General features: G+C 39.0%; 2 protein-coding genes across 2 annotated transcripts; both read right to left on the minus strand.

Annotated features, from left to right (window-relative positions):
* Window positions 1-19,459: 19,459 nt before the first annotated feature.
* ADAMDEC1 (ADAM like decysin 1) lies at window positions 19,460-33,678 on the minus strand. Its single transcript, XM_010948308.3, has 14 exons — window positions 33,481-33,678; window positions 33,144-33,259; window positions 32,163-32,239; window positions 31,318-31,396; window positions 29,739-29,815; window positions 28,286-28,472; window positions 28,008-28,070; window positions 27,231-27,302; window positions 26,776-26,945; window positions 26,360-26,441; window positions 25,515-25,645; window positions 24,524-24,701; window positions 21,465-21,548; window positions 19,460-19,897 (listed from the first exon to the last, which is right to left on the minus strand). The coding sequence occupies exons 1-13, from the start codon at window positions 33,527-33,529 to the stop codon at window positions 21,468-21,470; spliced, it is 1,362 nt and encodes a 453-aa protein (XP_010946610.1). The 5' UTR covers window positions 33,530-33,678; the 3' UTR covers window positions 19,460-19,897; window positions 21,465-21,467.
* Window positions 33,679-42,401: 8,723 nt separating this feature from the next.
* ADAM28 (ADAM metallopeptidase domain 28) lies at window positions 42,402-86,636 on the minus strand. The gene is made up of 23 exons (XM_074355539.1): window positions 86,585-86,636; window positions 80,069-80,172; window positions 76,241-76,317; window positions 74,312-74,390; window positions 73,133-73,209; window positions 71,302-71,497; window positions 69,344-69,415; window positions 68,372-68,443; window positions 63,531-63,700; window positions 60,928-61,012; window positions 59,399-59,529; window positions 57,925-58,102; window positions 56,388-56,477; window positions 52,991-53,186; window positions 50,961-51,063; window positions 49,315-49,474; window positions 48,543-48,623; window positions 48,120-48,204; window positions 47,640-47,748; window positions 46,655-46,733; window positions 45,823-45,888; window positions 45,284-45,346; window positions 42,402-44,107 (listed from the first exon to the last, which is right to left on the minus strand). The coding sequence occupies exons 1-23, from the start codon at window positions 86,634-86,636 to the stop codon at window positions 44,087-44,089; spliced, it is 2,346 nt and encodes a 781-aa protein (XP_074211640.1). The 3' UTR covers window positions 42,402-44,086.
* Between the last annotated feature and the right edge of the window lie 30,114 nt (window positions 86,637-116,750).

Here is a 116,750-nt window from a genome sequence, read left to right on the forward strand (position 1 = left end):
CTGGGCAGAGATCCCTACTTCATGCCTAATATAAATATGACTCCAGCGGTATTAAAAATCCAAAAGTGAGAAAAGATCAGGTATGTCTTGGAAAAAAACATTATTGAAGGATGTTTGTATAAACTTTGGTTGAAGAAGGTCTTTCTATGCTGAATGCCACATGTAGGAACTGTCAAGGAAAATTTGATTAAAAAAGAAACAGATAGAAATATTGAGAATTTTTTTTCTAGCTAAATAAAGGTCTGGGCCATGTGGGCCATGGGGATATCCATGAGAACCCAGAGAGTCACTGGGACAAGAGGGAGAACTGAAGGAAAATAACTACCTTTTTTTTCCTTCCCAGTTTTATTGAGATGTAATTGACTATAGCATTGCATAAGTTTAAGGTTATTAATGATTTGAGTATAGTAATGAAATGATCATCACAAAACATAAACAATAAGTTTAATTCACATCTGTCGTCTCATATAGATACCCCCCCAAAATGTTTTATCCTGCGATAAGAACTCTCAGGACCTACTGTTTTAACAACTTTCAAATTGTTCAACTGTCCTGTTCACCACACTCCTTGTGTTGTAAATTACAGCCCTGGTACTTACTTACTTATCTCACAAGTAGAAGTTTGTACCTTTTTGATGCCATAAATCGCAAATTAATTTAAATTGAAAGGCAAACAAACACTCCAGGAATGTATGCCACATATATGATAAAAGGTGAGGGTATATATCCTTATAATATAGGACTCTTTCAAACGAATACTAGAAGGAAAACATTAATGGGCAAGTAAGTAAAAGATCTGCACAAAGCTCTCCCTATGCCTGCGTTCTCTTGTTATATGAGAACAGACACCTATTTGCAGTAGAATCCTTTTCTGTGTGTGGGATTCTGTCCCCTCCCCAATCTCACAGGATTGATTATCCGTCTAATATTCCCATAAACGGAACCATCTGTGGTCACTGGAAGCTTCCTTTGTTATTTAAATAACCTCAAGTCTCTCCCTTTCCGCAGGCCCCCAGCATCACCCTCTTTTTCATTCCCTTTGTAGTTCAACGTCTCACACAGTTTATCTGTATTTTTTGTGGCAACCTTCTCATCTCCCAAAACAAAGAAAACAGTATCAAACTCAGCCGTTGCAGCGAGGATTAAACGAGATAATTTAACTGAATCACTTAAAAGCAGTGCCTGCTGTGTATCAAAAGCTAGATAAGCGTTGATTTTTGAAGACCTATATAAATGTTGATCTTTGTTTTTATTACTTTTCTGAACCCATTGTATCCATTTTTCACCTTCCTTTCCTTCTCCAAGCTTCAGATTTTCTCTGATTCCCTCCCTTTACCCCAACGTGCCACACTGCTTTCTCCCGTCTAAGAGCCTCTGCAGACACTGGTCTCTCTGCCGGTCTCTCTGCCTCTCTCTCCTCTTTGTGGCCAGAATAATTCCTCCTCCTTCAGTTCTCGGTTCAAAGGTCACTTGCTCAAGAAAGCCTCCGCTAATGCCAGAGTTTAGAGCCAGTTTCTTCTTGGAACAAGATTCTCTTCTTTTCTGAAAACTTATTTCAGTCGATCACAAACTTACTTGCCCACTTATCTGATTATCTGTCTCCTGCAGCAAACATTAATCTCCGGAAAGCAAAGGCTTTTTCTGACTCTGGTACCACTAATCCCGCAGCGCCTTGCACGCAGACGCCATATTCAATACAAATTTGCTGAATGCAATAAAAGCTACTTTCCAACATGATTATTATCTGGTTACATCCTCATGTGTTTCTAAAAATTCTGAACAGAATTGAAACAACTTTGATCCAAATGATCACCAGGACTGGTAGAATTTCTGATAATCTTTCAGGTCAATACAAGAGACAGCTGAAGACGGATGGGCGTTACTCAGTTTGACACGTCACCAAACAAACACTCATCCGCATAGCAAGTGGGATTTTCCAGCTTCACTCACCGTGACACTTAAGGAGAGTATTTTGAATTGGGTGACAGGTAGGAGCTATACTGAGCTCGCCTTTATTACTGTCAAAATTGTGGAAAATAGAATAAACAAATTTAAAAATGCCAGTTGTGGAATCTCGATTATTTACAGTGTCAGGTTAAATGATGAGCCTTAAAGGTGTTTGTCTGATGCCTTTAGTTATGGCTGAGCTAACTTCCAGGCATGTCTAAAATATTAGCGACACAGCATTACCCACGGTTAGTCAACCCGCGTGAAACAGCCAAGAGCTTTCAAGGAAGAAAAGGTTTTGTAATTTACTCAAGCTTCATAATCAGTAAGTGGGAAGTAGACATTAAAATAAAATTTCTGCCTGGCTTTGTGTTCTTTTTATGATACACTAGTGCTTTTTTGGAGGAGAAAACAAGCCTTATTTTTTTCTCATAGTTGCTCTGTAATCAGTCATTCAAACTTGGAGAATATTATACCTCAATTCTGAAATCTACCAAGTGACGAGTGTGGAAGAGTGCGATCTTATAATATCACTAGTTTATAATTTATTCTCACTCTCAGGTCACAGCTCCCTGTGTTTAAATTTACTTCATCACTAAATTATATAAAGCTTAAAAAAAAAAAAATACCCAGTGACCCGGAAAGCAGATTTCAATGGCAAAGCAGCTCTGTGAAGTGCAAATATCAGACAAAAGCAGATTTTTAAAGATTAGACAAATACGAGAACGTTCTGTTCCCTCTTTACTTCTCTGCTGCAAATCAGTGAAGCGACCTCTCCTGGAAGGTTCTCGAATCTACTCACATCTTGGTTTCCAGGAGGGGTTTTGAGGTTGGGTCCCATCCTTATCGTCACGAGGGTCAAACTCTCAACAACAGTCAATCAGGAGTGTGTGTCTGGGAGGCCTTCCCGCTGTGTCTGGAGCATGTCTGCCGTCTCCTGTCGCCTCCCTGACAATCCAGACACCCCTCAGGCTTGCCCTCCTGGGCTTCCTTCTCTCTGTGTCCTCCTCAATCCTGCTCCCTCTCTCCTAGCTGGCAACTTGGAGAGCCATCCCTCACCCCTTCTTAAGGACCTAGCAGTGTGAGTTCACAACAGTAGAGGCCCGGGAAGGATAAAAGATGGTCAAGAATATATTCTAAGTCAGAAACAAGAGGCAGCCCACTCCGCAGGCTCAAAATGCTTATTCATGTAACTTCTTTGCACAGAGAAACATGAAAAAAAAAAAAAAAAAAAGCCAGTAAATTCAAGTGAGTGAAGAGAATGAAGTGAATAAAAAATATATCTTATTCAAACTATAATAGTAACGGCAAAAGATTCACCCAGAAATCCTGGAATAAAGATTAACATTTTCTGTCTGACCTTAAAAGATGTATCATTATAAAGTACTCCAACAGCACATTAATTAAAGGAACCTGCAATTCTTTTTGTAGAAGCTAATGTCAGCCCATTAACTGTGTTTTAAGTGCATTGAATAGAACACTAGATTCAAAATCAGGAACTCTGTGTTTGCTTGTGACTAACTCTGCTAACTTTGGCAAATCACTTATCTTCTGGGCTCCAGTGCCTTATTTATAAATTGGGAATGTTAGGTTATTTGATCTCTAAGATCTTTTTTTAACATCAGGATGCTATGTGCCCATATTTTACTGAATATTTTTCTGCTTTTCTAAGACCTTCTTCATTATAAGTAGAAATTTTGACTTGCCAGAATAGTGACAAATTTGGGGTTTTGATCACTATTATATTTTCCACAAATTTATTAATTAAGATGTATAGTAAATGCCATATAAATAGAACAAGAGCCATAAAAATTGACTCACTTCACCACTCAAAGGGACAGGATTATTCCTGGAGAATGGCAAATCCAGAGTGAAAAGAATGTGTAGTCATTTCATCTCTTAATTCTGATAATCACGTTACTTAGCTCGTGACATAGAACAAATTACTTAATATTCCTTGAGCTTTGGGTTTCCCTCGTGGTGAACTAAAGATAATCATGCTTTCTACACAAGATCACGGCGTAGGTTAGGATAATTAACAATAATGCGTAACTCATATACGACCCTCAGTTTGAAGGGTTGACATATTTCTCACCTTCAATGTAACTGTTTCTTAAGAACTTTTGGAAATACGCTAACTTCAGTAAGGTCAAAATGGTTTAAACAACATGCACTTAAAGTCAGATGGTGACAGGGCATGAAGTGATATGCAATTCGATTTTCTCCGGCTGGATAAGGAAGCCCCAGGTCCTTCGTGACCCTCTTCCCAAGTCCCACTCCTACAGAATTATGTCACACCGCCTCCTCACTCCTCAACAGGCTGTAATTTTCATTTTTAAACAAATTATAGTAACCCTCCTGATCTCTGATGCCCTTCCAGCAACCTCAGTGTTTTTCTGATCCCTTTATAACAAAATCCTTTCAAGGAGTTATCCACAATCACTGTTTCCAGTCCTTCATTCTCTCTTTAAGCCACTCCAATCAGGGACAAGAGACAATCTCTTTTTGTTCCCACTGCTCTACTGAAATCACTCATCAGGGTCACCAACGGTCTCCAGATTTTAAATTCAATGGTTAGTTCTCAGTCCTGATTTTATTTCTTGGTCCTTATTCGATTTGTCATTTGACCTTCTCTTTTTTTGATACACGTTCCTTACTGGAAAGGAAACAGCCCTACTTTTTCTCCATTGTTAGATGCTCCTTTTTTTTTACTTTTATTCACTCATTTCTCCGGGTACCCCAGACCTTTAAATACTGGAGGGTCTCAGGGCTCACTCTTTGAACTTCTTCTCTTTCCTGTCTGTACTTAGGCCCTCGGAGATCCCAACAAAGCACATCTTAAAAACAATTGTTATGCTGTTGATGGCCAAATTCCTATGTCCCAGGAATACCTCCGTGACTTCCACCATCTATTTGGCACCTCCGTTTTGACATCGCTAGCGGCGGTTGCATGTTTAATATATACAGAAACACATCTCTTGATCTTCATCCCCAGGACTGCTCCTCTGTCTTCCTCATCTCAGGAAATGACGATGATGTCAATGATTACAGCTGCTCAAGCCAAGGACCATGATGTTGTCCTGGGAACCTCTTTCCCTCACACTCCATACACAATCTGTCAGGAAACCCTGCTGGCGCACCTTTCAGGATATGCTCTGAACCTAACCTCTTCTCACCTTTTCTGCTGCTACCACTACGGGGAAAATCCACAACTGTCTCTTAACCTGGATTTTACAATAACCTCCTGATCAGTGGTCTCACTGTTTCTGTCCTTGCCTCTCCCTCACAGTCTATTTCCCAAAAGTAGCTAGTGATTCTTTTAAAATGGATCAATGCCGTGTCAGTTCCTCTGTTCACAGCCCTCCGACGGCTCGCCATCTAACAGGGAGTGGAAGCTGAATTCCATATGATGACTTCCAAGTCCCTACAAGCTCTGGTGCTCCGTTCCTCCTGGACCCCATCACTTGCTCTTCCTCTCTTCAGCTGCTCTGTCCTTCTCCCTGGACCCAGAACAAATATGCCGGACCATCGCCACTTCGGGGCCACATCCCAAAAGCTCCCTGCCTCACCTCTTCTTGTTCTTTCCTCAGACAGCACCTTGTCACCGAGACCTTCTCTGCCCGCTCTATTTTAATTGCATCTCTCTTCCTACGAACATCTAGGCGCTCCGTATGCCCCTTCCCCACCTGGTCCATGAAGGCATCTTAGCACCTGGTCAATGAAGACTTTCATTTATGGACTGGTTTCTCATCCTCTACCCGTACCAGTATGTAATGTACAGATCTTGTCTGTTGTTCGGTGCTGTGCCCCCAACGCCTAGAAGTGTGCCTGGCATGTCAGAGACTCAATAATTTTTTGTGTGTAAATTAGCCGTTTATTTCAGGATATTGTCCTCATAAGTATCATACCCAACCACTGTTTGCATCATATTTTAAGACCATCACCTAAAAAAGTGTAGGGACCTTACTGCTAACCAACTGGCCATTCGGCTGGATGGCCTGTCCGGGCCATAGCGCCCCTGCCCCTTTTACTGGCACGCCTGGCTGAGTTCTCCCACGCGCTGACCCTCCTTTCATCTTCCTACAGTTTCAGCTGAGCCATCTTTTTCAAGGTTAATTAAACAGAACTCAGAGCACACTTGTCAGTCCTTTGTGGCTTAATCAAATTCGTCACTCCCTACCACCCTTCGCCTCCAACTTGACAAATATAATAAACCCTTCTCGGGGGTGAGGGGCCACTCCCGTCCACCTTTCCTGAACCTAACACACCAAGTACCACATTTTTCGTGACATCCCGGACTCCTAAAACCCCACCTACCTCTGCTCTCCAGCCTGCATGTTGGTACGTGAGCACCTTCGAGTGAGTCCTTTTTCTCTGCTTGTTACGGTAGACTAGACATAGGGAAATCTCCAGCATTTGAATAAGTTTATTAAAATACTTATTGGTTGGTTTGCATCTTAATAAAGTGATATGTCTGAGCTTACTCTCTGCCTGTCACTGCTCTCAAAGAGTTGCAATGCCGGAAATGATCAGTTTTCACTTAATCTTCTGAAATACGTACAAGTCCTTTGGAGACAGAGACCACGGTGAGCATTTATGTCCCCTGCAGAGTCAAAAGCACCAGACCTTGCACGTTGTTGGCACTCAGTAAATAGTAATTTAAGAAGCTGATTATAATTTATCATGATGTTATTGTTACGCTCCATTTACCGAATACATGATACATTTTATGGATTTACCGTGACCGAACAAAACCTCCCCAATAATTCTCATTTTCCTGAAAACTTGAGCTACTCTGGGTCTCTGTATAGCTGACCCCGGGCTGTTTAAAAGCCCAGAGTCTCCTGTGACTGACAGCTATTCACGGGCCATCAACGACTAAGAGCTGAGCTCATATGACTATTTCTAATCACTTGGGTATCCATCCTGCCTTCCTTCTGCAAAAGGGAAAGGCTGATACCATCTCTACAGGCTGCCCCTCCAGCTCTGTGGGTGGCTTTCGCCCACATCGCACCTTCCGGCACCACTTGACCTTGAAGTGCTTGTCCAGAAGCGCTCCATTAATGATGGAGCAGAGGCCGGGAATGGCCCCCAGACCTGTGCCAGAAACTCCCCACGGCCAAGGTCGTCCCCTCACAGAGAGAGAGCGAAGAGACAGAGGGCATGCTGGCACCCAGACCTCCCATAGCTCAGAATGCCCGGTCCCGATTCAGCCACGAGATTAACCCCACTGCTTGATGCTGAAGAACGGAGTCCTCAAAAGACGCACTTAAAGAAAATGTCCAGGCCCTGAGCTCCCCTCCCGTGAGGCAGACAGAGCTACGGGAAGTCAGCAGCGCTCAGGCGGTCCGTCTGAGGTTGCACAAAGACAAAAACCATTTCTGTGGTTGAGATTTGCTACAGTGGACTTCCATGTGCTGAGTTCTCACTGTGTCTCACCCTCCCTGCTAGAACGTCTCCGTCTCTAATAAACCTCCAAGAGACGGCCACGGGGAAGCGTGATTCATCCAGTGCCTCTGCGTCCTGGGTCTCAGCCATAAGATGCGGGTAGTTTCACAGATGAGCGAGCCAGTCTCCCTTTCCGATTTCATACAGGCGGTAAGTGGCAGAGTAAGAATGTCAGCCACGTCTATCCCCTGCAAAGCCAGTGCTTTTCAGGATGCCACACTGAACGAACAATCCCAAGCATCTATCTCTTGTCAAGATTTATGATTCAAAGCAGTTAGCAATCCCATGCGGGAGGGAGGGCACAGCTCAAGCTATAAAGCGTGTGACCAGCACACGTGAGGTCCTGGGTTCAATCCCCAGTTCTTCCTCTAAAAATGAATAAGCCTAATTATCTGCAGCCTCCCCAACCCTGGTCAAAATAAAATAATTAAAAAAAAAAAAAGCAACCCTATTTGGGTGACAGGAACATAGAGAGGAAACTGGAAATAGATAATTCTTAAGAAACAAAAGTTTCATTAGCATTAAAAATCAGTATGTGTCCTAGACATACCTTTTTCCTAAAATTAGCTCTGATTCCATTAGGGTTGTTAAATATTAAAGGTCCCTTCTAGCTCTGAAATGCTCTCTTCCTAATAAAGAAACCTGACTTCAACAATGTACCCCAGGCAAAGAACACTTTATCTGAAAAGAGTAAAATAAAATAAAAAAAAATTTAAGTCAAGCTAATGAGTTCTCTCCTATTTTGCAACAAAATATGTTGGTTCTCTCATTTCTGTGAAGCTTAGTTTAATTTCCCAAGTGGAAATTAAAAAAAAAACAAAAAACGAAGTCACTTTTTTTTGGAGTAAAAATAATGGCTTTATTCAGCTAATTTGTCTTCTGGGTGTGTACACGGACAGGACAGTATGAGTAGGTATTTTATTCGAAAGAGAGAGTCAGTTAACTAGGAGATTAGATGATCTCTGGGGTTTACTAAAAAAAAAAAAAAGGCAATTTCAAGGACTTTTCCTCGAGCTGTTTTCTCCTACTTTTGCAATTCATATAAGTTTATGATCTAGCCATTACGTATCTGAAGAATGCAGAGAAAATTGTTTTATGCTTCTGCACAAGGGTTTTCCGAATAAATTCTGCAGAAATTTCATACTCTGGCCTAAAAGCAAGCCTTGAGAATTTAATCTACACCAGTTAATCTACACTCCAGAGACATGTACCTAATTCCATGGGTATCATCTACTTTTCGAAGGAAAATGAGACCTGGGACTTGGAGACGCAGCTGTAGGTCATCAGAGCCTGACAGCCTGTGGCACATCTGCCTTTGGCGTGATGTTTATACTCCGAAAGACTGGAGTGAGAACTCGGAATCTTTTCCATCCTGTCTTTAAGGAAGAGAGAGAAAGCCAATGGTGAGACAGCTGAGAACACCCATTTCCCCCCCATCCCTTGCTTAGTAAGTATCTGGCCACTCAATTAACTTTCCCACCTCCCTTTCATTGTGTTGTCTCAGGGTAAGACGGGAACAAAGGAGACAATACAGCTGCTATTAACAATACTAGGAACACATTTCTCTCTGATCCAGAATAGCTGTTATTCACATGGAGGTTAAAATTCATCAGGATGAATATTTAAAAACCCAAAGGTCTACTTTTTGTTCTCTATCTACTTCAAACTGACATTTTCATCTTTGAATATTATGTATGATTATGCGTTCCATTAACATTGTTTTTGTAACTCTGCAGTGTAGAAGTAAGTAGGTTGACACAGGAGGATCCAGGCAATACGCTTTGATATTCATATTTACTAGCTTATGAGTGAGAAGTATCAATTAAGGGAGATATATGATTTTAAAAAGCTAATTTAAATCTGAGGGTAACGGATAAATATTTGACTGTACTAATTGGAGACCTCATTACTTTTCTTAAGGCAATGTATGCAAATGTGCCAATTCTCCATAGAGTTAAAAGCAAATGCTTTTCAGGAAGAGAGACTCCAGGCATACATTATCAAAGTAATTTAGTAAAACAAAACATTCTCACATACATTACAATGGCTTATGTCAAAGACATTAGAAAGTCACAGAATACGGCTGACATGTATGTAGCTCTATACTTCTAAAAATATGCACCTCGTAGATTATCTCTTGTGATCCTGGTGACACTGATGCAGGAAAACGGATGTGGGGCGTGAGGAGGGCCGAGTCCCAGGTCTCGGCTGAGCCCCTGGGACGTGCCCTGCCAGGTGTGGGTCCTTGGCTTCGCGCAGGGAAGAATTCAAGTGCGAGCCACCGTTGAGTAAAGGTAGATTTATTTAGAGAGATACACACTGCATAGAGTGTAAGGCAAGAGAAAGGCCAGGAGAGAGGTGTGGGAACTGGGTGTCAGGTTAATACAAAAGTAGGTGCGCACTCCATACACGGAGTGCGGGCCCATCTCCAAGGGGACAGAGCGCAAAGGGCCACTAGGCGTGGTGTTGTCACTTTTTATGGTCTCAATAGCTTCACATGCCTCCAGGTGGGATCGATACAACTGCCCTGGAGAAGGGGCTGGGATTCCCAGGAGCTGGGCCACCGCCCATTCTTCGGGGCTGTCACGGCGCCTGCAGGCATGTTACTTGATCACCTGTTACAATGAGCATATAATGGAGCTCAGGGTCTACTGGAAGTCAACCCTCTTAATCCTCAAGGCCCACTAGGAGGCGAATCTTCCACCATTTTGGTGTTAAATTGCTGTCACGCCTTGAGTGGCTGTGCCCTGCCCCCTTCCATCCTGTCTCAACGCTTTGTGCATTAGTAAGATAGAAATTATCCTTACGACGTAAGCTATGAATAAGGAAGTTTAGAAAAAGTGACCAAGCCAAGGCATGCAAACCAAAGCACCTAGAATTCCCATAAAACAAACAGAACATGTTTACAGGCATTGCTTCTTTACAGGCACATCATTTTACTGTGTTTCCTTTTATTGTGCGTCACAGATACTGTACTTTTTACAAATTGAAGGTTAGTCTGCCAGTGACATTTTTTTCAACAGCATTTGCTCACTTCTTGTCTCTGTGTCACATTTTGGTAATTCTTGCAATATTTCAGACCTTTTCCAGCATCATTCTGTTTGTTACCGTGATCTGTAATCAGCGATCTTTGATATTACTGCCACGAGAAGTCTCAGATGATGGTTAGCGTTTTTCAGCAATAAAATATTTTTTCATTAAGATATATATGTTTTTTTAGATTTAATGCTATTGCACATTTAATAGACCACATTATAGTATAAATGTAACTTTTATATGCACTGGGAAATCAAAAAATTCAGATTCAGCAGGCAGAACACCAACCAAGACATAGTTGAACTCAACAATCAACAGAATAGAGTTGACACATGTAGAATCCTTCAACCAACAACAGCAGAACACACATTTTCCTCAAGCTCACGCCTGACATTCACCGAGAGAGACCATGTTCTAGGCCGTAAAACACACCTTAACAAAGTCAACAGAACAGAAATCATACAATGTCTGCTCACAGGACACGGACTAGAAATCACTAGCAGCAGTAAGAGAGGGCAGCTCAGTGATTGTTTAGGACCTGGGTGGGCTTGGAGATGGATCGAGAGGAACGGGTAATGGAAATGTTCTGTATCTTGATTGTGGTTGTGCTGACATTTGTCAAAATTCGTTGAAATATATCCTTAAGTAAGTACGTTTTATTGTATGTAAATTACACCTCTGTAAACTTGTATTTAAGACATAAGGACAAACGTAGAAAGGGAACTAGAAACTGGAGAAGGATGCCTTCTATATGCTCAAAGGATGGGTGGATGTCTGCAAACATCTGTCCATCTAGTGGTCACTGTCCCTCATCACCAAATCCTCAGGGGAAAAAAAAATTCGAGAGACACAGAGACAGACCTTGGGCTGCTTACAATGTTTCAACACAAAATGCCACCTGCTTAATACTGGGATTTCAGTGGTCAGGATAAATGAGCCATTATTTGCTCACTGTCTCCTAGAGGGTTTCATAGTCTAGCTACAGTCATTTCCCTTCTACAGGAAAGGCCAGCTAGGGACGGAAGAATAAGTTATTTGTTTCCAACAGCAGGTGTCACAATTGCCTAACAAAAGGGAAGCAAACTGGAAGGTTTCTTACTGCCGAGGAGAAAGGCACTCATCACCTTGACATGTGGCTTTAAAGTACACGCAGCCAATGTCATTAACACGCTGTGACAATTGACATGGTCATGATAAATGACATGGTCCATTCTCGCCATTGACAAGCAATGTACAAACTACAGCACTGACTTAGTAATAGTCATGGAGGGGGAAAAGGAACACTGCCTCATCAAATGTGTGTGTGTGTGGAGGGGTAAGATATATACAATATAAATACATATATATATATAAATATCCATCTATCTAGACTACAGTATCCCAACTTCACAAGTGTTAGAATGTGAAAGAATGTTACCCTTAGCACCAAGGAAATGCGGTAACTAACCACTATTTGCAAGTGGCTGGTGAGTCCCATCCCCACCACCGCTTCCCAGTTTTTCTCTCAGACATCTGCCCGGTTCAGTTTCCCTCGCAGAGTCTACTACTGGAGGGTGCCTACCAAGTCCCAGCACACCTGCTGGCTGATGCTTTAAGAAAACAACAGAGAATTTTGAGGCCACGGGGCTTGGGGATGGTGAAGGATGGTCGTGCGCACGGGTATTTGCTGATGGACACAGGAGGCAGTGCCCTCCTTTCCGTTTGCATTTTTGGGGTGGTTAAGAGGGAAATATAGAATTCTCTCTGCTTCTGTTCTGTAAATAAGTTCTCAATAGCTCATAATAACCTATATAAAAAAAATATATGTATAACTGAAACACTATGCTGTACACCAGAAACTAACACAACATTGCAAATCAACTATACTTCAGTAAAAAAAAAAATTCTCTCTGCTGTCTGTAATAGGACCCCGCAGCAAGTGACTGCTGTTTTTGGTTGTTTGTTTGTTTGTGTGTTTACTTGGCCCACAGTAGGAGCTTGAAAAATACGGGAAAATAAGCCAGCTAACAGTCTCTGCCCAGTGACCACATGACCATCTCCACCCTGACGACAGACCGCGAGACACTGTATCTCCCAGCGCCCAGTGGAAGCGTTTCTCTTTCTTTGCCCACATTCTTAGGGAAGCCTTTGCTGGGCCCACTGACATCCTTCAAAGTCCAGGGACCCCCATTTCTGGGCTCTTCGTCTGCCTGTGATCCCTCAACAGATAAAGCACATTCTTTACTGGGCGTGTTTCCCCTAACAGACGAATAGCCCCAGGCAATGCTATTATCAGAGCCATAAACCCCACCGCCCTTCACGGACCCCAAACCTCCCACCTCACCTGCCACCAATCAGAGCCTTGTGCACCAGCCGATCAGACACCTTGCCACCAGACCTTATAAAACACCCCAACAGCCGGCCCTCGGCGCTCACGCAGGCACCACTAGTCTCTGGCCCACTGTTGTCCATGACAGTGTGCCCCTAACAAACTCCTTTCTATCCCCATACTTTATCTCGTAAATTCTTTTACCAACCCCGCGAGTCACCATGTCACCAACCAGCCCCCACGGCGTTGTGTCCACAGCAGCCTTTATCTCTGAATATTGTGCGTTTGTATTTCTCTGTTTTTTGTTTTTTTTTTTAAGTAAATTAGCCCCTAGTTTTTCGTATAATACTTCTCTGTGGAACTGGGTTTCTTCTCTCTGCCACAGTCACACGTTCACATATGCTTGACCAGCACATCCCGAGACTGCAGCAAAGGCCTTCTCTGAGGGTCCTAAGGATTTACTAGGTCAACGGAGGATTTTGACAAGGGCTCCGCTGCTGTTCACATTGTGGCCACACGAGGGCGCACAAAGCCCTAGCTATGGTCCACGGCGGGGAAGGTCGGCTCTGAGCCCACAAAAAGTGGCCCTGCCTGAGCCTCTCTCTGAGCTTCCAGACTGCAGACTAAAGCCTCCTCGCCAGATCCTGGGGCCCTCTGCTCTGTTCAGCAAAGCTCATTGGTCCCAGACCTTCTGATGCAGGAGAAAAGTAGAAGAGACCGAGGTTCAAAGATGGGGGAAGGCAAGAATCCTTGCTCCAGGAGACCCCGCAGACCGCCTCCTTGGAGAGCCCCCCCTCCCTGGCCGTGTCACCAGGGCCTCGGGGCTGAGCAAATCCGCTGTGTGGTCCCTGTCACCCGGAGGAACTCGGCTCCTAGTCAGAGCGTTCCTGGAAAAGCGTCTCCTGCGGGGACTTAAGTGGCTTTCCTGGAAACTTACAAGGAGGGGCCTTGCAGATGGTTCTTAAATGGGAGTTTTAGGGAAGAACAAGGACCCGAAATTGAGGAAGAATATTTAATAGGTGATACAATGGCATCCTCCGCGTGGAAATAAAGCGGAGGGCAAGGGAACTGGGCTGGGTACGGGAAGATGTATCTAGTCCTCTGGGCGGGCATTTGCCCAAAGAGCGGAGCGCCACACTGTGGCAAGACGGCGGTACTGACGTTTGCTTTTTATACCCCTGTTCACTTCTTCCCAGTATTAAGTCCACAGTCAAGTTAGCTTTTTCAAAAAGCACTGTGGTTAGCCCAGCTAAGGGAAACTCAAGAAAGAAGCTATTATTTTTCATGACGGAAGATTTGTGTGTAACAGGGAAGGAGTACCTCTATCAGGAATGGTCGTGGGGGCTCACCAGACGGAAGTTGAGCCCAGCCCGGGGGCACAGCTAGGGGCTGTGTGCAGAATATTTGGAGAGTCATGCCTGTTTCCTGGAGGGCGGATGCAGTTCCTTATACGCGTCCCCTCTAAAGCTGACCTAACTGCGTGGTTCTAATTTGACGAACAGCACTGACCTTTCCAACTTGATTCTCCCTCTCAGTTTCTTCCTGTCTGTCCACAGAGATATTATCACCTACCCTCCACCCTAATTCTCTCTGCCTTCTCATGGCCCGTGGACTTTGCCAAACCTGAGAAGACGGCACCATTTTTACCCCCAAGATGGGTGGGTGGGGGGGACTCTCTTCCTCTTACAGGCTATCTTTTCTTGATGATTGTCGTTTGTCAACGAAGATGCCAAAATCCTGATTAATTTGACTTCAGAAATTGAAAGTTCTGTCAATTTGAGGCTGTCACCAGGTGGCAGTAGACTTGGAGAAAGCGGAATAACGGTAGCTGTAGCTCTAATATTGTGATATTTTGGTATTTGATGGTCAAAATGAAGCATGATTTTATAGTGACCTGGAGCGGACTGGTAGCCACCTAGAAAGGGTGTTTTTGGATCCATCCATTGAAAAGTAGATTTCTTCTCATTCTCCACCCTCACTCCCCCCCCCCCCCCGTCTCTTGCCTTTTCTCTTCTGGTGAGCTTTTTCTGACCGTCTGTTTTTAAGCCTCCATTTCTCTCTTAGAATTTGTTGACTAAGTGTGCGATCACAAGGAAGACAGAGAAAGGCGATGTAAAAACTGATTCCAACATTTCAAGACTTTCTGAAACATGTGTTTGAAAAAGAGGCTTTTTGGAAGAAATAGTGGCACATCCAGTCTCCAGTGTTGCATTTGCGATGCAAGCTGGGCTGCCGGCTCTGAGTCCCGGTGGCCTGTGGCTCAGAAGGCGAGTCCACGCACACTTGTGCCAAGGGTTCAGCAGAGTCGAGCTGAGAGTTGACACCTTCTAACTTAACAGAAAGGGAAAAAAAAAAAAGGCTGACAGTGTACTTTTCGGAGTAGAAGTAGGTAAGGGAGAAGGGATGTGATTATAGCATCATGGGTTATAAGCGAGAAGTGTTTCAAAGAGAGGAGATTTGTAGTGTCCTCAGGTGCAAACAGTAAGACACAGATCAGAGAAAGCGGGTGTCATCTGGCGGTGATGAGGCTGTCAGTGGCTTTGGGAAGAGGAGACTTAGTTGTGCACTAGGGTCAGAAACATGGTATCCAGGAGCTGCGGAAGGACAAGATGGTGGGGAAATGAGGCAGTGATTTAGACTCCTCTTTCTAGGTGTTACCTGAAATGGAGAAAATGTTCAGGGGACGTTCAGGATGGAGAGCAATTTCTTTCAAATCAAGGAAACCACGACGCGCTACAAGTCAATGGTCATTGCAAGAGGGAAGCAAAAACACAATACTACTGATTTGTATTGTTTATACAATGTGTCAATGTTAACATTAGTATCTTATTTTTAAATGATTAAGAATTCATAAAAATAGAGCAGTGAAACTAAATATTTAATGTCTGTCAAATGCACCCACAAATGTTGCAAAATGTTCTTTGGCCACTGCTGGTTCCCTGCTTCCTTCAAATTCAGGGAACCCTCCGAGCGGCCACCTCTGATGTAGCTGCTCAGGGAAGGTGTCATGCCCTTCAGGCCACGTTTAGCAGCTCTGGATGTCATACCCTGGGCCACCATCTCGGGCCGCTCCTTCTCTCTGGGCAGGGGCTCAGAGTTACCCGCAGTTTAATTTCTTTCCTTACTCTCAGTCAGACCTGGAAGAAAGACTCTTCTCTCTGCCTTCACCATGAAAAGTAGTTGCTTGCTAAGGGTGTTCCTCCCACTGGATCTCTGTTAAGCACCCCCGTTTTTAGAGGAGGGGAGAGTGGAGGAAAAGGTAAGAGGCAACTGGAAACAAAAGAGCAGCTTGGAGAGCTTGGGATGAGGTGTTAGAAATGGGGGAAGGTGCAGGAATGGGGCAGGGATGGAGCAGTGAGTGAAGAGAAGGCCAAGAATGATGACGGGAGATGCTGTTTGCTAAAGCCACTTAAGGAGAAGGGGTAAACGAGGAGGGGGGTTCTCTGATGAAGCCAACTTGTGAGCAGTCCAGAAGGGGGTGCACAGAAGAACAGAACTCAGGTGGAAGAGTTTACATCAGAAACAAGGAAAAGTCATCCTCCGAGGGCAACATTGGAGAAGGAGCAGATGGCCCAGGTGCCAGGGAGACCTGTCCTGGGAGACAGTGAAGCCAAGTTCCCCAAAACTGAGTTCCCCTGCTGAGTTTGTCATTAACTTCTCTGTCCAGAACTTGATCCCCACACCCCCCCCATTTTTATTTTTTGCCCCAGGATTTCCCTCAGGATTGAGGAGTATCAAAGAAAAGGTGAGGGGTGGAGAACTGAAACCAAGCAGGACCCTCTGGGGACGAAAGCCCCTCCGTGTCCACCGTTCCTTGTTGGTAGAGAAAGGCTTTAGTCTCCAAGGCCTGTCCCAGATTCCAAAGAGCAGACTCAAGTCATTGCTAATCAGGGAAGGGAAGGAATGCAGAAACAAAGGAAAAGTGGTCAGGCAAGAAAAGCGCTGATAACTCCACCACAGTTCAGTGATGTGACCCAGTCCTAGCTCCTTCTCAGGGGAGCACATAATAATCGGATGCAATCTTTGAGTTGTCCTGCAGAAAATAAGACCCCTGCCCAGGGAGACGATGGTGACCCCAAGCTGACCACAAGCACGTAGACCTCAGACTGGTTAGAACCAACAGTCTAATGATGATTCCTGAAACATCACCCTATTGCCTTCCCACCAACCAATCAGAAGAAAGTCCACAAGTTGCAACCCTCACCCTAAAAGCTGCCTTCCTAAAATCTCACCCCTGAAAGCCATGAAATGGTGACTGATGGAACTCCTGCGGGGTAATAACATCAAGAAAGGGAGGAAAAGGTATAAAAAGTTAGAAGAAGGTGCCGGCAGGGGAGCCAGTCACATCACAGGAATGGGCAAAAAAGGGGGTGTGTGAGAAAAGAAGGCAGAGACACTCATAGCAGGCAAGTGCCAGTTTCAGAATCTTAGCGGGAAGTCACTTCTAATAGATGGCATCCAAAGCATTTGAGACGCACCGAAGGATTGCTCAAAGAGGTGGGATGAAGATGGACTTCAGTGGTCCTTAAAGAAGTCTGAAATGCACAAAGTTAAAGATGTCTGAGCGATTGTTTCTGTTGCTTTTAAGAAGCAGAATGTAACACATTAAGGAAGTGGACACGGGGGACAGTTTAATTCTCTGACATAGATGGAAGGGTGTTGGGACTGTCTAGAGCCCTGAGAGGTATATTGAGTGATGCTGTGAACATCATAAAAAAGGAAGTGGATTGAGATGGGACAGATGTAGAAATGGAACAGGGAAGAACAAATCTGAGTCCACGTTAGGTCTCTTCCAGGTCTAACCCTGTGCCCCATTTCCTGGGCTTGGTCACGCTGGTTCTGCACCTTTTGTAAAAGAATGCTGCCTGTAGCCTGATGTATACAGGGCAGCCCATTCTCAAGGCTCTGACCTTGAAGGGTAGGACACTTCCATTCACATAGAGATAAAAAGTCGCGGAACACGGAAGTGGCTGTGGCCGGTTGCTGCAGACTTCTTCTTCTTCTTCTTCTTCTTTTTTTTTTTTTTTTTTAACATTTTTTATTGATTTATAATCATTTTACAATGTTGTGTCAAATTCCAGTGTAGAGCACAATATTTCAGTTATACATGAACATATATATAATTCATTGTCACATGCAGACTTCTTGATATTGGAATTCTTTGTTCTTGCAACATTCCCCTTTCTAGTATAAAAGGGGCCTGAATTCTGACTTGAGGAAGGTGCTTCTCCAGGACATTAGTCTGCCATTTCCTCGGTCTGCTGGCTTTCCAAATACAGTCGTTATTCCTTGCCCCCAGCTCCTCGTGTCCTGATTTACTGGCCTGTCGTGCAGTGAGCAGAACTGAGACAGGAGGGCAGGGGGCAGGGCACAGCCATTAAAAGAATGGCACAACAACTAGCACCAAGGTGGTGGAAGATTCAACTCCCAGTAGACCTTGAACTTCAGTACACACTCACTGAAATACAGCAGCATGCAGGTGCCAGGGCGGTTTCAAGGCTGACCATAAGAGGTCAAAGGGTGTGTGATGGCCCAATTCCTGGGAATCCCAGCCCCTTCCCCACAGTAGTTGGAATATTCCCCCCACTTGTTAGCATCTGAAGTTACTGAGCCCACAAAAACTAACAGCGACGTGACTTGTGGCCTCCTGCTCCCTCGCCTTCCGAGATGCCCTGTCTGTGGAGTGTGTGTCGACTTCTGCTTTACACTGAGCACCCAATTCCCACACCTCGTGGCCTTTCCCTCGCCTGCTAAAACAGCCGGCCCTCTGTCTATGGAGTATGTATCTCTCTAAATAAATCTACCTTCACTCAGCTGTGGCTCACTCTTGAATTCTTTCCTGTGTGAAGTCAAGAGCCCACACTGGGCGGGGCGCATCTCAGGGACTCGACCAAGACCTGGGACACGGCCATCTGTGTATATTCACGTTAGGGAATAAATGTAAATTATATTATGTATGTTCTGTTTCTCTGGAGAGCTCTGATATAAGTTTTAATGTCATTTATTTAATTGTAAATGTATACAGGTCAGCTTTTAGTAATGGCTGCTCGTACTATTCCGGACAATTCAACAAGCGATACTCACGAACCGGCGCTGGCCACTGGCTATAATCCTTGCAGCAGCAAGCAGTTTTACTACAAGAACCTTCTATCTGAGCATAAAGTAGGGAGAAATGTGCCTAAAGAAACCTTTCTTCCTTGGACAATGTGCGTGGAAGTTTGTATCACACCAGTGGACAGTGGGGATGCTGACAGGTCAGGCCATGGCTATCGGAGATACCAGCCATTTAGCTTCATGGTAACACTGGTAATGCCAAACCCACTGTCAGTATGAGGGCAGTGCAGGAGGAGACAGCCAGCACCGGCAAGCAGGGCGTTCTGGAAGGCTCTTTGTGTCAAAGCCCCATCTTTAGAAGAATGTCTCCCGGCATAAGGATTCAATGGAAATGTGAGCAACTGCTTTGAGTTATTGTTTAAAAGCATTTAGAGAAACTTGAAAAAAAATGCCTGGTCTTGTGAGACAGGCTTCAGGTCACTTCATTTTCGGCATTCAAAGATGACACGAGTTTTCTCATCTCCATCGCCAGGCCTGGCTCTCTGTGGCAATACTGTCCGTGACCAGAGGGAAAATTGCCTAATTATGTGAGACTGTAACACTTAGCACAGACCTACAACCAGGCTCAAAAATAGTCATTTTTTGAAAATGACCACACAGAAAATCTTCAAAAAGTTGTGTTTTTATTCATTCACATTGTGGTTCATTAAATCAATAGATGAATAAAGCATTTCTTGGTGCTAAAATGTACACAGTACAGACTTCTCAAAATTGACATTAAACGGGATGGTGAAAGGATTATACATGATAAAATAAAAAGCATTTAATTGATCCTGAAGTGATAAAGAACAACACTACATGTCTGAGAGTCAGGTGTGCGGAACACTGAGGAGCCATAAATGACACACGAACTCGGATCTCCTTTCTTCCACCGAAGACTTTGCTCATCCAAGGGTCTTATTTTGAACTGTTTCGGTCAAAGTCTAATTTCTTTTGTTCTCCAAGGAGCAGAGCTGAACACCAGCTTTATGATCCTTAAAGATACACGAACGATCAGGCTTAGAAGACAGGCAGCTTCTCCAAGCACACCTATTTACCTATTGGCTGGAGTGGTAAAAAAAACATAGGATAAGAAATGACAAGTAAAAAGTAAAATGTATGTAAGCACAAAGGTGAGCATTTGCAAGATTCCTGGTGTGTTTAGATTTCTTGAATCTTGTCCTGGCAAGTAGCATCTCAATGATGTAGATGTTTTTGGTTGACCCGCTGTCTGATCAAAATTTTAAAAAAAGGTTTGGAAGCCACGGTTATTATAAAAGTATAAAATACTATGTAATAGTAACGAATATTTTATAGGCTTTAAATGATCCTGACAACCCTGCTTAGAGACAACAGCTCCATTTTACAGGTGAGAAAACTAATGAAGTAACTTGGCTTACAGTGCCGCGCTAGTTTTGAGCAGAACTAAGGAGTTTCCTGAGTCCAAGTCCAAGTTTCTTCCCATGACACTAAACCGCCAATCTTGCCCTGTACTGGGGCGCGTCCTTCTTTATTCCAAGACTCTCAAGAGTTGATTTTTGTCTCATGCTGTGCTTCCTGGTCTCTGAGATAATTTAGAAGACGGGCCTAATTGCCAGCATCATCTACAGACTGGACCACAACAGGGCTTCGGCTGCGTGAACCGGTGCCTGGTGGAGAATGAGGATGCTTCTCATCTTATGACCTCACTGGTCCTTTCCTTGACGAAGTGACAGTCTGTGGTCTTGGAGTCCGTTAGGCCCTTTATAACCTCTCTGCAGGTTCCATGCCAGAAAAGATGCAGGAAATTCGGGAAAGGTGAGGGGTGGGGAGAATGGCCCCTTTCATGCAGTTTATCCTGAGCCTTTTCCCTGTTTATAATTTCTTGTTGTTGTTGCTGTTTTTAGATTTGGAAATTATTTTTCCACTGAAAGGAATGTATTTGGAAAAGTTGGGTTTTCTAGCTCAACTCACGTAGGAGTGTGCAAAACACAAACATAATGTGTGGATTATGGCTTACTGAGGCATTTTAAAAAGAATAAAATTGTCAAATCTTGTCATGTGTTCTTTTTTTTTGAATTGAAATATAGCTAGTTACAATGAGCCAGTTTCTGCTGTGTAGCATAATGTCCAATTCATGCACATACATACATATATTTGTTTTTGTATGCTTTTCCATTAAAAGTTACTACAAGATATTGAATATAGTTCCCTGTGTTATACAGAAGAAATTTGTTTTATTTTCTGTTTTTATATATAGTGGTTATCATTTGCAAATCTCAAACTGCCAGATTTTATTTTCTGACTGCGAATTTCAACAATCAGCATTTAAACAAGAATAAAATTTGCTCATCAGTTGAAGCCTTCCTTAATAAACATTTCTGTCTGCCCCCATTACTTTGTGTTAAACTCATCATTGCCTAATCTCAGAGATGACAGAGACGCCACTTTTCTCATTGGGAAATTAATACACACACAACTCCGAGTTATTCACGTTCATAATGGTGGCTTTTTGCATTTCTGAAATTCAGTCACTTACAAAACATAAAATAAATTGTGTTGTAGTGTATTGTAGAACTCAGTGGCACATCTTTCTTAAGTCAAAAGTGAGTAAATAGTTGAGGACAAATAAAGAAAAAAAGGTCTTTCTCACGTGTTATGGTTCGGTGTGATTTCCACAATCGGCTTCAGGTTTTGACGTACAGGTTGTGGCCTCACAGCAAGGACTGGTACATTCCTTTAAAGCACACACAATGGAAAAGTGGGTTCAAGTATTTTTTCCCCTTATAGACTAGGTGCACAGAATTCTGGTACAAGATGGCAACGAAATTTCACTTTTTAAACTAAATTACTCTGCAATACAAATGCCAGTGCAAGTGACCAAGAAGATTTAATAGTAGAAAAAAAATGCTGAGTCACGAAAACTGCCTCTAAAAAGAACACAAATAGAATTACCCCAAACAAATTTGGCCTAGATTTTATTACGTGTAAGTTAATGTAAAAGTTCAAGTGAGAACATTTCTATACTATTCAAACTGCTTGTCGATGGAGGAAAAAAGTTTAAATCCTCAATTCATTTTACCAAGCTGGCATAATTCTCTTGAGAACTGGAAATGACTACATACACACATATACTGTTTTCATTTATGAATATATATGCAAAAATTTGAATAAAATAGTGGTAAAACACTAGCTTATTAATACAAAAACTCTCCATTATAACTAAGCAGGGTTTTTTTTTTTTCCCACCAAAAATGCAATGGTGTCTCAATTGTACAGAGTAAAGTATATAATTCATCATATTAAGAAATGGAGAGGAACTGTACTTCAATTAAAAAAAGAGAGAGATGGAGAGGAGAAAGCGACTTATATTACTGTGATAGGTGGCAAAAATTAGTACATATTAGGTAGCCATTATTTAATTATTTAAGCATATATAAGTGAACTATGAACAGAATTATGCATCATCATGATAAAGAAAATCTGATGAATATCAGAAATATACCCAATGAAATAAAATTTAAGACAAGAATTATGTATAGACTATATTTTTATGTAAATTCTGACAAATGTTATGAGACAAAAAATATGTGAAAGTATAATAATAATTGGAAAGTATAATCACATTTTCATTACTTATACGTGATACAATTTTTGACCTGGAAAAAGGAGAGGATTAACTCTAAAACAGTAGAGGGGTCGCTAAGATAGCTGTTTAAGTTAATAATAAAATAACATCAAAAAAGTGATAAATTAAAAACGAAATAAAAAAGAAAACGCTACACATATTGACAGCAAAAAGAAACACTGAGGATACTTCAAAGTGAACGTTCAAGCTTCACGTACAAGAGCTACGTGAAAGATTTTATATATAATAACCTCCCTGGAAAACCTTAACGGCGACTCATCTTTTAAGACAATACTTAATATTGTGAAAATGCCAGTGGTTTTCAGAGTGAAATATGAATGGAATGCATTTCAATCAGAATCTCAATTGTATTTGTGAGCAAATTAATGGGAAAAAAAATACCAAGAGTTGTGTGGAAGAATGAACACTGAAGAACTGCTATACAAACAGTGCAAAAAATAAATAAATAAATAAACAAAAGAGAAACTTTCCCTTAAAGATATTAAAGTGCATTAAATAGTTACAAGCACTGAAATAGCAGGATGGTTATATGATAATATCTAGTCAGAAAGTTATTATTTTTATAATCTAGAAAAAAACCTAAATATGCACATAAAAATGATAAATAATACATAAGATCATAGAAAACTGGGTTTTTCACTGAAGGATACTATATAAGGTATAAATACTAATTTTTGGATAAGAGAGCAGTAAAACTTCAGTTGTTTGTAAACTTGAAGTCTCTAACTCTCTAATTGTACTCAACTACAGAAGAAGAAAATTAACAAGATATGGAAACAATATAGGAGCTTGGTGATACACTTAAAGAATATTAGATATTATACATCATATAGACAGTAGTTTATCACTCTCCTTCCCTTCCTCTTGTGTGTGTGTCAAATATGTACCGAATACATGCCATTTACTGCTGAAATCAGAAGTACACAGGATTGTGAATAGCTTTAATTATCTTCCACCCGAGAAAACATACGGGAATGTAAGGAAGCAAGAACGAGATGAATATAGGTCTAAAGTATCAAATTATTTGTAAAAGTCCGTATCTCATTATAATTAATAGAACATTTGCAATATTCTTTGCAAATGATTAAGTTGCATCATATAACCTTCTAATATAATTAGGTAGCTTAAAATTTCTGAATTAATAAACTCAGGCAGAGGGAGATTACACGCCTTCCTTATTGTTACAGAGCCTCTTAATGGATAAATCTTGGGTTGCAGCAGGTTTCACCAATTACTAGCTTTGTATCCTTGGATCTAGTTACTTAACTTTCCTGAGTCTCACTTCTTTTCTAAATCGGGAAAATAACAAACCTGTTTTGTAGGTTTGTTGTAATAAAGGAGATTGTGATTATAAATGCATTTTGAGACTGACATGTAAAAAGTCCCTTCAAATAATAACTCATTTTCTTAGCCTTAAAAGTAAAAGAAGATTGCTAAGAAAATAGAATGCTTGCTTTTAGAAACCTAATATAGGATTGCCAGGAAACATCCTATCAGAGACATTCTTTAGAGTACAATGATGCCTTGAACGGGTCAGATTTGTATAAAGATTTGCAGAAGTCTAGTAATTATCTTAGATGTTCTATGTTAACCCACTTTCTATAGGTTTTTGTAAGTTTTCTTTTTTCTCCTTGTGTTTTATCTACTGCCTCATTTACACACTGACTTGGTAAGAGAGAGCCAGCTCTCTCTCTATGGAGAGAACTTAATTCTAGATCTTTGTTGTTGCTCAATAAGTGATCAACTGTGACTCTGTGACTTAGGAACTTCTAATATATCTCGGACGATCAAGGGTGACATGTTATAGTTAATGATTTAGTTCTTCACATTGAACTTCATACAATCTTGTCATAAGCGTATCCTAGCTTTTAAAATGTCTTTCAAAGGATGACTAAAATCAGTACCAAAAACAAGTGCAAGTCTACTTTTTCTATGATGCTAAGTTTGTCTTTAAAAAGAATTTCCAGAAGAACATTTTAAAAGGTGAAAAAAAAGAAAACAGCATAATTCTCTGCCACAATAACCCTCTAGTGAACTGTTTCAAGCCGTGGATCTTTTCGTACCTTAGGAGAGCCACAGTCACAGCCTTCTCCTGCTTCCAGGACTCGGTTCCCACACTCTGGTTTTATTATCATATTTTTAGGAACCTGTGCTTGCAGCAGGCACCTTGGTTTTTTAGAGAACATGTATTTTTTAAAATGTGAGCGGCTGGTTGTACTGAAATCCTTTGGGAATTTTGAACTGCAACCAGAAGAAAAATCAGAAATAACCATGATACAGAGTGATAAATGAACATGAGACTCTGACTTGTCCAACTATGTTACCTAGTTCAATGAAAATTCCAAATTTAGCATCTCTTTAAATATGGAGAGCGATAGAGAATGCATACTATGCTCTTTGGAAAATTCTTCATCTAGACACCCAGTTGTAGGGCTGGAGGAACTTAAATTCCTGTGTGGATTCAGTGCTGTCTTAAATGGCAGCAGTGATGAGCCTGGTCATTTGCTGTCATTCAGTCATCTCGCCATGGAGGGCTGAGAGGTAAGCGATAATAACAATGAACTAGTGAAAGGAAATAATAGCAGACTTAGAGGTTCTATGGATGTGTTTATCTTCCTGTTCATGAGCACTTCAAACGCAAGGTGCGTTTTATTCGTTTTTTTATCCCAAGTCCTTGCAAAGTGCCTGGAATTAAAAGGCAATTAATAATAACTTAGAAATGAATTGATTGATTGGTGATGGAGATAGATAAGGGTGCTGCCATCACCTTAATTAGATAAACATTTTTAGAAAATATAGTATTTAAAACTAAAATTATTTTAAGTTGCAATAACATGATCACCATACTTATAAACTCTATATTGGCATATTTGGAAATCATAAATAAGAAGATAGCTGGTAAATCCTGTGCATCACGAAGCTGGATGGTGAATTAGTGGGAAACACAGCCCTAGGTAAAAAACAAACAAACAAAAGCCATCCAATGATATAGAGTGCATCTGAATTCTTTAAGATTTAAGAGGTATTTTTTTCTTGAGGGTGACAAGGCCTCACCTCAGATACTGATTCATCACACAACTCCCAGAGGAACACTTGGTGTCATACGGAACATCAGGCATACCAAGGACATGACCCAACTCGTGTGACATCACTGCAACAAGAGCCACATTGTTCTTTCCCTTCGCCTGGAACAAAATGGAAATATCTATTACTTCTTATTTTATTGTTACTTATTAATTATTGCCAATATTCAGAATTACCAAAAGAAAAAAAAAACCAGTTTGACAGATGAAAAATAATGAATCATTGAGCTTCTTTCCCTGTCATTGGTTACTGTAAGATGTTGAATAAATATTTGAAATGATTGGCTCCTGGGAATCTCACAAGTGAGCCAGTGCTCAATCATTATTTGCTGAGATAATGATGAATTTTTGCTAACCGTGGTTAAATCAACGTAACTACATTCTTCATAGGAAGTACTGAAAGGCACTATATTATGTAGGCAAAGACCTTCAAAAACTATTGTCATGATGTCTGTGACATTGGCTTGGCTGCACAACGTGCACTTTGTCTGACCTCCTCAGCTATGGATACTAGATATGGTTGATCTGAAGTTGCCTCAGGCCATTGAGGGCACCTGGAGTTTCCTTCTGTTCCAATCTTCCTGTTCTTATTCTCCAACAGGGACTAAAGATTGAAACCTCTGGGAGGGTCAGTGTAAAGAGATATTCTATGGCATAATTCAAGGAATCTTCAACGTAGTGATCTACCAGCAGGTTCACTTCTACTTGTATTGACTGACTTAGCAAATGTACATTTTGCTAACTCTGAATAAGACACTGTACGTGCCTTCATCAAAGTTATAGAACTTTGGGGGGCCTTACTATATGTTTACAAACCTCAATAACAGCAACCGATGATGGGGAACACAAGGAGTTCGAGGCTGCCATTCCCGAAATTCGATGGTTGAAGCCAATTCCACTGTGTGAAAGTTACAGGTACATTGTCACAATCTTGAGTTTTTGGAACCATCCACTTTTGCCAACTATGTTTTAGATTTCCCTTGTTCCCCTACCCTTTTTATATTCACTTAGCCCCAGAAAAGCTTCTGCTATTCTATAGCTTTATGATGACCACAGATGGCTGTCTCACATCCAAGAGTCCATTTGAGTGATCTGACACGGGTCTCCAACAATCTGACAGGCTGTTAGTAGAATCAGGGAGAGAGAACTGAGCAGAAATCTCTGCCAAGAAACCTTTGGGATCACTATCTCCTCTGCCAAAACAGGCCTGGCCCTGGCCAGCGTGTGCTCACCTGAGTAGCTGAGCATGGTCGTGGGTCTCCATTTTCCCCAGGTTAGAACGATGCCAATTCAGGAAGTTGTTAAAGGTGGTACCCATGACGGGTACCACCTTTATCTTATCACTGTCAGACCAGATCTCCATCCTTACCAGGGTCACTTGAATGTCTATGGTTTTATAAATCTGTGGGAAGAATATTTTTCTTCATGAAAATGTTTGGGATTTCTTTAGTACTTCTATGTATCTTGCTAGTGATGGATAAATGTATCCCACTTTGAAAATGGAATTCCTAGAAGTTGCCTTTGCTGCGGTATGCGTGATTTTTACCTGGACATTGGTCCTTGTCTGCTAAATTTCCCAGACCCACTGACCTTAGCGATTGTGACTCTCCCAACTCCTCACCTGGTAAAAACATAGGGAAGCCCTAGGTTCCTATGTGAAAATATGTTTATAGGACAAATATCTTACCACATTGAGTAGGTTCATCACATCAAACAGAAAGCTTCTTATCAAAGTTATATTCCTATTGTACATGTTATACTGTCAAATACAAAATACAAAGTATAATTAAAATCACAAATTAAAGTGAGAAAGCTGATGGAGCAGGATTTTACATTTTAAGAGAAATTACACATTTCCCTTCATGTGAATAAATGTCTATTCATTCCATGTCTACTTTATATAAGAATTTGCGTTTCAACAAATTCTATTTCAAGAATTTTTCGGTAAGAGAAAAATTAGGCATTCATGTAAAATTCCAATTCAAATTAAGTTGAATACATCAAATTAATAATTTCAATGTTTTTAAACCAAATTAATAGTCTTCAAATTTGACTATAAAGCAGTATTGGTTAGTTAGAAACATAGGTTCTAGTATTTTTATATATAAATGTAATTTGTAAAGTCTATATGTTTTATGTTGACTTTATATTTACATATAATAGTGAGAATTTTTTAAAAAAATGAATAATCCATTCTTTCTTGTTTTTTAGTTATTGTGGTTATTTTACTGTAACTATCTGGCATTCAGTTTATTTCCAACACCTGAATATTCTGGCAGCAGACGGATATTAAAGGGGGTGGATGAGTGAAAACTATTGCTGGCAAGGCAGTGACAACGGACAACAGAATCAGGTGGGCAGGCTTTGTATCTTCAGCTAAAATAGTTTACTGCTTGTGTTCTCTTGATCAGGAAACATAGAAGTTGACTTAACTGGCCAAGAAGCATGCATATTTCATACTCACAAAGGCATTATCCAACACCAAAAAGAGATCAAGGTATTTCTCAGCCTGCAGAAATTCTTCTTTCTTTAGAAAGAGTGAAAGAACATTGTTAATAATAGCTTCATCCTAAAAAAGTAAAAATCTAACAGAGATTTTTTTTTCTTCAGAGGATAATTAAATTGAGAAGAGGTAAATAAAGGATGGTTTCTACTCATACGAGACATGGCTGAGCACACGAGTGTGTTACACACCATTGCTGACACAGGTGACCCGAGTGACGTTAGGAAAGCCTTGCTCACCTCCGGACTTCGGGGTGACCTAGAGGTTCGAATCAGGCCCGGTTTCCTGCCAACATTTCTTACACCACAGGTGTGATCAGCTGGGTCTAGCTCCTCCTGCTCATTCACGAGGACGGCATGTTCTGCTTGGTCAGTGCCTTTCAGAGGTTTTATCGTGTATTTTTTATTGTGATGTGTGAAGTATCCCCTGTGAGATACAGAGATTTACATTTCAGGACTCTCCGCCACAAACAGTCACATATACTGAGCTGAGTGGACAGACACCCCTCCCTCAATCCCACGCTCGCAAAGCCACTGTCCGACACCAAAAAGAAATCTATGTATTTCTCAGCCTGAAGGAAGTTCTCTTTTTCAGAAAGAGTGAAAGGTAGAACGTTCGGCAAAGGTAGATGTTTCCATTCACAGACTTTGCAGCTAATTTTTTCTAATTTAAGTTATAATCAACATTTGTCCATCTTAAAATGGAGGCTCTTTTAATCACCCAGAGAATTCTGAACAAGAAGCTAAAGTAAAGCTACTCCAGAGAAGTTGGAATTTACACCGTGAGCTTATTAGCGAATATTTATCCAGAGTTTATTTATGAATTTAGCAAATATTTCTTGGCAGGTCCCAAGGATCTAATGGAGAACATAGTAAAGGACTGTTTAGATACCAAGAAACTTGGAAGAGAGAAAGAATGTTAAACAGATCAGTCAGAAGAACAGGCCGGAACCAGCAGTAACTTAAAGATTTTCTCTTCTTAGAAGGAAAAGTGGTTCAGAAATATAAACCGAGTCCATATGGTGAAATATTAGGAAGCCAACACAGCTGTTAAAAAATTACGTCTATGAAGATATTTTATGATATGGGAAGAGGCTTATGATGTCATGTGGTAGGAACCATGCTGGGAGAAAAATTATATGTATTTTATTTCATATTTCAATCATGTAAGAGATACATTTGTCTAGATGCATAAAAGGTTACAACCTTGACAAACCATTAATCATAGTGGTACTCAGAGGGATAATTTTGCAGTGGATAATTTCTTATCTGTGCTTTTTCATGCTTTCCAACTTTTCCCTAATTGGCAAGAATCACCTTAGTAAACAGAAATACCACACACACACAAAAACATCTAAAAGTCATGTTCAGGGCAGAATCTTTAAGAAAACAAAACAGAATGGGTTCAGGGGTGGCGTGGGTGGTGGGAAGATAAACACGGAAATGGCTCTAGACAGCAAGCTCCAGGGTGTGGTGCTTGTTTAAAAATCGCTAAGGCTAACTTTTACTAGAACAGCAGATGATGAAATGATTACAAGGATGATACGTTCTTCTTCACTTAACCATATATATTCAGTATTTATCAATGCAGAAAATTTTACCAAGATTGTCAGAAGACATGGTGTCCAGGAAGACTCAATTCTGTGCGACAAAATGGTGCTGGATGTGTAATGTTTTTGCAAGTGGTTCTCACCTCAACCCATCACAAGTATTAATGCTGGCAATGGAGTCCTTTTCATTTAGGATGTGTCCTTTATAGTAGCAGTGTTCCTAAGGTTGGGGGGAAAAAAGGTTTTTTTTTAAACTACAAAAATCAATGTATCACAGTTGTGGTGAAAGCTGTCATCTTGAATATGTAGGAAGGTTCTTTAAGCAGTGGGTGTGGCCAGACCAGCTCCCAGAAACAAAAAACAGTGAGAACGTCAGCGGGTTTATGAACGGATCCACCCCTGACCTTGGCAACTCTCCATATTTGATGGCTGAGCTGTTTTTCTGACACTAATTCACACTAAAGAAAAGTCCAGGGCGTTTGAACCTACGTGGACCATGGCAAAGGTAGACGCTGCGTTTGGGAAGCAGCCAGTTTCCCGTGGGATCTGCAGCATTCCCCAAGAGCTCTCAGGTGTCAGGGCCAACTTCTGAGAAGGTGGCTCCCTTGTGCAAGCTCCACTGTGCATCAAATATCAATAAAACGAAGTATTCCTTTTTCTAGATTCTAGAGTCCCCAAGAGGCCACACTACCACTCCTGAGCCCCTCAGATTAACTGGTCCAAGTCATCATTTTAATTGGTGTATGAGTGGAATCTCTTAATCAGCATCAAAACACAGAGAAATGTCTACAACTAGAGCTTCAGATATGGTTGATGCTCCCATATACACGAAGTAGGGGGTCACTCATGTAGAATGATCCAAGAACGTGAATGGATAAACTCTTGTTCAGAATAAACTGCCTTGTCTCAAGGTCTGAAATCCCATCTGTGTCTTTCTTCCCTTCTCAAGAAACTTTGCCATCATAAGCATTTACTTATAGACAACTTGGAAAAGATACCACATTAAGATATCATTGGCCATTCACACTTAAGTATGAATTAACTTATCAGATACTTTCCCCAGATGTCAATGTTAGCAAAAACCCAGATGCCCATGAAATTTTTGTCATGAGTTTTGATGTCAGAAGGGAACAAAGCCATTCTGTGGCAGAAGTCTTGTCTATTCTTTAGAGACACAGATGTTTGGGGTACCACGGAGGGTGGGTCTGAGAAACTCACTTAGCTTGGTAATCCTCCTTGACTGAACTTTTTATATTTTCTTCTTGTTCTTCCCTTGGCCTTGCTTCTCCTATGTCTGATATCCAGGCCTTGGCATTATATGATTATATGATGATGGTTTAACCAGATTGAAAAACACATGCTAATTAAATAATTGATATTCCATTGCCGATCTCAGGATACATGCATGTATCATTGGAAAACAGTAAATAGCAACATGACATTTCAAGTACCAAGGGAAGAACTCTTCTAGCCTATTGACAAGATGGTCTAGGGGAAAGCAGACTTTTGGTTGTTTCTAAAAATGTAACACTTGGAAGCCTCCTATTATTGCTCCTATCTTTTTAAAAAGCTATGATTTTTTTCATCTGTTGTCTCATTGGTCACAGATGAACACCTTGCTCTCAAGTCCTTTGATTTTTTTTTTAAGTTTCCCTTGGACCTATGAACCTCAGAATACAAGCAGTAGATCCCAGTAAGACTCAGATAGCAGTCAGAACCCACCATGTTCTGAGGGCTGGTGGTGATCTCCTCTCCTCCAGGTGAGTAAAATGTTTCAGTGTAGTCTGGCCCCAGGAGATGCCTGGAGGAAGCAGAAAATTGCAGGATACTCTCACGATGGTAATAAAGGCTAACATTTCTGACCTGATCTTTAGCACTAAAGGAGTGATCATGTCTATAGTGAGAATGAGCTGATATTCTGACCCACTGGTCCTTTTCCAACATTGGAAATCTGCTCCTGCAGGAAATCAAAGCCTCAGTTCTACCTGTTGGATCTGAGGAAGGAACTGCCTTCAAATATCATTCTGATAGAGGAATCAGACAGGGATTTTTCTAATGTCAGTGGATTCCTTTGGGGTTCTTTGCACCAAGGACACAGCCTCCGTGGGATCTCTGAAGGGTGCTGGGTCACAAATATGCATCAAGGACCAGTGCATTCAGGGAGAAGTTGCTATGAAGCTTGGTGGAGCCCCATCCCCTGGGATCTATCTCAAGGCTGAGTGCACTGAATAAGCCTTAGAAATATATCCCTTATAAAAGTAATGGGAAGTCACATCAAAGGTTTGAGTTTATCAAATTAAATATTAGAAATTATTTTCAGTAAATTCCAAGGAGCAGCAAGGAAGGAAGTCATTTGTGCAGTATTCTTTCGTATACACTTGGCATAAAATTTTCTAGGGATACATTAAGCTTCTTAGATAATATTAGCACAAACTATAAGCATCTAACAATCCCTATGCTTCATGTCTTCTATCTCAATTTACACTATATAAACTCTAAAAAAGATTTCTTTTTCCACATTCTCTTAGTATAATGCAGTGATTAGACTTGCAGGAAATACAACTTACTTGGCTTTTTGTAGGTAAAGAATGACTTCTTCTCCATTTAATGTAATCTGATACCGAAGTTCAGGCTCATATCTTTCCTAAAAATATTTAATATAGTGATGATATATATTTCTGAGTCTATCTACAATAATTATAATATAATGCTACATGCAGTACATATAGAATAATAATTACAAATGCATGTAGGATAAAAGTAGTTCTTTTATGCTTTTAAATTATGAAAAAGAAAACATAAACTGCACATGAAGATGGGTTTCTAAAAAGGGCAATAACATAGTGGTAATACTAACAGATTAAAATTAACTCTAATTTGGGGGATAGAGACATATCGTTTGCTCCAATGTAAGATATTCTGTTCTGTGTATCCTAATGGATTACTGATAAGGTAATAATAAGACATATGTTTTTATTACTTTAAAACCAAACCAAATACACTAAAGAAAAGCAACCAGAAGCCAACTACAAATTAAAATTGAAAATTATAAAATGAGTAAAATTTTTGCAAAAAATGGAAGTATATCAGAAACTATAAAGATAATAAATATATTTAATCCATTGAAATATCTTGTTAATTAATGATAATTTGATTTCTCCATCATAGACAAAATCACAGAGGAAAAGGCAATTCAGTGGGGGGAAGGGGCAAGGGTAGGGAGAAGACAGGGGTTTGGTGAGCTTGTCAAGGAACTTCTCCTAGAAATGACTGTCCTTCTTGCCCTCCTTTTATTTTTTTATTCTTGGTACAAACTTGGAGAGATGTCCAAGCTGCTTTATCCAAACGAGGCAGTTAACTTCGTTCCTGCTGCTTCATTGTAAAGTCATTTTGAGAAATCCTATGTTCTCTCCTGGGCAAAGGAGAGCTGTTGTATATATGAGCTTCAAGATTATTAGATGTTGACTGTGACATTACTTCTATTAGTAAAAGGGTCCTTCTCTGTCTCTAGATGTTTGTAAAATCTCATGGCCATTCACATTGCTTACCTCTCTGCCATGCTTCTCCGCCTCATTGTTCTGTGTCTCCTTTGTGTGTATATGTAGTTTTGTAGGACGAACTACTTCATAGGGCTCCAATTCAGGTGGTTGTGTTACGGCTATTGCTAGAGAAAGAGAGAGAATATTGATATAAAATATCTAAAGGTTTTGTTGGTTGGTTTGTTGAAATTGCGTAGAAGACTGAATTTCCATTGAGAAGGTAAACTTTGAGAAGAACGAATTTCCAGTTCTCCACTTCAGCTTTGAAAACAAAGAACTTTTCTTTTGCTTTCTCACCCTATTCTGGAAAGATGTGACCTCGATGAAGTAATTCTTTGGAGCTTACCTTGAGTCTGAATGACGAGCCAGAGGACAGAGAGCAGGACCAAAGACATGCTGGCTACTCCAGGGAGCTGGGAAGTCCCACACAAGGCGAAGATGTGGTCTGTCCAGTTGTCCAGTTTTATCTTCCTCTACTTCTCTTTAGAAATTGAAAAAAAACCAAACAAACCCTCAAACCTTCTTGGTAAGATTAGGGAATGTTTCTTAATGGCGTTGGGAAACCGCCAAGAGATTGCACTGTCAAGATCATGAGAATGTTCCTCATTTACAAGAGGTGTTTATGCCTGTGGTTACAGCTTGCTAAGGATTCACATCTGGACAGCTGCTTTGCCCTGGTGCTCCTATGGTGCTGGGAAAGTACCCACTGAGACTGGGAAGGCTGTGTGCTATTTGCATAGTCATGAAATTCAGCCACCACTCATGCTGTTCAGGAACCTTATAGACATTGATCCATAAATGTAGAAAACGGATCAGTAGTCTGTACATATTTTGAAAAATTGGCACAGAGAACACAATCTATAAAATAAGCCCCAGGCAAAGTCTTGTAACCTCTCTGACCCTCAGTTCCTAAGGGAACTGAGCTGTGAAAAGGGGATGTTGATAACAGTACCTTCCCTAAGCGTCTTTCAAAATTCATGTAAGGTAACACACACACATGCACGCACACACGCACACACATAAAACTAAGAAAATGTGCAAATGTAAATTCTCTTAACAGTGTTAGCTTCAACCAAATCATACTACATACAAAGTATTTTTGAAGTGCACTATGAGCTCTCCTTCAGGAGAATAAGAATATTTTTCTGATTATAAAAATAATACATTTTCATAGTCATAAATATCAAACAAGTATATTGAGGAAAAAAATGTTGGTCACCCACCCAGTGGCCCAATATCAAGAAATGACTTCTGTTCACATTTTTGACAATTTTATTTTCATCTCTTTTGGATGCACTAGTAAAAGGAAAGAAAAGAACAAAAACTAAATTTTATAAACATCAGTTCTTACTGTGTAAAAGGTTTTGGGAACCTGTTATTTTTGACCTAGCATTATAGCATAAGCATTTTCATGCTATTAAATTGTAATATTAAATAAAATATTAGATATAATATTCTATATTTAATATATAATTAAAATATTAACAATATTTTAATGACTTTAGAACATTCCCTTGTGTGTATACGTCATGTATATCTCTGTGTGCATTTATTTCTTTGAATTTCTGATTTCTTCTCTTGGGTAATTTACTAGAAATGGTATTATTTAGTTAAAAAGGTAAATCAATTTGACATTGACCTGGGACTTCTCAGAGAATTAGCTCCAAATTACACGTCAATTTGTAGTTTTCCCAGTCTAAAAACTTAAGCTCTTTAACTGCTGAGTTTACTTTTTACTGATATATTTGGGAGTTTGCTAGCATCAGACTGTCAGTTTTACAGTTACCTCTCTGTATCTATGCTTCTTTTTGTTCTTCTACCTTCTTTTGAGACATTTAAGTTTCCTCTACAATTTTATATTTCTTGTGTTGGTCCAGAAGATCAGCATTCCATATGCATCCCATAGTAGTTACCAATAAAATATAACAGAATGCAATCTTAATTAACATCTCTGCCATTAAATAATACAAGACCCTGGAATATTGTAACTCTTGTCATCATCCCCCTCCTTCCCTACACGTTGCTGTCAGGTATTTTAGTTCTACTGTCATGTTCATCCCCACTGTAGTCATTGTCATTAGTTTTGTGTTTTATACAGATGATTCTACTTGACATTACTTACATGGATACCACCTTCTTTGCTCACGGGTCCTTTTAGAATGAATCTTTACAAGCATATTTCTTTGTGAAACATATGCTTTGACAAATCCTTTATTAAAGTTTTCTCAGAGTAAACACTACTGTGTTTTTAAATTTTTTTTTTTCTGAGAGCATATTTATTTCACCCTATTATTTCATGGTAGGTTAGTGGGGAACACAGTTTTAGGATGACAATTAATGTCTCAGCATGTGGGAGCTCTTTGACTGTCTTTCTGGCAGTTATTGTTGCTGTTGAAAATTCTTTCAGTCCATGAAATGGAAATGAATTTTGTTATTGATACAACTAGCATTGCAAGATAAGTTAAATATTTATTGAGATCATATTACATTTGAGTTTAGACTAAATTAATACTACATTTCTAGGCGTTTCAAGATGACCCTGTTACTATCCTTACTACTGTGATATTCCTGCAATAAAGTCTAATAACAGACATAAATTTACAAATAGATACAGCTTATAAATGGTAAACATTATGACTGAGGTTTGTGCGTTATGTTCAGGTAGACTTTAGAACACATCATTTGATGGGTGGAGAGAGTCAGATAATGTTAACTGGAAAAGAAACAGGGGAATGAGTATACCGGTGAGAGAAAATGGTATGAGCAAAGCCATGGGTAGGTAGAAAATTATATGTTTGTAGAACTATAATATGTTTTCCATGACTTGAATCTAACAGAAAAAGCAACAGGTACGGGACATAAAGCTCTTGACATCGGAGAAATATTTAGCTCATAAAATTGTCACCCTTGCTAAATGATTGGATATACCAACTAAGGAATATAGAAAAATCTGGAATGAGGTCTAAGGTGCAGCTTGAGCAACTGTATGAATCGTAGAGATGCCATCTCCCAACTTGGTCAGTGGACGGGAGTTGCACTTATTTGCATCCCTTAAAGGCAGGGTATGTATCTGCTGGTGCACCCTTCAGGGCACAGCACCTTGAAGGTAACAGATGTTCAAAGAATTTCATGTTCACTGAAAGACGTTTGTGAACTGAACCATCTGCCTGAGACACTGATGCTGTTTATTGGATAGCTGAGTATCAGTCTATAAATTAAAACTGTGGCAGTTAACAGGGAAGAGGCTGTTTACTTGATGCATCTGGAGGGAACGAAGAATGAAACAGATATGTATCTGGATGAACACAATATCCGAGGGTTTACTAAACATAGGACTTAACTTATGGTCATAAAACTAAGAAACCATGACCAGCATCCTGACCTTGGAGAATTTTGTTCCCATAAATTTTACAACTTAAGATTCTGGAATGTTTCCTAATCAAGTATATCTGATGTTTGGGGAGGATGTTTAAATAGCGTCTAACCAGAAATGAAAATAGAACAGCAACATGGACAGAAATTACAATAATCTCTTAAAACGTAGATATTTTCCCATACATTCTTTTATCTGGTCATCATAATAGAGCGAATGAGTCAGTTCAAAGATTATGATCCCCATTTTATAGATGACTCAAAAAGTGGCTTGATTTAAGTCATCCAGAAGGTCTGTCACTGAGGTAGGAGACGAGGTGCTTGAAAAATATTTCAAATATTGTATTGTGGGAGAGACCCAGGATGGTTTCAGTTGCTTCAGGGAAGAAGCCTATTGTGAAAATATGAGAGGACAGGAATTAGTGGGTTGAGTGAGACTTGAGATGAGAAGAGAGGGTTTTGAATAATTATTGAAAACAATGGAAGGGGAGCTGGCTAAGGAAAGGTACAAAGATCGTTTAGTTAGTATTAATGAAATAAGGCTATAAATCATAGAAAGAATTAGATGTGTGAGTTTCATACTGGAGAATGGGTTAAGTACCTAAGTTATCTGAAATCACAGTAAGGCTTCATAACCACTAGAGTTAAAGCTGCCTGGTGGTAAGATCCAAGAACTATAATGCTAGTATACTTTTCAGTCTTTTAATACTGAAAGTTCTAAAATGATGGCAGAATTAATCCATACGGGGAAGTAACACAGTGCATTATCAAAGATAAGAACAATCAAGACCAATCAGGATATTGGAATCAAATGACGGCTGAGCTACTCCCATTAAATCTTTGGTTCTTAACCAAGAGTACACATTGGGATCACCTCTAGAATATATTAAAAATCAGTGTCTTGATTTCTTCCTTCTATGTACAGTTTCTGTTGGTATAAAGTGGAGATGTTATGAATTCAAAGTAATACAGATGATTTCAGTGCTCACTTTTGGAGAATCATTATTACAGAGGAGCAAATATTGTAATACTCTCTATATACTTTAGTGACCAAAAAGATCAATCCAACAAGCCTAGGAATTATTTTATAGAAAAAAAATAGATTTTGGTTCTCAAGTAATCAATTGAGATAGAAGCATCTATAACTAATAGTTGTATAGTGATACAAAATGCAACCAGTATCACCTAAATGGCGAAAAGCCATTAGTTTTCAGATATTAAATGTCTTCAACTGTAAATTTAAATGCACTATGAACGCAGTTTGAAAAATGTCTTTAAGTACTCTTAAAACAGGCTAAAAATACCTATTTCATTTGTTCAGTGATGATACAAGATACTAGCATGAAAAGGATCTATTATTTGGTTTCTCAATTCATGGTATATAGCTGAGTTAGAAATAATGACGCCATTCCTGTGACAAGGGATAAAACTCACTGGTGAAAAGGTTGGGCCAATGACCTAAACTCAGCCTACACATTGCTCCCTGTTGGGGTTCCCTTGCTACTGGGGGGTCACTAGAGCAAGGTTTAGGGCAAGCAACCAAGAGTCTGTATATGTGAAACGCCAGGGGGCTACCAGGCTGAGAGCCCAGAAGAAGGGCAGAGTCAGGTTCTCATGGTCGATCCCATCGCAGATCCCGTCATGACAACTTCCAGGTCTCAGCAGCAGGAAAAGCTGTGCTCCTTCTGAGCCACTGATTTTTATTTATTTGGTTGCTTGGCTTTGCTCTGTTTATGTGGTTTTATTACCTTTGTTGATTGCATGTTTGCTTTTAGTTTATGGTTGCTATAAATCTCCCATTGATTCTGTTTACTTCTCTTGTTCACTTGTTTTATTTTCAGAGAGTTTGGAGTAAGACTTGGAGCTCAGACTCAGCAAACATGTAGGGCTGTATGTTTTATATGTCACTGGTTTCGTTGCACCCATGGCTTCATGATTTCTGGAACTTTCTTGCTTGTTTTCTAATTCCCTTAACTGTTTCTTTTTCTTTTGTTATACTCTTTGAAACCTTCTCAATCTGTGTATGCACAATCGTGTGCATGTTTAACGAAGGGTGGTATACGTAAATATATGAAGGGACTCATTAAAAATAAATAAAATGCTTTGCTTCAGTCTAGCCTTGGTAAGTTTGAGGAATCGTGACTTCACTCGTTTTCTCCCTAGAATGCCCTTCTTCTTGTTTCCTTGTTAGCCTGACAAATCTGCTATAATTCAAGGTTTACATGACGCCTCCCTGAGAAACCTCTCATGCCCGTCCTTTGATAAACATTTCCTCTATGCTCCCTTGTGCAGGCGTTTCGATGATGACTTTATTTCTGTATTTATTTATGTCAGTCTTTAGAACAAGGCTGTGAGGCCAGGGGTAGCAAGGAAAGAGGTTAATCTTTCTATCCTCAGTGTCAACACAGTAAATTGGAATTTGCAAATGTTTGAATAAAAGAACAAAAGAAAACAATCAGGTAAGTGTAAATTGCATAATGCATAAACACAGAATCTGGATGGAAGACTTTTGTTAAGGACTTTTTGAGTACTTACCATTGTCCAGGCTCTGTGCTAATCACTAGCCACTGGAATGGGAAGAAAAATTAGAATTTACTTTCAAAGGGAGTGGGCAGTCAGGGGCATTTGATTCGACGGCAACATCAAATAAATTTTCACTGTTAACCGTGTAGAGAAGAAATTGTAGCTGGAGATAGTAGAATGTCCATACTTAGTACTATAATATTACATGTGCCTTCTTGTGCAAAACTGTCTTGCTGCAGGCAGTATGGTGGGTTGTGTAGAAGGAACTAAAAACCTGAAGTAAGAATAGTTGGGTTTGAGTCCCTATTTCAACCACTTACTCGCTGTGTAAGCGAGAAAAATAGCCTGTTCTCATTTTTATCTCTGTCTTCTCATCTGTAAAACAAGGACAATGATTCTTTACATAGGATCGTTGTAAGGATTAAGCGGTCATTCATGCACACATACACACAGACTTGTATAAATCTATTTTGCTCTACAATGTAAACTTATGACTTTATCCTATGATATTCTCATTTTTTTTTTTAAAAATCACCAAATTTACCATCAGTTGTGATTTCATTTTTTCTAATAGATTTGTGGATTCACTGCTTGTTGATTTCCCCCAAATATCAATTCAAGGTCATTTCACAAGGCAACCCCGAATCTAGGACAGAGTTTGAATTTAACCCAGAAGTTCCGGCTGACACTTAGATTTAATATAAGAGAAGGAATCTGACTAGGGATGTGGAGACAGATTCTAAAAGCACTTTCTAGGCAGAAGAAAGCATCAAGAAAAATTTGAAGCTCATCAGTGAAATATCTACAAGTAATAAGTAACTTTGCCCTACTTTCTGCTCGCGGATGTGTGAAACAGTGGCTTGTACAGTGACGGGTCCCACCTCTGACAAATCCGTGGATGGAGGCATCTTGTCAATAGATCCTTGACGGATGGATGTTGTCTGCCCTTCTAGACCACGGACATCTCTCTTCTTTTCTCTTTTTCATTTGATGTCTTCATACTGCCTTTATCCATTTCTTTGAAAACCCTCTTTGAAAATTAGCAATTCATGAATTGTTCATTGCATTTCATAGGTGAGGAAATTTAAAGATGCCCAGAGAGTTCAAATTATTTACTAAGACTATAATGGCAGAGCCTGGGAACTGTCTCTGCTTTCATCCCTGTGAGTGGTTTACCTCCCCTACATAACTCTTTTTTTTCTTTTTCTTTTTCTTTTTCTTATCCTTTTCTGTACATTTCCATTTAATTTTCTCTGGACCTTCCCTGGTTCCCCATCTGACACTTGGCTTTCCACTGGATCTGCCTGGCCCTGCTATTAGTAAGTGGGACTAAAGGAATCTCTGCCTAGAACTGGCTCCTATAGACTTCATTCCAATTACAGTTACAACATGTCCTGAAAGACTCACAAATCTCAGGAAGCTACTTCACAGCAGTTAAAGGGTTTAGAAGGCCAAAGTGGTGACACACATTGACTTTGAAAGGAACTGCTATACACTGAGTCACAACACTTGGCCTGTGAATCTGGGGGTTTCTCTATGAGAAATGCAAAAATTTTTGCAGTTCAGAGGCTGAGATCAACCTGGGGCAACTGGAGGAGACCATTACAGTCATACTGTCATCACCTTGTTTTTCACTTAGGCAAATTTATGGACTTCCTTCAGGGTGGTACACCAAAGATTTTAACACTTAGCTCCTGCAGATGCTTGGTAAGGCTAAGAAAGCAACCTCAGACATGGTTCTTGCTAAGAAGAGGACAGCAAGAACCCTGATTAAAAACCAAGTTCTAAAATACTAAGAATATCTTGAAAAGCATGTTCACTGCCAAAGAAGTACGCATTAAAACAAGGTATAAAAAGGACCATTTGGTTAGAAAATGAGCAGGTATGAAAACAATGAGAATTTGAATGAGGATGTGGAACCCCAGAAATTGTCTCCAGCTGTTTTAAGCAGAAAATAAATATATTAAAATGATATTAGGCTATCAGCCTTCAAAAGGAATGAAATTCTGACACATTCGACAACATGGATGAACCTTGAAAACATTGTGCTAAGAAAAAGAAATCAGTTACATAAAAGAAAAAAATACTGCATAATCCCACTTATGTCATGCACCTAGAATAAGCCAATTCATGTAAACAGAAGGTAGAATAGAGTTCATCGGGGGCTAGGAGCGCATAATGGGGAAGGCGTAATGGGAAGTTATTTAACAGGTACAGAATTTCTGTTTGGGATGATGCACAAGTTCTGAAAATGGATAGTGGTGACAGGTCCACACATTATGAATGGACTTGATGTCACTGAATTGTAAACTTGAAATTGGTTAAAATGGTAAATTTTTAATGTATATTTGCAAAAATCAATCAGATTAAAAAATTGGGCAAAGGACCCAAATAGACATTTTTTTCAAAGAAGACATGCAAATGGCTAATAGGTATATTAAAAGGTGCTCAGCTTCATTAATCATCAGGGAAAGGCGAATCAAAACCACAATGAACTATCACTTCATACCTGTTAGGATGGCTATTATCAAAAAGGTCAGAGATAACAAGAGTTGGTGAGGGTGTGGAGAAAACAGCAACCCCGTGCATTGTTAGTGGGAATGGAAATTGGTATAGGCACTACGCAAAACACTACGGAGATTCCTCAAAAAATTAAAAATGGAACTACCATATGATTCAGTAATTCCATCTCTGGATATTTATCCAAAAGAATTGAAATCAGGATGTTATCTGCACTCCTCCATTCTTTACAGCACTACTCAAAGTACCCAAAATGTGGAAACAATGTAAATGTCCATCAGTGAATGAGCAGAACTTCTAAATGTGGCATATACATACAATGGAATGCTACTCAGCCTTTAAAAAGGAAGGCGATCCTGTCATATGCAACATGGGTGAACCTGGAGGACATTAGATTAAGGGAACTAAGTGAACTACAGAAGGACAGATACTACATGATTCCATTTATATGAGGTTTTCAAAACAGGCAAACTCATGGAAGCAAAGCACAGAACTGTGGTTGCCTGGGGCTGGGAGGGGAAAACAGGGAGTCAGTCAATGGGTATCAAATTTCAGTTATGCAAAATGAGTAAGATCTAGCGAGCTCCTGTATAACACTGTGCCTACAGATAACAGTATTTTATTGCACACTTAAATATCTGTTAAGAGGGCAAATGTCATGTCAAATTTTCTTAACACAATATATTTTTAAAAATTTATTTAAAAATTAAAAACAAATACATGGCTTTCAAAACTAAGTGTGAGAGAGAAGAAGTTAAATTTTAACAAGGAGATGCTTTCATAATAAATTACACACCATGATTTTCTTCTGCTTAGGGACTGAGTTTCCACAACAGCATTACTTACTTAGCATAATCATAATAGCAACACTGTGTTAGCGTTGAGAAGTGTAGCAGACTGCCCAGCGCTAACTGCTAAGCAATGTCTAAAGCTGGCATTGCCAAGGGAAGGGCTTTCTCTGGAAGCATATGTAGCAGTAATGATGAAGTGAAAAGCACGTGCCCTAATCATGGGAGCTGCTACTTTACTAGTCAGGAAGACTTCTGTTGCAAGTAAGAGCACATCTAACTCAAAATGACTTAAACAACAAGGAAATTTTATTGATCAGGCAGTAGAAAGTCCAGCAGTTTATTAATTCACCAGTTCAATGACATCATTAAAAGACCAGGTTTTATTCACCTTTCTGCTCTATCATATTCAGTGTACCAGCCTTGCCCTCATAATCACAATGTGGCTGCAGCAGTACCACATGGGATATCCAAATAGCCAGAAGGGACAAGGATATCTTTCCTAGACAGTCCCCAACACATCCCCTGTCTTGTCCCATTGGCAGAAAAGGGGGGAGGCGATTTATACACTCACCTTCAAATCAACCACTGTAAGGAAAATGTGATTATTGTGATTGCCTCAGAGTGACAGAGATTTATCCAGGAGATGGAGTTAGGATTGTCTTTTCTAAAATTTGGAAAGCTGAACAAAATTAGGGTTCTGAAAAGGAAGAAGGGGATTATTTGGTAGGCAACCTACAATGTTTGTTCCACCACCAGTCAACTAAGCTGATGGCTGCTGTGGGCGGGGAGATTCCAGTGTTGACAAAGCATTTAGTTACTTTGAAAATGCTGGCGATCTGTATGTTTATGCAAGATCTTCTAATTTTTAAATATTGGCAATAAATTCCAAACATTTAAAAATACTTTGTGACCAAAATCATTCAGGCCAAATAAAATAAATCTGCAGTCCAGACTCTTCCTGCAGGCCACTGGTTTACGTTATTAATTTAACTAAAATTTTTCCTACCTAGAAAGTGATGTTCCCTTTAAGCTCACCAGTAACTGAGTTACACAAATTTTTATGAAAAAAAAATCACAATTTAATACAGTCTTAATCAGTTGTAGTGAACTTCAAATGACAGAGCTAATAAGGACTGCAGAAGATAAGGCAGAAAAAAATTACATAAACCAGAGAATGTTTATATAATTTTCTTGGTAACTGAGTGTTCTGATTTGACAGGTTCATGGTTAAAATAATCAAGATGTTGCTAGTCATCTAATGATGAATACAGTTTCTCTCATCCCTCCCAGTTTCCTGTGATTTCTTGTTTTTTGCTTTCATTAGAAGGTGAATTAATTTCTACTGAATGAGAAAATCAAGGTGCTCAAAATACTTGAAAGAAATTTTAGTCAACATCACAGTAAAAAAGCCAAAAAAAAAAAAAAAAAAAAAAAAAGGAGGTGGGGTGGAAGACTAGGAAACCATCTAATTACAGATTTCAGCTTCAGAGCTGTTTTTTAAAAGCCATCTTCTTTCCCATGAGTATGGAGAATAGAAATTTTTAATTCATACAAAGATTATCAAGAGTATGTCTCTCTTGAAAGTTTGTTTAGCCCCTTCAAAGCATAATCTGAACCAAGAAATATTCATCTCCCTGGGTATCAAAAACAAATAATAGTGAGAAAGTAAGGATATTTCTCTTCCATCCAGATGGTCCAGTCTTCTGAGCTGATCATCCTCCCACCAATCCTTGCTCAGCTGTTACTTCAGGCTTTTGGACTGAAGCCCTAGAAAAGACAAAATTCTTGAATAATGAACTTTCCCCAAAATATAAATATTCTATCACTTTGAACTATTAAGCAATTAAAATAAATTCTCTGTAGTCATACTTTCTATTTTATAGATTAGTTGATACATCCCAGTGAAGGAGTGGAAACATGGGAGGGCAAGGAAGAAGGAGAGAAAAACATCCCACTGGGATCCAAATCTCCATCTGGCCACTTATGTAGGGGGGAGGTGAGGAGACTATGCGATGCCTAGCGGTCTTCCTGTGGGACATTTTCTCCGCCTCACTGCCCCCGGGTAATACCGCTGAGAAGATGAAGACTATTGGAGTCATCATCGCTTTCTAGCTAAGACATTCGCAACGCTGTGCGTTTCCCATGTTAGCTATACTGTTTCCTTATTTAATTCCTCCCTGACCTCCTCTTCATTTATTTTAAAATCTACCCAACTTTCAGGGTCCAGGACAAATTCCGACTACTTAGTCAAATGATCTTTCTCCTACTTTCACCACTCCGACCACATTCATTCTCCCCTCACCACATGCTTCTCAGTGGTAACCCCTGTGTTGGCACAAATAATATACGAGTTGAGCACTCCATATATACATGACTTGTTTTCCCACCACCAATGTAAACATTCTTGAAAAAAATGACCGTACATGTTAGTCCTTTCTCCTTCACTCACAGTAGAGTTACCAGGGATGAGGGAAGATGCTCAGGAAACACCGGAGTGAGTGACACTACCTTTTATTTGACAAGTGCCTGGCTTTTATTCCGGGTTTGCCTTTATGTGGTCTGTTTTTCAGACCCTGCCTCCTACAGAAAACAATGGCTCCTATAGGCCTTGTTCCATCTATAATAAATATAATTTATAATACGATTTTATATCCTCCCAAATAAGCACCTAGAAACTACATTTTGAAGGAGACAGTTTAGCTCCTACAGCAGAAGTGTGTCATTTCTTAACAATAAAACAGTAGAACTATTTTTAACAATAAAAAACTAATACCCATGCTAATTTATAGACAGTTGAGTGGGCCTTTCTCAGATATTCCCGAGGGCTATGACAGCTCAGGTTAGCTTAGCACATCCTGAAAGGGAACCCATGGATTTGAAGACACTATTCACATGGGGCACAAGAGACATTAAAAAAATTGCCAGTGACCATCTGATACTTACAAGGAAAGAGGATGATACAGATGTAGGAATCGGCGGTGGTGGGAAATCTGGCTTTGTATTTAGCTAGTAAGAAGATTAAAAAGTAATTAAGAAGTGAATCCTTGAAAATGGGTGTGCTTAGTGGAAAGGTGTGCTGACATCATTTTCAGAAATGGAGAACTAGGAATCGTCTAAACCTGTTAAATTTAATTGCTTTCATTTAGGGGAGCCCATAAGTTCAGAAACAGGCTCAATGCCTACAGACAGGCGATGAAGGTGGCACTGTACGGAGCAGACCAGCACTCTTCTATAACCAGTTATCAGCTTTCCAGACCCGGTAACTCAGGGTGATGGGTTCAATTTAGGAGTATAACAGACGGGCAGATGCACACTTTGTATTTTCAAAAAACTTCTGCAGAAGAATCTGTATTTTATATGAAATTCACACAGATCTCAACATTCTTCTGAAGAGATAACTGGGCATTGTGGGTTAACGTCTTGCACTAGCATTTCCTTGAGGTTAGCCTGGAAGGGATATTTAAGAGAACTTGCTCACTCACAAAAGAAGCTGGCAGCTCACTGCCCTCTACTGGCAGATCAGGTGCCTGACGCTTCACCGGATTCATCTAAAAAGAAAAAATTATATTTAAAAATGGGATTATATGGAATCGTGCGTGTGGAACATCTGAAAATTGTAAAGCACTGTCGAATTGAGAGATTCTTTCATTCAATAAAAATGAATAAATTTTAAAAAATGAAATGATCAGTTTCCTAATTTTAGCTTCCAAGTAAGAAGCCCCTTCTGATTAATGAGATCAGAAGTAAAATGGCACTAAGAGACTGGAGGGAACATCACAGTGGTCCCGCTGCTGCACTCTGCTGTGTCCAGAGCTATTAGAGGCAGATAAGTTTCCGTCCAAAACATTATTACCAATGTCATTATCATTAAACAACTTCTAACATTTCTAAACTTGCAGGACACAACTAGGGAACTAAGGGTTATACATATTGTGCGTATTGTCATACAAAAATACATATGGTTGTCATTATTGGGACATTTACGGAAGGAACGAGGAATCAAGGTAGAATCAGAGAGCACATGCTCGAGAGAGATCTAGCGTCTGCCTTCCTCCTTCCCTTTATTCTCTTTGCATTTTTGAGACCCCCAGCAAAGTAGCCTCTGTGTTTTAGGGTGATTCTCTTGTATTTAACAAAAGGCAAAGGTGGACTCTCTGCACGTGGAGTTACAGAACCCAGAGTCCTTGCAACACACTAGTCAGGTGGATTTGTAAAACACTGCTGAGTAGAAAAGACAGATGGGCGGTCAGGACGAGAGGGGGAGAAAATCACAAACTGGGGGCCGTTGTGAACACAGTGCCAACAGTGGTTCACCTCTTGTGGCTGACCGGCCTTCACTGCCTGTGGTTTCTTCCTCTGTTTGCGTGGCCCAGTGCCCCCAGCAGACCGTGACCTGCGTGTGAAAGTGCATCATGTAAACTGACTTAGCAGTTCCTTCACTGTGAGGGGGAAATTCAGGAGAGATCTTCTGCCCATTGTGACATCCTTGGTAACTGACCAGACCGTTGTCTGCTAGGACAGTCTTCAGGTTTCCTTGTCCTGTAATTCAGAATCACCACCACTGATTTTCTTTTTGACTCTCTCCAGAGCTCTAATTCCCAGTAACAGTGCTGTTGAATCCAGCTTTTATATAAATTATGCCATTTAATTAAAGATTTACTTTATTTATAAAGTATTTATTAAAAGCCCATTCTGGGTGAATAAGTCAGTCTTTAAAAAAACGCTAGAAGGATATCGTAGTGTTAAGATTATGGTTGAAACACTGCCTGATCTAGCTGCAACTCCAGATTTCCATTCTTTACTTTGTAAGACTTTTAACACACTTGTTCACCTCCCTGAGCTTGTTTCCACATCAGTAAAAATGTGAAGTGCCTGACTTTGCGGGATTATAGTAAGGATTAATATTTAACACCTTTTCATCTATAAAATGGAAACAATAGTTACCATCATTTCCTTGTGAAGATTTAGGTAATACATATAAAAGGACTAAGCATAGAGCTTGTCATAAAGATAGTGATCAACAAATTTTAGATATTGTATTTGTATAATGAGCATAAAAATCTTTAATAATAAATTATTCTTATTAATTATAAACATTGATTAGAGAAGAAAAAAAAAACACGTGAAGGATTTCTCAGTAAAAGGAATACCCAGCCTCTGGTCCAAGAAAAATGTATCTGTACTTATTTCAGCGTATTTAAAGTAAATTGCAATTAAATTTGATAATTTGGGCCATATCCTTACATTTAAAATGAATTAGAGGCCAAAGGGGGGTCCCCGAAGCAAGAAAAAAACCTGCCTCTGGACTTTGTTCTGCTTTCCTCTGGTGCTCTGATGCCGCATTACTATGGCAACCACCACAAATATGACAGCCACGGGGAACAGCACCCCAACCACAACAGAGAAGTCTGCAACAAAGAGAACACGGGCCTCGTGAGACTATGAGAAGTTCACAAATACGCATCTCACTGGCCCTTATTTCTTTATTGTCACAAATTCCATCCACTCTTTCCACAGGACATGCATTCCTGGCAAAATCTCTCATAGCCAGTAAAATGAAAACACATTTTTATCATGATTATTGTAATATTTAGATAGAGGAAATCAAGAAGAAATCTGTATAAAACATTTTCCACGAGGCAGGGAAAGCATCATACTACTGAGAGTTCTCAGACGGGATGAGGTTTGTAATAGTTGGAAAATGAAGGACCGGGAGGTTCAGAGAACAGGAAGTAAGGAGGATGGCAGAGGAGGAGGTTAGACATGCAGTGGTACCTACTGAAGACCAGCCTGGCAGAGGAGCCATCGCAGTCTGGTGGCATCCATCCTTCTTGACACTGACACTGGAGCTCGTGGTCACACACCTAGAGGAGCAGTGATTCTGTTAGTTTTCTCATTGGACTGATTATCCACCCAAAGGGCCTATTCATCCATAATTAAGTCCAGTCTGAAAAAAAAAAAAAAAAGAACAACCCCTGCTCTGTAGCCATTCAACCATCTCCCTCACATACGAATCAGTAATAGGAATTCCAGTACTACATCCTTTGAGGGAGTTTTTTGTTGAACCAAACTGCTGACAGGTTAGATAAACCTAAGAATGGTAACCAGTCAGTGCTGAAACGTTACCTGAACATCGTCAGAACTGCCTGACCTAAAATGACATAAGCTACAGCAAGCCTGGGGACATGTGGTCAAAACTCACAGCGTGTCCTTTGCACTTCCAGGAGCAATTGGCCGATTTGTAAGCTCTTTCCACATCCACACATTCTGCATTAATGCAAACCTGAAGGTGATGTGAAAAACACAAAGTTGACGCTCATGTTCAGTGGTTTCAGCTCTGCATACTGTCAGCTCTTTGGGGTTTAGTCTTGTGTTTTTAGCCACTGTTATTATCAGACTTATCTTTTTGTTGGGAAAATCAGTGTTCTTTCGAAAATAGGAAGATGGAATCTAGATAATTTTTATAATAAAATATTTAGGAAGCCCTCTTTAAAGAAGATTTCCTTACTCCACATCATTCCTCATGGGTCTTCCCTTAAACCACCTCTTTAGTCCAACACTTAAGACTGCAGTTTAGCACTGAGCTAAGCACTGCACATGACATAAGGCACCCATTCCAAACAAAAATATTGTAGGAAATGTGTTAATATCACATCATCTCCAAAATTAAAATAATTACCACTTATGTAAAAATATAGGATTGTTATTATTCTCTTTATTATTATTACTGAGAACCTACCAATTTGGGGGCTATAAAATTTACTCGAGTTTAACAATCTAGTGCTAAACACATAATAGCTACTTATTAAATAATATTGAGGGAAGCATGCAGGCACGAATGCATGAATGGCATAAACATTGCTTTGAAAACTGTGCTCCGGGTAACACAAAGAGGCTTTGAGAAGCAAACAAACAAAACAAACAAACGAAAAACAAAAATAATATTTTGAGTAAAAGCCACAATTTCAACTTACCTTGTTATCCCCACACTTGGTTCCCTTGGCTACCATGCCTAATTCTTGATTGATGTCTTCAGAATCAAATGTTTTACATGTCTTGAAAGTTATTATATCTCCTTTCCAGAACATACTATCTGACCCACCTTGACAGAACAACTTCCCACACATGGCATCCCTGAGGAAAACCCAAAATTTGCTGCAGTTATAATACCAGGATCCAAACTGCAGTTTTGTACAAATGTAAATCAGCTCCCTGACTATCAATATTGAACCAATGATATTTTTCCATAGCGCAGAAACTCCTAGTTCTCCTTTATAACAACATCTCCCTTAGGCTTCAGTAATAGAACCGTTGAAGATTATTAGCAAGGCACACTGTCGCTCAAAAAAATCCTGCATTTCCCAGATTCCCTGATTTTGGCAATTACCTAAATTCTTGCCAATGGGAAAGAAGTAGAAACTTAACTGTAGATTCTTGAAGTTGGTCTTATGTGAGGGTGTATGTCTTCTCCTCAATTTTTTTTCTCCTTTTTGCTTATTGGAATGCAATGATTGGGGCTGGAGAAGCCATAGTGGACCAAGAGAAACATTTGGGAGAGGCGGTCATGTGCATGATGGAGCAAGGAGATACAAGGAGGAAGGATTTCTAACATCATGGAGGGCACCTAGGAAGTCTGTTTCTATCTTGTTTCAGGTAAGGTTGCTTATTTATTGTAATGAATTGTGGGAGAACAATTCTCTCAACTATAGTTGCGTCAGTATAAGGCTGAGCCTTGGCTGACATTCCAAGGTGTCACGTGGGGTTACTGAGAGAACTGTCTCCCTGCAAGTTCAGGTGAAACTGCTCAGCCCTCACTAAAGCCTTATGTCCAAAATATAGGGTTGTTTTTTTTTTTTTGGTAGTATCTATCATCTAGAAAAATTAGTGTTTTTTAATAGAAAAACTGAAAAATCTGATCTTTTTCATTCAACCTCTTATTAGACATTAGTTTGTCTGCATATAATTTGGACCAGGCACAAAGTTTAATCTATTATAATTTGAATGTTAAAAGTCATCTTAAAATTGCAGAATCAAAAAATATAGAAAAACTAGAGTTCATCACTTATGATATTCTAGAATTTTTTCAGGATATCAATACAAAGGGTCAAACCAAATCTTTAGGTGAACTGTCAGTCTTTCCTCTGACTGTATTTCTTCTTTATGTAATGCCATGCAAGTTTAAAAAAAACCTGTACAGTCACCATATTGCTTATTCCTCTGAGTAGATACATATTTCTATGCTAGAGTCATAATGAAAGACACTAAATGGAAAAGCATCTAAAGTAGACTGGAGAATCCATGAACACATTTCCAACCAGGCCCATTCCACTGTTGCATGGGCCATCGCAAACATTCATTCTTTTAAACAACAGTTGTACTTGGTGTCATCTGAAGCATCCATCATGAGGGCCTGGAAAAAAGGGATCATGTCCTCCCTATCTGTCTTTTTAACTCACTGTCTAGCCAAAATATAGCACATAATAGTCACTCAATGAATGTTTGCCAAATGAATGATGTCCAAATTGACTTTCTCTTTAAATGAGATAAATGAGAATGTGTGGCTGGAAGTGAGAAACTCCCCTGGTCTAAGAGATAGGGAGATTCAAACAAGGCCACTTACTTCGCTTTGCAGGGAAGGTGAGTGTTGTTCACTCTTCGGCAGTACCCGTACTTTGACCCGCCTTCATTCGTTCTGAAACATGACTTATCTGCAACCTGGGTTCCTGGGACAAGGCATGGTCAGTAGGAACATATTGGAAAAGAAAAAAGTAGTTGAATGCTGCCAAGGATTCATGAAATATAAAACTAGAATGAGGAATATGATTTTAGTATAATCCCATTGACCATTCTCAGGAATATAGGCTGCAATAATTTGACATTAAGAGAGATGGCTGGAATCAAACTGATCTTTTAAATAGCATATTTTTGAATAATGGCTAGCTAAATATTTGGAAACATCCAGATGGTTTGCTGCAGGTTAAAAATCCATCTAAATATGAAGACTTAGCTGGAAGAGCCACAGTTACTGTGTTAACAACCCACAGGGAGATACTGGAATGCTGTCCTGCTGGAGTGCGCTGCCGTCACACGTACACGCTGTGCTGAGTCAGACTTCTGCTCTGCCAGGCACAGTGGTGAGCACTGCGTGTTTCATTTCTTGTGGAGCCTTCCTCGGATCCATGAGATGAGCAACAGAACACAGTGGTGAAGTGCTCAGGCGTTAAGAGCTCTGTGATCTTGGGCAAGTGCCTTAACCCCTTGATTTGCTCCGTGTAAAATGAGGATTACATAACAGTACTCCCCATGGGGTTGTTACGCGGATTAAATGAGTTAATATGTGTGAGCCACTGAGAACAGTGCTGGGTCAACAGTACATGTAATAACCATTCTTATTAGCATTCCCATTTTATCAATAAAGAAGTGGAGGATGATTTGATTAAAGTTACAGAAAGAGAGATGGAAAAACCAGACTTCACACCCAGCTTGATCCATCTAAGGCCTCTGCTCCTTCTCTGTGCAGGGATGCCTCCCCTTAAAGCTCAATAAGCAAGACCAGGAAAATATGAATCCAGCCTTTGAAACAATAACAGTGAAGTTAAAAGCAATCAAAAACCTATGAAATATTACTTGTATGTGGAATCCAAAAAAAAAGGGGGGGGGACACAAATGAACTTGTTTACAAAACAGAAACAGATTCACAGATATAGAAGACAAACTTACTGATTAGCGGGGGCAAAGGGGATAGGAAGAAGGGATACATTGGGAGATTGAGATTTGCAGATACTAATTACTATAAATGGATAAAAAAAAGTTTATACTGTATAGCACAGTATCTTGTAGTAACCTATAATGATAAAGAACACGATTATATGCATGAGTGAAACTTCATGCTGTACACCAGAAATTGACACAACATTGTAAACTGAATATACTTCAATGAAAAAATAAAATTAATACTCTTCCCTCCCCCCCAAAAACCTATGAGGATTCTTAAGTTATGCTTTTATTTTTTATTTCTTGTTTTATGGGGTAATCAGAGAATATGACTTCTAAATTCTGATGTTCTGGAGAAAATGAACATTTAAGAACTTTCACTTTTCCTCACCGCTCCTCTGTATTCCCAGAGTCCTCTTTTTCTTTTCTGTCCTTTTCCTTACTCTCTGCCTACCTCCCAACGTTCTTGCTACCCCTACACACACACACACACACACACACACACACACACACACACACATACAAACACACAATTCCAAGGGTTTCATTAACTGAGAAGGGTTTTGGTTACGGTTGCCAGATAAAGTACAGGACACCCAGTTACATTTAAATTTCATATAAACAAAGACTTTTTCTTAGTGTATCTCTAACTCAAATATTTCATGAGATGTACTGATACTAAAAAAAAAAAAAATTGTTAATCTGAAATTCAAATTTAACCAGGCCATCTTTAGTTTCATTTGCTAAATCTAGCAACACCAAAGTTGACTACTTATGCAAGATTTTAAGCAGTGGCACAATCTCTAAGTTGAAAGAATGGGCCAGAACGCTACTTTGGCCATGATTAAACTCTGCCACCTGGAAGAACATGATTTTCCTCCGCATGCGCATAGAGAGAGGCAGGAATGCCAGCCACGATGCGGTTTGTCCTCCTACCTGGTCCCCACAGATCCGTGCACTGCTCTTGCAGAGTGGGGCACATCCCCAACAAGCAGTATCCCTTCCCATTTTGGCAAGGGAAGCCATTCACTCGAAATCGATCATCAGGGCAAAGACCAGTGTTGCCGACACACATTTCGGGCAGGTCACACTCATCTTTTGCTGGTCTGCAGACCGCACCAGCCTTTTTAAACTGTAGGGAAGTAAAAATGGAGAAAAGGCTTTTTTCCACCTGTCCTACCCTAAAAGCTCAAATTGACGCCAATAGCATTTTCCCTATGGCCTTTTTTTTTTTTTTTTTTTTTTTTGGCAAGGTAGTTAGAGGCATCATTCTATTTCCATTTACATTTGCACTGTGTAAGCTAAAACTGTCTCCCATTATATTACTTCCTTTGACTTTGGCCAATGCCCTGAGTCATGAAAGAATCAATATTTCTGAATATGTAGAGCAAACACTATAGAAATAACAACAAAAAATACAGCAGAAAAACCAAGCAATATCTTAGATGCACAGAAGGAAGTTATTTCTCCCTTTGTTGAATACAGCTTTGTCAAGTTTTTCAAGGAGATTTAAATCTGCAGCTTCAGAGATTTCCTGAAGTGTATCTCCCATAGTAAGGAAGGTAAGTTTGTTTATAAGCCCAGATCAGCATGCTCGGAGGCTTTCCCAGGCATCATGTTTCCTAATCCTTAATACCTTTTATTGTATATTCAGATATTCCTTTTCAGCTCACTGCTTCCTATGGAATGATTTATTATGAGGGAGAGAGACGTAAATATTCATTTGACATGTTAATGCCATTGCAGCCTGTTACTGCAAATCTTGTTCTTATTTCCTCAGAGAAACCTTCGTAAAACAAAGTCTGCCATTCATGCAAATCTGAAGAGGCCCATGTGGATACCGGAAGCATTCTCTTCCCTAGCTGAAGTGAGCAGGCATGTTCTCATACCATCCAAGGACTTTCAGTATCTTTACGCTGGTGTCAGAATAAAACCCAAATTTTCATTGAAGAATATGAAACCATCCAAATTCAGGCTGCCCTGCTCCAGTCAGACTAGCTTTTTTACCAGGTGTCACACAAACCATGCTTATACTTTCTTTTCTTTATCCTTTCTCTCAGCCTCCTCATTTGGAATATTTTTCCCTTTCTATGTAACTAAAATCTACTCATTCCTTTCCAGACTAATTGAAAGCCTCATTTTCCATGAACACTTCTCTGACTTCTTCAATGCCCATCGCTGCTCCTCTTTTCTATGTGTGGTGAGAAAGGGGCCCTGAGCTGGGATCTGAAAGACACAGGTTTGAATCTTGGCTCTGCCAGTAGCTAGACGTGTATCCTTAGCAGATGGCTTTAATCTGCCTGAAAATCCATTCCCAATCTAGTATGAACTTTACAAGGACCTTTTGAAAACTATATGAAAAATATATGTAGGAAGTATCACCCAAAGGCCATATGTCATTCTAATATCTACCTGGGCATTTAATCATGCACTATATTTTCATCTGTTTCAGGTATGTATATCACTGGGGTCAAATACTACTTTTTTAAAAAAATCACCTATAATCTCTAACAAATAGGACTTAATAAACACCTGTTGAATACTACTTAAGTTCTCAAATTTTCTTCCTTTTGGCCTCCTTTATTTCTTTCCTCTCCCTCCAACATTAAAAAACAACAACAACAACAAAAAAAGTGCACCTGTCCTAAATCCTACCTATAACTTGGTATGCCATCTACATATTTCTTTTACAAATAATTACTGAGCATTTTAAATGGATGCAATTCTATTAGGCGAGCATGAATCAGACACCAGACTTTAGGAGTCAGTCTAATTAAGAAGACATAAACAAAGAATCGTAATACAGAATTCTCCGTAACACAGAATATAAAATGCTAAACTTGAAGAGAAAGTCAAAAAAGCCCTACAGAGACAATGACATAGCATCCTCACCTTAGGTTTTTTTTTCCTCTGAGATTTTCACCGTGAACTGACTTCAAAGGTTGAAGATAGAGGAGTCCCCCCACATTATTCTAAAAAAGCCTTTTCCACTAAACCATTATTAAATTGTGAAATAAAATCCATATTTTATGGCAAGACAAGAAAATTAAAACATAAAAAGTTATCTCTGCCCTTTGGCCTCCTCTCTCCCCTCTACTGCGCGTTGTGTCCTCGCATCAACTGAACTTCCCCTATCAGCAGAAATACCTGGTGAACCGTGAAGAGCAACCTTTTCCGAGCATCAGTAAGAAACTCCTTAAAGATAACATTCCTGCGTGACCTTGTAAGGGACCACGGTGATGCTTAGATCTGGATTTTCGTAAAGTCATTAATATGCCATTTAATGCAGAGCCCTCTGCCTCCCAAAAGCTTACGTAACTGTGCTTTGATCTCTAATGGATGCAACAGTTCTCAGAGCTTTTGAGATGTTCTTCCTGGGTTATAATCCTCCATTTGGCGCAAATAAAATTTTCCATCTCTTTCTTAGATTGACTGATTAATTTTGTGGACAAAAGGAATATGTAAGCAATTCTCATATTTGGTCCAAAAAAGCCAGGTAGCATTAGAAGCAGCAGCAGGTAGGAATGTAATCGGGAAGAACAGATGTATCGATCCCTTCCTTTAGCTCTAACCCTGCGCCGCTTCCTGTGCTCAGTCACTTAGTCACTCTGGTTCTGCGTCCTTTGTAAAAGGATGTTGCCTAGAGCCTGAAAGACACGGGACAGCCCGTGCTCAAGACTCTGGCCTTTAAGGGTGTAAGACTTTTCCATTCACATAGAGATAAAAAGTTGCAAAACAGAGAATAACGTTTGTCTTGTTGGAGGTTTACAGGACCTGCAACAGCAAAGGATTCTGACACCCAGAAGTTTGCAACTAACCACCCTTATATCACCCCTCCTTCTAGTATAAAAGGAGCCTGAATTGACTTGGAGAAGATGGTTCTCCAGGACACAGTCTGTCATCTTCTCGGTCCGCTGGCTTTCCGAATAAAGTCGTTTTTCCTTGCCCCCTTACCTCGTCTCCTGATTTATAGGCCTGTTTTGCAGTGAGCAGAACAAGTCTGGACTGCCTAACAGTAGTAACCAGCGCTGGCTTTTGGAACATCATTTTTGGAGTTTACCATTTAATGGCTCTATTACTTTGCACATTTTCTGTACTGAGACTCTGCTCCCTCAAGAGCAAAATCAAATAATATCAACCTCAAAGGACTGTTGGAGGATTAAATAGCCTTGTTTGCAAAGCACTCAGTGAGGACTTGATAAATGGGAGGTAACATTATCTTGTAGACAGAAAAATGTTACTTTGCCTATTTCATTTAACATAATCCCTAAGATTTTAATACAGAACAAAGAGTAAGCATAATTATTAAGATAGAATAAAATAATAATCTTACATGGCATTTTTCACAGCATTCTCCTATTGCACATTCAAAACTTGCTTTGATTTTACATGTTTTAGGGTCACAGCAAATGTTGGTACATTCCTAAGAAAGATCAGAAACAAATGCAACGGCCAGATTACCTTTTGGTCTCATTTCAGTGAAATTCACAATATAATTTACTCATCACAGAGACCTTATTTTGATACAGTCTGAAAATGATTTTCAGGGAAAAAAAAAACGTAACATTAGCAATGTTGACATTTTGCAGCAACTGGTGGTTTGTTGTTTATCTGAATTCTACTTACATCTTTTTTTAAATTTAAATATGTTTTCCAGTTCCTTTAATATCCCATAATAATACTGAAGATGAAAAGGGAGTTTTTTAAAAAATAAAATTCATCTAAATAGTTAAAGAACATAATTAGCTCAGCTCATCAATTTTGTATTTATCCAGAAGTAAATTTAGTCTTAAGAACATGTAATGAAAATCTAAAAATATAGTTTTTTGTTCAAGTTTGACATTTAATTCAAACTCTCTGTGAATCAGTATACTTCGTCTGGTTCTCCCTGCCTTGTTTCCGAGAAATGGGGTGCCTGCACGAGGCACCAGGGAAATGCCTACTTCAGAAACTTCTCCCTGTAGCTGCGAGATTCCCCAAGAGGAGCGATGTATTTAGAATTACACATACCCAGGGTTAAAACTCTTGCCCTTATTTCAAACAAAGCCATCATCTAGGAAAGACTCCTTTTTCTCATAGAAGGAATAAATGCATAATCCTTTTTTGAAGTTACTGAAAAGGCGATCCCCTGAGGGCTTGGTGTGTTATTCACATTAGATGTTAATAACATGGGGGCAAAGGTCCCATGCAGAACCCTGGTTGCCCCGTCAGGAGGGTGAGATCAAGCCAGGCACTTCTAATGGAAACAACTCCTGAGGCCCAAAGCAGTAAGAGAGGACCAATCCCAGGGCGGGGTGGCTCTAGGATTACTGAAACACACACCCTGAACCCAGGTCTTGGCTCCTCCATTTACCAGCTCGGTGACCCTGGGCAAGCCATTTATGCTCTCTAAGCTATCACCGTGCTGGGCCTGACTGCTCTGTGAGTCTTAGGCACGTGAGAAACATGAAGTATTCCTGCTAGAAAAGGAGGGATGAGGACACGAAGCCCAAGCGAATGAGTGGAACTTAAAAAACAGGCGATGGAGAAGGAACCCTGAGACAGAAATCAGGAAGGCCTTAAGCAATGCAGAGGTTTTTGTCAGAAAGGCTGGCTTGACGTGGGTCTACAAACACCTACACAATTTTAAAGAAGCAGGCAGTTTTTTAGTGAATCCCACATCCTTTGATAGTTTATCTCTTAGTAATTGAAAAACAAACTAGATCATTTTTTTAATTTAAAAAATTCGGCAGTGAGGAGGTAATTAGGTTTCTCACCCTCTTTATTTTAATAGAGGTACTGAGGATTGAACCCAGGATCTCATGTATGCTCTTCCATTGACCTTTACCCTCCCCTCAAACTAGATCATTTTAGAAAGAACTCGGTGGTACCTCGGGAGTCCCACAGTCACATTCTTCTCCCGTCTCTAACAGCTGGTTCCCACAAACCGGGAGAGATATGATATTCCTAGGCAACGGAGCATTAAAGAGGCAATTTGATAATTTATCTTCAAAGAACTTTTCATAGCTGGCTCGGCTGCAGGAGCTGAAGTCCGAAGGGATGTAGAAGCTGTGAGGATAAGGAAAGAAAAAACAGACTACCATCACGCTGGGGATGCAGGTAGGGAGAAATACCAGACACTAGGTGTGATACACTCAAAACCTGACCCAAAGGATCCAATTAAATCTACTCATCAACTGCTAAATCATGAGTTCCTTTTTCATGCCTGAATTAGCCCCCCTGGGTGGATATAAACACTTCTGGCTTAATGAGCAAGTATGGTCATATCTCAAAATAGCACATCTAGGTTTAATAAAATAAAAACATAACAATAATAACAAGGACACAAATGAGCTACTTATTATTTATAACTAAGATGACTGATTTCTTGAATGACTGTCCTTTGGATTACCACATTCTGTTGATTATTATTTTGTAGTTGGCTTTCCTTTGATAACTATGTAAGTTTAAAAAGCTAAAGATCTAATCTGTTCTTAGAAACAATAATTAGTACATATATGCAAGCTAAAAGAAGTGCAATATACTGTATATATGTATTTACATGCAATATAATGTGCAAAATAAAATAAAAATCCTTCTAATTTATCTAGGTAATCCTATTCAGCCTAGGTCATTTTGGTGGTGCAGTCCTAAAGGCAGTAAAAATCATATTTATCTACACGTGTAAGAATTCACTTTCCCTCAGAGGGATTTGTATTGACAGACTCTCGGTTCCAAATAAAGATGAGATTTGAAAACACAATGATATCTGGGAGGGATGACAGAAGATGCGTAACTGGCATGCAGCCGTATCCTCCTCTGTGGAAGGGCTTGGGAGACTAACCCGAGCTTGAGTCAGCTGGGAGAGGGAACTACGAAAGAGAAGTCAACATATAAAAGGGATTGTGGGGTTTTTAAATATAAAATTCCAGGGCAATTTCGCCTAAGGCAAGGCAGGAATGTGTAATCCCTTTTCAAAGATTCTTCATCTTCCTGTGAGAACATTCTTCTTTAATCAGATTTTTCTCCTAGAACTTTGCCCCAACCACCACCCAAGCTGAATTCCCTGAAAATTTAATAGATGCTAATGATTTTCTGACACTAGGTCTCGGGGAGACAAGATGAGGATACAATGGCATGTCTCCCCAGTAGCAGAGACAGTATGTTTAAACGAGGTCTCAGTTGATGAAAAACATTACAGAGAGATGAGATACAAGGTAGCTTTGTATAGATACACATCCGTGACGATGTGCTATTGAGTAATTTGAAAGTGTGAACCTGTTGGCTGAAGAAAACATAAAAGAGGAGCATTGCCCTGAGTGAACCCAGAGTGGGGATAAACAGCATCTTCCCAGAAACGCTCACCTTAGGGCTCTGTCCATCACACAGTTTGTAGACGGGCACTTACACAACTTGGAGTTATGAAACATGCCAAAGTTATGACCCATTTCATGGGCCATGGTCCCTGCCACTCTAAGCACGTTGTCACTATGGTCCTGAGGAAGAGAACAGGGAGACAGAGCCTCTGGTTTGCAAACTGAATTATCACTTGGGCTGTAATCAAGTACTTTTTAAATATATTTTTATTGAAGTACAGTCAGTTTACAATGTTGTGTCAGTTTCCGGCATACAACACAATGCTTCAGTCATACATGAATATACATATATTCATTTTCATAAATTGAGAGTTCAATTTATCCCTTTCTACCCCCTTTCCCCCTGGTAACCATAAGTTTGTTTTCTATGTCTGTGAGTCTGTTTCTGTTTTGTAAATAAGTTTTTTTTTTTTTAAGATTCCACATATGAGTGATACTCCATTGTGTGTAATGCCTCTTTTGTCAAAGATTAACTGCATAAAGTTTGTGGGTTTATTTCCGGACTCTCTATTCTGTTCCATTGATCCATATGTCTGTTTTTGTATCACTATCATGCTGTTTTGATTACTGTAGCTCTGTAGTATTGTCTGAAGTCAAGGAGGCAAGAACATACAATGGAAAAAAGACAGTCTCTTTAGCAAATGGTGTTGGGAAAACCGGACAGCTGCATGTAAATCAATGAAGTTAGAACACTCCCTCAACACATACACAAAAATAAACTCAAAATGGCAAGACTTAAACATAAGACAAGACAGAAATAGTCATCTTCTGATAAAAAATGGAAAGAAGTCACTGACAACAGACCTGTATTACAAGAAATATTAAACAAAAATTCTTCAGGAAGAAAGAAAAATTATGCCAGATAGAAACTTTTATCTCTGCAAAGAAATGAAGAATGTTAGGAATGCAGACAAAGTAAGCAACAGGAAAGATTAGACAAACGTAAAACTATTTTTTTCTCATCTTAAATTGCATTGAAAGATGACTTCTAAAGAAAAATTAATAACAATGCAGTTTATATTTATAGCGTATATGAAGTTAAACATCTGATAAAAACAGCACAAAGGATGGAAGGGAGTAATGAGAGATGTGCCCTTGTAACGTCCTTACATTACACGTGAAGCAGCTTAATACTATTTCAAGGCAAAACAGACAAGCAGAGATGTATAATAAACCCCAGGGCACCATTAAAATTAAACATCAATAAAAAGCAAATAATAGAGATAAATTATTTTTAAAATTACTCAATGCTAATGAAGGAAGAAAAAAATAGAATAAATGGCATAGGACATACTTAGCAAGAGGAAAGATTTTAGTCCAAAAAAACCCAATAATTACATTACATATAAATTATTTAAATATACCAAATAAAAGACAGAAATTGTCGAATTAGATAAAAAGTAAAAGCCAGGTAGACACTGTCTAGCAGGAAGGAGGAAAACTCCATGATCTTCTCAACAGATTCAGCAAAACAGCGTTTGACAGACTTGAACTGCAGAACCAACAGTTTAAACAAACCTGAATGATGCCGACAGAATGATAAGGAGAGCACATTGTAGACATGAAAGCAAGGCCCACAGTCGTTCCAGAAAATCCTGTTGCCCTGGAAAAAAAGAAAGAAATGGATACAACATATGATTCTAAGTACACTTTCTGTAGACAATTCCTCCAGAACCCTGATTAGTAGAGAAACTCACCTTGTGAATCATCACTCTTAAGTATTTCCCTCAGTTTTTGAGTTTGCATGAGGCTTTTTTTTTATATGTACGATAGTTGTCATACCACCCAAATCCAAGCCTCTGGATGTAATCACTTTTAATAGTTTATATCTCTCATTCATTATTACTGTATTTTTCATTGTGGAATTCATCCCTTGTTGGGAAATAAAGAGGGATTTTTATTTGTTCTAATAGATGTTTTGCTTTATATATGTATTTTTTTTCTTTTAATATTAGTATTATCATATATTCTTTGGTTTAATTACTTCCCTCACATATTTTTGTATGTTTTCATTTGTTTCCTTTTAGCACTGTTTTAGCTGTAGCTGGATTTGGAGTTTGGAGTTTGGGCGCCTTTGTGTTTGAAGCGTTTACGCAATTGAAATATTCATCCTGTTGAAGAGGGATTTGAGCCACTTGTAATTTATTGACATAGATGGTATGTTTGGCCTTTAGTCATTTTAATCTCTTTTTTTGATTTTGTTTCATTCTGTTTTTCTTTCAACTGGTAATGACTCCACGTGTCTCTTGTTATTATGACTTTGCCATCTGTTCAAGACCCTGGTCCTGGTTTCTCTCTAGAAATTCACAAGGCATACATCATTCAAAAAATTCCCTTAGGAGATGCATTCACATAAAAAGTTGAACCTGTATTTTCCCACTTATCAACATCAAGAATGGAGGGGATTCATTTTTCCATCACACATGTGGAAGCTAGAGAATCTCCTCTCACTTTCCATTCCCTATGGAGTTTTCAATATCTGTTATTTTGAAATGATACTTTGTATCATACATGGTGCTTTAAAGATCTAAGGCATTTACATTCTCTTTTAAAATTACATTGTAAAACTACTTATATTTAAGTCTGCATTTTTGTGGATTTAATTTACTATCAGCTCTTTTATAAAAAATAAAATCTTCCCCTATTATGGAGTCAACTATATTTGGACTCAAAGGTTCATACCTGGTTATGCCTAGGTATAGGTATATTTTGTTAATTTGTTGGGTAAATAGTAAGGCTTTCAATTTACATGTGAAAGGGCAATTATTTCCTCCTATCATATTCTGGTCCATTCAAGAAATCTACTTTTGATGTTGTATGACCATTTTTTATCTATACATCTATCAACTTGGCTATGATTTGTATCTCTCTACCCTATTACTTGACAATATGACATTCTCCTACAATTTGAGCTTGGTCCTGGAACGAGTCTGGTAAGAGTTGAATTCCCTTACTACTTACTATCTGTGAGATCCTGGAAAATCACCAAATCTCTCCAAAAACTGAGCTCTGTCCCATGGTGGGCCCTTGAGTCCGTAACTCATCTTTTCACATTAAAGAACTGTGGCACCTGCCCTTCAAGGGAAACCCCATGAGCCAGCCTTGCCGGCTTCCTCGCCTGTGTACTACCTTCCCTAAAACTGGACAGGTCTATCTATGACTTTCTCTTCAACAGAATACGCCAAAAGTGACATGTGTGATTTCTAAGACTGAGTCATAAAAAGACTTGAAGCTTTGTCCTGAGCCTCTTAGAATGCTTCTTTTGGAGAAAGCCAGCTCCTTGCAAGATGTCCAGAAACCTGAGACTTCCATGTTGAAGGAAGTCCAAGTGAGCCACATGAAAAGCTGTATGTACAAAGAGATGACCAGCCAGCACCAGGCAAGGCACTAGACATATAAATGAAGAAGACTTACTTTACGTCAGGAGGTTGTAGGCTGATGTGTTACGCAGTAATAGATAACCAGCACAGAATATTAATTAATTCGGCCAGGACCCAGTCCACTTATTTCCCATGACATCCACTATTTTTTCAGGAAGTGAAACTCAAGTGATTTTAAGTCATTCTTTGCTGCAACGTAAGTCCAGCTGCAAACTATCCAGCAGAATTTTTTCAAGGCCTGTACTCAGCAGTCTTGTGTAATTTATAGCTGTTAAATTGATTTCCTATGGTTTTTTTTTAAAATTAGTCACTAATCAGCCATTTCAGCAGGATGGTAGAAGTATGGGATTAGGATATAATGTTCAATTTTCCTTCTATCCTAGAAATTTGTCCTGACTGGTGGGTAAGGTGAACCAGTTCTCTTAAAACAATGAATCTAAATCTCTTTTGCCATTATGTAAACCTGTCTTTCCTCAGTGTTAGATTCAGTCAAAACAAACAAGCTTCTTATGAATCATTGCTAAATTATTAGCTTCTCCATAAAAGAGAGAGAAAAAAACCCAAATACTGGGAACAGAGTAAGAGTATGGTCAACGCAACATCCAAATGAATACTTTCTAAAATTTTAATGCTGTGTGTGTAAACAACTTCCTCTTACCCTATAGCCTGAGATAGCACTTGCTTTGAAAAATGTCTGTGCTAAATATCACAGAATGTGCAAAGGGGAAAATCGATACATACGTGATTAGCTGAGCAACATCGTGACGCTGCCTTTTTAGGAGGACGGAACCCCTCCAGTTAGAAAAATAGTCCAAGGTCAAGCTTACATTTGGGGTTACCGGTATCTTATCCCCATCATTCCAGATTTCCATCCCAATTAAGGTCACGTGAGTATTGAGCTTTTTATAAAGCTGTTGAAAGAGAATAAATGGCAAAGCAACAACTCATAATGGAGCTATTATTTTTTAATGTTTTCAAGGTACTTTAGATTTTTCAAACTTCTTTACAACGGCACTGTGAAAACCTTTCCAAAAGTACTTGTGGAATGGGAGTTACCATCTTTTCTGGCAGACGTTAGCATCCCCACTTGCAGAGAAGGCAGACATTCTTAGATACTTCAGGCCTATAAACTCCCTTTTTTTTTTTTTTTTGAACAAAAGTCCTATTAAAATGAACTTCTGGGGGGAGAGTATAGCTCAAGTGGTGGAGCGCATGCTTAGTATATACAAGGTCCTGGGTTCAATCCCCAGTACCTCCTCCAAAATTAAAATAAACCTAATTACCTCTCCCCACCAAAAAAATAAAAATAAAAATAAAAAAATAAAAAAATAAAAAAACAAACTTCTCCTTCTTGCAACCTCCAGAAATATTGTACGTATGTTTCTTCAAATGCTTGTAACTTTCTCAGAGTCATACTATTTCAGAATTAGCAAGCTTGACTCTGTGCTGGTTTGGGCACTAGAAAAGGAACACGCTTTGTGAAAAAGTCCTGCATATGTGAGTTACAATAAAGGCAGTGGTCCTCTAAGACTGGACTGAACCAAATAATCTACAATGCATATAGAATAGCCTTTAGACACAACGAATTAAGCTTATGAGACAATGCATTTACTCTAAAGATAAAAACTTATAGTTTTACAGTAGTTTATAAAACTGCATGGTGCTGGTCGAAGAGCACAAACTTCCAGTTACAAGATGCTGAAGTTCTGGGTATCTAATGTACAGCATGGTGATTATAGTTAATTACATTGTATTATATGCTTGAAAATTGCTGAGAGAGTAGATCTTTAATGTTTTCACCACAAAAAAGAAATGGTAATCATGTGTCGTGATGGAGGTGCTAGCCAACCCGTCAGGTTAGCTAACGTAATCATTTTGCAATGTATGTGCATCAAATCAACACACTGAACCCTCACATTTATACAGTGTAATAAGCCAATTATATCCCAGTGAAGCTGGGGGGAAAACTGCACAGTTACAGGCTTTCTCATGGGGCAACTCCCTGCTGAGAAACCTGAGGAGAGATTTTTTTCCCCCAGTAGTTTGGGAAACAATAAAAGCATTGAGGAATGCAATTATCATCAAAAGAGAAGTAAAAATCTAACCAGGTTCAAAACCTCTCCTTGTTTTTTTCCTCTCAACTTCCTCACTCCTTTGTTGCTTCATTTTACTCACCTGACAAAACTCCAGTCCTGGTTAAAACCACCTCTGCCTTCTGTCTCTCCTCCCCCAAGCCCCAGACACAGACACGGGAAACACACGATGCTGGCTGCTTTCTCTTAGAAGCCACGACTGCTAACCTCAAGTGGTCCTTACCATCCTCCAGCAAACCCGCCCCATTTCCAAAATCCATTCACTCTCACAGCCTCCTGCACATTTTTTTCATACTTCCTCCTCTTTCTCAAAAATTCTGACACTTTCTTGGAAACCCTCACTTTAAGAAGATGGCCCCTGCTTCCAAGTTCACTGAAGGTTATAGACTCAGCCGGAAGAGAACGTCCACAAGCTCCCACCCCGTCTACCCACCGGCCCAACACCTGTTCAAACAACCTGGGTTCCCCCTTCTTTCCTATATGAATGAACGGTCTGTGAGCCCAGGGCCAACTTCTCCCCTCATGCACGGGACCTGCTATTTCTCCCAGATCAAAGAGATTACTCCAGCAAGGCTTTCTATCTTCCTTGCATCATCAGGTTTAGCCTTCTGTGTGGTTAGCACGAAAAGGTTGACTCATCTTGGCAGGGGGAGAATTTCTCTTTATGTCCTTCTTCCTCTGACTTAAGCCCCGTATCTTGGCTCCCATGTATAGCAAAACTTTTGGAGGGAAAAAATTTCTGTGTTTGCTGTCTCCAATTCTACTTCTCTCATTACTGGACTCCCTATTTACTGTTCCATGTCACAGAAACTTGCTTCATTCAGGTGATCAATAACTTCTATTTTAAAAAAAAAATTTGTATTGAAGTATAGTTGATATATACAATATTATATAAGTTGCAGGTGTACAAGTATATATACAATGATTCAGTTTTTAAAGGTTACACTCCATTTATAGTTATTATAGAATATCGGCTATATTCCCTGTGCTGTACAGTATATCCTTGTGGCTTATTTTATACATAATAGTTTGTATCTCTTAATCCCCTGCCCCTATAATAGAACCTCCATATTATTAAATCCAACGGCCAATTCCTGGTCCTCATGAGGTGGGAAGCCCCATAAAAAAAGACCAGCAGGACCTCCAGGCAGGGCCATTACTCTCCTGCTAGCACCATCCGGTTCCCTGGCCCAGGGGCATTATCTCGCTTTTTTCCTCTGAAATGGCTTACTTCTAGGAAAGTGGAACTTACCCCTAAGATTCTGTTGGTTCCCTGAGCTAACTCCTGATTGGCCCATTTCTACCACTCCTGATTGGTCCATTTCCCTCACTCCTGATTGGTCCATTTCTACAAAGCTTGTTCCTAATTAGTCACTTTTGTTATACCTTATTTGCATATGATGTTACAAAATGTTGCAAAGTCTAGACTGGCAGCCTATAAAAGCCTGTGTAAACCAACAGACGGGGTCCAGAGCTTGGAGTGTTAACTCCTCTGGACCCGCTGGCGTAATAAACCTGAGTTCTCCAACCCTCCAAGTGCTGCTTGGTCTCTCGCCCGGATCCAGGCTGCTGTCACAACTGAGCTGTAACACACTTTGCTGCAAAACTCAGAAGCATCTAGCATCATTGATCATTTCTTCCTTTGATAGATTTTTGTTTCAAGCAGCTTCTGAAACAGCATCTCTCCTAGTTTTCTTTCAACCTCACTGTCTCCTCTTGATCTCGTCTCCACTCTTACCTTTTCTCAAAGAAGTTATTCAAGGGTTTATCTTTGTGTCTTTTTTCAACTTATCTACACCGACTCCCTTGGATGGTCTTACACCAGGGTTGGCAACCTTTTTCTGTAAAGGTGCAGATACAAAATATTCTAGGCTTTGAAGCCATGTGGCCTTGGTTGCAATTACTCACCACCTCTGGCATTGTAGCAGGAAAGCAGCCATAGACAATGTAAACAAATGGGAATGACTGTGTTTAAATAAAGCTTTATTTTATAAAAATGGGACAGGCAAAAGTAGGTTCACAGGTGCCAGTTTGTTGACCGGCATCTTATGCCATCTATATGTACTGAAGATACAGATTTCTATCACCACCCAGACCTTACTCTGAACTCCAATCTTGTATATCCAGCATTTCCACCTAGAAATCTTTATACAGAGAGACAGGTCAAAGTTGATGTGTCCCAAATGGAAATCCTAAGCTTTCCTCTGACAGATTTCCATTATCCCCTACTATTGTTCCCTATTCTTGAAGTTGTCACTTGACTCCTCTCTTTTTCTTACATGTCTTATCTCCCACCCACCTCATAAACCCTGTCGACTCTATCCAGAGTTCAGCTCTTCTCAATAGGTTCCCCAACACTGCTTTATCTCAAGCTGCCATCATCTCCTGCCCTGAATTATGACACAATCTCCCTACTTGGTGTTCCCTATCTAAGCACCCGAAATATCTCAGTCTCTCGTCTCTCTTTTAATCCTGCTTTATTTTTCTTTATAGCACTTATCATCATCTTACATACTCGCTGACCTGTTTGTTTGCCTCCTTGAACAAGAATGTTAACTCCCTCCCAGGAGGAAAGAATAACTCCTTGAAAAATGGGATATTTGTCAGTTTTGTTTTGTTCCCTATTTTAGTTCTGTAATCTAGTACCTGGCACAAAGTAGGTGTTCTTGTGGCTCCTTAAGAGGAAGCAGCATAATTTTTGTGGTGAGATGAGCTATGACCTTGGTCATTAAATCCACCTTCATTTTCTTTCTATCCTTAGATGATTTGCAGGACCACGAGTGACTCAGCTATTTCAACTAAGTAGGCTAACTATACATTCAGCTTTCAGAAACTAAAAAGATTTCAACAGAAGGGATAAAAAAAATCACTTTTTAAAAGTTTTTGGATATTAGATGATAAAATCATGTTTAAAGGACAGAATCAACAATTATACAGTGGAAATGGGCTTTAAAATCTAACCATTCCAAGTTCAAATCTTACTGCTATAATTTCCTAACTTTCTGATTTTAGGGAAGTTACTTTGCTTCTCAGAAGATAATCCTTTAGCTAGAAATTAAGTTTAATAATATGGTAGGGTTGTCCAAGGATTAAATGAGATAATGGGATTGACTGTACCAGAGCTTGGCTTATTTTGTTTGTTGTTTGGTTGTCTTTTCTGTTTTCTTCCTTAGATTGGTTTTCTATGGAGATTTGTTTGTCAGCATTTTCTTACTGGGCTGTAGGAAAACAAAAACCACCGAAACAAAACCCCCTTCTATACCTTCATGGACCTGAGAATAGTATGGCAAGTAGGTGAGAAACATCTTTTTCATGTAATATTAATATTTAATTAAGTCACCAAAGTCGTGGTCACCCTTCAAGAGCCAGTCAGCAGTGTTAGCCTAAGGAGTAAGGGCTTTTCTTCCTGGCTTCATGAGCATCTGCAGAAACACCCAATGACACAGCCTAGAAAACTGTTAAAATTACACTTAATAAAATATATCATACCATGTTGATGTAATTGACCATTTCAAGCACCCTCTTTCTTATTTTCTCTGGGTCTTCATTGTATCTTTTAAACTAAAAAACAGCCAAGACAAAATACAGACATTGAGAGAAATGAATATAATTGGAAGTTTAAAAAAAAACAGTTTCACTTTATTTTACTTGTTACTATAATTAATGGTCAGTTATAAAAGTTAGCATTTAAGCATTAGAAACAAAGTACTTCCGTGTCTCTCTAGCTAAATTAAAGCACTTTGGGAGAAGAGATGATGTTTCGTCCCCTGAAGGACCAGCCCAATGTAAAGCTCTAAGGAGTTGTTCCGGATGTATTTTCAATACCGTGGTTTCCTAAGCTAGGCAGAATTAGCGTGAGGAAGTTTATTCACGTAAAAAAAGTACAAACAGTAAATGAGTTTAGTATAATAAGAGAGCCAAAGCTTTAGGGTCTGAACTAACTTACTCATAATAACACAAAATTTTTCCTTTTGAGATCACTCGTGTGGATCTCAGGTTCAGAACAATCGATATATAAAAATGCATTCTCATAAAAGAAGATTAACAATGAATTTTACCCCCAAATTGCCTTTTTTGGAAGATTTTATTCATTACTCTTTTTTATTTACTACTCCCTGAGGAGCATAAACTTTAATTTATCAATGATTTAACTACTTAACAGAAGACAAAGTGACAAAGGAATTTAATTGGAAAATAAGCTTGAAGCTCTTAAAACAGTAAGAAAGGAGCATTATAGTGCAAAAAAACCAGTTTATGCATATCACATTACATGTACATTCCTTAAAAGGTGAAACCATGTCATTCTAATTATATGTCAAATTTCCTAGGTTTCAAAATAATTTATAAAAACAAATAGCTCATATTCAGGATTTTTAAAACCTTACCCATATATTTAATATCTCACATAATAAATTTATGTAGAAGAGCATTTTAAAAAACACATTTATTTGATATAATTACCTCACTATTATCCAAGACCAAATAATATTCTACATACTTCTTATGTTCCCGAGACTTCCGGTCTTTGGATTTCTGTAATAAACATAAAAAGGAAAATTACTAAGACAATATCTTTCTCTGCAAGAGTCATTCTTTAATTTGAAACATGTAATCTTGTAAGAGCTGGTTGATACCTGGGAATCATGGAAAACAACCCTACCATTTGACTCTAAATAACCAGCTAGACTCATCTATAGACAAGACTCAGTGATGACAGAGGTAGAAGAGACACTAGTGAGAGTCTAGTCTGGCCCCTTCATTTTACCAAAGAGTTTAAAGGATTACGCAAATAATCAATAAGAGTGCTAAAAATAAAGCCAAAGTCTTCAGATCTTTTGAAGAGTGGACTTTCTCCACTGTTGTGCCATGAAACAGACATGTTAACCTCCTAGGGTTTTGTTTTGTTTTGCTTGCCTTTTACTCCTATCCCAGTGAAGACCCCCTCCTTTAACAATGATGCACAGCCCAGAACCATGACACCTAGTCTGTTTCTTTACTTCTCAGAGCTGGATCTCTTTCCCACATTCCAAGCTTTCCTATTTTCAGTCTTTTTCTTTCCACAAAATAAAACAAAACCAAAATACATGTTTCATAGTGTATTTGTTACTGACCTGTGGTCTTGGACTCTTTAATTAATAGAAATTGGTAAGAGGCCAGAGGAGAAATTCAGGCAAGACTTTACTGGGACTCATGTTGCAGCAGGAGGGAGTGAAAATGAGCAACAGGTTCCCTTGCTTGCTCCCCAAGAGGGGGAGGGGGCGAGCTGGTCTCTTAAATAGGATAAGGGTAGGGATGGACCCATGGGTCAGGCTAGATGGGTGGCTTAGGTGGTTGGCCCACCCACTTCAAGGTTCCATGTGCAGGGATCATGCCCAGTACTCTGCCTCTGTTCCCAAACACCTCAGAAGTGGCAGTTGAATTTTGGTCTTTTTGTATCTTATTGCTCATAATTTTCCCCAACAGGTATGCACACAGTCATTTTTAGTTCCTTATAGTTTCTTTGTATTCTGTTGCTCAAGGTGTAAGCACTGCAGCAAAGGGTCCCAGGTCCCAGCCTATTTCAGATTATCCCATTAAAAAGTATCAGATACATAATTTGTATCAAATAATAAAGCATCAAAGTTTATTATCTTGCATTTCTGGAAGTGTTTGGCTTTTAATAAGATTCCATTAACAAGAACCAATTACTAAAAGTAGACTTCTGGGTGTTGTCTAAATACACCCACCTTCCATGGGAGCAACATATTTATTAGCACTTACTGTGCACCAACAGTGCTCTGGGCACTAGGGGGATGGGGTGAAACAGACATGGTCCCTGTGCTTCAGATGTTCACAGTAGATAAACAAACATGGGTATATCAGATGATAAGTAGTGCTATTCTAGGGATTAAATGCAGAGGTGTGAAAATGAAGGCAGTGATGACAGAGATTTTTGTATATACTTTACAGTTTCAAACACAAGGTACAGTCAATTTTCTTCTATGACTGGAGGCTGAATTCCAGATATGAAAGAATATTCTATGTTCCTGTGGGCAAATCCTGTATTCACTTTGCTCACTGCAAAGATTAGTTGAATGAATTCATTCATGAAGGAAGCAGAATATTTTATCTCAAAGCAATAATAATGATTTACACCTGGGTGGTGTGTTGTAGCATCATGAAAGTTGTCTGCTTCTAGAGGGCCATGTTATATCTGTGCACCTTTTTAACTCTTGCACACGGTTGTCAATAATAGTTGATCCATACACACTTATTAAATAAATCATCAATGTGCAATAAGGTTTTCATGTCTCTGTAGTCTACTAGCTTGAACAATGACTGCAAAGTTTCAGTCAATTGTAGCTGCCAAGACTGGAACCCAGGGAAGACAGGACAGAATACATCAGAGCATTGCAGTTAAAAAATGCAAGTAGGCATACAACCAGAAAGGTGACAGGTGGGGCCCCATTCCAATCAACTCCATGTGTCCACAGCATGTCATCCATCCCACAGGTGCGGTTGTCAGTGTTCTTTTCATTGGGATCATGCTTGAAGAGTGCGTGTTCCTGTTCGTCGTGATTTGCGGGGCTTAAAGGTTCAATGAAGTACCTTTGATCTCCCTGACTGAAGTAACCCCTGAAAAACACGGGAATCCAAGCTTCCTAAAAATACTCCCATTTTGAGCACTAAAAATTTATCGACTCCAAAAAGTTACCAATACCAAAGCACTCCAAGCTTGCAGGAATAGAATATAGTACAATATTAAAACTGTAGAGAACTTTGGAGATTACTGAAACTTATTTTCTCTATGAGGAAATTGGACCTGTTGAGGAGAAGTGACTACTGCAGTCATTTAGCTAATCTGTCAGAACTGGCACTGGAATGGAAATTTCCTGACTCTCAGTCCAATGTCTTTTCAATTCCCCTGCCTTGTCTGCTCTAAAGGTACACTGACAATAAAAGAGAATTCAGAGACTTATAAATAAGGGTTAAAATTCTGGGTCTATCACTTACTAGATGGGATACTGTGGGAAAATGACTTAAACTCACATAGCTTTAGTTCTCCCATCTATAAAATGGAAATAATAATACCTGTTGTAAAGACTGAAAGAGATAATATGTAAAGCACATGATCAATGAATATTAGCAATTTCTTCTCAACTCTCTCTGCTGAAGTCCTGAGCTAGAGTCATTTAACCATTACTTAGGGAGTACCCATTATTCATTAGTCATTGCAGCAATGGCAGAAGGCAACAGGAAAAGAGTCATGGTCTCTCCTCTCATGGAGCTTATATTCCAATAAGGAAGATAAATAAATATATATTTATATATTTAATATATTTAATAAATTATATATATGACATATATGTAATATCTGTAATTACAGTAGATAATTGCTAGCAAGAAAAAGTACAATACATATAACAGGGAGTCTGGACTAAGTGTACATGGAATTAGAAGACAAGAGTGTAGATGTAGGGAGATTCGTTAGGTGATTTATTGTAATGGTCTGCATAAACAGTCACGACAGTTTGGACAAGGATGTGGCAGGAGAGAGAGAATGTAGTGAACAATCTCAAGGAATATTTAGAACGCATAATCAATAGGATTTACCAATGGATTGAAAACGGGTATTTGCGAGGCAAGAAGTCATCAAGGAACCTAGGTTTCTAGATGAGGCGAGTGCTTGATTGACTATACCGTTCACTGAGATAGGCAACACTGGAAAAATACAACCTTAGGGAGAATATCATTAGTATGATTTGGAGTATATTAAGATTGAGAATTCCTTAAGATATCCAGATATGAAGAGACATGGAGATACAGAAGAGGAGATGAGATAATCAAGTCTGGGCATCAGAATCGTTATCTTACTGGAGACAGATACATGCGGAGTCATAACACCCAGAAAGAAATGGATGTCATGGGCATGGAAAGGACAAGCTAGAGAGACAGTTTCGAGTGGAGAGAGAAGACAGAGAGGAGATCCCACTCCCTAAAGATTCTGACTGTAAAACTAGAACTCGAAAACCTATATTTTGAAAACAAGCAAACAAAAACAACTCTGCAAGCAATTCTGATGTGTAATTGACAAACTACTAGGAAGAGAAGCTGTGTTAACTTCAAATTTCAAAATTTTCGAGCACTTAGGATTCATACTTAACTTTAATATAATTAATTATACTTGAGAGTCTTCCGGTTATTAAAACACACACCCACACGCGCACACATCATCATCACGGGTATGCACAAACCTTCATGAAGGCTTACCTTAGACCCCTACATGTGCTAATGCTAGCATCAGAGACGTTTTCATTAACGAGGTGTCCTTGGTAGTAACAGTCATCCTAAGGAAAAGGAAAAAGGGTTTTACAAGGGAAAAGTGTGCCTATATTTTAGACTCGCTATTAAATTTGAATTTGAAATTTTAAAACAAGATCTTTAATGTTCTCAAATCATTTTATGCTAAACAGCAGTCAATTTAGAGCTGTAAAAAAATTTTAAGAAGCGTTTTGTGGTTAAAATCTTTAATATTTAGTTAATAACCCCAAATGCTTAGTGGACGTATACTAAACGTTGTCAATTTTGTTGTTGCAGGAAAAGGGTAACGGGGTGAATGCAGTCTGGAAGAAACCAACTCACAAATGTAAGTTTAAAACCTGAGCCCCTGAAACACCAGACAGGCATTCTTTCCCTTGGCTAACTGCTCATTAAATTTTCCTAACGTGTATGAGCTCTTTCCAATGAATGGATCATCCTGATTGTGTTAGTTCTTGATTTATCCGAAGAGTTCCACCAGACTAACTGGATTAGTCTAATACCCCTACCACCACTTGAAGTAAAATGCTCCCTCTTAACATTTTTTCATGTGGATGTACTTCAGTCAAATATGCCTTTCTACCTTGGGACAGATGAGGTATTGGCCCACGTGTCATTGCTATGGAAGAGAATGCTTGAAGGCCTTCCAACAGAAAATGGAGCTCAGAAAAGATGACGCTGATAAAACACCCCTCATACCACTTCATACTGTCTTCTTCTCTGAATAGGAGTCAAGAGTGAAAATGATTTAGGGAAAACATAGATTCTACAGTTCTACCAGTGAGGAAATAGTTCTGAGGTTGAGAGACTACACGATCTAGAATGGTGACTGGCATTGAGTAAGAATAACAGATGACTTTAAGTATTCACTTTTCTAATGAAAATAAGAAGCTCCTTCTGCCCTCTCTCCAAGACGGAGTCCTTGAAGGCTGGAAAGGGTCACCATATTGCCAAGGAATGTGTTCTCATCAGACTGTGAAAATGTTGGCGGATCTAGTAAGAAATGACTACTTCTGAAGAACACATCATTGCTCGGCTACTTCACTTTCTCTAATTGTCTGGCAATGACACTGCCTCTGGGTGTGTGGGTCACACCCCAATAAACAATGAGTCTAGGATACTCTGTTTTACCATGATCTGTGGGCTCGTGGTGACCTCCTTTCCAGTGGAGTTATAATATGTTTCCGTGTAGCCTGGTGCAAGGAGATCCCTGAGGGGGAAAGAAGAAAAGTCATGTTTACTTGTGCTAATTTGCAAAGTCCAGTGATCAAAGTGAGGGCTTTCAATGGCTGTGGAGGAAAGTTTTACCTCCTGAGCTCAGTCTCCTAGCCCCTCAAGACAAATCCAAGCGTGAAGGGGATGCTGAAACTGGACAGATGGGGGAGGGCAGGGACAAGCCTGAGTAGTGGAACAATGTCTACTGCCTCATCAAACTTGGCATGCTTGTCTGAGGACAGATTTGGGGAAGAAATGGAACTGAGGGCAAAGTGGATAAAAATGACTGAAAAGAACAGTGCTCCTCACCAGCTTAGGGTAACTACATTTTCACTCAGTCCTTGTCAGTTACCAGCGGCTTGTTGACAACTGCAGCCTGGGAAATGCATTGCAAATTGACTTGCATTTGGTAGTTAGGGCTCTGTCAGCATTTTCACTGTGCTTCTTAAAAGTTTTTCAATTACCCACCAGCAAACAGGAGTCTGAATATTTATTTATTTATTTGGAACTATCAGAAAAATTTTTTAAATTTTTGTTTTTTTTTAATTGAAGTATAGTTGATTTCAAATGTTTCAGGGGTACAGCAAAATGATTTAGTTTATATATATATATATATATATATATATATATATATATATATATGCATGTATATTCTTTTTCAGATTCTTTTCCATTATAGGTTATTACAAGATATTGAATATAGTTCCCTGTGCTATACAGTAGGTCCTTGTTGTTGTTTTTTTATAACAGATTTATTTATTTTTTTTCCCTTTTTCAGTTTTATTATGTAAAATTATTACAGGTTGCACATACACATTATATTCCATGTAAATACATATATACAGTATACTTTTTTAAAAGAGGAAGGGCAAGGAGAAAAGGAAGTAAACTAGTATGATAAAATGTCTTCTCTATACTGGCCACTGTGTTAGACATGTTACGTAAACCATTTAGTCATTTCAACAATCCTACAAGATAAATATTAGTCTCCTTTTTTTTCAGATGAAATTAAACAGTTCCAGTGGCAAAGAATCATATCTAGGCCTGCCTGAATTCCAAGCCTGTATGATTTCACTTCCATTGTACTACACTGCTTCCAAACTCTAGTCAGTTGTGACTTTTTGCAAAAGGTGACAGTCTGCTTGAGGGGAAAAATAATCTTGCTGTCCTTGAACAACTTAGGGATTGAAAAGAAGTTTGAAAGCACAGAATTAGGGAAAACTACTTTTGAAACAGTCTGGATATAGGATGATCAAGATCTGGGTGAGAGCTGAGGCAGCGAAATTTGAAAAGGAATGTTGACTCTCGGTGAATTCAGTGAAGAGAATGACAATGTAATGCATAAGAAACACGGAGGCTTAGCGGATGGGTGGGTAGAAAGAGCACTGGTGCTGGAATCAGGAGCCCCCAGTTCTGGTTTGACCACTGACTTGTTTTTTTGACCCTAGAGTTTATTTAACTTACATATTTTTTTTTCTGGTGAAAATAGTTGCAATTTGTTTTAATATCTAATCTTTCAGTGTTAGAATAACAAATATGCAACAATGCATGGGAAGGATTTAAAAATCTATGTGCTATTTCATAAAAATTGATAAAATTTATATGTCTGCTTGCACCTCATGCATTGTGTTTTACAACCAGAACTAACAATACACTGTTCTGTTACTCAGTGTGTCTCTACCACTTCAGTGGGAACACATACTCGCTGAGCCCCTCGGGACAGCCGAGAGTACAAGCGGACTAGCCAAGGTGCGTGAGCCGTAAACAGTAACAGGCTGAATTAGAACACTTTCCACCTGCGCACTTGCTGTTGGGGAGGCTAACACTAGAAGTAAAGATACTTACTTGTTTTTTTTCAAATAAAGCACTGCAATTTTTCCATTAACTGTCATTTCATACTTCAGTTCCGTTTCAAATTTGTCCTGAAAAAAATGCACAAACATTTACTGGTAATTAAAAACACACACACCAATATGCTTGTGGCTGCAACCATCTGTTTAATCATTAGAAAGCAATGCCTGCTTTTCTTTGAACAGTAGTCTCTATAATTCCAAATGTCTGCTTCTGCGTCCTTTAACAAATAAAACACCTGCCAACTGAAGACACAGATTATCTGAGACCTTTATACCAATCCATCTACCCATCCATCCATCTACACATTCTACAAATACTATTTGAATGCTGGGTATACGCTAGACACTGTTTGGTTCTGGAAACAGACTTCAAAGCAGGAAAAATTGGTACCTACTGTCAGAAAGCTTATAATCTTGTGGAAAGGCAGCCAATAAAAGTGAGTTATGTTATAGGGTAAGGGGTGTAAATATGGAAACAGGGTAGGATGTCTGACATCTTAAGGGCAGGAAAGGTTTTCCTGAGGAAGTAACGTGTAAGCTGAGAATTAGCCGGGTGAAGTGGGAGGTGGGGATGCGCGTGGGGGTTAGTTATTTGAGAAGAAGGAATAGTATGCATACAGACCCAAAGACCTGCAAGCCTCTCTCTGATGATCTCTGATCTGGAGATCTCAAGGCTAAGTGGAGGTCAGAATATGGGCAAAATAACAAGAATATGTACCCCAAGGCAGGACGAGATCCTCAGGAAGAAAATATAGTCTCAGGTGTTTAGAAAGAGAAAAATGTCACCTCAAGTAACTCATGTGGAAAAGGAGAACTATTATAAGTTCAGATTTATATGTACAGGAGGAGACAGAGAGGAGGAGACACGAGGATTTCAAAGAAGAGTGGTCAGGTACTGAATTCCGACTTAGTTCTATAAAACAGGGTTCATTAACCATGGTTACAACGGTTAATACATGGCAATATCGACAAATTCACTGGGACATTGTTATTGTTATTGTTATTAGTAAAGGGATCAACTATAGCGGACCGCACGTGATTGAGCACCACTGACTACGGACCGATTGCTGTTTCCTTGGCCGTATTTCACCTAAGGCCAAGCCTTCCCTGTCTCCTCCCTCTCCTGGCTGGAACAGGACCTGAGCTCATCGAGGGACAACTGAGAGTTAAGAGTCATCAGGTCAGGATATTGTAGAGGGATTTGCCGTCTCCAAGGTCAGTTATTTTAGCCCAGATTTCCTTTAAATTACAAGTTATTAGTCATCTCTGGTGTCAAAAATCCGAAACTATAAACATCCTACACTGTGGGTCGAGCTGAGGGGAGGCTGCTGTAATTCAGTTCATTTTCATGAATAACAGGACCTGGAAAAAAGCCTGAGGGTTGAAAACAAAAGTCATGGGGAATCAATATAACTACTTATCGTTCAGGTTTAAGAAAGGCCAGAGAGAATGAAAATATTCAGAGGGGACAAGATATGACCTTCTATATAGAAGCACCTTCCAGGTATCTGTTTCCTGTCAGCAATGAATTTTAGTGGATTTTCATACAAAATACTATTTGGAGGTTTTTTCAGAAAAAACATCACTGTTTTGGGAGTGGAAGTTTCAGCTGACACTGGCATAGAGGTTATGAATGAAAGGAAACAGTGAGGAAAGAAACCAGAGTCTCTATGAAAAAGGGCCACCAGGTGACACTGTAACTGTGCTTTTCAAGTAGAAGTTCACGGTGGAGAGCAACGCCTGCTACTACAATGTCTTACCTGTATTCTGTCTAGGGTCTACACAGTGGGTTAAGAAAGAAAATAGGCACCTTGATTCAGAGAGCTTCCACTAGAAGGAAATGATCTGGAGCCCCCTGAGTAAGATTAGCTGGGCACAGGGATGTATAAATTAAAATTTCCTCCAGGAGAAACACCATGTGTGAGGTTTAGTGGGTGGACTGGGAAGGCCACAGCCTGGATGGTTCTGGGATGGAAGCAGATCTGTAAAGTCAAGACGGTGCTGGTGAGCGCACAAAGGACACCCTAGAGAAGCCCAGGGAGTTTCCTGATCGTAACAGCACTGCTGTTGTCCACACAGGAATCCAAGGCCTCAGGGGGCTCTGGTGGATCCAACTAAGGCTTGAAATTGTTCCCAATATAGGGGAGGCGCTGTGCTGCCAAATATTCCATTTTGTGGCACGGGCCAACAGCAAGATGGTTTTGACCTCTAAAGAAGGGTGTGATCTAAAGGCTGAATCCTAGGAAGAATAGTGACCACCTTTAGAATGTACGTTTCAACATCAGGGACCTTGATTAAGTATTTGTTGAATATACATCTTTGCAGGTAGGTAGGGGATGTGTTTTAGTTATGCTCACTCACTCATTTGTCCTTTTGTTCACTTATTCATTTGCTCACTTATCCAACAAATATTTATTCATGTCTCCTTATGCTATGTATATAAAATACAATCAAGAATACAATCATGAATAAAACATTCAAGATTCTGCCTTGGCTTTCAGTGCCCTCCCAGAAAACGGTCCAAAGGATTCCTTCACTCCAGCTCAAATCTTAAGTAATGCAGCCAGGTGTAATGACGTCAGAAAGATGGGGCCATGCTTTTGGGACACCTAACAGGTGATGCTGGTGTCTCAGTTCTCTGGTCCAGCAGAGGGCACAGTTGTATAATAATGACAAGAGTCCTCCTCTTCACTGCCTTGAGAAGTGATTTATCCAGACTGAGATCTGTGTAGATACAGAAACCCTCCTCCGACACATGCTAAATGTTTCAAGCAATTGCTCATCAATTATTCGCCCAAGGAAGACCAACAGTCTCAATGCAGAAACCACAAAGATAGTTTTGAAGAACTTAGCTTCAATCTCAAAATATTCAGTGAAAAAAGGGAGCTGGCAATTTTAGGAGACTGCCAGAAAGCATGTGAAGAAAGCCATATTGATGGGGAATCCAATGCATGTGTGTCCTATATAAATTTAGCGGAAACATTTTGTTGAGAGACAGTTATTTTGGGAAACAGGGTTTACTATGGGTTCTGCTGTTACAAATGGGTTTGCTTTAGAAGAAATAATCTGTGAAGAAATTTGTCCATTTGGGGAATATGAGCTTCCAGTGAATTTCATCTTACAAGAGATAGATGAAAAAGTTATCATTTACGTCTCTTTTATTTGTATTTTCCTGGATTGCAGCAGAAGACTTCCAGGTGCAGGTAATTAGAAAATTGCTGTTGAATGAATCACCGTGTTTTACCTTTTCTCTCTTGACTGAGAATGTGTGTTTCATAAAGTGCTAAGAATTCTACAAACTTTAATAGTTGTCTCTTTAGAAAAGAGAGAGGTAAATTTTATGTTAAACTGTAGTAATTAATCCTAATTTAATATGCATATATGCATGTATTCAGCCACAATATTTTATGTTTTACTTCATTTTAGTGTTCACAGTTTTGTTTGTATGTGTGTATGTCTAGATGCTAGGTAGATAAAAGAAGTTGTATCAGATTTCTTTGGAAGTAACAGAATAAATTATAGATTACTATAAAAACACTAAAATTTACTCTCTGTGGGCCTTGGACAGTTTATTTCAACTATCAGAACCTTAACTCAAAATAAAGCTTATAATAGAATGTTGGGTTATTGTGAAGATTAATAAAGGTAACCAAACACACACAAATGTGAGTGTGTATATATACAAAAATATGTATCTATATCTACATATTAAATACTGTTATATATGCATATCATATACATACATATATGTATATGTGTATATGTGTGTATATATGTATATATTGAAAATTCTTTGTTAAATCAAAAGATTTGACTGTACCTGTTTATCTGGCTCCTTGATCTCTCTTTTATCCAGTGGATGAAGTCTTCTGGGATAAACCACTTCATACTTTTTCACTCCAGGGAGTTCTTTTATAGGATTTACTGAGAAAATTAAAAAAAAAAAAAGAGAGAGAAGATTTGGCTAAGCAGAACTAACATAGGCTATTCAGTAATGGTCATCTTGATCGCACTGCTGATGAATGATGTCACACACAGGGGCTTCAACTGAGTTATTTATTTTTATTGAAGTATAGTCAGTTTACAGTATGTCAATTTCTGGTCATCATTAAAAAGCCCACAAATGATAAATGCTGGAGTGGGTGTGGAGAAAAGGGAACCCTCCTACACTACTGGTAGAAAGATAGTTTGGTGCAGCCATTATGGAAAACAGTACAGATTCCTCAAAAAACTAAAAATGGACTTACCATATGATTCAACCGAGTTATGTTAGAGAGTCACAAATGTGCAGATACCAGAAGAGATCAACAACATCAGAAACCCGCTCTCCTTCTCAAATCTTGGCTTTAACCTTCAGCTATTAGCTTCAGCTAATTTCTTCAGCTATTTCCCTGCTGAAAGTTTACCAGTGTTTCTCGGGTTAGTGAACATACTTCTTTTGAATTTTCCCACTCCTCTTTGCCACCCTGGGTCCCCTGCAGAGAAATGTAGCAAACGGTACAGGCAAAAGCCAGTACAGGAGGGTGGAAGCACGCCAATTCTAAGAAGCTAATCAGTGTCAGAATAGTTGAGTTGAAGCACTCTGAAAACTCTGAAAACTACCCAGCATTATAAAGATGAAATAGCTAGTGGACACCATTTCAGATTCTGATATATTTTTCCTGGGGTTTCCAACAGCAATATTTTACACTAATGAGAGAAACAAAATCGGTAAGAAAAGGCTCTGATGCCAGCCCCACAGAATAGGCTGACTTTTGCAATACAAACAAACCTTCATTTTTTTGCATACAAAACATGAAAAAAAATGAAAATTAGAGAAGAAGACAATTAGAACACCGTTACTGGAAGCAAACTTTTTGAGTCTGCAGTTATATGGGAAGAGAATTGGAAAGTTGTCTCATTCAACCTTCTACCTGCATCTTGAATTCTCATATTGACGTTGTTTCTAGAAGTTATTTTTTTAGAGAAATTCAGTTTTCTCAAAGCTAAGAATGCATTTTTTATTTTCTTTTTTATTTGCCCACCTGGCCCAGTCCCTGCTCTGTGCAAAGAAGTGCCCGAGGAAACGTTAACAGACCAGAGCTTTGGAGCCTGAGGGACCCGCAGGACCATGAAGATTATCGATGCAGAACCAAAGCACAATGTATGGCCCCAACCCAGCAGCTGCCTAATTGGGACTTGAGAGAACTAGAAACCAGTCCTAACTCATTAACGTATGCAAACCTAAATTCCATGACAATGTAAATCTATGTGCCTGTGGTTGGTCTTTTAACAAATAAAGACAGTATTTTTCATTAGTCACCTGGCATAACTGTGCACATACCCAGGCAGAGTATGAATATTTTTTCAAACTTTCTTCAGATACTAAAGCAGAAACTTGCAGAAATTCCTAGTGAGGTCAATTTTCTATCATTTTTCCATGGCTTTCATTCATTTCACCATTCAAGAGCCATTTGCATCTAACTTGGAAGAACTGAAAAAGTGATTAAATGGCTAAAAATTCATTGGGTCAGAAATGTGGGGAAATGGCTTTTATTTCAGTGGCTCAAGATTTACTCTTAAAACACTTACAGTCATGGCAGCAACACTAGAACACCTTGACTTTGTGTTTAGCTTCGGTTTTTTAATTGTTTGAAAATAGGTGGTAGATTAAATGATCCCTAAAGACAGTTCAAGTAGTCTATGATTTTATGCAAATAAATACATAATCTCCTAAAATCTCTTTGAAGAGGTGATGATCATTTGGATAGAGTTTTAATCAGTTGTGATAAAATGTCTCATTACACAGACATACTTCAAGAATTACATCACAAGTTCGCTCAGTAACTTACTTCTTGCTGTTACAGAGATAATCGCTGGGCATCTTTTATTTCTATTTAATTAATTTTGGGGAAATGAAAATCATAACACTAATCTAAAACAGGTTCATAACTGAAGTTCAAAAGCCTAAAGGAACATTAAATCAGTCATTTTCTTTCCATGGAGTTAAAATTTTCATAATTATCATAATTATTTCAAAATAATAAGGTGCCAAGAGGTAAGAAAATTACTCCTGCTAGAAATTAACTGATGGTATTGACAATTCCCTGCAGCCTCCTGCTACTCTGTGTATAAGTACACCATAAGGCACCCGCATGCTGCCTGGTGGATTGTGTTCAATCAATGCAATTAGTCTCATTAGTATGGAGTTCAGGAAGCTACCAATGTGACAACCAGAGTACTCTTCTAAAAACGCTGAATGAAAAATGGTTTTCATCCATTATACACATTATTCTGACAGGAAATATTAGTCCAAGCTGCCCTCAGGTCATAAAATAATAACTACCCAACTAACTCTTTTTTACAAAAGCAGAAGGTGGTAACACTTACACACTCCCCATCCTAAGTGCTGAGAAGGCAACAGGCCAGTCCAACCAACACAAGATTCGTCTCGTTATACACATCAATCTCCAAGCCTTTAGACAGTATCTAAATCCTAACATTTTATGAAATCAGAAATTACCAACTGACTCTTAAATATGGAGTCTAAGCATGTAAATTAGTGGAGAAATTTATTTCTAACTCTTTGTGTGACGGCCAAGCACTTCCAAATGGCAACCAAAACAATCAATCAATACAATGAACCAGAATATTTTTTAAGAAGCCTCCAACAACCTCTGACTTTCTTCAGTTTGAAGGGAACAGATTTCACCTCTTCACATTCTTACAACACAGTGCATTCTCTAAAGAAAACAGACAGCATTTCCCTTAGTGGCCCTTACTTTTCTGAAACCAAGAAGGCTCCTGAAAGAATGAGATTTGAGATAAAGCAAATGACACAGCAGTTAAAGAGATGCAGCAGACCAAAGTATTGTTTGGCTCATTTATTGTTAAGTTTGATGGAGACGGTGCGGTGTCCTCCCAGCTGAATAACATCAGGCTAATTATTCTGAAGCCCGTGGAGCAAACACAACTAACTGCCATCCAGGAGTTATACAAGTCCGAGCTGTAACACAATGTTTCTACTAATTCATTTTAAGACTTACTTTCTCTCTCCCACAGAACTCACATGCTGGATTAGATTTGACAAGCAAAACCTGATCAAGAAAAAGAAACCTGTTATTTTGGTTTGGGTGAGAGAATTATTTTACTGTTTATTAGTTTTTAAAACACTAAAGCGTGTTGACAAGATTAATATAACAGGCATTAGTCTGGATGGCTACTTTATTTTTTAACATGTTTGGAGCCATTTTAGATTTTAGCCCCTTTGTACATAATATTGATATTCTCATTTTTCTTCAAAACTGTTGAAAGCAATGTCTTTCCAAACTAAACACATGACGTTAAGCCCTGAATCAGGGTCTATGCAATGACATTGACTTAAATTCTGGGATTGTCTGTACCCCCTCGAACTATCTAGTGATTTTAAACTTCACGTAGCGTGAGTACAAGCACTAAGGAAAAAAGCATATCCTAATTAAGTCTATCATTCTGGCTAGTAAGATTAAATTATATATACTCTCAAGGGTCTTCTGGTCACCACATGAAGGCAAGGAAGAATTGCTAATTTGAAGTAGAATAATTTTAAAAAGTCGTGCATACCCTGGATATTCCACTGGAATATAATAAAGACTTTTTTCTTTGTCTGTGCACTTATCTCTTCACCCCCAAACACCTGTCACATTCTTTCAATTTTTTCCTTTCAAATGAAATCCCATAAGTTATTTTTCTCAGGGGATTGTGAAGCTCATTACCAACAGTTGGCCTGATTTTACTTCATTCTTTTATTTCACGTATATAAGAACTGGGCACAGGTCATGGTTGGAGGGGCACCTCTTTATCCTCTGGATGATGCAGGCAGAGAAACAAAAAAGGAGGAGACGGGAAAATGGAAATTGCTTTACTGACATTCTGGCTGGGAAATAAATTAACATGGAAATTCTACCAGGGATATTTCACTGACAAAGGAGACACTCTTGAAAATGCCTGATGAAAGGTAAAGAGGGGCAGCTTTCTGTTCCAGATGGAAGATAAGGGGGGCAGCTTTCTGTCTGTCCCCCATTCTCACAAAAGCCACTTCAGAACCTCTGTCTTCTACCACCAAGTACTCAGAGATGTCACACTTTTAGGCATGACTTCTAAAAATGTTGCATCTCTTGGGGCCATGTTGTGAATGCAAAGGCAGGGGAACAGAATCAGTTGGTATGCCCAATGTCACCCAAAAGGCTGTAATGTGGCTAGACCCCAGTGTTAGCTACGTTATTCTGTTAATGGATCCAGCTTGGTCTTTATGCTGTTGGATAAGGCCAGGACACAAACAATTCTTATGTTCCAACCAAGCGAAGGGTCCCAGAGAGTTTTTAGTGATAGTATTTTTGGAGAATGTAGGGAAAGAAGATTCCTATTAAGTTTGACTCCAAAAGTAGGAATTCTTAAGTCAGTAATTTAAATGCCTAGCACAGTTCCTTATTTAAAGATATTAAGTAAAATGTTCCCAATTCTGGAAAAAAATTAGAAACCAGGGTAAAAGGAAAATCACTTTTAGTGACAAAGTACTGAGTGGGAGCAAAGGGTGATAGAATCTTTCCCTCCCTAACTCCACCCTTCTTACTGATAATTTGTTCCCACACCTAGATCCCAGCAAACATTCTAAAACCCAAGAAAAGGTATAGCAGGGCGGGAGTCCCAGGCACAGAAGTTAATGTGCTGACTTAAATAACTCGAGAAGCAGAAATAAACTAAGGAAATGTGTTACCCAATCTACTTTAACCAAAATCTAATGGGAGGCTTTATCAGAACTGGGGAGATACGTCAGACATGATTTATTATTAGGAAGTAGAATTGCTCTACTTTTGAATTCTTAAATGTGCCAACTAGAAGTTGTCACTCGCCATCTGATACTACAAGAATGAAGTCACTGCTTACTGCAGCCGCTGACCTTTGGTGCACATCCTGAAAGGAGTTCAGGGCGATCAGGAATGAGACACTCTGTGCTCTGGGAAAAAACCCACAGAACAGGCCTTCAGAGAGTCAGATATTTTTAAGAGAAGATTTTCGGAGTCTATTCTTGTTGCATGAGTGCTCTAGAAAAGCAGGGAAATGATTAATGGAGACATCCGCTCCTCGTGATCAGCAGCATCCTTCTTGACACTAGCAGTGACCTGCCAAAATGTGTGCTTGATTGGACATTTCCCCTTCAACAAAGTCTCATATATACTGACCTCCTCCACTACCCCCACCTTTTTTTTTTTAAAGATACATACAAGCTTTCTTTTAATATATATACCACACAGATATAATATGTGTAGTATAAGCAGTATCTACTACAACCTTATGAAAATGAAATATCTGCACATCGTACTCCTAACTCACATTAGAATAATTTAAACATGCTTCAAATAAAGCAAAACCTAACAGCTCAAAGAAAATGCCGGAAGGATTGAAAAAAATGACCTTTTGAAAGCTATTAATGACAACTTCCTCACCTTTTCCCACATAAATTAATTAGAATGCAATTTTACTTTAAGGATCCTAAGTCATTCTAAGTCATCTGTTCAAAAGGGATATAAACTAATTTACAAATTCTGACCAGTGTAATCTAGTTTTCTGATCCACAGTAAATTCAAATAACTTAAATCTTTACAACTATTGGTGGGAGCAGTTCCTCAGAGATACCTGAGAGGCTGTCTCCTGGCCCATAGTCCTCATTTTGCCCCAAATAAAATGACTCACAACTGTCACGTTGTGCTTTTTTTTTTCATCAACGAATGTTTGATGTAACCAGTAAGATGGAAGTAAATTATCAACTTAAGCTTAGCAGCAACACTGTTTTGATCTAGTAATATCACAGTGCTTTATAAATATGAAATTGGTCAACTAGTCATATTTGTCATCACCAATAATGAAAGGACTAAATAGAAAAATGTGCTCAAAAGGATCAGACAAGTCAAACTGGTCACAATAGTAGCAACAGATAGTTTCTGAAGGCTTCTGCACAGCGATCACCAGCCAAACCTGTGGCATCTTAACTGCTCTAAAAATGACCAGGTTGGTTTTGATGAATTCCATTCTTTGACTCAAAGATCATAGTCGCTATTTAAATGATGCTAAGTGAATTCTCCCCTTTGATTTCTATATATTCTCAGATCAGACATGGAAATATTGATTCAAGAAGGCTCCTTGCCCCTCCTTTACACTGAGTGTTTACATCAGTCAGAGCCTCTCGCCACACAAAACAAGAAATTAAACCAGCCCAACGGGGTAGTAAAATTTGTTTAAAAAAAAAAACTGGGAGAAGATGAAAAGCAAGTAGTTCCCTGAGGTATTTACAGAATCTGAAAAGGAGTTAAACACCTACCCAAAAGGGGAGAAAGGAGGAAAGTGGCCATCAGAAGAAGCCCCTGGAACATGTTGGGTGATCTCACGAGCGTGGTGTCTGCCCTTCCTGCTCAAACAGACATGCACTGCTCTGTAGTCGGTCACTGCCTCCTCTCAAGTGAGACGATGAAAACCCAGGGTTCATTCTTGTCTCTGCTTCAGGAAGTGTTTAACAGAGGTGTTGCACAATCTCCAAGCTGTGATCCTGCCACAATGGTACAGCAGGTGTAAGTTCTGGCTGCCGCCTGGCTCTAACATTCCTTTACCCTAAGCTGTTGTTTCTCTTTCTTCCTTTCCCATCTTCCCCCTTCAAAGGTAGTACATTTCCTACTGTATAGAACAGGGAACTACATTCAGTGGCTTGTAGCAACCTGTAATGAAAAAGAATATGTATGTGTGTGTATATATATGTGTGTGTGTGTGTGTATATGTGTATATATATATATATATACATATATATATGTATATATATATATATATGTATATGTATAACTGAATCACTGTGCTATACACCAGAAACTAATACAACATTGTCAATCAAAATAAATTAATAACATGCAAAAAAAATGAAAAAAACAAAATAGTACATTTCCAATAATAAGCCACGATGAGAATGGCTTTGATGTATCTTAGTAAATATGTGTGTATTTATTATGTATAATAAAAATATATGTATTTATATATGTATTTGCTATGTTTGCAAAAAGTTATTGAGAATGTTATTCTTCTCGCACATGTATGTGTGGCTCAATGAAGCCATTTCTGATCTGATCCAATTATTCTGTAAAATTCTCTTTTCCAAGTATCTTGTCTCCTTAGCCTCAATCTTAGAAGATGGTCATCTCAGGGAGCTTGAGCTGTCATGAAATAAGAATGTATGACATACAAACTCTGGGTTTTTCAGATCCCCAAGGGTATTTGTATCATTAACAACCACCAGAAGAAGTTTGGGGGTGGGGGCCGGGTATAATTTCCAGGAAAACTTCAGGAGCTGTCACAGGTGATAATGAGGCTGGGTCGGCAGGCCCAGACATCACACTGCGTAACTACTTCAATAGCGAGTATTAACCAAGCTGCTTGCTAAGTTCCTAGTCCTTTATACTTATTATTATATTAATTCTTATGATACTGCAGTGTGGTAAACACCACTTTACCTCTATTTTGTATATGAAAAACACTGGGGTTTAAAAAGATAAAAAATTCAAAAGATTAAAACTCAGTTTTCCTCATTTTATAGACTAAAAAGCTTAAAGAGCTTGCCCAAAGTCATTTATCTAGTGGGAGTGGAATCTGAACCTGGTTTTGTCTGGGCTCTTACACACCCTAATGTTCCCTGCTTACACAGATGATTTATACACCCAGTTACGTTTCCGTTGAGAAATATATATATATACAATTCCTATTAAAAATCCTGATGGATTATTGCAAAACCCATTCCTGGTCCACTAAAATTATGCACCATTTTATGGATTCGGAAAAACATTCATTTAGTAGTGATTTCAGTGGAAAGGGGTATCTCTAAATGACCGTGTAGTCTTGGCTAACAGCCATAAGGGGATTTTTTCACCTAACTACGAAGTATTTCAGCCATCAGGATTAGGAATCTCACCGACTTCTTGTCTCTTCAATCTAATTCCTACTTCTCTGTGTTTTTCAAGGAATAGAAGGAATACATCCTCTTTTAAATTATTGCATGGTTTTTCTCCATTGATTCTATATACATTTATTAATACCTATTATATGTAAGACCCTGAGGTCACAATTTAAAATACAGTCGTTTCCTTTGAGATGCTCTCAGTCTGGTGAGGGAAAGAGGCAAGAACAGCTACCACGAGGTTGTGCAAAGTACATACCACCTAGGTGTCATAATGCACTGTGGTTAGTGCTGTGGTAGATCTAGGCACAGAGGTCAGGGGCAACCTCTGTGCCTAAATTGTAGCAGGGCAAGGAAGGCTTCCTGGAGGCAGAAACAATGAGGTCAATGAGGAATCAGCCATGAGACGAAGTGAGGAGGATCTACCACAACACATTAGCTGATGGCTGGCAATATTTTGATATTGTTGGTGCAAAGAGTTTCTGGGGGAATGGAAAGAGAGCCTACAAAATATAAAGTTCATGTTTGGCTTTGTCCCCAGAGGGAATGGGCACCACTGGTAGGTTCTAGTCGGTTCAGCACCTTGTACACTGGCGTGCTGAGGTGGGCAGCACACCGGAAGTGAGGAATGGCTGCAGTTTGCATGGCGATGCATGTGGCATTTTTACACTAGAAATTGTTTTTCAGTTCTCTTCAAATCTCCTGCAGTCTTGATATGCCTTTGACTGCTTTTTCTTCATGCTACCGTTCTCACAAGTTTTGGCAGATCTACAGAGCCTGGGGTTATATTTATAATCCCCTCGAATGTCAAATAATGTATACTGATCTCTAAATAAATTCATTCTCTGCTTCCCTGGTTATCTACTTGAAAATTAACCAAGCAAACATAAAAGTTGAATTTTGACATCCAGCTTAATTTCCCCCTTTGTTTCTTTGTGATAGATGCAGATTTATCATTTTCTTTTTTTAATCATCATTATTTGTCAAATTCTTCGCAGAAACAGAAAATAAATGGAACAAAAAAGAGCTACATGAGCTGTATTTCATAATATAGTAAATTCAAAATACTGCAATAAAATGTGAAAAAACATAAGCTAGCACTTAGAGACAGTGATTAAAGTATATTTATCAATGACGTTTTATACACACACATACATATGTCTGTTACATACATGTGGGTTTATATATACTGTTTACTTATGTTATTTAAGCATAAATATATACGTATACACATAGGTGTGTTTATGTGTATATTATATATGTACACATACATACATATATGTGCTATATGTACTATATTATATATATACACACACATACTTAGGATATTATCTACTATAGGATGTAATAGTATAATAAGGTATCAGAGCTGCAAAGGGAAGTGTGGACTAGTGTAATACTGGATTTGAATTTTAGAACAATTAGTTTGACACCATAATAGAGAATGGCTGAAGCCAGATTAGAGCAGAGCAAAGGAACCAGTTAGAAGAGAATAAAAGATTCAGCAGAAGCAATAGGCATAGAAATAAGGGCACAGATTTGAGAAGGTTTATGAAGCAGAATTGGTAAGATTTAGTTATTAATAAGACTTAGTTACTGAGGGTGCTGAAATTAAAAAGCTTTGTTTATTCATTGTTTTATTGTCTACTATGTGCCAGTTACTGCACAAGGCTTTGGTGATTAAACTTTGAAAACAGACAGTTCACAGATGCATGGAGCTTAGAGTCCAGTTGGAAAGGGCAGGGTGGATAACAAAATGCTATGAAGAAAGGGTGGGATGTCCGGAAGGGAGTCTATTTGTCTTTCCTAAAGTTCCTTCCATGTGGAGGGGACTCGGCTGCATACACCCCGGCCCCTTTCTGCCCCTTCTCTTCGTCTACTAGGGAAGTGGAATGACTTATCTGCCTGGCCCCTTCCCCTTCACCTTCTCTTGGGAGCCAGATGTTGACAGGGAGACAGCACATATCTGTTCTCCATGCCCGTGTCCAGGGGGCTGTGGAGACCAGTCCTCACATGGGACTGAGCACGTTCGCCCTGTGGTATTCCTGGCACAGGTAGGAGAGCCCTCTGAATTCTAAGGATGAGTGTTTGCAAACACGGTTGCCCACAGTTAAGTCACATTTTCCTGTATTCACCTTCATCGATTACAAAGAGGCTACTTATACAGCGTCTGCTTTAACTTTGTCTTGTTTCTCAGACGGCTCAGAAATCTGGTGGGGAATGTTTTTAGTTGATCTATTCTAAAGCCCAGCATAAAGGAACAAAGAGACAGCAGACCTGGGGCTATTTCTGCTTTTCTCAGGAGGTAACACTATGCTAGGCTCTAAATGACGAGAATGCAGGCATGGGAAAATGTGAGGGAAGAGTACTGCGGCAGAGGGAATAGACAATGCGAAAGGATTATGGCTGAAGCACAGCTGACGTATCCAAGAACTAAAAGCAAGCTGGTGTGGCTGGAGGAACTGAAGAAGAAGAGAGGAAACTGGGGATGTGGGCAAAGGATCAAATAACTGGGCTTCGAAGAATCTTATTTGAAGTGCAATGAGAAATTCTTGGTGGAACTTAAGATAAGTTGTGTCACCTTCCTAAAAGATTATTCACACAATAAAGAGAGTAATATAGTCAGAAAGAGATCAGAAAATGGAAAAAGAAATAATTAGGAAGCTACTAAGTCATGTTATCAAAGAAATAATAGGCCATTATGGTGGCAGTAAAGATGGAGGTCAGAACTCAGGTGAAGGACATATTTAGGAAGTAGGGAATGATATTAACTCACCTGATCTTTTCATAGGAAACCAATTTTATTGCTCCCAGAGAGAGTAGATTCACCAGTAGAGCAGCTCAGAAGGAAAGTATTAGCTTGGTTTGGGAAGTGTTACATAGAGGCAGGACATCCGGCCATTATTTAGAAACGTGGATCTGGAACTCAGACTTGAGATCTATTTCAAAAAGTAACAGATTGCCTGCATTGAGCTTTTCCATGTGAATTAGCACCTTTTATCCTCACAACATTCCTATGGACTAGGTAGTAGTTTCATTATCATTTTAAGGAAGAAGGATACACCGAGATAGAGAGAGGTTAAGTAAAATCCTGCCCTGATTCTGCAAAAGAAGCAAGATTTAGACCCAAGCAGCATGGGGCAAGGGACATGCCTATTAACAGCTACTTTATAGGTTCTCCAGAATTGCCTGGCAGAGCACACTCTTGAATCAGATTCTCTGGATGAATAAGCTTATGTGCTATCTTGTATTATTATTTATTCATAAAAATTTTCCTCAATTAGATTTCAAAATCCCTGGGGCCAACATAGTCATTGCATGATTCCCCCCACAAACCCTTGTATCCCAAAGCTTAAAGGATCTTTATTAATCTATTTTTATGAAAAGTTATTTCATTACAACTATTCCAGGGACCACGGATATCACACAGCATGTGATTTTGCAAAGTGATCACCTGCTCCTACAGAGCCAAGAACATACAGCGTTATCCCCACGCCCCGGACAGACAGCGTCTGTTTGCTGTTCTTGCTCAGCTCACGTGAATTTATAACAGTTCTCTGGATTGAGGATGCAGTCATCTGCCAACGGCTCCTCATTGTCAATCCACAGAAATAACGTTTTTCTAATAGCATGATAAGGTAGTATTGTTCAGAAGAACAATTAGGTTTTCCAAATTCACACTGCAAGGTATTATCGGAATATAAATCCAGACTAAGAAGAAACCTCTCCTTTAATAATACTAGTAACAACAACAGTAATAGTGGAGATGGCTAATTCTCTGAACTCTTACTAAGTGCCAGAAACCTGACTTAACACTTTAAATACGTGATCTTCACTCCTCACAGAAAAATCCGACAAGAGCAGTAGCAGATGTTGTGCTATCCTGAGAAGGAGCACAGAAAATACAGGTGCAAGTTCGTGCTCGGCCACCTGCCTACTGCACAGGGAATATAACTTTCTCTTAAACCTTGACAATGGACAAGGTTAAGTTCCAGAGATAGACATATGACCAACAACTCCTGGCCTGCTTCACTGGAGTTTATGAAGATCAGATGATACTGTATATTTTGATAAGCAATTGCAAAATGGTTGTTGTGATCTCTATTCTACACAAACTTCTCTTAGTTAAATGTCGCCTAAAAGGATTCAAACAAAATGATCCATTTTTAATCATTTGATTGAATTCATTGAAGTGCAGAGAGTTGGCACTGAGTGAATTAAATAGCTTGCAGAGATGCTATTAAAGCATATGCTGCAGGGAGTAAGGAACTCGGGTTTCAGCGTGGCTGGCCCTTCTCTCTGCTCTATGTGCGTACTGTATACAGGTTGAAAATTTATCTGATCATGTTTCTATACAGAACAAACAAACAAAAAATACTTAGAGTTTAAAGGAAGACAGACTGGTTGTCAAATTTAAGATTTTTACACAATTTTAAAAATTTTGAACAAATAATTCCTCCCCTGAGAATCTAAGAAAATTGAAATATAAAATAGAGTTTATGCATTATTAAATGTTAATTACATTATTTATAAAGGATAAAACTAAAACTAAGTGTCCAAAAATAAAAAGATGGGTATATAATCAACTACATGCCTACTCAATGAAATATTAAACCACTCACAATGAAATTTAATTACAGAAATTCTGACATTATAATAGTGGAACAAAAATGAAGCCATAAATTTATATACAAAATGTTTGCAACTAAACAGAAACTTCAAAAGCCTATTTGGAGTAAAAAAGTAAAAACAAACAAACAAAAATCTCAAATATTTAGAGAGGCTTTTCTGTATGTGCTGGGAAGACAAGTGTTTTTACCTCTTTTCTTTCTGTATTTCTTAATTTTTAAGTAGTGGTTTCTATTATTCTTGTAATTTAAAAATTACATAAAATAAAGACAAAAATCAAAATATTTTCCAAAACTATAGACAGGCCTGTTCTCCCCTAAACTGAGTTCTCCTTTAGGATATATACTGGTCATTATTGCATCCCCAAGACTCCAAATTAGTGCTTAGGAAATAGTAACAAATGAATATATGTTTGCACACTGAATTAATGATCTGATGGGGGATCATTCAAAAAAAAAAAAAACAAAACAGCAGAGCCTCTGAACCACAAGCCATAAGCATCTGAGCCTTAGAAAAAAAGAGAAAAAAAATGGCTGTTGGTCTTTTAAAACCAGAACAAATGTAAAGCCTTAGGGCTCCCTATTCTAACTTATCATGTTCCCTCCTGTGGTAAGAAGATACCGTGACACAAAGGAAAGAAAGCTGTTTGCTTTTAAGCTTAGGAATACATTTTTACATAAGAAAGCCCAAGGATTTTGTTATCATCTTTCAGGTCCTATATTTACCTAAGATTCTACTTTCTTCTTTTACTATAAGGTTTTACTACCATAATCAGCCAATAATCCCCCTAGCCCTGAATTACTAGCTGTTGTTTAAGACATGTTACGTTGCATTAAGTGCTTTGTACCAGGAAGTCCTCTTTCCTCTCATCATGCCGTATCTAAATTAAAAAGCTGCAGCTGATCAGCAGAGATTTATTGGATCCAATCAAACTGATGTACATTTGCAGACACGGCCGTCAAAACACTCTGTCTTCCAGGTGGAATAAGAATATATACTGTCCTGCGGGGAGGGTATAGCTCCAGGGCTTAGCATGCACGAGGTCACGGGTTCAACCGCAGAACCTCCTCTAAGAAAACAGATAAACCTAATTACCCTCCCCTCCTCCTCCAAAATAAAATAATTAAATAGTACAATTTTTAAAAAACTACAAAAAAAAAATAGATGTTGTCCATCTTTATAGCTGTGATTCTCCTGTTCCTGCGGTCCACTGCTGACCTCCACTCTCCCCACCCTTCATCTGGTATAAAAACTAAAGTTAAGATCCAATATTACGTGTGCTTTGACTTCTGGCAAAAAACAAGAGGGCCTGGATTGACCTATCTAGGAATTTCCCTCCTTATTCTGTTTTCCTAGATAAGGTCCTCTAGTCAAGCACTCATCCTTACCACAGGGACCAGGCGCAGTTTCTGCTTATCTCTGGGTGGTGGGCTTCAGTCCCCCGCCCACCTGTGGAATTACCCAGACAGGCCAATCACCTACTCCCATGGGACCAGGGGACACCCCATCCACCTGGGACTACTAAGCCCACCTCCCACAGCTCCTGGTTGTTCACGCCACTCCCACGTGCCACCCTTGCGTGTCTTGGCGTGGAATACACGGCACGGGCATCCTCCAACCCCGGGCTGTGAGCGCATGTGGCATAAACTCTTGTCAATCCCATCTGTCCAGTCTAGGGTGTTGGGTGTTCAGCCATACCCATAACACAAGGGGAATAATCTCTGCGTCACCAATGGGGTAAATTGGAAACAAATAAGTCACTGCAGCACACACAGCTCCAGAACCAGATACATGTCCCTGGCCTCGGGAGGCATTTTGTTTATTTCTGCCTTGATTCATTGTGTGTTGATCTCACAGTTCAACTCCCACAGGGAAATCTCATTCTTCTTATTTATAATCAGAGGTAGAGAAAAGTTTGTTATGTTTATTTTCATGGGTCTTTCTACCCATGAAAATCCAGATCTACTGAAAAATCCTCACCATCCTAATTGAACTCAATTCCACCCATTACACTGACTTTTGAGGACATACAGTACCTGCACTCTGACACTCTGTGCTCACCCCTCAGTCCCTTCTGGTCTCTGCGCTAATCCTCTTGCTCAGTCTAATCAAGCCACACCAGATCTCCATATCCCTTGAATATGGCAGGCATATGCTTGCCTCGCCATTTGCTTGGACTCTTCTGCCTGAAATACTCTTTCCTCAGATATGTCCCTGAATGATTAACTAATTCAAGTATTTGGTCAAAGATTGCCTTCCCAACGAGATGTAACACACGCGCAGTTTTACTGGACCATCTTTTGTATTTCAGCCAATTTTTATTGATACTGGCAAATTGGAATGCAGTCTTGGATAGCTGGGCTGTTTATTGGGAGAGTGTATACATACATATAGATGTGTGTGTGTGTGTGTGTACCCTACTTCAGCATAAACTAGTGATTTATAAATTAAATTATACACACACACATCAGACACTAAAGAAACTACTTTAAAGAGGCTCACATAAGCTCCTAATGTGAGTAGTTTTGAAAAAAAAATAGAGCAAGGAGAGAAAGCAATTCATCTACTCCATGATGATACTCTGAGACCACACATGACAAGTACTAGTAACATGAATTTGTGTAGGTCATACAGCAGTCTCTTGCCAAAGACCACACAGCGAATAACAAAATAAGCATGAGAATTTGGTTTTCCCATGCACATTGCTCAAGTAGAGACCATTTTTCCTCCCTGAGAATTTATAATCAAGAACATGAATATCATAAAATAAATGATTAAACAGCACACTACATATGGGAGAAGATGACAGAGGAGAGGCAACATTTTCATATGTTTTATTTATCTTTTCTGTCCAAGCAAGGATAACTTCTGGTAAGAATAAACTCTGCTTAGAGAGGAAGAAGCAGGCTGAAGACATAAAGGGAACAGTTGGAATGATTGCTAATGACTTGGATATGAGATGAAGATGCAGAGAGAGAAGCCAGTGAGGATATGAGAATAGGACACTTAGAAATTGGAACTAATTAAAGGTAGAAGGGACAGGAACTGGAGATGCTAATGGAGGCAAAGTTAACTGGTTATGTGGGTTGTGAGAAGATCATTTGGAGGAGAAAGAAGACAGAACCAGGGGAAGGAAAGATTGATCTGTGGAAATCAAGCCTGCTTTGCACAATACACCCGTTATTCACGAACCCCAACAGAAACGCTGCTGAACGGATCAGGGATCTGAGCTTCAGAACAACTAGTTAGGTGGACAGAATTTTTAGTGGGCCTTCTACACAAACCTACTTATTTTACTAGTAAGACAGCTGGGGTCAACAAAGCCAAGTTACTTAAAAAAAAAAAGCCAATATCACTTAATGCCAAAGCAGGAAATAAAGTCGGTTCTGTCTCTCAATCGAATGCTTTTTTTTTTCTGTTACAAACCTTTGCTCCAGTTATAGCATTTCTCATGGGTTAATTTAGGCAGAAGTGGACCAGGGCCAGAGATCTGTCAGCGTAGACTGTGAGAAGATGGCATCCCCCCTCCACAGTGTGATAAATAAAAGATTTGAGGGCCTTGTGTCTGGAGGTAAGGCTCATGGAAGGAAGCACACTCGACACTTCAGAAGCTCATCTTACAAAACACATTTTTCCAAAGCCATCTGTTGCCACTATTTCTGGCTGGGAAAGAGGGCTATGTTTGCACACAAGAGGATGTGGTTTGCACCAGATTACCAAGTGAGTCATGATAACTTTATACTTTTCTTTCTCCTGTCTTGTTAATGCTTAATCTCAGTGAACTGTGTTCCACTCACGTCCTCTCTAAAAGCCCTACATGCATATTAATCATGGTCCTCTGCTCCTTACCATTGTTTTAGCTTGGTTTCAGCCTGTTAATGTCTACTTTGGGAAACTTCAGATGGCATTTTAAGCAAACATGGTCTTCAAGATCAGAATGAGATACTCAGGAGATATCAGCTAGGTAATATGAGCTCAGGCTACCCAGAAACCTGAGTTTTATTCTGTTCCAGCCTAATGAACTGTGGTGTCACTCCTGTATACCCAACTCTTGAAATGAAGATCTCTACTGGTTCAGAAAGGACCCTGGGCTTGGAACAAAAGCTGCTATTCAGTTGCCCAGAATTCATCTTGGCAAAATCAGAAAGATAATGCAAATAAAAATATCCATTTAAGACCCTAATGAGATATTTCAGCAACAGCCTAAACCATTGAGTAGAAATAGAGAGCTCTTCTAGGTGTTTTTCAATATTCTCTGAGAAATACGCGATTGTTTTTAGATATTAAGAGTCGTTTCTACCAAAAGAGGTGGGGTGGGGTGGTCACTGACTGCACCAGTTAAGCTATGGCAGGCAGGCTTTCTTTACTGAAAGACTTATCAGAAACTTTAATAAGTCACTCTCCTTGGTGACATGCCGAGACACTGTATAGAACTGCCTGAAGATACTTAATCATTAAAGTATTTTTGGTGGAAGGATAATTACCTTTGTTTCAGTTATCTATCACTGCGTGACATACAATCTGACATGCTTTAACGCTTATAAAACCACCACAGATGAGTACTGTTATCCCTCATATTTCTGGAATTTGCATGGGTTAGCAGTTTCTGCTTGAACCACGTGGCAGTGGCTGGCTCTTGAAACTCCTAAAGGCACATTCTCTCACATGTCTTGAGGTTAGCACTGGCTGTTGCGTGGGACCCAAGTCAGACCTCAGCGGGACCACTCTCTGGACTCTCTCCCTCAGAGCACTGCCTCTCAGTTCCAAGAACAAGCATCCCGAGAGAGGCCCAGGTGGAAGTTCAAAAACCAAGCCTTAAAAACCGTGCGGAATCATTTTCACCACCTTCTATTCATTAGAAGCAAGTCACTAAGGGGAGGAAAATTAGACTTCTTTTCATGGAAGGAAGGTCAAAGAATCTGAGGACACATTTTAAAACCATCCTGTTATTTCAGGTCACGTTTCTCAGAATATGGTTTGGGAAGCCCTCTTTCAGATATTTTGTGAACTAGTTTTAATAAGAGTCCAAAACCTAGAGCATTATAATACTGATACTTCACATATCAGTCTTATTAACTGTTATAACTAAATGGGTCTGAAAAGGGGGGAAATAACACATACTTAGGAGATATATGACACCCTGTAACCTATACAGAGAGAATGAATGTGAAGATCTACTTCCCTGTAGGCTGATTTGAAGTTTCCCATGAGCTGATCAAATCTGAGCATCCACTTGGACTCCTTCTTGTGCTCTAATCCCACATCTAGGGTGACCATACTTGCCTGGGACAGCCCTAGTTTACTCCTGTTGTCCCAGCCTAGCACCACCTTTCACTCTCAGATATGTCCTTGATTTCAATGATAAAGTACATAGTAATTTGCCTATATTCAAACCCTCACTCTGGTACTTGCAAGACTTTCTGTGCACCTGTAGCTTTTATATCATATTCATCCTCCCTTCTCAAATCCATTACCATGCCTGGACTTCTGTAACGTTCCGACTCCCTGAAGTCTAAGTTTTCTCTCCTATGGAACATTTTGTGTTTCTCATTTAGACTGGTATTTCTAAAACATGACTTTCATCTTTTCTGTAGTCTTTACCAACTTCCCCTGCCTCTGGCTACCCCAGCCCTTCACAGTTTTACCAGTGTTCCCACAAATAGGTTCAATCCATCCCAGCACCTGCATCAATGCTAAATAGCACAGGATGTAAGACGTAAACTACACCCAGTAAATCTTATTAGCAGGAATTGTTGCCCTTTATAGACTCAGAAATAAGTGGCCCAGTCATACCGGTTAGATTACTGCTATATTCTCTGAGGCCGGAGATTTGTGTTTCCAGAGAAGAGTTCTGGATGCAAGTTGTACAACTAATACAGCTCCTCCCCAGCCTAACCCAATGGTGGCCTAGACCACTGTCCTGTGTCTCTGATCTGGGTGTGTGTGTGTGTGTGTGTGTGTGTGTGTGTAGAGCGAGACATCCAGATGTCTGCCTATCACAGTTCCACCTTAAGACTTGAGCTCTATTCTAGACCTAAGTCAGTGTGAAGAATCTTGCCATCCATGAAGAATTCTCATAAATAACAACTACCTTACTTTCCCGCTAAAATCTAAAAACTAAACTTTGCTTGAATTCCCTACTATTTTGATCTGAATACCTGATTCACTGACCACCTAAATTGTTCACCAAATCATATAGTGTCTCCTCTACTCATCTGCATCTCTAGAGTCAGGCTTGCAGCCAAGTCACCTTCCTGAGCATCTTTTTTGCCATAAGTCCCCACAAACAGACCATGTTCCATACCTAAATCTGTAGAGACAACACTGTTATCTCATTGCTCAGCCTTTATTTCCTATAATTCCTAAAGAAAATCCCTTCTATCCAAGCTAGTCCAACAGTCCTTTTCTCACGTATAAGTAAAGTCTTAAAAATAAAGGTCCAACTTAGAGTAGCAGAGAGTAGAAATGGTAGTAACCAGAGGATGGGGGAGGTGGCAAGGGAAAAGGAGAGATATTGATCAAAGGGTACAAACTGACCTTGTATTAGGGAATAAAGTAAAAATTTTTAATTTTCAAAAATGAGGTTTTGTACGGATCATATTTTCAGACCACAGCATAATTAATTCAGAAGTTGATAAGGAAATAAAAAATTAAATACCCCTTATGATTGGGAATTTTAGAACACACTTCTACATACCTGAAGTTCAAACAAATTCAAATATAAAGAGAAGTTAGAGAATTCTTAGAACTGAACGATAATAGAACTACCCAGCTCCCACGGACAATGTTCTCTAGAAGACCATGTTCTCTAGAAGACCACGTTCTCTAGAAGACTAAATTCGTAAGCACAGGAAGAGAATTACATCCCACTTGGAATCATTAAAGTTGGCCTAAAAGAGAGGATGGCAAGTAGCCAAGGAACGTTGAGGACATCCTCTCATTACCAAAGCAGGAAGTGGTTGGACGCCCTCAAACCTCCAGCTCAACTAAATGGAAGAGAGCAGATGGATGACAGCCTATGGGTCACGTCCATCGCAGTTGGGAGTAAAGAAGTTTGAATATTTTTTCCTTGAAGATAAGCTTTGAAGAGGGGAGAAACAGACTATGAGGAGAGAGTACTGAAATGCAGGGAGTGACTGGAACGAAATATTGGTAATGAAGGCAAAATATTACAGAAAGGAGATGATGGAAATACTAAAGATAAAAGCATCAACTTTACAGTTTTGTAGTATGATTTACTTCCTTTCAAAGTCTAGATCAGTGATTTTTTTTTTTTAATCTTCTTTGGTTCATAAAACCCTTACAAAATTTAAGGAAATCTTTGGACTTTACCTCAGGTAAATGCAAAAAACAAAAAACAAAAACAAAATTAGGCATAGATTTTCATGAAATTATTAAGAATAAATAAACCAACCAACAAACAAACCCTTTTATAGATTCGTCCTCAAAGTCAGTGTTCTAGAACATACACTGATTCCTGATATCAAAGGTAAGCTATAATAATTTTGGCAAGGAGGTTGTTCCAACTCCACTGTAACTGCCCTCATTACCCCCTCAAACTAACCATCCAGGAAAGAGTGAGGTTTTGCCTCTAACAATCCTCCAACACCTATGTTCTTTGTCAGGAAGACCCAGCTAGGGAGCTGGTTCTGGATCATTTCACCCATTTCCTAGAACACTATCTTCCTGAACTGCACTTATTGTTACTTTTCAAAGCCTGAGGAATTCACTAGGGATGGTGAGGAAGCTGAGAAAGTGAAGTAGACTTTGACTTGAAGATCTGGGTTCTGGCCTCAAGTCAACAGACTACGTGACTTTAGGCAACTCACTTACCCTCTCTACACCTCAGTTCTCTCAACTGTAAAATTATACAGTCAGATAAGATGATTTTTAATCTTCCTCTCTTCAGCGTGGATGCCTTCAGGAGAAGGTGAGACCTGGGTTCGGAGGATCTGGTAGGATTAATAAACAGGGGAGAAAGTCAAGGGTTTTTGGTGAACTTTAGTAAACCTCCAAAATGTGTTAAAAACTGGCTTTAAAATTTTCTATAAAGAAACAAGATATATGAAGTTAATTTTATTTAACAAGTTTGGGTGTGTTATTTTGGAGCAGGAATGCTTTCCATTTCTACTACTACACTGGAACATCTACTGAAAATAGATGAGTCAGCAAGAATGTTTTCTTCATCCTATTCTCCTTGTAAGGCCATACCCTTAGATAAGTCACATCAATCCAGAGACATTTCCGTTTTGTAGGGATTATCTCAGTGTGCTCCACTGGAGAATTCTGGGCTCCTTTCTCTCACTTTTCTGAATTTAACTCTTTATGCTTCCATAAAACAACAGAAACATACACTTGTGACTATTAAGGTAATTTAAAAATCGTAATGTTTTACTACTTCTTTGAAAATTTCATATGTGTATAGGATTTATATAATATATGCAACTGTATGTATGTTAATATATTTACATATATTTATATACATAAATGTAAAAATATGTATTAATACATTCACCTCTGTATCTTCACTTAAAATATGCCACTTTCCTGAACAGATACAAAGATGAAGCAAAACTCCTTTCCTGGCATTGAGGAGCTTATAATCCGTTACGGAATTCAAATCTTTCCTAAACTGCCCTATATTGTCTAATATTACTTTAAATCGTATCTCAATATAATAAAACCTTCCATTTATTTAGCTATTTATCATTTTACAAAGTGTTGTTATTACCTTGTCTTCATTTAATTTGACTTAAATTTGGGATTTAAGTCAATTTGAGGTAAGTGTTTGGCAGTGAATTCTGAACTTCGCTTTGTCTCTATAGGCTAAAAGAGAAAACACAAGTCAAAGAAAAGGTTTTCGTGGGTTTTTTTCTTTCTTTTCCTTTTTTTTTTTTCTTATTTCTTCCCTGGCAAATATTCCACACATCACATAAGAGTCTAAGAAATCAAATATCAAACTATCAATTTAAAAACTCTTGAAGATTTAAATCAAGTCTTCATATTCTAAGGTTTCTTAGAATATGTTTCTGATTTTATACATTACTGGTGTAAGCGTTGCCCACACCAGCATATTCATTTACAGCAAATGACTGTATTGGAAAATAATTCTTATTGCCATGAAGAATGGAGACTATTCCATTTACCCACTTAGTGTTCTAGGAGGGCATACACAGAATGCTGGCAATGAAAACAAAAAAACTGGATTTTGTTGACACGCCCACATTTTTAGTCATGGTGCTAGAGCCAGCGCCAGCCAAACTAATGAAAAGGCAGTATGAAACCCACCAAAAGTCAGCAAAGATCAGTGCTTGATTCTGAGACAATCCAGCTCCAAAAAAAAATGGAAAGTGCTGGAATTTTATAATTTTTTAAAAAAGTGACTTTGAGGCTTAAGGAGGAAATTTATGAAATTGGAAGTTAGTTTCCCTAAAATTTATGTTTCCGTAATTCTTGGCTCAGAGTCCTATAAAATGTCTACATTTTGTTCAGTGGTTCTTTGAGCACCACTACCAATTGGATTTCAAACACCAAATGGTTCCACAAAGCTCTGCTGGTCTTGAATCAATATTTCTCTTTATTAACTGATTATTATTATTACTAGTAATACTCATGTAGTAAAATTGCTCAAATTTTATAAGTGAGCTAATCTCATGATATTTTTGGAAGAACACCCAGAATGAACATTAAGCTAAATATGTACGGCTTGCCAATTGCAAAGAAAAAGATGGGCTATAAGAAACACAAGGTGGTACTATTGGATAGAAATGTGTGCAATTCTTGTATTAATCTTGTAACTTACTGAAGATGCCATAGTAATGTCTAGGCTTAGGAAAAAAATACATAAATAAGCAAAGATTGCTTTTGCAACCTTTCAACTCTGTTGTCAGCAATTGTCCCACCAGCCATTTTATATTTGGGGTGGCGTTTTGCATTATGCCTCAAGAACTTTGTGAATGTCTTTGTAAATTTTAGTGAATATTATTGATCACCTACTATATGTGGGCAAGTTCTAGGGACTATAGATAAAACAGAGATTAATGGGATATAATTTCTGCTATTACTTAACATTACAACCTAAGATATAAAATAAGACAAATTTAAAAATACACTAAAGGTGGAATGCAATTGTTATTGTAAAAGAGATTCATGCCACACTAGATATTTGATTTGGTTAGTTCCTGGGCAATAGTTGCATGTCAGATTACAATAAATCCATTCTTTTTTTCCCAATAAATGCAGTGCCATCAAATCAGATTATTCCTAGTAACTCATTTCATACTTATAATAATTACAAAATATTTATACTATTCACAAAAATAAATGGCAACAAAGAAACATGTATGTCTATTTAGGAGAGGTTTCTTTGCTACATGGGCGAGACTGATTAAATGCTTCTTAAATATGAATCTAATACATTTAGACATTTAGACTAATATGATTAAGTAGGTGGCTGAGTGAGATTGAAGTGCCAATATTACATAGTTGATAATGTCATTAATAAAATAAGAAGGCTGGAGAAAAAGTGCTTGAGAGAAATATAACAAATTCAATGTTAAATATAAGTTTGGTTGGGGTAACCATCAAACAATTGAAAATGCAAAAATAGGACTCAAAAGCCTGGCATTGAACAAATTTGAGAGTTATGGACATGTTAGCATTTGTGAGAATGGCTAATAATCTTAAGGGAGAAATTCCAAAATGAAAAGATGGCTGTGGAATGGATTTAGTGTAAGACTGTACTGGAAGACAAGAGAGAAAAGGGAGTCAGTGAAAGAGTGTGAGATGAAAGACACGAGTGAGGACAGTCATTGTCACAGAGGCCAAAGAAGATGCTTGTGACACAAAGAAGAAATGCAACTGAGGGGTCACAGAAAATGGGTGAAGAGAAGTAATGAGAGGTTAAATATTGAAAGGGGAGTGAGGAAAGACTACTCACTTAAGAGATTTGGGATCCAGGAAAGAGGGAGATATCACGGTGCTATAAGGTAGAACCAGTTAAAGGATGATGAGGTTGATCAGACCTGAACGTGACTAAAGGCAACAAATCAATGAATAGGGAGGAAGAGGCTGGGCAGAAAGGGTATAATGACCTAGTGGGCTTCCTTGGAGCAGGAGAAGATGGGATTCAGTCAAGTTAACCTTGAGGAGAAATTTTAGGAGCAAAGATAGACAGGGAAGATGAAAGTTCAGGGAAATATCCAGATAAAATGCAAAAACGTTAAAGGGACCTCCCATTGGATGGACCCAATCATTCTTGATAATAGAGAGAAATGAGGGAGAAGCAGAGATTTGAGGCAAGTGGAAAAAGTATGAGGCAGCCATTTAGATAATGCAACAAAGAGACCTCACAGGTTCAGCACAAGAATTATGGGATGTCACTGAGGCACAGACTGACGCTGAATATTTCAACACGATCAGCATATTTGCAATACTGCTCACACTGGGGTTTGTCAGGAAAAATAAAGAAAGTACACAATGTGAACTCTCCTATGTTGAGCTGTGGTAAGGTTAGTAGCAGAAGTTTACAGTATACATTCCCATAAGTTATTCTATTTTTTGCTCTAGTAAAAACCACAGGGCAAGTAATATCATTTCCACTTTACACATTGATGTGTACTAACAATTATTTTTCCTCTTATTAACCTCAACATAAATGTTTAATAAACTTCAACCCTGTACATTTTTGAAGAAAAACATTACTATCAGAATACTGTTTATAAAAAAAAAATTTTTAAATACCATTTAATAAAGAGGCTCCATCCTATAGACCGTATCTTCCAGGTACTTCAGAAATCCTAACATTTAGGGTATACCTCTTAAAGTGCTTTTTGTTACACAGAAGTAGCATTGAACTATTTTTCAGACCAGGTCTCATTTTATGGCTTATTACACGGGATAACTGGGTAGAGAAGGCCTAGCTGCACATGAAAAGACTGAGCTATTCAAAGAAACAAGCTGAGCTGAGACATCAACAAAGAGCCCTCAAAGAAACATCTACACTATGATACGGGAAAAAATGTTGGCAAATATTTCATGTTTGTTCATCAAGGTACCTGAGAAAATATTACATCTTGAAACTAGGCCAGGCCTTTATGAGAGAGGAATAAAACTCAAATAGGGAAAATTCTAAGGATGAAAAACATCAGCTTTACTGAAGTACAGCGGGGGCAGAATACATTAAATTGGATACGAAAGGGAATCAGCAAACAAGCTTGAGAAATTGTCCTGAATTCAGAGGAAATGGGCTTACACAGAAAAAATAATAATAAAGAGGAACAAAGAACTCGTTATCTGATGCAAAACGAATATAATAGAAAATTGCAATGAATGTAACAAAAAAAGGGCAGATATTTACCACAGAATTATTTACAAAAGTTATAAATGGAAGCATAAATGCTCCTTATTAAAATATTAATTGAAATGTATAGTAGCAACATAATGGAATACCACAAAAATATTTAAATGACATTACAGAAGACATATAATACACAACATGGTATAAAATGCACATTGTATTGTTAAATTAGAAAGAAAATTATAAAATAGCTTTGTATAAGCAAAATTTTATTAAAAATGTTATCTATTCCAAGAAAAAAAAAATGGAAATACAACAAACTGTTAGTAGTGGGTCATTACAGATGGATGGAACTACGATAAAAGTTTCTTTTCTTTTCTTTTCTATTTTCCTTACTTTTTATTTGCTTCCAAATTGTCTGTACTGTGTTTTTAATTAAAACCATGTGAGCTTTTCTTTTTTTTTTTAAAGAGTATAATTCTGAGAGTGAAGCAACCGAAATAAAAATCAAATTATTTTCTGAAGACTCTGAATGGGAAAGACAAGTCCTCTTACTTCTGTCTGGTTCTCCCAGGATATTTAGGGCCATAACAGCCAGAAAGTGCCACCTCAGTAATTGTCAGGTATTAAATTAGAGATGTATCCAATGGTCTCACAGTTGGAACTGAAGGCAGAATGTGCGAGGGTGATTGGCTCTAATATAGTTTATTGCTGAACCATCCTGGAAGTATGTAGCTTTTTACTTTCAAATTGAGTAACGGAATATTACAGAACAGATGTCTATTTGCAGTGGGAAAAGAGCACGTGATTATGATAAGTGCATAGAAATAAAAAAATAACCACATTACAGGCTCTGCTCATTCCCTCAGTCCCTTGATCTCAAGCATATTCATCTAAAACGTTCAAATCCTAAAAATCTTAGGAAAAGATTTGTCCTGTGATCTTTGAAATCCATCATCTGATGTCCAACTGACTTGCCAAAAATATGTTCCTTTGAGTTTTCGCCTCCTGGGCAAACAAACTTAACTGTGCTATAACTTCCTCAATTCTGAGAATGTTTAATGTGCTTTTAATAACAACTTCTAAGAAAAATATTGACTTTCTTGCTTTCAAAGTTTAGTCCAAAGACAGAGCCATTCAATGAGAAATATTTTTAGCCAGAATTACCATTTAGCATCTTTTAAAATGGTGGCTGAACATTTAAAATAAGGGATTCTTGAGATCAACTGGAAAAGAAACTCAGATGTTATCCAAAGATATTATGAAAATGAAAAAAAATAATTGACTGGAATGAATACTAACATTTTTTTCATATGTTAAAAAAAAAACCTTTCTGTTAAAAGCAAGCAGTTAGAAATTCAATTGTACTTAAACCATACTACTTCTGTTGGATGTACTAATCAATTAAATACACGTTTGAGGGCTGTGTGTGAGGCACTGTTTGCGTGCTATGAGATAATTCAAAGAAGAAAAGTCCAAATGTCTACCCTTAGGGACTTTCAACATAACTGAGATTTTAAGATGCAAATACAGATCCAAAGTTCGCTGACAATGCAGAGTGTGCATGTATAGTGTAGTGTATGTTAAGGGTCAGAAGAATTAAATAGGCTCTCAATGCTCTAAGAAATCTGGGAAAGAACATTTTGCTCTTGAGGGTCAAGAAAGGCTTTCTGGTTCAAGTCCAAAGTAAACTAGGTGGTAGCTTATAGGTAGGACTCAGATATACGGAAGAGTGTGGTTGCCCTTTCTGAAGAGTGCGAAATCCAGAGCAAAGGTATTTTCCCTCAGGAATGAAGAAATTGTGTAGACTGGGTGAAACAGAGGGTTCACAGGGCAAACTGGATGAAAATGAGCCTTGAAGATTGGTGATCATGAAAGTTACTGAGACTACCCAACTAGATCACTTTAACTTTTGCCCGCAGATGCTGAGTACTGGAGGATGGTGTTGGAGCAAGGACGTGGTATATAATAAAGCAGTGAACACCCTTTCCTGAGTGTCTCACTCCATCCTGGCTGCCGTAACAAAAGAGCAGACTGGGTGGCTTATAAACAACAGAACATTTTTCTCAACGTTCTGGAGGCTGGAAGCCTGAGATCAGGGTGCCAGCGTGGTAGGGGGGAAGCCCTGGTCCAGGTCACAGACTTCTTGTCCCCCAGCATGGCGGAAGGACTGAGCAAGCTCTCTGGGGCCTCCCTCATAAAGGCACGAATTCACCAGATACAGAATACTATTAGAATCCCTGGAGTTGCACGGTTACCTCATGCAATCTTAATTTTTTTACACCAAACCCCAAAGATATGATCCTAAGGTGCTGTGGGCAAGCTAATCTTTTTGCTTATTGACTCACATAATCCGTCATCTCAGAATCCATTGAATGATACACACTCCAAGCCTGCTTTTTAACAGGCCAGCTTTTACTTTTACATTTTCACATTATAAGCCTCTGTGTTTTTGTATTTAAATGTATGTACACATTACACTTAATATATAGCAAGGTCTCAAATTGGTAACATTAAACATATTGAGATCAGAAGGGACTGTGGGACAACTATTTTTAAGTCATATATTACTGTAATAATTGACTTTTTTTTTAATAACAGGAATGTGTTCTTAATAATAGAATAGTTTAAAAAAAAACCCACGAAAGTGTGGTAAACAGAAAAACAAATAAAGATGTTTAAATCTTTAAAAGAAACCACGAATGGACCATTAGGAGACGTAGGACATATGGACTGGGGGCAAGATCTTTTTTAAGTAGGAAGTCCCATTGTGCATAATTACACCAATTCCTGAAAATCACATCCCTAGTATGTTGTAGCTTAAAAATCTCCAGCAGCAAGCAGTGAGAGAGGCCAAACCACTCCGAAGAGGCAGGTCAGTACCAAAATCACACACGCCAACTGTTAAGACGCTCCCCTAGGCTTGGCAATGACTCCTTCCTCGTGACACAGATTTTACGGAGGAAAAAAATACATATACGGGATTGTGGTTGATTTTAAAAATTAATCTCCTCTTTTTGTGCCATGAGTGTACGCCAAGGGAAATACAGTAAGGCCCAGTCCAAATTGATGGGATCAGTGCTCTACTGAAAGCCAGCAACACACGCAGTGAGGACCTGGCCCCAGACTGGAGTACAGGAGGGCAGATGGTACAAATGAGGCTGGGTCCAGGCAGAACTCGGGGGGCCAGCAAGGTGTGTTGCCTCTCACAAACTCTGTAAGCCTGCCCCCAGATGTGGCAGGATTCACGCCTCCAAGTCAGCTCCTTACCTGAAATCCCCAGAGCCCAATTTCTTAAACCTCATTGACCTTCAGGATCACCTGGGATGCTTTCCAAAAGGACAGATGCTTGGATCCCAGTGTGGATGATCATCAATGGGCAGATCTGTGGCGGGGCACGACATCGATGTTTTATACATTCTGCAGGTGATGTGCTGATCAGCCATGCGTGCGAGCAAGCTGCCTTAAGCTCCTCCACCCTAGGTTTGTTCTGTGGACATTGATATTTTGGGTTTCCTTTCTCTTAATGCCTGGGGGACGTCCATCCTCACGGCCACTTTTCAGACCTTGGACCAATCCAGAAATGTAATTATGAGTTTCTCTCTTATACCAGCCAGATGAGGCCAGACAGGACTCTGCTTTGATTTTTTTCCCCTATGTTTCAAGGAGAAACAAGAGCAGCAACGTGAGGATGTTCAAACACGAGTAGGTAAATAACCTGAAAGTCAGGCCATGGAACAAATTTAAGTTCAAGAACTGTATGAAGAGAGGATGAAAGGCCTGGCAGACAAGCAAGAACAAAGAAGTCAGGGCCACCTGAGGGGAGAGGCTTAGCATCCGATACTCCGGCAGCACACACAGCAGTTCTACAGGAAATGAAGACTACATATTAAGGGAATGAATGAGTGAATGAATGAATAAGTAAACAACAAAGCCAAAGAGTGTACAGAGAACAAGCTGAAGGTACAAAGAAACCTTCCATAACTAAATCGACTTTTCAAGCCCCCAGTCGAAAGAATTTAATTCAAAAGAACTAAATCCTTCTGGTCTGCCCAGGCTGCTTCTCCCCCCTGGCCTGTTTTCCCAGCTCTGCCTCTGACCACCTCTCTGTACTGAACTGAATTCTACACTCAGTAGCTGGTTGCCAAGGAGGGTGATACAGGCAGGCCTGTCTCTTTATTTTCCAGATTCAGATGAATAAATATACCAGATTTTATTAAAGGGTTAGGGAAAATAAAAAAAGAATTACAACATAGGTGAAGGATAAACACTTACTATTGCCCTTTTATCTTAGTCTAATGGCAAAGCACCCAAGAAATAGAACCCTTCTGTGAGTAGGCTTTGCATGCATTCGCCCTGGTACCTAAATTTGCCCTGGGGTTAGAATGAAAGAGGACCCTATTAATAGCTATCTGGAGAACAGGGGTAAATTAGAACTTTACTGAGAACCCGGGATGTATGGCCCCCCCATCCATAGTTCTTCCATTTGCGCTTGTCTGTGAACTTGACTATCTCCTCCTCTAAGTTCTGCTATGTCACTCTCCACCTTCATTTTGGGGAATCACCATGGTACTCACAACACACGTCCCTCTCTCAAGAAGTACACTTTTCCTATCTGAGTTATGTTTGGAAATTCCTGAGTGGCGGAACCCAGGGAAAGTATCGGTCTAGATCTTTAACTTTTTCTCTAAAAGGGCTTAAGGAAGGCAGTGACATTCGAAATCCAAGGCTTTTCAAAGTCTCTCCTCAGCGATTTACAGATACACTTCTTTATTCTCCTGAGTATCCAGTAGGTAGCTGTTTACTCAAACACACACACACACATATACTGAAGGACACACATTAAATCTCACAGATTGTAAAATACAACCCACTAAGAATGGAAAAAATATTTTTTTCTGTCCCATAGTCTACAATGACACTCTTGAGCAGAGACAGGTAATTCTCAGTTGTCAGGGGCTGCCTTGTGCATTGTAGGCTATTGAGCTGCACCTCTGCCCTCTAGCCACTAGATGCCAACGCCACCACCCTTCTCCGTTTGTGACCCCCCCCCCCCCAAGATGACTTCAAGCGTTGCCGAATGTCTTCTAAGGAGCAAAACTGTCCCCGATTGAGAACTACTGCTCTAGGTTTAGGACTTTACCTTCCTATTGAGAGCAAATTTAGTTCTTTTTCTTCATACCCAAGTTGACAGAATTTCTCTCCTTAGGTTTGAAGACAACAAGCAACAAACCCAATACAAACCAAAAAGCCTCTTAATGGACATTAGTTTAACACATTGAAACTGCGGAAACTGTCACTTGTTAGAACCCAAGTAAATTCTTAGTCAAAGACCCTCCTCCTTCCTGATCTGTCTGGCGGAGAGATGGTTGGTGATGGTCTCATTCTTCCAGTTACGTGGTGTTTCTCTACAGGGGTATACAACCCTAGGTTATGACCAGACCAAGTGGACAAAGTTACTGGGGACATCTGGCTGAAGTGGATGGGGGGCTTTCTGGAAGATTCATTTTTAGTACCAAGCCCTCTTAGAGCTCAGGGAGGTGAGGGGCCAGTGTCTAGTTGAGCCATTCGGGTCATTCATGAGAGAAAAGGTAACTAATTATCCTCTAGGCACTTGAACCTCTGCTGTCTCAGTACTCTTACTGTTGATTCAGAATTTATGATGTGCCTAAGTCAGATGGTTAGTAAATACCGAATCCAAGAGCCTACAGCAGCTAGGACTTCTGGGAAAAGGTCTTAAAACTACAGAAAAATCTCAATTATTATAAATCTCATCCAAAAATACTCCAATTCAAAGAGAAGAGACAATTGTGAGTAAATATGAGGAAGTAATAAGTTGAAGAAACCTAAAAACTGGAGTATAATTTTCTGATTGCCACTCAAAATCCATTTCCTGCTTCTGCCAAAAGACTTTGGTGAATCCACACTGCCAGCATTCTCCACTTGGGACACGGGAAGATCGGCAATTTCCCAGCTGCAGGAATAGCCCCTGGTTATTTAAAGCCAATCAGCGAATCCTATCTTCTGCTCTGTGTGGTTTGTTTGAAGAATAGTCATAATATTCTATTTAGGCCAAAGAGAAAAGAGAAACCCCCAAATTTGCCTGGGACATACTGGGAGAGGATCTCTCTCCAGTTTTGGAAGGTGCGCTGCAAAGTCTGGGGTTTGGAACCACAGCAGTGATTTTGCTAATCAGGCTGTTTTGGGGATGAGGGGATTGGGACAGGAGTAAGGAAACACATTAACTGCTGAGGAGGACGTCAGCGCTGCAGCAGGCAGGGCAAAGAGAGAGAGAAAACAGAACCTTAGAAACACGATTTGAGTGTCCAGGCTAAGTCTCTTCTGAAGTCAGATCCATTTGTACCTTTAGTCAGAAACCAATACTATTCTTTTGTTTTGTAAAAAAGGGTGGGCTGGATTTTCCATCACTTGTGATCAAAGACCCCTGACTTGTATGTGAATGTCGGATGAAGAGAAATTCTTTATATCTCTAAGCCTCAAAAAGTTATTTATAAGTGATAGTTCCTGCCAGCACAATTAGACCATTTTATCGAAAACTATAAAGTAAGAAAGAGAATGCCTTCAAATTTCTAGCCTTCAGATTAATTGAGGTTCAAAGCCTTAGAATCTTCATTCATTTTTACATCTTAGTGTAAGTGTATCTGCAGGGGAGCATTCGTTATATTTCTACCGAGGTAAAATCAACAAGGCAGAGCAGAAAGAACAGTGCACTTGGAGTCAATCTCCTTGGTATCAATTCCTGCACTGATTAAGTTCTCATTTAGTTAACCTCTCTCATCACCACTTGAATTATCTGTAAAATCTGTAAAACTGGCAGAGTAATTCCTGTTTCATCTATTCATAAAGATTGCAGTAGAGTAAATATATGAAAATCCTTTGAGAATTGGGAATAAAATGCAAACAGGCAGCTATTAAAGGTGTTTTGAAATGGTAAGAAGAAACAACTTGGTTCAAAACCTTAGGCAAACAAAAGCAACGCTCAAATATTGAATTTCTCTGGACACTGACTAGATACAGAAAGTTTTCCCTGGACGATGGTATATGCTTAAAACCATCCTACACAATCCATTTACAGGTAAGATCATTTCTGGAATAATTATTATTAAATCCTTTACCCTCTCAACTATGTGCCATAGAAGTCAAGGTTACAGACGGGTAAAATATCCCCATCAGGAGGATATCTGCGGATTCTTTGTACTATCTTTATACCTTTTCTGTCAACCTGAAATTATTCCGAAATAAAAAAGTTTACAATTTAGAAACATCACCGTTAGTTCTATATTCTGTGTTCTAATTGGTAAAAACAGACACCCCTATAGAAAATTATAACTAAAGGTGAAGAATGATGATAATATATAAATTTTAAAATGCTAAAGGTAAAAAAATATATATATCCTCACCAGGAACTTGTGATGTAGCTACAGGAACAGATAAAGGAAGAACGAGATAATTGAGTTGACGGAGAGGTGGTACCAAGTGCAATGGGAGCACTGCTGATGTATGTTGTTCAGTTAGTAATATTTTTCACTAAAAAAAAAGTGAAATTCCCAAATAGCACTCTGAGAATCCTGTTGGGGCGGTCAAGGAGGACCTCGACAAGACAAAGTCAGCTCTTCAGGATCCTTCCCTATACGTTGCTGCCACCTAGTGGTCAAATCTTTCTGTGACTCACCAAGACAAGACAGATCTAATCATAAACATGACAGAAAAACTCAAACAAAACATGCCACTTATAAAAGTAAAGGGAAATAAGTCAAATTCTCCAATAACATAAAGGAGAAACAAATTTAGAAAGTGAATTCAAAGTTCAATTTACCTTATAAAGTCCAAACTTAAAATCTGAAAATAAAGCACAAAATGATACAGATAACAGTAAGCTGTTAGCCAAATTTGCAAGTGAAAAAGATTTTTAAAATATCAATAATGTTAGCATATAATTTTGATGCAATGATAAAAGAATATACCATAATCAAATGGGCTATCAACCATCTCAGGAATAAACGTATGACTCAATTTTCATTGACATATAAATTTGTTAGATTATCAGATCCAAGGAGAAAACTATTTAACACAACTGGCCATAATCATTTAATTACCTTAAAGTATCACATTCCTGTTATGAAAAAACAGGCAACTAAGTATAGAAAGCTATTTCCTAAGTATATTTGGTGGTAGGGATAAACACTTAAGGTAAAGACATTAATTCAGTAATAAGTTAAAGCTGCTACCTAGAACCATAATTATTCACATTTTCCAGAATATCTAGCAATTTTTTAAAAGTAAAATGAATATATAATATAAACCTTTGAAAGAAAATCTACTTAGTGTTATTTGCAAACAATAGGAATAGTGATTTGGAAAAATCCATTAAAGACTATAAAAAATAAATTGCTGCTTTTAAAAACCCATGCCTGGAACTTCATTACTGAAATGGCAGAAGCCAAACAAGAACACTGGCAAAAATTGCTGAATTCAACTTTTTCAAAACTCTGAAAAGCAGCTAAAAGCTTGTTAACAATCCAAAGAAGATTTTTTCCAAAAATAGTGGCTGAATCTCAGTAAGAACTATGATCCTTATGCCATTTTAATATGCTTAACTTCCATTTCCATTTCATTCCAAAAACTCTTTGGCTTCATGGTAGCCTTGAAAGCCAACAGCCTCACAATTTTATGGCAGTTGTGAAAACCAACAGCCTAGCAGCTGCTGGATGAGGCAAAGTGGACTTGGAGCCCTCCCAACGCCCCATTCCCAGGGAATTGTCACTATTTGATCTGTCTGGATACTCCCTGAGAAAAAATAATAATAAAGAGAAATAAATAGATGCTCAAAGACATTTGGGCACCAGAAAGTATTCCAAAGTTTTACAATGGGATTCCCAGGAGAAAAGGAGAGAGAGAACTGGGCAGACAAAATAGTTGAAGAAAGAATGCCCCAAATTCCCCCAAGCTTAAGGAAAATCATTAATCTGAACATCTAAAAAACGCAACAAACATTAACTGGGATAAACTTACAGAGTTTTACACCTAGAAACATCATGGTCAAACTGTCAAAAGTCAAGAAAAAGAATGGATCTTCAAAGCAGCAAGTCACTGTTGACTCATCATGTACAAGGAGGTCCTAGTAAGATTAACAAGACGTTTCTCATCAGAAACCATTCAGGCCAGAAGACAGTGGAATGATCTATTGAAAGTGCTGAAAGAAACAGACTGTCAACCAAGAATTCTATGTCTAACAAAATTATCCTCCAAAATAAAATGGTGAAATTAAAACACTTGTATATAACAAAAACTGAGAAAATCCTTTGCTAGGAGACCTGTCCTATAAGATACTAAAGAGAGTACTTTGGGCTAAAATGAAAGGATAGTAGGTGATTTGATTGACCCAAGAAATAAAGAACAGAGCAATAAAATGAAATACATCTACTCTTTTGTATGACTGTATTTTTGTTTGTAACACTTTTCTTCTCCTCTCTGTTTTAAAACAAATGTATAGAAAAATTATAAAACTTTGTTGACCAACTTTCATTTATGATAAAACCTCTCAACAAGGTGGGTATGAGAGAATGTATAAAAGCATAATAAAGGCTACATATGACAAGCCCAGAGTTAAATCAGTGCATTGGTTATTTGTGGTCACATGTAGTAAAGGGCCCATGACAGGCAAAGCTTGGGAGTCTTGAGTGGTCAATGCATGGAAGAATAAATGGGGCATGAGAATTTCAAAGGACTGGACGTGAACTGGTGGCTTCTAGTAGAGACTGACAATTTAAAGATAGGGAGTAACAACGTTAAAGTCCAAATTTCTCTGCTCAAAGCATAGATTGAAAAGCATAGAATTTTAATAACAATAACACAATTATAATCTCTTAGCTCTTGCACCCCAAGCCTGGAACAACTAAAGAAATAAACTTTGCAGGTTTCAGTAAGACAATAGACCATACTCCCATTCAATCATTTTCTATTATTATGTCCTTCAAATTTTCTTTGAAAACATGTCTTATGTTTTACTCATGATGTTTTCATTTTTCTTGATATTATAAATGGAATATTTCCCACTCACATTATAACTTGTTATTACTATAAAGAGAACACGTAATAATTTTCATATGTACGTATTATAATCATGCACTTAAATCTCTTGGTTCTAAACAGTTGTCAAATAATTTGCTCATTTTCAGGTTTTATGGCTGAGTAGTATTCCATTGTATAAATATACCACATCTTCTTTATTCAGTCACCTGTTGATGGACATTTAGGCTGTTTCCATGTTTTGGCTATTATAAATAGTGCTGCTATGAACATTGGGGTGCAGGTGTCATCCTGAAGTAGATTTCCTTCTGGATACAAGCCCTGGTAGGTACATCACCTACATATAATAATAATTCTCTGTCCTCTTTTCCAATATTTATATACTCCTTCCCCCTAGGAAACACATAATGCCTATTTATTCTAATACGTCTTTTAATTACAAGTGTCCTAAAATCACTTTCATTTATGAATAGATGTTGAGGTTTTATTTTTAAATACCTGTTCAGGATTGTTTGAGATTACCTAAATTTTTGTCATTTGGCCTATTAATGTGATAAAATGTGTTAATTTTCTATCGATGTTTTCCTTAGTCTGGGCCACAATATTTCATTAACAGCAAGTCTCCTTCTCAAGGGATAAACCAGATTGATTTAGGAAGAGTTCAGGAACTGACTTGAGTCCACACCTCCAGGTCCTTAGCACTTCCTAGTGCTGACACGGCAGGAAACAGAGCAGGAGAAATGATGTTTTCCTGTTTTCACTTAAACCTGTTTCAGGGCCAGAAAGCACATGAGCCAGGGTGTGAAATGAAAAAGAAAAATCATAGCCATTTAAGAGGAGAAAAACCACCAGCTTTGTTACGGAGGGCTAGAGTTTTATTGTTCCTTCACCAGATTAAGATCTATGATGATTTTATAAGGATCGACTACCTTCCATGTTACTTCTTCCCTTATCTGTCTGAGCTTTGTTTCTTAAAGATGGCGCCTGACCCTTTGTTTCAGTCATGTTCCACCTCTCATATATGACAAGCTAGACTTCCAATATAACATATCCTATTTCTTGGAACCGCTGACACCGGATGACTTGTGGTGTCTATTCAGGGCAGCACTGACCCAACAGGCAAGTTCCTTGCACGTGCCTACCTGGTGGTAAGAAAATGTTCCCATAACTACACGCACTCATGTTTGAAAATGTTATACCCATTCTTCACATCACCAATCTACATATTAAAAATTAATTATTGGCTCAGAGTAAAGGTTAAAACTTAAATACATTTCAACATGTAAGTTGTGTACTTATACCATATGTTGTAACTCTGTATGGTAAAAATAATGTATCTATGGGAGCAGAATGGATTAATTTTTTTTCTTCATATCCACCTGTAAGACAGAAGAAGAAATGAATGGTTTTTAGTGCCAGGTATTGTTTGTGTCTTCACAAACATTCTTTCATTGACTGAGGAGTAAAGCCAGGGTCTAGCAACAGAGCTGATGATCCCAGCTGCTGGTCCTACTGCACACCACACAGCCTCCCGGAGCTGGGTTCAGGGCATTCAGTCCTGCCACTGAACTGATA

The sequence above is a fragment of the Camelus bactrianus genome, chromosome 31, assembly GCF_048773025.1.
Source record: "Camelus bactrianus isolate YW-2024 breed Bactrian camel chromosome 31, ASM4877302v1, whole genome shotgun sequence".
Taxonomy (NCBI): Eukaryota; Metazoa; Chordata; class Mammalia; order Artiodactyla; family Camelidae; genus Camelus; species Camelus bactrianus.

What these genes read in the sequence shown, in the direction of transcription:
- ADAMDEC1 (XM_010948308.3), bottom strand. Translation starts at nt 33,529, where the DNA reads ATGTCTTTGGTCCTGCTCTCTGTCCTCTGGCTCGTCATTCAGACTCAA. An exon ending in AATACTTGTGATGGGTTGAG is followed by an intron (nt 28,473 to 29,738) that starts GTGAGAACCACT and finishes TGTATCTCACAG; the next exon opens with GGGATACTTCACACATCACA. An exon ending in TGGTGTTGGATAATGCCTTT is followed by an intron (nt 27,303 to 28,007) that starts GTGAGTATGAAA and finishes TGTATTTGACAG; the next exon opens with TATAACATGTACAATAGGAA.
- ADAM28 (XM_074355539.1), bottom strand. Translation starts at nt 86,636, where the DNA reads ATGTTCCAGGGGCTTCTTCTGATGGCCACTTTCCTCCTTTCTCCCCTT. An exon ending in GTGAGCTGCCAGCTTCTTTT is followed by an intron (nt 45,347 to 45,822) that starts GTGAGTGAGCAA and finishes TCTTCTTACTAG; the next exon opens with CTAAATACAAAGCCAGATTT. An exon ending in CTGTATCATCCTCTTTCCTT is followed by an intron (nt 44,108 to 45,283) that starts GTAAGTATCAGA and finishes TGTCTTTTCTAG; the next exon opens with GGCTTCAGTCCAAAAGCCTG.